Here is a 144,179-nt window from a genome sequence, read left to right on the forward strand (position 1 = left end):
TATCTGGGGATGGAGCATTTGTGAGGTAATTAGGGTTCAATGAGGCTATGTAGGGTGGGGCCCTCACAATGGAATTAGTGCCTGCATAAGAGGAGACTTGAAAGAGTTTGCTCTCTCTCTCTACACACACACATAACAAGGAAAGGCCATGTAAGCATGCGGTGAGATGGTGGCTGTCTGCAAGCTAGGAAGAGAGCTCTCACCAGAACTGGATCCTGCTGGATGTTGATTCTAGGTTTTCCAGCCTCCAGCACTATGAGAAAATTAATTTCTAGTTTAAGCCTCAGCCTGTGGTATATTGTCTTGGCAGCCTGAGCTGACTAATACAATCTCCTTTTAATCATGTAGCCCCCTTCCCTTCCAGTGTTAGCCATGAGCCAGTTTGCCAAAATAAGCGTGACAGAAAAATCCTCAAAACATTTGAAAGCATTATTCTTAAACGTTATTCCTCAACCAGAGGTTACCAGGCTGGTCTTTCTTCTGGAGCTGTTGCTGAAGTTGACTACTTTTGGATGAAGTTGACTGCTTTCAGATGATCTATTCAAACAAAGTGGTTGCATTTCTTAAAGCAATTTTTACTCTCTTAACCTGTCCTACATGTGATGTAGGTTTATTAACTTGATACCTGTTGGAGCTGGAAAGACTTTTTAAAAAATTATCAACATTTTCAAACATGTTCCAAAGTAAAGAGAATGGTATAAAGAGAACTCTTATACTCATTACCCAGATTCAGTGATTACTGGGATTTTGGTGGTGAAGATTTTAAAGAAAAATATCAGTGAGAGACAAAGTATTATATTTACAAAGTACTAAGTGTGCCATGGGGAAAGTAAAGTCATTATTTTGTGGAGTGTAAATATACTGTTAATGTAGAGAAAAATGTGTCTAATTCTTCTTCGACTACATGTAAACATACATTTGGCCTAAGCTTTAAAAACTAGATTCTTTAATAAAATGGAAACAGTAAATATTTAGTGATAAATTTTTTTTGTCAGTAGTTTTTTTGATGTTTTCTTCTCTTCAGAAGGTCCCAGAAAGTGGTTTCCAGGAGAGGGCTCCACAAATAGACAGGTTCTCCCTCTTCATATCTGAGTTCTTTTGAACATTCTCCTGAGGGAGAAACTTAGGGGCATTCATTCTCCTCACCCTACTGCATCTCCTTATTTTTAATTTTTTTCTGAAGCACATGTAAAAAGTAGAGTTGCAGTGTTCACCCTAAGCACCAGAAATTTCTAAGAGTATGCAAAAACATTAGATAATGTAGAATCTGATTGACTTTATAATTTACTGCTATGTAACTTAAGTAAATATTCTCTTTTATTTCAATGAACATATTCCATATGTTTACTAGGTACTAGGAATACAAATATTTCGGCATTTATTCCAAAATAAAGGAAAGAAGGAAAGACGAAGCACACATTAGGTCAATGCGTAATACTTACATATTATGTCAAATTCACAATACTATAAAATGAATATTAAATATACCCATTTTACAGATGGGAAACCAGAAGCTCAGAAGGCAAAGTAAGTAGTCAAGTCACAAAGCTAATAAATGATGGAGCCAATAAAGTGTGGAACAAAGAGGTTATCGAGTGAAATTGAAAGCAATATGTGTCTGACCCCACATAAAATGTTTTCAGTTTTATCACAATATATTTGGTGCATCCAGGTATTATCTTCTATTTATGATCTGTCCTGGAATGAAGCTAGGCCTCATGATCAGCTGGGCTTTTTTTCCATTACCTCATTAATTATCACTAGCATGGCCTTGGACCAGTTTTTAACCTCATCCAGCCTGTTTACTCATTTGTATCATGAGGTAATATAACTACTTCATATGGTTTTGTGAGGACTGGAAAAATAAAGACTGCCCCTGGGCACTTAATAAATGGCAGGCATTATTACGAACAGCTAAGGAAATTAGGATCAACATAGTAGAAAATGTTCACACAGTTCACTGGTAACCATGCCAGGACCAGGACACAGGACTTATTTCTGCTTATTCAGAACTCCTTCTAGTAGCCAATCAAATTGATTAGGATCCCAAGGATTATGAAGAAAGTTTTCAGAGGATAGAGATGACAAATCTTAATTCCAGATTCTACAATATGGAAAACCAATAAATATTTATTGTATGACCATACAGTTCTAGCTACTGATGAAATAGTGACAAACAAGATAAGGTTCCTGCTCCTAAAAAGCTTATGCTAGAGTGTAAAGAGCAAATAATAAATATATAAATAAACAAAATAATTTAAAACAGTGGTAAATGATAATGGGTTGATGTGGGAGAGCCTATCTAGGTAAGGGATGGAATCCTGGTTTATATGAGGAGAAAGAGGCATCCATGTGAAGTACTAGGAGGAAGATTGTCATGTGCAGGAGAAAACTGTGCAAGTGGAAAGTTCCCCTGATGGTAATAAGCTTGGTGTGTTCAAGGGACAGAAAGAAATTAGTGCATTTGAGCACTGTGAGGATGAGAATGGTGCGAGGTAGACAGAGGCCAGATTAGGCAGGGTCTTCAGGGTCATGGTAAGGAATTGAGGGTGTTTTATAGTTGCAATGGGGAGCAGTTGGAGTGCTTTGTGTAGGGGTGTTAACCTACTTGGCTTGTACAGTTGTCTCTCTATCTGTGGGGATTGGTTCCAGGACCCCTTGAGGATACCAAAATGCAAGGATGTTCAAGTCCCTTGTATAAAATGGCAGTAATATTTGTATATAACCTATACACATCCTCTTATGTACTTAAAATAATCTCTAAATTACTTATAATACCTAATGCAATGTAAATACTATGTAAATAGTTGCAGTGCACAGTAAATTCAAGTTTTGCTCTTTGGAACTTTCTGGAATTAAAAAAAAATATTTTTTTTTTTTTTTTGGTTTAGTGGTTGGTTGAAGTAGTGGGTAAGGAACCCAAAGATACTGAAAGCCAACTGTGTTTTAAAAAAGATCACTAGTTGCTTTCTGGAGAATGGATAATAGGAAGACTAGAGTGGAAGCAATTAGGGTGGCTGGGTTGAGGTTTATGTTAGTGGAATTGTATACAAGCAAATGGACATTCTCATAGTCTTCCTTGACATCCCAAACTAAAGGGTTGCATCTTCCTATTCCATCATCTCTCATAGCTCTTACAACTACCTTTAATCATTTTTTTGTCTACTGTCTGTTATTCCCATATAGGGTTGCCAGATAAAATAAGGCCACTCAGTTGAATTTGCATTTCAGGTACCGAATAATTCTTTACTCTGTGTGCTCCCAAATATTGCATGGGAAATACCTATACTGAAATTGTGTTCCTTATCTGAAATTCCAATAAACTGGGCATCGTGTATTTTTGTTTACTAAATCTGGCAACTCTACCCCCACTAGAATGTAAACTCCACGAAGGCAGGAGCCCTTTCTGTCTGGTTCCCCAATGTGTATCTAGGGCACATAGTAGAAGCCCACACATGCTTACTGAATGAATTAATGATTTAACCAAATAGCGAGCGACTGAATAAGTAGTTGAACAAGAGCCCCTCAGGACGGGGTGGGGGGGTGGTGCGTGGGGACAGGAGACGACCGGGAGAACCAGCTCATTTGCGCGCAGCGCGCAGGGCGCCAGGGACAGTCTACGTGCTGAGGTCACCGGCGCCGGCCCGGTGACGTCATCACGCCCGCGCTCTCCGCCCGGCTGGGGTTCTAGTGCCGCCGGCGCCTCATCGGCTGTTGTGGAGAGCGGGGGCTTTCCTGTGAGCCCGATCCAGCGCAGGTAGCCTGTGGAGCCGTTTGGCCCCGGCAAAGGCCCCCGAGGCCCACCTTCCCTGTCGTTGGCCGTCAGCCAGCAGGCCTGGCCGCTGTACCGCGAGGAGAACATCTCCTCAGGGCCATGTCCAGGCCGAGCAGCGTCTCCCAGCGGCCGTTTGCTCCTGGAGGGGGCGGCGACAGCGGCCCGGCGCCGTGTGGCCCTGCGGGCGGCGGCCGGGCCAAGGGGCTGAAGGACATTCGTATAGACGAGGAGGTGAAGATCGCGGTCAATATCGCTCTGGAGCGCTTCCGATACGGGGACCAGAGAGGTGAGGTTCCCGACAGGGACCCCGCCGGCTGCCCCACCTCCTGGAAGCCCGGCCCCTCGTGGGAAGGGGCTGCCTCACCGGAGGGAGGGGAGACGGGGGCGGTCCACCGGGTCCGGGCGAGGCGGGCGCGGGGCTGGGGCCAGAGTTGTGAGCCTTGCCCGGGCATGTGAAGAGCCCCGTGGCGTCCTGCGGATCAGCCGGGTTACGGGGCATTTGCCTGGCGTCCGAAGGCACGAAAATCAGGCTGCTCAACTGCAGGAGGCATTTCTTTCCCCAGGGAGAGAGAGGCCTTTCGGTAGCTTTGCCACAACTTTTAGGTATTGTTAAGCCCCTACTTTTTTTTCCTTTTTTTTTTTTTTTTTAAAGGAGGTGGTGGTAACCTTACTCGAGGTACGTTTAGTTTGAGTTTCGGAAGTAGAGGAGCAGAAGGAAATCAGACGAATAAATGCAGTGGCCATATGTAGTGCTTTGTTTACATCCCGGAGGTATCACTCTAAACACTTCAAAACAAAACAAAACAAAACAAAACTCGTTCTGTTAGACGAAACGTCTTCCATCCCTCTTAAGGTTGGAAAGCTACTTGTCTTGGGTCACACAGTGCACAACCAGCAGCCGGCCTGTGATCAGTACAGTATATTGAGAGCTCATTCTGATTTGCTGCTCTAAGTAGAGGACCCCTTATTCTGGAAGCTTAGAGTCCTTCCCTCTCCCCCAAAAAAAGGACCTGGACAGAGTGATTCTGAACTTTCATTAAACAGAGGTGAATCCCCAGAAATATACAGCATCATATCCAGTCCGAGACAGTGAAATAGGGATTCTATGCAGTTTTTGAAGGCAAAGACAATGGAATCTGATGCTGAGCATTCGTAATACTTGAGCATACCTCATCCTTCAAGGAAATAAACATTTTGTTGGTTAAGCAAGTAAGTTAAGATAGTAAAATATGTTCATCAGGAGCTCAAGATTTCAGCACAAGTAAGAGGACTAATCTTTGGTGAACATCAGGGTCCTTTATCACATTTAGGTTTAAATGTTATTAATATCAGAATTCTGGTAGACATTCAGTGGTTAATTAGTACAGGCATATCTCATTATTGCACTTCACTTTATTGTGCTTTGCAAATACTGTGTTTTTTTTTTTTACAAATTGAAGGTTTGTGGCAATTCCATGTTGTCAGATGATGGTTAGCATTTTTATCAATAAAGGATTTTTAAATTAATGTGTGTACGTTGTTGTTTAAGACATAATGCTATTGCACACTTAATAGGCTACAGTGTAGTGTAAACATAACATAGGCCCTGGAAACCAACAAACCAACATAGGCCCTGGAAACCAAAAAAATTTGTATGACTTGCTTTATTATGATATTCGCTTTATTACAAGGGTCTGGAATCAAACCCACAGTATCTCCTAGGAATGCTTATATCAACTTTTCACATAAAATATGATAATTTGATTATATGTTTATATGATTTTTCATATTTTATAAATATATGTGTATTGAAGTACCTTGAAGGAAAATTGCCGATCCACAAATGATGCTTTGTGTTTTTTTCCATGCAGAAATGGAATTTCCTTCTTCTTTGACCAGTACGGAAAGAGCCTTTATTCATCGATTGAGTCAGTCTCTTGGTTTGGTTTCTAAAAGTAAAGGGTAAGCTGACAGGTTTTCTTAATTGAAAAAATTATTTACCGAAAAAGAGAAATGTTTTTGACTAAATAGTTATTACTGCTTTAATTAGATTCACGTCCTTAATTATATTGTGTGTAGATGATCTGATTCATGTCTGTACCAAACTCAGCTCTTTGCTTTTCTTACTGTCCCCCTTTTTTGTTTTCCCTGATTGGGGGAGAGTGGGAGAAGAAGGTAAATTTTAAGATGTAAAGAGAATGGTTTAAAACTTGAAGTTGATTGCATTGAGAAAGGTATTCTCTTCTTGTATGGAAACCAAAACTTTTTTCTTGAAGAATGGATGGACTAAAAATAATAAGTACAATTATTTACAGAACTTATCTCTTTTAATGCTACTGTACTATAATGGTATGCTTTTAGAACACATGCTTGTTGTTTCTTTTCATACCAAGTCACGAATCTGGTGATTAGAACTGATTAAATAAAACTGAACAAGAGGAAACATATATTTTTTGAAGATCACTTATCCATAGTGGGGAAAAGTCATTTGAGCCATCCATATTGAAGAACTCTAAGATTCTGTGGAGTTATTTCATTTTGGGAATAAGAATGATGGTATTGATATAGAGTTCTTAGTATTGGTGTTATTGACGTTTTGGACTGGATAATTCTTTATTGTGGAGGGCTGTTTTGTGCATTGTAGGATGTTTAGTAGCATACCTAGCCCACTACATGCCAGTAACACTTCCACCCCCAGTTGTGACAACCAAAAATGTCTTTAGACATTTCCAAAATCTTCCCTGGAAGCAAAATTGCTCCTGGTTGAGAACCACTGAGATTGGGGGAAAAGAAGATGAAATTTCAGCTTCCAGCTTTTAGGTTAAGAAGAGGGAAAACAAAGCCTTAATTAAGTAAATATATTAATAACTAAATAGAAGGTCCTAAGGTGAAAATAGCTGAGGTTGGAATGTCTTGCATATGAATGTCCACCATAGTGATGATACAGTTACTGACTGAGACAAGGGATGTAGCTTAGGTGCATGTGCACTTTGAACATCACTAAAACCAGTGTTGGCATCCTGGGAGGTTCCACCCATATTATAGTCATCTGGATAGGTAAAATATTGCGCTTGAAAATAAAAATAAGGTGCAGGGCCACAATCCTTTATCCAAAAGGGCCTGGGCCAAATATGTTTTTTGTTTGTTTGTTTTTTGTTTTTGTGGTATGTGGGCCTTTCACTGTTGTGGCCTCTCCCATTGCGGAGCACAGGCTCCGGACGCGCAGGCTCAGTGGCCATGGCTCACGGGCCCAGCCGCTCCGTGGCATGTGGGATCTTCCCGGACCAGGGCATGAACCCATGTCCCCTGCATTGGCAGGCAGACTCTCAACCACTGCGCCACCAGGGAAGCCCCCAAATATGTTTTGAGATGCAGATTTTCAGATTTCAGAAAGGCAATAGGGTATATTAGCAGTATGTTATATTTCTTGCTGAAAAATGTATGACTATTCACACTAAGGTAAATAAAGATCATAAATAGCTTCATGTTAATTTAACCAGGCTTTGCTGCCAAATGAAGTTGCTGCAGACTTACAGAAGTCTGCCACTTTTCAGAGCTGTTTGGATTTAAGGGTAGTAGATAAGAGATTGTGGGCCTGCACTAAAAAATATCTGTTATAAACACACTGTTCTGCAGCTACATCATTTCTGTGGTTACATGGGTTTTTAATTCTAAACAGTGAACTTGGAAATGACCTTTAGAAATTACTCTTAGAAAAGCAGTCCATTGGACTAGACTACCTCTACTTTTGTTCAGTAGCATGATCCTTTTTTTTTTTTTTTTTTTTTTTTTTTCTTTTTGCGGTATGCGGGCCTCTCACTGTTGTGGCCTCTCCCATTGCGGAGCACAGGCTCCGGATGCGCAGGCCCAGCGGCCATGGCTCACGGGCCCAGCCGCTCCGCGGCATATGGGATCCTCCCAGACCGGGGCACGAACCCGTATCCCCTGCATCGGCAGGCGGACTCTTAACCACTGCGCCACCAGGGAGGCCCCCAGTAGCATGATCCTTTAAAGGATGGTCCAGAGAGGAAAAAAAGTTGGGGGGGGGAAGGGGAGAGCAAGTTATCAGGACAAAAAAAGGGGGATGAAGAAACATTGAAGAGACAGAAAGAGGAAACAAGAAAGAGATGCTAAGGGAATCAAGGCAACCCCACCTGTTATCTCATCCCTACTCCCTATATCTAGTGCTCCATAAACCCTCTTCTTAGTAAATGTCCTAGCTCTTTCCCAATCCCTTTTTATCTCTGAGCAAACTTAGTACAATGTTTTTCTAGTGGTCCTTGTCATTTTCAAATGCCTTTCCTTCTTTTTACATACATAAAGAACTAAATCACTTTGAATATATTTCTTAAATCCTTTCTTTTCATTTATATGAGAATTTGTACCTGACTTGTATGGGTTTTTCTGTTCACTCTTGAGTAAAGATCTTTTATTTTTAACCTCCTAGAATTAACTTTGTTAATTTAGGATAGTTAAGTTAGTTAATAATTGTTAAGTTAGTCTTTCTTTTGTGTGGGGTTTTTTTTTTGTGCCTTGTATTATGATTCCATAATACCTATTTGACAGGTGTGGAGGAAAGGGCAAGAAACCTGGATTCTAATCCCAGTCTCTCACTGCTTTGTTCTTTAGCTTTGGTCATGTCCCTTAACTTTAAAGGCCCGTTTTCTTAAATGTAAAAAATGAAGGAGTTAATCTCTATGTGTTGGTTAAGATTCTGTGATCCCATAGTTTATTTTGAGTTTCTTACAAGGTTTTTAAAAACAGATTCCAGACTTACTGTGTGATAATTTACAGTTTTTTTTTTTCTGATAACTTTTTAAATTTTTTTAAATCTCCTTTCTTTCAAAATGAAGCCACGTGTGTTGGATTTTGTTTTTCATCTCCTCTTAAGAGAGTTGAATTTACTTTGAATTGATTATTTTCTTTATAACTGCTCATCTTTTGGTAAAAATACTCTTGTTGGAGTAACACCCCCATTTTGTGTTCTTCACTATATCCTAACGTTTTCTTAGACAATTCCAGTCAAGTTTTCCCATACCCAAGATTTCACCTCCTTGTAGTTTGTTCTGTTTTCCTCAACCTATGTCACTGTGTTTTGGTTCTAAGAGCACACTTTTTTGAGTTTTAATTTGTTCATGAATAAAACAAAATTGTTTCCTATTCTTCTTAGTCCAAGTTAGACAAAAATAAATTTACAAGATGAACTTTGTTAAAAACTTGTGGAAAGAGAAAATATAAAGTGTATGAAAGCAGGTTTTCCAAGTACAGGTTTTTTATCCTGTGATTGCTGAAGGTGCTGCTTAATAGGTATCCAGGTATTCTACTCAGCCTGACCAGGAGGCTTTACCCTACAACAAGACCCCCTTTCAGACCTGAGTTACTGCCTCCCTTACCTCCTGCCATGGAAGACTGCATTACTGCACTCCACCTCTCTTCCCCTAGCTAAAACAGAAAATGGGTTAAAAGTGATGAACCCTGTTAGTGACGTTTTGGATATCCATTAAATAAACCCCTACAATGTGCAGTAATAATAGTAACAGTAGCTAACATTTATTAAGTGCTCTTGTGCAACAGGCATTGTGCTAGGTGCTTTAAGTAGATTATTTGATCCTCACAACAGCCTTGTATGGTAGGTTCTATTTTTTCAATACCTGGTGCTTGTATAACAGATGAGGCAATTCGAGCATAGAGAATTAAATAGTTTTCCCAAGATCACACAGCTAGCAGGTGGCAGAGCCAGCAATCAGACATAGTTAATGTTTAGCTAATTAATTTTTGTTTTTCACAGTGAGTTCATAGCAGTGTTTTAGGAACTGCGAGGAGTTAAAACAGAGATACTGGATAAGGCTCATCTCTAAGTTGCTTATTGTCCATTAAGTCACAAAAAGAAAAAAATTTACCACAAACGTAGCATTACTTGAAAATAATTGTGTTTAGTGACAAAATTAACTCGTTTGGTTTATTATTTTCTAGATAAGCGTAAAACACAAATTTGTATGATTCAAACTTTAATAAATTTGTAATTTTGTATTACAGTATTGAGGAGAAAATGGTTTGGAGTTAGATCTTTGCATCTGTCTGCTTAGTGGAAGTATAAATTAAAGGGATATGAAATTAAGTATATACTAGACATCAAACAAATGTGTATTATGTTTTTAGAGGCATTAGCTCCTTGGCGGCTGTGAGCTTTTTAAGCAGTGATTTCAGATTTTGGCTCTTTAGCAGATTTTAACTGTTCTCAGGTTTGTAAAGTGGGGAATAGCAAGGTGTATGGTTGTATTTGAGGTAGATTACTCAGTAACATTCTGTGTAAATGAAACATTTATTAATACTAAAATTGCGTCAAATTTGATTAGTTGTATCATCATTTTTCTTTAAAAAGAAGAAGCTATTTAAATGTCATTACTTCATTATAACATGCATGATTACTTTTCCCTTTGAAAGTTAGAAGTTATGATGTTCTTATCTGTATTTTTAGGCCATTTACTTTTATACTTAAATATGGCATATAGGGCTTACATGTTATTATTTTTAAAAAATTCTTGTGAAGTTCATTTATCTAGCATCTTTTCCATGTTGTACAGGTAGTTTCTAGTCAATTTTGCTGTGTAAAGGGAAGTACTAGATATTCATCAAATTATAGTGTTGGTTACCTTGGAATGAAAGCATGATGAGGAGACTTCAGTGTGTTAGTTTACATAGTAGGACAACTCTACTATATTGAATGTTTTCATCCACACAATAAGGAGGTGAATATTTTGCCAAAATTTCACTAATTTTTAAATTATATATCAGTGTCACTGTGGTGCTGAATGGGGTAGGAGTGAGCCCTAATAGCCTAATAGCATTAATAGTAGAATTTTTTTACTAAAACATAAAAACTTATCAAGTTGATATTCTCTTTCTGTCCCACCATCTGGGTTCAAACTGAATTTAGTAAATTGTAAATGGTAATGACTAAGTAAGTACTCACACTTGCTTAGTATGAGTTATTGTTATAGATTAATGCTGGATTATTATTAGGCAACCTATGTTAGGAAAGTTTCAATCTGACCCATTATTTTAGTTGTGAACTTATTGAGGAAAGAATATATTTTCCTCAACTTTGTAATCATAGCTTCTAGCATAGTGCCTGGCATACAGTAGGTAATCAATATATGATGAATGATTGAATGAATGAATAAAAGAAAATTAAAGGTAAAATATAGCAAAACTTTCCTGAGATGATTTTTGAGAAAATTAAAGCATCTTGGAGCTGATAGAAATATTAGAGGTTTTAAAATTCTGTGTCAGAGAAGTAAAATGATTTATTTTTGATTACATAGCTAGTTAATTGAAAGATCATTACTAGCTGAACACAAACCTCCTGACTGTTGCTCTAGTGCTCATTTCAGCACACTTCTGGCCTTCTATAGTTAAAATTTTATGAAGTACATGGAACAGAAGGGGAATGAATGATTGAGTCTATCATGACTGTACTGAAGTTTCAGAAAGGTCCATGGGAAAAGAACCTACTACAGAGAACATCTCTAGAATCCAATAATTCTGATTTGCCATGGAAATGACTAAAATTTCTAGATCAGTTAAATTTTAATAAGCTCATCTTTATGCCATCATTTAAGCATCACTAAGCACTTGTCCAGGAGTAGATGATGGCATAGAAAGGGTATAATTCATTGAGGAGTTTCCAGAAATTAAAAATCTTGGTAAATTGAAAGCCTCACTTAGAAGACTTAGATAGCTAAAGCTGTATAGGTTAATCTTCAGTTTCATGTCACTCTTATAGTAAAGATATTGTTGAAAATATTTAAATTAGATTTAGGAATTAGGAAAATTCTAAAATTTAATTTAGAATTAGTAAAATTATATATATAGTTTTCATTGTATTTGTGGCTTTGTTGCTCATTTCTATAATATGATGGTGGCATTAACCAATGGCAAAACATTTTATGAAATGTTTTGTGTAACTTTTTTTGGTACAAGAAATGATATTTTTTCCTGGCTATAATTATAATAATAGCTTTCATTTATTTAGTGTGTACTTTGTAGCAGATACTGCCCTTTACATGCATTATCTTATTTAATCATATGAAGTCCTTTGAGGCAGGTCTTATTATTATTATTATTATTATCATCGTCATCTTAGGCTCAGAGCTATTAAATAATTTGCTTGTGGTCCCACAGCTAGTAGGTGGTAGAGATAGGATTCAAATCCAAGTCTGTGTGCTTTCATAACCCAAGCTCTTTACAGTACTACATTGTACTAGATTATAGACATGTATTATTAAATCATTCAAAATACATTTGAGGACTTCCTGTGAGTATAACATTGTACTTAGTACTCCTGAAGCTACAGAAGTCATCAAAGACATAATAAGGACCATTTAAAGAAGTAAATATACCTACATCAGGTAACTTGAGAACAGTTATAAATCATCATTACCTTATAATTGAAGGCTAGAGTCAGAAGCTTTGAAAAACTTCCTTTTTTTTTTTCCCCAGTATACATCTGAAGATACTTATCAGTAGTGCTGATTTATGTTTTTTTGGTCCAACCACTAAACTTGGCTTTCTTAACAGGTTTTCATGGGAGTGTGACATTACCAGCATACTGGAGAAACATTCAATGGAATATATTAGTCTGGACCACTGTTATAATTGGACCACCATAATGTTTTCATTATCAATTTTAGATTCTATTGTTCAAATTGATTTTCTCCCTCTATATGTTTCCCAGCATGTATTAACTGGTGATGTTTCATCCACCATGAAGCCTGCTAAGACAAACTTTAACACTTAAGGGTAAGTAAGCCTTTTTTTTTTTTTGCTGATTTAAAATTGGATTTGCAGCATTTTGAAATTTTAATTGAAAATGGTCTTGTGGCCACTTTAGCATTAAATTCCTCTTTACTGAATTTTCTGGGATTTCCAGCATCTTATCCCATTTCGATCTTTTTCAGTGTTTTGCTTGAGACATGTTTTCTAAGTAGCCATACATCATATGTGAACAAATTGACTATATATAGTAAATAAATGATTTTTATTAATATTCAGAAAGGGAGCAAATAGATACCTAACTGTGAAGAAGAAAGATGGATCAGAAACAGCTCATGCAATGATGACCTGTAATTTGACTCATAATACAAAACATGCTGTTAGGAGCCTAATTCAAAGATTTCCTGTCACCAATAAAGAGCGTACTGAACTTCTGCCTAAAACAGAAAGAGGAAATGTGTTTGCAGTTGAAGCTGGTATGTATTTTCTGGGGAGCTTCCTTGTTTATCCTATTATTTCTTGACTGTTCTTTTTCCACTTAAAATTTATTTTTAAAAACTAACGTGGAATATGATTTCTCAATTTGAATAGTTGGTTAGAAATGATTAAGAGTTGTGAAGATTTTGGAATGAAATGCAGTGTTAAGGCATGTCATTAAGTTAGGGTTTTTTGTAAAGTGTTACAGTAATAGCTAAACATTTATTGAGCACTTATTGTGTGCTAGACAGTATACTAAACTCTACATAGAGCCTCATAGCAACCCTTGCAAGGTAAGAATTTCCCCTATTTCACAGGTAAAGAAACTGGGGCTCAGAGAAGTTAAATTTGTTCAAGGCCACTCAACCAGCCAGTAAACCACAAAGCTGGGATGTGACTCTAAAGTCTGAACTTTCCTATATTATGCTGCTGTGACACACTAATGAGTGGGATTTTGAATTGGGACTTTAGCTTCTGGGAAGAGACAGGACAGAGTCTTCAGTACATTAACTTGCTCAAAGGTAGATAAATAAATATATTTAGGTTATAAAATGAAGTAATTTTACTATTTGGAAAAATAACTTTTCTAATGAGAAAGTTATTTCTTTTATTATCTCCAGTGAAAGAATCTGCATAATTTCTGTTGGTGCAGTATGTTTGCAGAATGTAGAAATGCATGGCACTAGCTATCAAGGAGTTTTAAAAATACATGCACATAAAAATATTTTGAGTTATGTGAAGAGTATAAAAAACATCATGCCTTTTGTATTCCTATCTGCTTAAATGTAGATGTTGACTAAAATGCACAATTAGGAGATTTGTTAAGCATTAGGACCTTATATTTACACATATTATTCTGTTTGATCACATAATCTTATATGCTAACTTTAAACATAGAGGGTATTTAATTTTTCATATGTTTTCATATTGTATGTAACAGAATTTATAAGTATAATATACATTGTTTCCTACTCTAAAATTATAATTTTCTGTGTTATAATTGATAGAAACAAGGCTGAAAATTATTTTAGGACATCAAAATTGGGTTTTATTTTTAATGATTTTTGAATGATTGATTTTTGTTCATTTTTAAACATTGTGCACCAGAAATACTTCTGGGTAATTTGACTCCTAATTGATATAAAAATGTGTAACATATTCTCTAAGAATATTGTGTGGCAGTACAACAGCTGAGGCATTGCTTTTTAACTTTAGACTGAGTAGAGAAGAAGCACTTGAAAGGAATTACATTAGAAATTACTTATTTTTGTCTTTTAACTCCTTTTATTGTTGATCATAAATTTTTTTGTTCTCTTATTCATTTTCAAAGAAAACCGGGAAATGTGCAAGACAAGTGGGCGACTCAACAATGGCATACCTCAGATTCCAGTGAAAAGAGGAGAATCTGAATTTGATTCTTTCAGGCAGTCTCTGCCAGTGTTTGAGAAACAAGAAGTAATTGTTAAAGTAATTAAGGAAAATAAAGTAGTTTTGATTGTAGGAGAAACTGGGTCTGGAAAGACTACACAGGTTTGTTTCTTCTTTGTTGTTTATAGAAGAAAAAATTATTTTATCTCGTGATAGTTTTATATCAAATTTACACTACATGTATTTTAACAAAAAACAAAAAAGGAACTTTTGTTTATTTTAATGGTTACTTCAGAAATAAATTATTACTGGAAGTACATTTTGAGAATTTGTAGAAAGGTAATATTTTAAAATATTTATTTTTAAATTAGTACATAAGGGCGTTATTTAAACAGAGGTGAGGTTGTGATTTGGTATCATGAAAGGAAAATGGACTTTGACCTTCAGTTCAGATTCCAGCTTCCACATTTATTGAATGTGAAATTTTAGGCTAGACTTGTAACTCTTGAAGCCAGAGTCCTCATTTATAAAATGGTACTAACAATTGCTACCATTCAAGGTGGGGTTTAGAGATAATGTCTGTGAAGTGCCTAGCATAGTGTTTTTACATAGCAGCTAAATTAAAAGTAATATTGGTAACAACAAGAAGTGTTAATACAAAGTTAACATAAAGTGGGATTAATATGACATGTTTGACTTGGATGTTTAGAATCATAGTACTTCATTGTTATGAAGTTTCACTCATAGGCTGACAAGGTTGGAAGTAAGTATGGTACAATGATAATGACCTTTTCTTGTTTATGTTCTTTAACATGTTAGCATGTTGAAACAGGAAAATTACTTTGCTTTTGATTGAGGTGCAGATAGAATAGTCAGTATAATTTTACATTTTCTTCTTTTCTTTTATGGACAAATAAATTTGCTTTTGACAGTTGCTTAAGATTTCCTATGCTTATATTAGTTGGTTTCATAAAGTTAGTCAAATAAATAAGGCAAGGTGGTAGGAGAGGTTGACTGTAAACTTTACCAGTTATTTACTTGTGGGACTTAATCATTTTCACAGAAGTGTAACTCTTTATACCTAAAACTTGAGCCTATAAAACTAATTACAAACGTGATGAAATTTTTATATGAAGACAATGTATAAGATTTTTCTTCAACATGATTATGATTAAGTGAAATTCCATGGAGTCATGCCAAAGAATCTGTTCAGATGTCTTAGATTGTTATAATTGTTTTAATATTAGAAAGTTTTGCCAGTTGATGTTAATTGTAGCCATTTTAATTATATCAAATAGAGATTATGAAAGTTTTGATAAAATATAACAAATATGGTTTTATTTAAATTATTTGAGTGTTCTTCCTAAGGGTATTTGTATACTGGGATTATGGATGTCTATTTTCACAATTATGTGTATCATTTTACTAGGTATGAAAAGATCTGGAGAATTTAGTTAGGAATTAAATATTATTCTCTTTGCTTTTCAAAAGAAACTATTAATCTAAATGGGTTTAAACCTAAGAAATAATTGTATCTTGTTCAAGGAGTTCAAGTAAAATTACTAATGTTCCTGTCCTATGAAATACAAATATGACAGTTTGAAGTTAATATCATTAGCCATTTTCATCTTTCCTTTGGTAGCATTAGGAAGTTATTTGCCTTTTTTTTTTTTTTTTTTTTTTGCGGTACGTGGGCCTCTCACTGTTGTGGCCTCTCCTGTTGCGGAGCACGGGCTCCAGACACGCAGGCTCAGCGGCCATGGCTCATGGTCCCAGCCACTCTGTGACATGTGGGATCTTCCCGGACCGGGGCATGAACCCGTGTCCCCTGAATTGGCAGGCGGACTCTCAACCACTGCGCCACCAGGGAAGCCCCTATTTGCCTTTTGAATGTTCATATTCATTATTCATGTTCATTATATAAAATTCAAACATTATAGAAAATATTATAGAAAGTGAAAGATGTCTAGTTCTCTTGCCACCCTCCTCTTTCCCTGGTTTATTGTTAGAAACTTGGAGTATATGTTTCTGGGTTTTTCGGGGGATTGTTTGTTTTGTTTTTGTTCTCTTTACAGTATTGATAGAGATTATTTTTAAAACAAACATGGGATAATATGTATATGCTTAGCATCTTGCTTTTTTCACTTAATAGATATTGGATATTTTTCTGTGTCAGTACCTAGCGATAGACCTCATTTTTTAAACAATTGAGTAGCATTCCTGAGCATTTTTGTAATAACAGTGATAAAATAAATGACTGTTTACTGCGTGCTGAAGTTTTACGACAGTTATCTTAATTAAACCTCTTATTAACCCAAGATATGTAAGCTTGTTATTATCCTTTTTACAGATGTGGAATAAAAACTAAAACTTACAGATGTTAATCTACCCAAATTCACATAACTAGGAAGTGGCAGAGAAGGAGTCTTACTCTGTACTTGCTTTATTATATTGCATCCTAATATTTCTTTTCTAATTTGTGGGAATGTTTTAATGGGATACATTCCTAGAAGTGGAAATGCTGGATCAAAAATATTGCATTTAAAATTTTAGTAGCTAGATTAACTAGTTACTGTCTGTTAATTCAAAAAAGAGTTATCGTATTAAAATAGTACTGAATGTGTTGAAAGTTCCCATTTCTCTAAAACTTAGGCAACAATGGATATAATTTATTTTTTACCTTTATCAATCTGATAAGCAAAAAATAATGTTTTAATTTGCATTTCTCTGATTCTTAATTGAGTATCTTTTTGTTTGCTTATTATCTATTTATATTCTGTGAGTTATTTATATCTTATTTTTCTTTAGGTTTAATCATTTTGGATTTATTTTTAATAGTGCTTTGTACATTATGGATACATGGCTGTTATGCGTTAGATATCTTAAAAACAATTTCTCCCAATTTTTTGGTTGCTTTTTAAGCTTTGCTTATGGTATCTTGATTAGTAGTTTTACATTTTTATTAGTCAAATCTGTCAGTCTTTTTTTAGGGCTTCATGCCATGCTCAGAAAATCACTTTCTACCCCAAGATTAAAAAACATTTTCCTACAAATATTTTATTCTAGTACTTTTATATTTGTAGTTTAAAAAATCCATCTGGAGTTTATTTTATTGTGTCATATCAGGTAGGAATCTAACTTTTTTCCTTATGTTAGTATCTAGTGTTCCAATATAATTGTCATTTAATAATCCCTTCCCCCGATTTTAAGATACTACTTTTTAAAAATTGAAGTATAGTTGATTTACAATATTGTGTTAGTTTCAGGTATACAGCAAAGTGATTCAGTTATATATATATATAACATAATTATTTTCAGATTATTTTTCATAATAGGTTATTACAAGATATCGAATATTGTTCCCTGTGTTATATAGTAAATCCTTGTTGCTTATCTATTTTATGTAGTGTGTATCTATTGATCCCATACTCCTAACTTATCCCTCCTTCCCTTTTCCCTTTGGTAACCATATGCTTGTTTTCTGTGTCTTTGAGTCTGTTTCTGTTTTGTAAATAGACTCATTTGTATTATATTTTAGATTCCACATATGAGTGATATCATATAATATTTGTCTTTCTCTGTCTGACTTACTTAGTGTGATATTCTCTAGGTCCATCCATATTGCTGCAAATGCAACATTTCAGTCTTTTTTATGGTTGAGTAATATTCCATTGTGTACATATATGTGTGTGTGTGTATATATATATATATATATATATATATATATATATATATATACCCACCACATCTTTATCCATTCATCTGTTGATGGACACTTAGGTTGCTTTCATGTCTTGGCTATTGTAAATAGTGCTGCTGTGAACACTGGGGTGCATGTATTGAGATACTACTTTTTTTTTTTTTTTTTTTTTTTTTTTTGCGGTATGCGGGCCTCTCACTGCTGTGGCCTCTCCCGTTGCGGAGCACAGGCTCCGGATGTGCAGGCTCAGTGGCCATGGCTCACGGGCCCAGCCGCTCCACGGCATGTGGGACCCTCCTGGACCGGGGCACGAACCCGTGTCCCCCGCATCGGCAGGCGGACTCTCAACCACTGCGCCACCAGGGAAGCCCTGAGATACTACTTTTGATCAAATACTAAATTTCTATAGTACCTGGGTATATTTCTGGAATTTTTGTTATGTATTTTTAATTATCTGTTCCTACACCAAGGTCTCATTTTTTGCATTTTGTAGTTTTACAGTATGTAGCATAATGTTCCGCTTTATTATTAGCTTCTCTTTTTAGATATTTCTTAGCAGTTTGTTTGCATTTATGCTTCCGAATGAACTGGTCAAGTTTTTAAAAATCCCGGAGGGTAAGACATGCATGAAAAGATGTCCTTTTCACTCATAGTTAAAGAAATGAAATCAAAACAATAATTATATTTTTCAACTTATTAGATTGGCTGAAATTTAAAAATTGATGAAATCCAACATTTGCATAGGTGTTGGGAAAACAGCGTCTTCTGCTCTGTTGGTAAAAGTATAAATTGTTTTGAAGAGCAGATTGATAATTTTTCTATAAAAATTTAAATTTATATACTCTTTGACTCCACATATATTTGTCTTTGCATAAGTATGTGAAGATAGATGTTCACTGCAGCATTCTTTTTTTTTTTTTTTTTTTTGTGGTACGCGGGCCTCCCACTGCTGTGGCCTCTCCCGTTGCGGAGCACAGGCTCCGGACGCGCAGGCTCGGCGGCCATGGCTCACGGGCCAAGCCGCTCCGCGGCACGTGGGATCCTCCCAGACCGGGGCACGAACCCATGTCCCCTGCATCGGCAGGCGGACTCTCAACCACTGCGCCACCAGGGAAGCCCTGCAGCATTCTTTTTAATAGTAAGCAATAGCATCAAAAATAACAAGCCTAAACAAACTGGAAATTACTTAATGTATAGTCATATTTGTTAAATTATAGCACATCCATAAGATGGAATGTGCAGCTATTAAAATGGATTAGGTAGATATGATATGTTATTAAGTGACATCTGAAAATTACAAACATTAAGTATAATAATGACTGTGTGAATAAAAACCTGTTTATATACACAAATAATTTAAGTTGTATAAACTTTTTTTTCTCTAGAACAGTTTATAAGAAACTTAACAGTAGTTACTTTCATGGAGAGGACTATTGGTAGTGGTATGGGTGGGGAAGACTTTTACTTTTTATTTTAAATCTTTCTGACCTGTTTAAATTTAATTATAGAAAAGTGTCTGCAATCCTGGTATTAGGCTCTTTCTGGTTTCTTTATATTTTTCACTATTTAAAAAATTCCAATGGAATTTTGATTGTTGTTTCATTGACTTTATAGGATAACTTGGGGAGAACTGACATTTTTGCAATACTGATTATTCCTATCCAGGAATATGTCATACTTTTCTAGTATATTCCTGTCTTTTATGTTTTTCAGTAGTGTTTTATAATCTTGGTTTTTCAGTAGTGTTTTATAATCTTTTTCATGTAAACCTTAACTATTTCTTTATAATTTTGTTTTTAAGTGTTTTAGTTTTAGTTCTATTGTGAACAAGATCTTTTTAAATTACATTTTTTAGCTGATTATTAGCAGTTACATGAAAGTTGTTGGTTTTATGATTATTTTATGTTTGGATATGTTACATAACTTTTTTTAGTTCTGATGGTTTTTCAGTTGATTGACATGGATTTTCTGGATATACAATTATGTTGTCTTATAGTACTTTAAAATTTGTTTCAGATTCCTCAGTTCCTTTTAGATGATTGCTTTAAAAATGGTATCCCCTGCCGTATATTTTGTACTCAACCAAGACGATTAGCAGCTATTGCTGTGGCTGAAAGAGTTGCTGCAGAGAGAAAAGAAAGGATTGGTCAGACAATTGGGTATCAGATCCGTTTAGAAAGCAGGTAAAGACAATTCACCTGTAGCTTTTTATCATTCTCAGAAAAGACTAATTTCATTAAATATAGAGCATGTGTTAGTTGAAAAGTTAGATGATCATTTTGCTCCAAGTAAGTTTATAATAGGCCATTGAGCTCATGTCTAAACTTAGTGAGGTTTTGAATAAATAAATAGCTTGAAAAAGAGTTTGGGCCGTAGATAGAAATCCTGTTTCATAGTTTCATGATAAAGTTATTTCACCTCTTTGAGTCTTAGTTTCCTCATCTATAAAATGGGGCTAATGAAAGCATCTAGAGCATAGGTTTGATGTGAAGTTTATAGTAAGCGCTCAGAAAAAAGTTAGTGACTGAATTGATTATTATTAGTAGTAGTAGTAGTGCTAGTAGTACCTTCTTGAGAAGTAGTACCATTTCTTTGCTCACAGGTATTTGGATATAGTGATTCAAAAAGCTAATCTCATTTATGATATACTTTTTTCCCCCAAGTAAAAAATGTTTAGGATCTTTAAAAAAATCTATTTAAGTTCTTTAACAAAACAATTACTAAATTAATAAAAGATTGTTAGTAATAATAAATTTGTGAGATTATCAGGCATAAAATATATATTTCATATAACTTTGCTAATAAAGCATATGTACTAGTACACTGTTATATTAGTAACACTAAAGTACAAAGGACACTAGCATTTAATATATGACCTTGTTTTAATTACATAAAAGATTTGTAATTGTGAACTTTATTTTGATTTTTTAAAAAGGGTTTCTCCAAAGACACTTCTGACATTTTGCACCAATGGGGTACTGCTTCGTACTCTGATGGGAGGAGATAGTTCATTGTCAACTGTGACACATATTATTGTGGTAAGAATATTTAAATTTAAATATCTAATTAAAATTTTAGAATAGGATATGAGAACCAGTTTTTTTAAAATGGCTATTCTAATCAAGTTACTTTTTTTTAACTTTTATTTTTATTTTTAAAGATTTATTATTTATTTATTTTATTTATTTTTGGCTGCATCGGGTCTTAGGGTCTTAGTTGCAGTATGCGGGATCTTCGTTGAGACATGCAGGATCTTTCGTTGTGGAGCAGGCTTCTCTCTAGTTGTGGCCTGCAGGTTTTCTCTCCTCTAGTTGTGGCGTGCAGGCTCCAGGGCATGTGGGCTCTGTAGTTGTGGCATGCGGGTTCCAGAGCACGTGGGCTCTAGTTGAGGCGCAGGAGCTCAGTAGTTGTGGCGTGCGGGCTTAGTTGCCCTGCGGCATGTGGGATCTTAGTTCCCTGACCAGGGATCGAACCGTGTCCCTTGTGTTGTAAGGTGGATTCTTTACAACTGGACCACCAGGGAAGTCCCTCAAGTTACTTTTTATTGTCCATAATTGTTAGAAATAAATATTTTATATTAAATAAAGATATTCTTACCGTCAGGTTTTATGAGTGAGAATAAAATAAGTAGTTTTTTTAAAAGTGCTTTTTATATATGAAAATGGCACATGTATTTTAAGAGTTCTCCAGAATAGTGAAAGTTTTCTTTTTTCTCTGTGCTTAGTCATCTGATTTCTCTTCCAAATCTTAGAGGCATACCTTAAAGTCATTTAGCTTCATGGTTAAGCTGCTAAATTAACTAGCTGCTGATGAAATAAGTAGATGAATTACCACCTTATTAAAGAATTCTAAGCTTTTATCCAGTTTGTGTCAGAAAACTTAGATTAAGTTTTATAAGCTTGTGATAGGGCAGCTTTTGGAAACTTATTAGTTCTGTGCATTCAAACCACAGGATGCACCTGGTCCTGATGCTCACAGAAGCATATTAAAATAGATTTTGTATTTATTAAAATTACATTAAATTAGACTCCACTAATTCAGCATTTATTGTAGTTTTTGTGGGAAAAAGGGCAGTGTTTTGTTACCCACAGTAGGTCATTAATGTCTGATTATTTCTAAATTGTCCATAATACAAAATTTTCAGTAATTGGCTGTGTCCACATTTAACTTGAATTAGTGTGAAACCCAGCAGCTCCATAATTTTAAAGACTTTAGTTATTTTTATGTTTTAACTGTTCCATGGTTTTGTTTTTGTTTACTGCAGGATGAAGTACACGAAAGGGATCGATTTAGTGATTTTTTACTTACAAAGTTAAGAGATTTGTTGCAGAAGCACCCAACTTTGAAACTAATTCTTTCTAGTGCTGCCTTAGATGTAAATCTTTTTATGAGATATTTTGGGAGTTGTCCAGTGACATACAGTAAGTTAAACTGTCAGATTTCTTCTAGAATTTTTATGAAAGAATACTTTTTTGGCTTGACTTTATTTATTATAATAGAAATTGGGGAATGTTCTGATGTATAGAGCATCCATTTATGTTTTCTCTGAGATATGCTTAATCAGTCATCTCTATATATTTTCATCCTCTCCTTTTCCATCTACAACTCTTTGGTATTGTGTAGTGAGCCTGATCTCTAGTCTTAAAAGGAGATATGCTTTATTTTGTATTCCCCTTTAAATTCTGTCCTATAGCTTTGTCTTTATTGCTAGACTCTTTCAAAGAGTAGTCTTTATGCCCGTGTTTACTTCCCATGTACTTCTAAATGTGTTGCCACTTAACTTTTGTCCTTATCCTTTAATCAAATCTGGTTTTTCCACCAATCTTTAAAAAAATTATTGATTTCTTCCTCAAAAATTGAAAAAGTTTTATGTGTTTACCTCAGTGAAATAGTACAAACATTCAGGGAAAAAGTTCACAATCACCTGTCTTCTTTTCATTTCATATCTTTTCTTCCCTGAGATTACTTGATGTTGAAGCCTTGTGTATATCCTGTCTCACCTTGTCCATGCTCATACAACATACGTAATTATATACATATATATTGGGTTTATAGAAAATGGTTTTTACATAAATGGGCACGTGCCATATACAGTGTTTTGCAATTTGCTTTATTCATATGACAGTATATCATGAACAGTTCTCCAGTTTAGAAGCTCTAGATGTAGTTCATTATATTGAAGAACTGCTTTTATATTTCCTAATATGAATGTACCATGATTTACTTAACCATTTCTTAATATTTGGACATTAGATTGGTCCTGGATTCTCCCTTTCCCCTACTATAAACATCGTTGTTATGAGCATCCTTCTACATATATTCTTATATATTGGTGCTCTTATTTCTTTTTTTTTTTTTTTTTCTTTTTGCGGTATGCGGGCCTCTCACTGTTGTGGCCTCTCCCGTTGCGGAGCACAGGCTCCGGATGCGCAGGCCCAGCGGCCATGGCTCACGGGCCCAGCCGCTCCGCGGCATATGGGATCCTCCCAGATCGGGGCACGAACCCGTATCCCCTGCATCGGCAGGCGGACTCTCAACCACTGCGCCACCAGGGAGGCCCGGTGCTCTTATTTCTAAGGATAGATTCCTGAAAGTGAAATTGTTGAGTTAAAGAATGTATCTATTTTTAATTTTAACAGTAAGATGGTTTTGCCATTTTACTTTTTCAAAAGGCTGAAATGATTCACATTTCTGCAGTTTATGGGGCTATTCATTTGTGCATTCTTACCAGTATTGTTTTGAAACGGATTTAATTTTACATAATAATCTTATATTTTCTGTAGTGTTTCTCATAATTGTTACCCTTTTTTTGTGAAATGCTCGTATCCCATAATTTATTTGCCAGAACTACCTCCTAAGTCTCATTCTGTATTACAGCCTGTACTTTCTTAGTCTCCTCTGTGGGCTTCTCTTCTTTTGCATGGTGCTTAAATATTGATATTTTTGAGGATTTTTCCCATGTTCCATTTTTTTTCTCTTCCTCCCTTCCCTTCCCCACCCTTCCCTGCCCTTCCCCATCCCCTTTCCCTTCCCTTCCTTCTTTGATTTCTTTGCTTTTTCTCTCTTTCCTGCTCTATGCTGTTCTCTACTAGGTACTGGGGGTGCACAGTTAGTTTTCCTGGAAGATCTCATTCTTGCCCTTGGCTTCTACTTTCTCTTGCACTGATGACTCTTGAATCTTTATTTCCCAGTTCAAACTGTTCTCCAGAGCTTTGGACTTGGTTGCTTATAAGCAGTTCACCTCTAATACACCCAAACTGAATACTTAATCCTTTCTAAAAAATCTGCTTCTCTTGTGTTGCCTGTTTTGGTTAATCATACCATTGACCTAATCACCTAAGTCATAAACCTGTAAGTCTTTTTGCTCATAATATTACTGGGTGGTAAGGCACATAAAATTTATGCATCTGCTAATTGAAGGTCATTTTGGCACCTAACATTTGACATGTCTAAAACCAAACCCCGGCTCCCACAAGCCAACCTGTTTTTCTTTTAGCTTTCCTTGTCAGCCTCAGAAAATGGCAACATCATCCATTGAGTTTTGTAAGCCAGACGTTCAAGAACTGTGGTTGACACTTCCTTATCATTCTTGGGTATCCATACCCAATCTAATGCTGAGTTCTGTGGATTTTACTTCCCATCTATCTAGAGTCTGTCTGTCTCCTTCTATTTTTACTATCACCAATCTTGTTCAGGTTATTGTCCTCTTCAGCGTGAACTATTGTAATTGCTCCTACCTGGTCTGTTTCATCCACTCTGCTTTCTTTTAAATCCATTCCCCATGTTGCAGCCAACGTGGAATTTTCAGCCAGATTTCTGAAGTGGAATTTTGATGATGTTAAATACTCTCATGAGCTTGAAACTTGAACAACCTTTACCTCAGAATAAAGACCTAAACCCTTAATAAGACTTATCTATTTCTTCTGCCTCATCTTGAACTACAATCCCTTCTTCACACCCCTCTTCACATCATGTTCCAACTAGCTTGGCCTTTTAGTTCCTTGAGAACATCATACTCTTTCCCACCATAGGGGCTTTGTACATACTGTTTTTTTTCTTCGTAGTATACTCTTTCCTCTCTGCGTAGCTTAGTTATTTTGTTTACCCCCTTCTCTTGGTTCTCATTTTTCTCAGTGAGGATGCTTTTCTTGATTCCTTCAAATTCCCCTATTCTGTACTGTCATGGTATCTTGTACTTCTCTCTCATAGGACTTTTTACAACTTTATTTTTACACTGATGTTTTGGATTATTGGATTAATGTCAGATTCCCCTGCTAGATTACAAGCTTCAAGCTTCAAGAGAGCAGGAGGAACTCTGTTTCTGCTTACCATTTATATTCCTAGTGCCTAGCATGATGCCAAACAATCAAGTATTTAGTAAACACTGGAAAAAAACATGCAAATGAACAGTTGTCTAAAATATAGATCAGAGTTATATTTAAAGGACAATATGAGGATCACTTGACCTATGGAATTGCCTTTGGATTAATATTCAGAATTATTAATTTGAGAATCTCATGTTTTTATGTGAATTATCTCTAAGATGCAAATTGACTGTTTAAAAAAATTCCTATTTAGTACAGGGAAGACCATTTGAAGTAAAAGAAATGTTTCTGGAAGACATTTTAAGAACTACTGGATACACAAACAAAGAAATGTTAAAATACAAAAAGGAAAAACAACGAGGTAAGCTTTTTATTAAACAAATATAAAAGAAAATTACTATTGATATTGACTTTTTAGAGTACTCCAGTCTTATACTATGCAGGTACAAGGATACTTGAAAGTATTTCTCTCTGTGTATAGTTGTAGAATATTATATTAGAATACTGTCCCATATGGATGTTCTACATTCTGGTTTATGTCCAGAAGTTATAATCTATAGAGAGGAATTGAAAGGGGATGCCAGAGTTGAGGACGCTGAGTGTGTCTGTATCCAAATATTCAACCACTGTTTTAAGGAGGCAGAAGATTTGTGCTGGCTGTCCCCAGCATATGTTATAGAGTGGGAGTGGGGAGTGGGTGAGGAAGTGAAAAGAGTAGCATATGAGTAATAACAGGCTCATCTTTGGTATAATTGTTGAGTTTTTCAAATCTTGATATTGTTATGAATTGCATCAGTACTTTGAATTTAACATTACTTGCCTATTAATACATCTCTTATGATTTATACTATATCTCAGCTTTTGAATTAAGGTTAAGTTCCTTTTGCTTACTTTTAACTACATTATTCATGCTGGAAGACTTGGCTTCAAGCTTTGATTCCTTTGTTTAGTTAGTATAACCTTGGACAAATAATCTTAACTTCTTTGGATTCTTCACTTGAAAAAAGCAATTAGCATTGCCTGTGTCACAGTGCAGTGCTGAATCACTAATGTGTAAATTATAAAACTTCTGGTTCTCAAAACTTTTGAAGATGAAAATTGGATATAACTTGTCTCAAATTCAATAAATGATTTTCTACAAAGCGCTATATTAATATTAGTCATTGATTTTAACAGTATTTGTTATATGGCTAAAATACTGTTCATTAAATTATGTCCTTATTCAGAAGTAAACTTCTTACTAGTAGATGAATAGATGAGGTTTTATAAAGCAGTTTCATGTCTCCTTTTGGTTCAGCATAACACATTTTATTGAATGTTCCTAATTAATATAAAAATATTAATAAAAAATTAATAAAAAATATTAATTTTTTTAAAGTAACTTTAAAATAAGGCCAACTTTTAGGTATTCTCAGATTCACTTAATTTTTTTAAAACAAAGAAATATATTTCAAAAAGCAAAGAATTTATCTACTTATTTTCTTTGGTAATTAATTTAGAAGAAAGACAACAAACCACACTTACAGAATGGTACTCAGCTCAAGAGAATACTTTCAAGCCTGAATCTCAGAGACAGAGAGCTGTCCCAAATGTAACTGAAGAATTTGATTTATTGGATGATGGTGATGCCGTCTTCAGTCAGTTGGTAAGACCTCAGTGGTTTCACACTGCTATTTTGAGTGAAACTTGTGTAATTTAAAGAACGTTTTATGAGATTATATTTTTTATTACATTATTAAGGAATAATTGCCTTAGTTTATGTTGGACTACAACACATTTTTCAGAATAATTTTCTACACTTTTTTCAAGTAATGCAACATCTTTTATTGTTTCATTCTGAGTTAAAATTATTTCAATATTTTCTATAAATTTTGTGAAGAAAATAGTTGTAGATATTATGTATATATACATACATTATTATTGCTAGATATTTTAGCATCTCAGAAGTTTAAGAACCTATGAGCTAAGCAATGCAAGATAAGCTAAGTTAGGAAAAAACTGAGAAAAGCCTGTTGGTATTAGGGCAAGTAATCAAGACTGATGTTTCTACCACAAAGCCATGTGACTCTGTAAAATCAATTACCCACTATAGACCTCAGTTTCTTTTTCTCTTCTGATTTTCTCCCTTCTATTTTGCCACAATATCTTTTACAAATGAAATATTTTGTAGAAATCCTGCCTGCTCATCCATCACTCTCCATCCCCACCCCTAAGTGGGGCTTCTGCTACTTTGGATTCCTTGGAGTCTGTTTGAAAACTGGAACCATTGGATTTCCTAGGTCCCTTCTGGTCTTTTGATTCTGGTTTAGAATTCTTAAAAAGGCATTGGTGATTAGTGAGATGTCTGGGACTATGCACTTTTTAGAAAAAGAATTAAACTCTTTTGAGCATGAGAAGCTACGTAATGCAGATATGCTTGCAGTTTTCTTCCAGTGTTTAAAGTTCTGATGCATCCAAATGAACTATAGTTTTAAAGAATGTGTACTTGTAAAGAATGTTTAAAAATTGTTATTTAGTGCAGGGAACATCCATTTGGTTCAGTGAACAGCATTTTGACCATTTAAATTAGTGATTCTTTTTTTCTTTAAATTATTTGTTTATTTTTGGCTGCGTTGGGTCTTCATTGCTGTGTGTGGGCTTTCTCTAGTTGCGGCGAGTGGGGGCTACTCTTTGTTTTGTGGTGTGCGGGCTTCTCATTGTGGTGGCTTCTCTTTGTTGTGGAGCACGGGCTCTAGGTGTGCGGGCTTCAGTAGTTGTGGCACGCGGGCTCAGTTGTTATGGCTCGTGGGCTCCAGAGCACCGGCTCAGTAGTTGTGGCGCACGGGCTTAGTTGCTCCATGGCTTGTGGGATCTTCCCAGACCAGGGCTCGAACCCGTGTCCCCTGCGTTGGCAGGCTGATTCTTAACCACTGTGCCACCAGGGAAGTCCCTAAATTAGTGATTCTTAAGCCTGGCTGCACAGTAGCATCCCCTAAGGAACTTTTATTAAAGTCCTGTGGAATCTGGCCTCCATCCCAGAGATTCTGAAGTACTTGCTCTGGGGTGGGACATGGCTTCAGTGTTGAAAAGCTCCAGGTGATGTATCCTCTGTTGTGCAGTTGGGACATAAGACCACTGATATACAGGTACATTTAGCAACATTCTGTCAGAAGCACAGTTAATATTGTGACTGTGTCGTACTCCTTTGTTGACAGGCTCATTCTCAGATAAAAGATGAATGTGAAAACAAGATACAATATTGTGAGTAATTATGTTTGTGATGAGATGAGAAACTTTTATGTCAAAGCCTTTGCTGTGATACCGAATGGTTAGTAGTTCTTGTGGCCGTTGTGGCCATCTCATGTTCTTTGCAAGCAAAGGTTAAGCTGTTAAGTAATTTATAATCTTTGCTTCTTTTTAAAGGCAGAAAAAGATGTGAATTGCCTTGAACCTTGGTTAATAAAGGAAATGGATGCTTGTCTTTCTGACATATGGCTGCGTAAAGATGTTGATGCCTTTGCTCAGGTCTTTCACCTTATTTTAGCTGAAAATGTTAGTGGTAAGTATAATTTATTTAAGTTTTTTTTATTACTCTTGAAGTTATTTATTATGATAGAAGTGTAGCTTAATTCATAAAATTCAAAATTCACTTTTTGTTCACAACCAATATTTTGTTCTTTTGGAGTACTATTTCAAGTGTACAAATCAGGATCTTCTTATTAGCATAGTAGAATAAATAAGTATTGTATTAAATCAGGGACTCTTAACCTAATGTCTCCAGAATAGTTTCATGGGGTCTGTGAATATATGACAGTTATATGCAAAAGTATTTTTATGTGTATAAAATTTGTGACATAAATACACTCCCCGCTATGCATCACCCTTACCCCTGGAGTATCTTGGGTTTTCAAAGAGATTTGTTATTTCAAAACGGGAAAAATGTTCATGACTTTTGCTGTAGATTATTCATTCAATAAATGGAAAATTTTAGTATACCTTTTGTTATATAGGTTCAAGTTCTGATTCACATGTACCTGCGTTATGTCACATGACCTATTTTCACTAATGATTTATTCTGATTTCGTTAGTTGGTTATAATGGATATTGGCAATCGGGTGAGTTTTAGGACCCTGAAGGCTTTTAGGCAAAAGGTAGAATGATGATAATAAAAGGTCAGTCCTGGAAGGGATTTAGATGTCAAGTAGTTTATCCACTCACTTGAACTTCTCAGCATTATTATTACTATACTTGATCACTCCTTTCTTGAAACATGTTCTTCAGTTAACTTCTGATATTCCATACTTGATTTATTTTCTTCTCATCTCCCTGGCTGGTGTGTCTTGGTTTCCTTGGCAGGATTTTTTTCTTTTTCTTGACCTCTGAATATGGAATGTCCCAGGCCTCAATCCTCAGACCTTCCTTCTATTTACATTCACTCCTTAGATGGATCTCATCTAGTCGAAGCTTTAAATATTTATTTAAAATGACTCCTAATTTTACGTCTCCAATCCTGAACTCCCCCCTCACTTCAATATACCTCACCAGTTGACATCTCCAGTTGGAAGTCTGTTAGGGGACTAAAATTAGATATTCCCCAAACAACTTGATTCTCTGTTTCTCTACCTCCCTCTCAACCTGCTTTTTCCTTAGTGTTCCCTTAGTGATCATTATCAGTTGTAGACCTCTTTAAAAATGTATGTGCCTGGCCATCCCAGGCACACTGAATCTAACTCTAGGGTACTACCATTCACCTAGTTGCTAAGGCAACAAAATATAAAATCATCTTTGACTTTGCTCTCATACCCCACATATAATCCATTAGCAAATCTTGTTAGTTTTACCTTCTAAATAAATCCTGAATCTCACATGTTTTACTTCCTCTACTGCTGCCATCCTAGTCAAAGCCAACGTTTCTTTCCTGAACTATTACAGTGGACTATTAACTGCTTCTATTCTTATGTTATTAGTCTGTTCTCCAGAGAACAATCAGATTGATCCTTTTGACAAGGAAATTGGATCATGCCACTTCTCTTCTCTTAGCTGTCCCATGGCTTTCAATTGCACTTTGAATAAAAATCAAAGTTCTTTCCCTGATTTAGTCTCTGACAGTCTTTTTTATCTCATTTTCTACTATTTTCCTTGTTCACTGTGCTTTAGCCACTCTTGTCTTCTTGCTCTTCATATATGCTGGCCCATTCCCATCTTTGGGCCTTTGCTTTTGTTGTTTTCTGTGCTTGGAACGTGGTCCCCACAAATACTCATATGGACCAGTGCCTAGTTCATTTAGGTTTCTATCCATAAGTTAGGAAATTTGAACTCTGAGACCTGTTGCTTTAAAATATTTATGAAACATTTTAAAGTATTTTTGTATTATCTTTGACCCTCTTCCTAGATATTTCTTTAGAGAGTACTAGACTATTACTTTGATAATGGTCATCCATTATGACCATCCAGGTCCCTCTCCTTTATAGTTTTATTGGACATTTTCCGGAGTCCAGTATTCTAATGTCTTAGGCCATGTGTATGTAGTAAACTAAAATGTTATGATATCTCTATGAACAGTAATTTACTTCCCATGTTTTTATTTCTCTTCTAAAATCTCAACTCTTAATTGGCACCAGAGTTGAAAATACTTCATGTGATCCAGGAAGCCTTGGGCTTGGTAGATTTTTTTTTTAATCATATCAATTTCCCTCTGTGATCTTGTATAACCAGGTAGTAATTAGCTGGTTTAGTAAGACTAGGCATTCTATGGAACACCGGATGCTAATCATCTATTGCTGCATAACAAATGATTCCCAAACTTAGCAACCTAAAACATCTATTATTTCACATAGTTTCTGAGAGTCAAGAATCTGGGAGTGGCTTAACTGAGTGGTTCTGGTTCCTAAGTCACTCATGGAATAGTAGTTAAGCTGTTGGCAGGGGTTCAGTCATCTTAAGGTTTACTGGGGCTGGAGGATCTGCTTCCAAGAAGGCTCACTCACATGGCTGTTGGCTAGAGGCTTCAGTTTGTCTCTGGTTATTGGCTGAAGGCCTCAGTTCTTTGCCATCTGGACCTCTCCATAGGATTGCCTTATTCTTCCCAGAATGTGGCAGCTGGCTTCTCCCAGAGTGTGTGATTCAGAAGAGAAGAAGAAAAGGCAAGCAGGAAGCTATAGGTACCTTTCATGACCTAGTCTCCAAAGTTGCGCACCATCTTTTCCACTTCATTCTATTTGTTAGAATGAGTCACTTAGTCCAACTCACACTCAAGGAGAAGGGAATTAGGCTCCACCCCTTGAAGGGAAGAGTATTAAAGAATTTTTGGATGTTTTCAAACTCCCACACTTATCCATACCCCTAATTGAATATTCCGTTGAAACAATAATTCGCATGTAGTGAGTACAAATCATAATCTTTGCAGATCTCTGTAATAATGCATGTTCCTGGCCATCCCAGACCTACTGAATCTTAATCTAGGAGTAACGCATAGCTATCTGTTTTTTCAGAAATAAAAAGCCTGAAGTAATTCTCTCCATAGGTCCCTCTCCCCACCTTAAGAACCGTTGGCTTATATTAATAACGGATACCATGTTTTAGAGGGTTGTTAAATAATGAGGATAATTAGGTATATATGGAAAATTAAATTTTTCCTTTTGTAATTATCTTAAATTTTACTACAGAGGTTTTTTTTCAGTGGTGATTTCTTTCTGAAATTTTGTAATTTTGTAATTTATGAAAATTAGTTCTCAGTAATTATAGTATGTTGCATTGCTTGAAATATATTCTAAGAAGGAATTTAAATTCAATAAAAGTTTAATTTTTTTCTCATGGAGGGGTTTTATGGGAAGTAAACTTCCTGCCAGTGTTATTCTCATTAAGCATCTAAGAAAATAAGAACCTGGCATGATGGGGTAATAAAAGCAAAACAAAAGGACCTCAAAAAATCATTTTGAGCTTTTCATTTGCCCTTTTAAGCATTCATTACCAGATACTGATGAAAATTAACTTTTTAATTCTTCTTTAATTCTTTTTTAATTCTTCTTTAATTCTTATCATTTGGTCAAGGCAATATCTAGATTTAGGAAGATTACTTAAGGATTCTACAAAGTTAGTAGCTTTCCTTTTCTGTTTTAATTAACAACTATCTTTCCTTCTCCTGCCTTCCAACTGATAGTACCTATTTCATCCTGCTTATACTAAGGACACATCAGTATCAGATCTTCTTGGATCAACTGAGTTAAAGGTTATACAATGCTGTTATATACTTAGGTAAAGGAGCAAGTCCCAGGTTAATTCTCGTAACATTCAAGAAAATTCAAATGATTTTCCAAAGTAATTTGGAAATGTAACATTTATGTATCTTTTCCTTCTTTTAGTGGATTACAGACATAGTGAAACCAGTGCAACAGCTTTGATGATTGCTGCAGGACGAGGTTTTTCAAGTCAAGTAGAACAGTTAATTAGTATGGGAGCCAATGTTCATATTAAAGCATCAAATGGCTGGTAATTTTAAATTGCATTCATTCTTTGTATATCTTTGTATAACTACATATATCTTTTTTGATTTCTTATATGTCTTTATATTAAAAGTTATTTGTAATAATTGCTCATACACCTCTACTTTAATGGGTGAATGAATAAATTTGAGTAACTAGTTTTATAATTTTGAGAATATTATTTCTCTTTCTTAATTCGATATCTTTGAATTTTGGCAGGATGGCTTTAGATTGGGCTAAACACTTTGGGCAGACTGAAATTGTGGATCTTCTAGAATCTTACAGGTAACATTTTATACTATTTTTAATTAATCCTGACTCCTTTTTAAAAAACTTAGCCATATAAATCATAGAATGCGACAAATGAAGGCTATTTATAGTCTCTTATCCAGATTTTTTTTTGTAGTTCTAAGGAGTTTTTCTAATAACAGCTTTCAGTTATTTTGTAGGTTGTTAGTAAGATCCACTGTATTATAGTATTTATTTTATTTTTTATTTTATCTTAAAAAAGAAGAAGGGGAATTTCCAGTTAAACATGGTATTTGTCTCTCTGCATTTCCCGAAAACCTCACTAAGATGGTAAGGAAGGAGTATAAAATGTGTAAACTAACAAAGTCAAAGAGAATGGAAGAGGATATGGCAACTGATGAAAGATGTTAGTAAATTTTTGGATGATATATGGCTAATGGATTACTGATGTTTGACTTAGCAAAGCTAAGAAAGCTGAAGCCTGAGTGCCTAAAGAGGGAAGTGCCAATGAGAAACAACCTCATTTTAGCTTTGAACTTCTTAGAGGCTCATTCAACTACTTCTGAATGAAGCAATGAAAGAAAGGGCTAAAAAAATAACAGAGTTAATTGAAATTCTCTATGAGGAGTATTTGGAATTTCAGATTCCCTTCTCCCCTGCCCTCAGGTGATATCTCTTTCCCACTGTAGCAGGATGTAGGAAGTTTATTGAAAAATTAAACCATTTAGAGTTTGGACTTGGGGTGACCAGGTACAGTGGGAGAGTGGGAGTAAGGTATCAAACAGAAAAGGGGTTTCAGTGAAAGTCTACTTAAAGACTAAAAGTTGAGATACCATCCACTCCCTTCCCCTGCTGTCCCTATCACCTTTTCCTGTTTGATGCTTATGTTCTTTGGCAGAAAACTTGAGAATTCCTTCCTGGAAAAACACCAAGCCTAGAGAAAAGATTTAGAACTTTAAGAGGTATGGTATTCCTTCAATGAAATGACCATCTTTAAACCAGATAACTCAATTTTCCCCACTTGTACACATGGAGGTTTTTGTGCTTTACTCTTTAAAAATAAACAAACTGCCAATGATTGATCACCAGGCATTTGAGTGGAAAAAGCACTCAAACATCAAATAAACAGTAACAACAAAAAACCCCAAGAAGTTGAATAAAACTGAGCATCAGTGACCAGAAGAAAACTTCAAAAATAGTAATAGAAAATAATATTCATGAACCAGAAAACAGTGTGCTTAAAAAAAAAAAAAAGGAACAGAACACAAATCTTTGTTCAAATTTCATCTTCATGAGGGCTACCCAAATTTACCTATCTGTTGCAATCTGCCTCCCCCCACAGTTGATCCTCTTTAACCTGTTCTACTTTTTCTTTTGTCCATAGGACCTACCATCCTCTAATACACTATATAATTTACTTATTTACTGTATTTATTGGTTTATTGTCTGTCTCTTCTCTCCAGTGGAATTTAGTAAGCTCCTTGTCTCCTTTGTTCAGGGACAGTGTCTGGATATAGATGTTCAGTGATTATTTTTGAAAGAATGAATAAACAAGAAAGAGCCCTTGAAAATTAAAATATGATAGCAGAAAAATAATTCAGAAGGGTTGCAAGATAAAGTTGAAAAAAATTGCTGACAGAGTAGAAAAAAAGACAAAAAAATAGAAAATAGTAGAAAAAGGATAGGAAAATTTATTTCCTATGTATTTTTTTTATGAGAAAGCTGTTAGAGAATGTGTCCTACAAAAATGAGGAAGTGAAGTAAAACAGAGAAGAACAGAGTAGATCCAGCACAGGAGATAGGTGAAAGAAATGCTTAGTATGTTGGTGTACAGGGCTGTTACTATGACAGCTGCCCAGTAGGCCTAGTCTCATTGAAACAGAAGATAGAGAGCTCCAGGAGGAAGTTCCCTCTGGGGTAAAAAGGATTACCTGATGGTTTTGATCATATTAAAAAGATTTTATGAATTTGTTGGACACTTTGGGAAGAATTAGTGCTAAGTACACAGAAAACTAAGCAAATAGAAATTAGACAGTAATTACTCAAGGAAAACCAAAAATTTACAGAAGAAAGGGAGTGTAATCATAGTTTACTATTTAGCTCAGGGGTAAATAATGTTTATGTAGCAAAGTAAAGCTGAATGCAGATTTAACGAAAATTGTATGGGTTTGTGTGTGTGGAAACTATATGGGGGTGGGGGTGGTGACCTCATTTTTCATTAACTGGAGAGTCACAGATAATTACTAAATTGTTAAATCAATAAATAGCAGAAGATGCCTGTTGCTTAGAAATACGGCAATAAATACCAAAAGAAATGGCTAAAAGAATTGAAAAAGGTCCTAGGCAGTGTGACTAGGAGTGGAGAGGGGTTTTTGTTATAACTTCTATAAAACCATTGTTTATTAACACTATGTACATGTATTACTTTGATTTAAAAAAAAGAGGCAATACTTTCAAAATCCTATGAAACTATTATAATTCTTTTAGATAATTATTTTAGATAAATTTTGATATTTATATAGAGTTTAGATTAGACATTTAAAGAAAAAATATATTTAAAAGAAATTTAAAGGAAATGTATTTTACAGTACATTGATAGCTTTTATCTCTTTTCAACCTATAAGACTGTCAAAAAAATAATAGAGTATGAAGTTAAAATATATTAAAACATCTATTATTCAAGAACATATAAAATGTTTTATTTGACTTGGGTTTTTGTATTTAAGTCTATAGATGAAGTCTCAGATATTAGATGAAGTAAACATTTGAAATATGAAATTAGTTTTATCATTTTAATTTCATTAAATGATAATGTGGAGTCTCAAAGTCTTGGCAGATCCAAATGCTAATTCTGGTGTGGTGGGTTTTATTATCATTTCATTAATAGCACTAGAACTTGCAATCCTTTCAATGCTAACACTTCGAATGTTCCAGATATTGTTACGGTGTTTGGTGTAGCTCAATACGTACTACAGATTACCATGTAAAACAGTTATCTGGATAATATTTTAATTATCCTGGCTAAGTCAGCTTTCTTTTTATTCCACAGATCATGATGTTGTCAACTATAAATTTAAAAGATTTAAATTTATTATGTTTGCTGGATTATTGATACTTGATATCTAAAGTTTATAGCATTAAACAAAGAACATAATACCTCCTTAATTTACCTGGTAAAAATAAGAAAACAAAAAACTTGGAATGTTTTAAATTGGATTTAAAAATTTTAAATACTACAATTATAATGTTGCAGAAGTTTCATATTTTTCCTATTGAAAGCAGTCTTTTTTTAAAACAAAATATTTATTTATTTATTTTTGGCTGCATTGGGTCTTTGTTGCTGCACATGGGCTTTCTCTAGTCGCGGCGAGCGGGGGCTATTCTTTGTTGCAGTGCACGGGCTCCTCATCGCCGTGGCTTATCTTTGTTGCGGAGCACGGGCTATAGGCGTGTGGGTTTCAGTAGTTGTGGCTCGTGTGCTCAGTGGTTGTGGCTCATGGGCTCTAGAGCGCAGGCTCAGTAGTTGTGGCGCACAGGCTTAGTTGCTCTGTGGCATGTGGGATCTTCCCAGATCAGGGCTTGAACCCATGTCCCCTGCATTGGCAGGCGGATTCTTAACCACTGCACCACCAGGGAAGTCCCTGAAAGCAGTCTTATGTTATTTTTCTGCTAAGCTCTTTAAGAAAGATTGGGCTTTAACTGAACTTTCTAGAAATCATATTGATAATTACTAGTGATGGCAGTTTTATATTTTCACATACAGGATGAAGAAGCAAGGGGGTTATTTCAGTAATTTCTACTGATTTTGGCTTTTGGGAAATAGCATAATCAACCTGCTTTTAGTACAGGATAACTGAATTAGTAGTCATTTTAAGCTGATACCTGTAGAGTGTTTTTGTTTTGTATATGAACTATTCTCCAGAATATTGTTTATAATAATGAACAATTAGAAACAACCTATTAAGAAAATGTAAATGACGACCAAAAGTTTGTGTTTTTTTAAGTTTTATTGAGATAAAATTCACATACCATATAATTCACCTACTTAAGTGTATAATCCACTTAGTACGTATGTTCAAAGAGTTATGCAGTCATCACCACAGCCAATTCTGAGAACATTTTCATCACCCCAAAAACAAATCTATGCTCATTAGAGGTCACTTCTAGTTTCCCCCAACTTTAGCAGCCCTAGGCAACCACTCATCTACTTCCCATTTCTATAGATTTATCTGTTCTGGACATTTCATATAAATGGAATCATATAGTATGTGATCTTCTGTGGTTGGTTCTTTCACTTAGCATAGTGTTTTCAAGGTTTGTACATGTTGTAGCATCTTTTTAATGACTGAGTAATATTCCATTCTATGGATAGACCACAGTTTGTCTGTCCATTCATCAATTGATGAACATTTAGGTTGTTTACACTTTGGGGATGTTATGAATAGTACTGGTATAAACATTTGTATACAGATTTTTATGTGGACATATATTTTCATTTCTTCTTGTCTATATACCTAGGAGTCTAACTGCTGGGCCATATGGTAACACTATGTTTAACAGTTTCGAGGATCTGCCACATTGTTTTCCAAAGTGGTTGCACCATTTTACATTCCCACTAGCAGTGTATTAGGGTTCCAATTTCCAATATAGGAATATAGGTTTCCAATATTTCCACAATATTTCTTCACACCCTCTCTCACACTTATTATTATCTGTCTTTTTTATTATAGTCATCCTAGTGGGTTTGAAGTGGTATCTCATTGTGGTTTGAATTTCATTTCTCTCATGACTAATGATGTTGAATGTATTTTCATGTGCTTATTGGCTGTTTGTATATTTCCTTTGGAGAAATGTCTTCAGATAGAGTTTTTTTAAAAACACTTATTGCCAAATTTTACTTTGAATAATATACTTGAAGCCAAAATATGAATTACATTATAGTTAGAGTATTAATTGTCACTTACCCTCTTTAGAGTATATTGAAAATTTGAACATGGACATAATGGGAATCATTGGCCTTTAAGGGTTACTCTTTTTAATGAAATTTGACTTGGTCTGTGTTTTTCTTTTCTAGTGCTTCATTGGAATTTGGAAATTTAGATGAAAGTTCTTTGGTTCAAACAAATGGGAATGATCTCAGTGCAGAAGACAGAGAGCTTCTGAAAGCTTATCACCATAGTTTTGATGATGAAAAAGTAGACTTGGATTTGATCATGCATCTTCTATACAATATCTGCCATAGTTGTGATTCTGGTAAATAAGTATTGTCTAAAAGAACTGAAGCAAAAATATATTCTTTGACTTAAATTTAGTATTTTGTGTGTGTACAAATTTTTATACAATTTTATTGATAATGCACAAATAATCTCGTGTCATCTTATAAGTATTCGAGTTTATCAGTACTTGAAAACACATGATGTAGTTCATTTTAGCTAGTTGTTTTGATTGATTCTGGTTTTACAAAGAGATTTAATGTTTTAAAAAAAGTCATTCTTCTTCAAGGTGCAATATTGATTTTCCTTCCTGGATATGATGAAATTGTTGGTCTGAGGGATCGCATCCTGTTTGATGACAAGCGGTTCGCTGACAATACTCATAGGTAAAAGCTAAAGCTTTATATTTATTACATTAAATAACAGTTAGGTACCACAGTATATTTTCTCTTAATTGCCGACAGGTACCAAGTCTTTATGCTTCATTCAAATATGCAAACATCCGATCAAAAGAAGATATTAAAAAACCCACCTGCAGGTGTTCGAAAAATAGTAAGCTTCATAAAATCTTCTTTTTTCCATTTTATTAGTCATTGGTTTTGCTTTCATATTAACGATAACATAATATCCTATTGCAGATCCTTTCCACCAATATTGCTGAAACCAGCATCACAGTCAATGACGTTGTCTTTGTTATTGATTCTGGTAAAGTGAAAGAGGTATGTATGGATAAGTTGTATTTTTACCTAAATGACGAAGGTTAAGTTCCGTAACAATAAATGCTTTTATAAGCAGAATTCTTTTTTTTTTTTTTTTTTTTGCGGTACGTGGGCCTCTCACTGTTGTGGGCTCTCCCGTTGTGGAGCACAGGCTCCAGATGCACAGGCTCAGTGGCCATGGCTCACGGACCCAGCCGCTCTGCGGTATGTGGGATCTTCCCGGACCGGGGCACGAACCTGTGTCCCCTGCGTCAGCACGCGTGCCCTCAATCACTGTGCCACCAGGGAAGCCCCAGAATTCATTTTAATGGTAAAATTTCTGGTTCTAAGATGAATTTAACGTAGTAAATGTTGGTTTCACTAAAGTAAATATTCTACCTTAAACAATTAAGTTTGTAGGATCTGTCTTGTTATTTTAATAAATTATACAAAAAATTTAGCCTCTGCTCACTAAATATTAGGAATAAAATAAAGGATTTGGCTAGTTACAGTGAAAATTTTGTCAATGTGGGAATTTGATTACATATTTTGTATGTTTTCTTTCTACTCATGGGCATGGACTGTGTCCCTCTTGTTCATTGTTATATCTCCAGTGCTCCACATATAGTAGATATTCAAAAGATACTTAGTTCAAGAGAACCATGCTGATAGAAAACAAACATAAAACCAGGCTTCAGCACATGATGACTAGCAGTAAAATTGGTCGCATCACCTGCTTTCGTAAAAATAAATTTTGTTGGAATACTGCCATGTCTACTTTTTACCCATCATCTGTGGCTGCTTTCACACTCCAGTGGCAGATTTGAGTAGTTGCAACAGACCCACTCTGCAAAGGCTAAAATATTTACTGCCAACTCCTGATATAAATAAAAGGCAGCATTTATTTCCTTTTAGTGTTGGAATGCCCAGCAATTCTCAGCACCCTTAATTTTGGTCTATCCTTTCACTGAAATAATTGAAAGTGATAGAGGTAATTGATTTTTCAAGGAGAGCAATGCTATCCATGTTGGGAAAGCAAATTATATCTGTTCTAGTGGATATAAATGATCATTTTTAATGTGAAAAAATTAATTACCTTTAGGTGTTATTTATCAAGTAAACTGTGATGGTAGTACCAAAAGTTATTTTATATACAAAATTGTTAAATGTAACATTTTATTAAAAACAAAATAAGCAGCATCTTTTCTAAAAATCCCATAATTAAACAATTATGAGAACACATTTGTATTTGCTCTATGTAGTTATTTTATGAAAAGGAAAGTGTAAGGTCACTGAAGGATTGATGTATATATTCTAGCAATGAATTCTTTTAAAATATTTTTCTACGTAAGTTTCCACTTTAGAAGTGAAAGTATGGGAGTAGTAATGGTTCTTTTTTACTTTCTCTTTTGTAACATTCTGGATAGGCTAACTGCATTAGTAGTTCAGCAGGAAGTAAAATGGAAGGGGTTAAAAATTATTCAGTTGGGAATAGGATTACTTTAGTGATTATTGTTATTCTTCCGATCAGCTTCCTGGAAAGCATTTCAGCAAACGTCTTTCCCTGGTCACTCCTATTACCCACAGTGACGTAAATCTGATAGAAAATGACCTCAAGGAATAGATCAGTTCTCTCCAATCTTGATGCCTTATGAGAACTGACTGCCATTATCCAAGTGTAGCAGAGAAAAACAGATAGCTTAGCAAGGCACAGAATGAGGACGTTTTACAGCTCTTCTAAGTTTAGTTTTCATTATTTTTCCTTAGAATGTTTGTGACCAGAAATCTGGATTTTTTTTTAATCAGTATCCTGTTCTAATTAATCAAAAGGGACTTTGAATTAAACTCGATGTGCTAAAATATATTCATAATGTTTTCTGCTATTTCTTCTTTAATACCTTTTATGTATTAACATGAAGGTGATTTAAATATTACAGAAATCCTTCGATGCACTGAATTTTGTTACAATGTTAAAAATGGTGTGGATTTCCAAAGCTAGTGCCATACAGCGAAAAGGCAGGTAATGTATATTTAATGGACATTGATTCAATTGCCTATAAATTGGAAACATTTTCATATGTATTACATATTTAATGTATATTCTACTTTCTATAAAATGTTAAAACTTTCATGTTAGTCTTAATTTTTATATTATTTTTGCAAAGCAGACCATTTTAGTACTTATTTTAAAAGTTGAATTTAGGTGATGTTAAAAATAAAAATTTTTGTCTAGTATGATCTACACTCAGAAGACATAAGAAACTTAAAAAACAAAAATAAAAGCAGTATAAGATGTAGGATTCATTTCTGTACAATACAAAAAAAGCTCCATGAAAATCAATTAAATAAAGACCACTACATTAACCTCACATATACCACATATATCTCATATATACCTAAAGAAATGCAAATTAATGAGGTACTATTTTTTACTTATCAGATTGGCATCAGTGAAAATTTTTAACAGCACACACAACAAGAGTTTACAAAAGCATGGACCAATAATAGGCTTTCACAGTTTGCTGATGGGAGTGTATATTGATGTGACTTCTTCAGAGGCTGATTTGAAACTGTTTATCCAGATCTCCCCTTTAGCAGTGGATTCTTCTTCTCATAATTTATCCTGAGTATACTTGTACTCGGGATAAATGTGTGCCAAGTATGTGGCACTCATAGTATGTGTGCCAAGATGTATGTTTAAGAATGTTTTTTGCAGTATTATTTGTAATAGTGAAAAGTCTAGGAACACTGTAGTATCCATAAGTAGTGAAGTGATTAAGCAAATTATATTACTGTCACACAATGTCATACTAAGTAACTGTTAAAAGGAAATATGTAGATGTATGTGTTTTATATGGAATGAGTTTTCAGAAACTCATATTAATTGAAAAAAGTAAGGTATAAAACATGTATCTAGTATTTTCTTGTTCTAAAAATATCTATGCATGTGTATGTTTGCATGTATATTTAGACACGTATATGTTGTGTGTGTCTAACAATGATTGTTGACTCTGAGAAGGAGGATTTGTGGGGCTCTTGGAGGAAGGAGACAATTTTTATTTTTGTATTTTTTGTATTTAGGTTATTTACTTTGGCACATACTTGCATTACTTTTTCATTTTTAAAAAGGCAAGATTAAAAAGTCATATTTTTCAGTAATTATTTGACTAATTTTTCTTGCATTTTAACTAACAAGAAAACATCAGATACTGACTTTAAGAGTGCTGCCTACTGTAGACGGTGGATACATTGATTTCTGTACTTTATAACTTCATAGAATGCTCTTTGTTGTTGTTATTTGTTGTTGTTATTGTGTCAGTTGTCTTCTTATGACAAGTGTGGCTTGGCACATTGAGCTGGACTTACACCGTATTAATAGTATATTAAGGATAAAAAACAGAAATTACAGAAATTTTCTTTGTCATCTTTTTCAACAGATGTTTTTTGCCAGCCTTCACTGTGCAAGTGTTAGGGGTGCAATGATGAATAAACTATGGTCTGATGGGTAAAGTTTGAGATGGGGAAATGTTGCAGTCCATCTTGGAATCCAGTAAATTAAGCAATTTTAATACTATGTGATCTGCACTGTAACTAGGTAATGCTTCTAGAGGAGTTAAGATAGAATCTGAGACAAATATGATTAAATAGGTATTTTGGGAAGCCATTTCTGGCAGAGGGAGAACATTCACAGAGGCCTAAAGGCAAGAGTGACAAAGAAAGTTGTTTGGATGGAGTTTAGTTTAGAGGAGAATAATGAAAAATGAGTGGAAAGAGGTAAGTTGCAGACTGGTCCTTTAGGACTATTTTGTATTTTCTCTCTCTTCTTTTTCTTCTTAATAACATGATTATAGTATTCTTTCATCTTTTTGAGGAATGAATAGGTAGAGACAAAAATGATGGTAGGAGGACCCCAGTAGCAGACTCTTTTCATTAATCCTGTCATTTACAATAAGGGAGAGATGAGAGTAGCCTGAATTATTATAGTGGTGGTTGAAATAAAGAGAAATATAGGCATACCTCCCCTTACTGCACTTCTCAGATACTGAATTTTTTACAAATTGAAGGTTTATGGCAATCTTGTGCACCCCGTGTTGAACAAGTCTATCAGCACTATTTTTCCAACAGCGTTGCTCATTTCTTGTCTCTGTGTCACATTTTGGTAATTCTTGAAATATTTCAAACTTTTTCATTATTATTGTATTTGTTATGGTGATCTCTGATCAGTGGTCTTTGATGTTATTATTGTAATTGTTTTGGGGTACCATGAACTGTGCTCGTATAAGAAGGCAAACTTAATCCATAAATATTGTGTGTGTTCTGACTGCTCCACTGATCAGCTATTTCCCATCTCTCTCCTTCTTCTTGGGCTTCCCTATTGCCTGAGACACAATACTGAAATCAGGCCAATTAATAACCCTACAGTGGCACCTAAGCGTTCAAGTAAAAGGAAGAGTCGCACTTCTGTCACTTTAAATCAAAAGCTAGAAGTGAATAAGCTTAGTGAGGAGGGGATGTCAAAACGTAAGACAGGCTGAAAGCTAGGCCTCTTAGCACCAGTTAGCCAGGTTGTGAATGTGGAGGAAAAGTTCTTGAATGAAATAAAAAGTGCTACTCCATTGAACACATGAATGATAAGAAATTGAAACAGCCTTATTGCTGATGTGGAGAAAGTTTTAGTGGTCTGGATAGAATATCAGATCAGCCACAATGTTCTCTTAAGCCAAAACCTAAACCAGAGCAAGGTTCTAACTCTCTTCAATTCTGTGAAGGCTGAGAGAGGTGAGGAAGCTGCAGAAGAAAAGTTTGAAGCTAGCAGAGGCCGTTTCATGGGGTTTAAGGACATAAGCCATCTTCATAACATAAAAGTGGAGGTGAAGCAGCAAGTGTTGATGTAGAAGCTGCAGCAAGTTATCCAGAAGATTTAGCTAAGATAGTGAGGGTGGCTACACTAAACAGATTTTCCTTGGAAAACAGCCATTTCTTGGAAGAAAATGCCACCTAGGACAGGCTGACTCTCTTGTTAGGGGCTAATGCAAGTGGTGACTTGAAGTTGAAGCCAATGCTCACTGACCATTTTAAAAGTCTTAAGGTCCTTAAGAATTATGTTAAATTTACTCTGCCTATGCTTTATAAATGGAACAACAAAGGCTGGATGACAGCCCATTTGTTTACAGCATGGTTTACTGACTATTTTAAGCCCACTTTTGAGAACTGCTGCTCAGAAAAAGTGACTCCTTTCAAAATACTACTGCTCATTGACAATGCACCTGGTCACCCAAGAACTCTAATTGAGATGCGCAACGAGATTAATATTGTTTTCTTGCCTGCTAACACAACATTGATTCTTCAGCCCATAGATCAAAGAGTAACTTCAGCTTCCAAGTCTTATTCGTTAAGAAATACATTTTGTAAGGTTATAATTGCCATAAATAGTGATTCCTTTGATGGATCTGGGCAAAGTAAATTGAAAACCTTCTAGAAAGGATTCACCACTCTAGATGCCATTAGGAACATTTGTGATTCATGGGGAGACGTCAAAATATCAGCATTAACAGGAGTTTGGAAGAAGTTGACTCCAACCCTCATGGATAACTTTGAAGGAGGAAGTAACTGCAAATGTGGTGGAAATAGCAGGAGAACTAGAATTAGAAGTAGAGCCTGAAGATGTGACTGAATTGCTGCAATCACATGATGAAACTTTAACAGATGAGGAGTTGCTTCTTACGGATTAGCAAAGAAAGTGGTTTCTTCAGATAGAATCTACTCCTGGTCGAGATGCTGTAAAGATTGTTGAAATGACAACAAAGGATTATATTACGTAAACTTAGTTGATAAAGCAGCAACAGGGTTTGAGAGAATTGACTCTGATTTTGAAAGAAGTTCTCTGGGTAAAATGCTATCCATTCAACAGCATGGCATGCTTCAGGGAAATAGTTTATGAAAGGAAGTGGCCGTTGATGTGGCAAACTTCATTATTGTCTTATTTTAACAAATTGCTACAGCCTCCGGCCTTCAGCTGATCAGTCAGCAGCCATCAACACTGAGGCATGACTCTCCACCAGCAAAGAGGCTATGACTTTGAAGTCTTGAATGATAGCTAGTGTTTTTTTTTGTTTGTTTGTTTGTTTTGCGGTACGCGGCCTCTCACTGTTGTGGCCTCTCCCGCTGTGGAGCATAGCCTCCAGACACGCAGGCTCAGCGGCCATGGCTCACGGGTCCAGCCGCTCCACGGCATGTGGGATCTTCCTGGACCGGGGCATGAACCCGCGTCCCCTGCATCGGCAGGTGGACTCTCAACTACTGCGCCACAAGGGAAGCCCGGCTAGCGTTTTATAATAATAAAGTATTTTTTAAATTAAGGTATGCACGTTATTTATTTAGATGTAATGCTATCGCACGCTTAATGTACTACAGTATAGTGTAAACATAACTTTTCTGTGTACTAGGAAACCAAAACATTCTTGTGATTCACTTTATTGCAATGTTTGCTTTATTGCCATGGTCTGGAACCGAACCTGAAGTATCTCTGAGGTATACCTGTAAGTAAGTAATTCAAGAGATATTCAGGAGAGTAATATTGGTGATTGTATTTCCAGTGGGTGGGGGGTAAGGAATAGAGTGGAATGAAGGATGTCTTACAGGTTTCTACAAAAATTTTGTGGATGGTGGTGCTATTGTCGGGGAAAATGTGAAGCGTGGTTATGTGGGGAGAATTAATTTTTGGTTGTGTTGTTTGAGTTGACTGTGGAAAATACAAGTGGAGCTAAGAGCCTTCTGAAATATAGGTCTAGAATTAGGATAAGGAGACCTAGATGGATGGAATTTGAAGTTAGGAGGATTATTATTATCACTTGGGAGAGAGCAGAATAAGGAGAGCAGAGGGCTAAGGTCTGACCTCAGAGGAACATCAACATTTAAGGACTGGGAAGGATAGAAGTCTTTCAGAGGAGGCTGGATAGGTGGGAAAGCTAATGGGTATGTAGTGAGGGAAATATTTGATGAAGGAAGGAATGGTCCAACAATGTCAGATTTTCTGACTTGTATCACACTGTGTTATAGTTAGGTTTGTCTCTTTGGATTATGAGCTTTGTGAGGCTACGTAGGGATATTTCTGTATCTCTGTCACTTGGCATATTCAGCCTTGCTATTAGCTGATACAGGGACTTTGGATGAAATTAAAAGTGACTGCTTTTCCTCAAGATGTATTTCTAGTGCTTTGCAGAAAAGTATGCAAGTCTCTATGATCCATGGGGTAAATGACACTCCCTTAGATTTGTGTAATGCATAACTTCCACAACTCTGTGTTTAGTGGGCCTAAACACAGTGCTTAGTATCAGCTCTGTAAAATTGATTAAATTTAAATTACCATATATTTATTCATGCCTTATTTTTTACTCACTTTTATTTTTGTGTGTGTATATATATGTGTATATATATATATATATGTAGTATATAAATTTTTACCATTGTCTTAGAAGTATTACTTGTAGGTAATATTACTTGTCATTTATGAATCTCACTTTATAAATGAAATAATTGAGTCCCACAAATGTGAAGTACCTTTTCAAAGGTTAGGGGATCAGTATCAGAGTAGAGGTTCAGACTCAGATGTCCTGATACTGGTTCATTGTTCTGTCTCCTAAATCATATTGCTTTTACAGTTTCCTTATTATAGTCTTTATTCCTTGTTTGAGCCTTAATTTTGTGTTTCAATTTTAAGGGCAGGGCGATGCAGACCTGGAATTTGTTTCCGGCTGTTCAGTAGACTTCGATTCCAGAATATGTTGGAATTTCAGACTCCAGAACTTTTGAGAATGCCATTACAGGTGGAAATTTACTTAACTCTATCTAAAAGGCTATTTTTTTGTGGGTGAGGGAGGAGAGGGACCATTTCAACTTATACTGATTGGGCTTTTAAAAAATCAATTTATAAAATAAAATTATAAAATATATATTATGGAGGGTGGTTATATATAACTAATATTTTTTTCTGTATAAGAAAATTTAACTCAAAAACCTCCAAATTTAAAAGAATTACTTGAGTGCATTTGAATTTTAGTATGGTTTATAGATACATTGTTTTTTTAATGTAACATTCTAGGAGTCTGTCAACCACATGAGTGTTCACCTTTTAAATTCTCAATGAGAAGTAGAAAACAAATCATTTAAAGTACAAAAGATACTACCAAAATCTCAGTTTAAGATGCTGATCTTACCTTGGTAGTTTTGGAATTGAGTTCACTGAGATTTCCTGGCCTGTATGAATTGTTTTCCTTTTGGTTTTCTGACTTCATGGAACAGCCAAACACTATGTACTTTCTAGGGAAAACTATCAGAAGTGCATTAATTTGATTCTCTGGTGTGCTGAGCTAGATGCTGGCTTCCAAACCTTAAAGAGACACTGGGTCATATTTTTGGCGTCCAGGTACCTGGATGACTTCCCACTTCTCCATGCCTGTGTGCCATTTTCTATTCTTCTTAGGATAAAATGCAAATTATCTCTCCTGCTTGTGTCTCCAGTTTTAATTTTTTAATTCTTGCCTTTCCTCTTCTCTCTGCTCATACCAGTAGTTCCAATTTCTGAAGCACATTTTATTTCCTTCTATCTTAGGGCCTTCATATGTGCTATCCCCTCTCCATTGAAACCGCCCCCTTATTCCTTTTCTGTTTAACTCCTAATTAATCTATACATCTTAATTTAAGTGTCATTTACTCAGAGAAATTGTCTTTGACTTCCCATGGCTGCCTCCTCCTACTCTTTCTTGGACTTGTGTTTACGTCTTTAGTTCCCTGTATCCTTCATAGCACTTATCCCAGTTGTAATTAAGTAGTTAATTATATAATTATTCTGTTTTTCACACACAGTGAAAATCCATGGGTGCAGTGTCTGCCTATCCTCTTCTTTTTCTCCAACTTGATACGTGGTGCCTGGCACCTAGCAAGCACTTAAATATTTGTTGAATGGATAAAAGATTCTAGAATGTAATATAAAGGGAAAAAAAAGATTTTTGGACAGTGACTGTTATTGTTATATATATGAACTGTGTGAGGAGACATTGCCCACAGTTGATGGAGGATGGTTATTAAGATTCTCGCTCTAAAGTATGAGCCCATCTTTCATAGAAGGACATTGTTCCCTCTTGCTGTTCATTTTAATCAGAGACTCTGCTAGTCTGTGTTGGGAAACTATAGTTCCCAGGATTTAAAAAAAAATAAATATCAATTATAAGTGTCAGTATTTCAAAATTATTTGCTGTTCTTATTTACAGGAACTTTGTTTACATACCAAGCTCTTAGCCCCAGTTAATTGTCCTATTGCTGATTTCCTTATGAAAGCTCCTGAACCTCCACCAGCTTTAATTGTAAGAAATGCTGTGCACATGCTTAAGGTTGGTGTCTTAATAGTTTCATTTTACCTGAAATTTAAACCAATTGAGAATATGTCTTAACTAATTTTGTTCCTAAAAAAATTATCTTCATATTATGTATTTTGAATAATAAATACTCTCGTGGTAATTATAGTAACACAGTAGGTATAGTTCATTTTTACATAATATATTTGAAGCAAAATATATTTTTTATGAGGTACAGTAGCAAAAGAAAATTTATGTTCTTGTATCTTACTTATGGATTTTTAAAAAGTATGTGGTTTGATTAAACAGTTTTTGGTCATGTCAAGTTCTATTTTATATCCTTTTATTTAGACAATAGATGCAATGAATGCTTGGGAAGATCTCACTGAACTTGGATATCATTTGGCTGACTTGCCAGTAGAACCACATCTTGGTAAAATGGTCCTGTGTGCTGTGGTGTTAAAGTGTCTGGACCCCATCCTTACAATTGCCTGCATACTAGCCTATCGAGATCCTTTTGTCCTGCCAATGCAGGCCTCTCAAAAACGTGCAGCTATGCTTTGTAGGAAACGTTTCACTGCAGGGACTTTCAGTGACCACATGGCACTTCTCAGAGCATTCCAGGTACTATTATTGTCATTTTATTTTTGAAGTGTTGTTGGTTAAACACATTTCTAGGGTAAGTGTAACAAATTAAAAAATAGATATGATTCTGTTAATTTTGTTTCATTTATAAAGTCATATTTTATTAATTGCTCAGAAAAATACCTCCCTAAACTGTTAATATGTTAAAATTATCATGTTTTTCTCTACTTTTTTCTTTCATTTTCTCAGTTTTCTCCTTGTAGAACTATGTATATATTTATTTTTATTTATACTTATATGTATATTTCTTTCTTATAAACCCAAATTCCTTATCTTTAATCATATCTTGTTTAGGAATGCTCTAAAATTTTAGTTAAGAAACATTGTATATTATTCAAAGTATATAGAACAAAACTTAGAAGAAAATTATCTTGAATTTAATATCCATTTATTGATTTTTTACAGTGCGTTCCTTTCTTGTGTGCTCAAGGCACTATGTTAAGAATTTAATTTTATAAAGCAAAATCCAAGAATCACTTAAAAATCTTAAGATAATAATAGTGAGAAATTGAGGAAAGTGATAAATGGGAAAGAAAAGATAAAGATAGTGAGCCTGAGTAAAGGAAATTATATATAATTTAGAAATTCAGCTATGTGGGGGAAGAATATGTTATTTCTTGAAAAGGTAGACATGTTATTTATCCTTCAGTTCTCTTGAATGTAGGCTGTATCTGTACATTTAAAAATTGTGTTTTTGCAGAAAGTACTCTTTTCCAGACATACAGGATTTTTCCAATACATACAATTAAAAAAATAATTGTAAGGTCTTTTGTGGGCATTATTGAATAGTGGTTGATGCATTGCTATTAATTTGGTCTATTAGATACCATATATTATAGTAGATCAGTTGAGTGATTATAACTGGGGGGAGATTTGGAGTAGAATTCCTATCTATTCTTTGTTTTTTCCCCAGCTCCTTCAAAAACAAGAGAAGGTAAATTACTGCTTTTGTCTTTCAGTTATATTCCAAAGCAAGAGAACTCATTTTCACAGAGAGCTCCATTATACTACATATAGGTGATTTCTAGGAATCCCACTTTCCATTCTCAGACAGATTAGGAGGGTGATATAAATATTATTTTTAGAGGCCTGGAGTGGCAGGTTTCTTAGATATAAATGGTATTATGACAGCTTAATTGAAAATCTCCCATACTTCAGTGGAGGAAAGTTAGCAGGCACATTTGTAAAGGTAAATATTTTTACATAGCTAGGTATTTAGGTTGCCTGATACTTTGTTCTCATTGGGATTTTATAAACTCAATGGCTTTCATAACATTTGAGTATAAATTTAAAATGATAAGTTCTATTTGGTCATAAAGTCTTAGATTTTATTTTAAAATTATTCTAAAAAATTAGATGTTATTGACATATAACATTATATTAGTTATAGGTGTACAACCTAATGACAGTATTTATATATATTGTGAAATGATCACCACAATAAGTCTAGTTAACATCCATCACCACACATAGTTAAAACATTTTTTCTTGTGATGAGAACTTTTAAGGTCTACCCTCTAGTCTGTTAACTAGAGTTGTGATGATTTCACAATACAAATCATTATGTTATGCACCTAAAACTAATGTTATATGTCAGTTATGTCTCAATAAAAATATTTATTAAAAAAATTACTCTCAGGGACTTCCCTGGCGATCCAGTGGTTAAGACTTCACGCTTCCAGTGTAGGGGGTGCAGGTGCAATCCCTCATTGGAGAACTAAGATCCCACATGCCGCTCGGTGGAGCCCCCCCAAAAAAAATTTCTCTCAAATGAACTTTTTACAAAACAGAAATAGAGTCACAGATGTAGGAAAAAAACTTATGGTTACCAAGGGGGAAAGAGGGAGGGGAGGGATAAATTGGGAGATTGGGATTGACATATACACACTACTATATATAAAATAGATAACTAATAAGAACCTACTGTATAACATAGGGAACTCTACTCAGTACTCTGTAATGACCTATAGGGGAAAAGAATCTAAAAAAGTGGATATGTGTATATGTATAAGTGATTCACTTTGCTCTGCAGCAGTAACTAACACAACATTGTAAATCAACTGTACTCCAATAAAAATTCATTACAAAAATAAATGTTGATGTTGAAAAATGAAAAAAAATTACTCTCTTAGCAACTTTCCAGTATACAGTACAGTGTTATTAACCATAGTCACCATGCTATATATTACGTCCCCAGGACTTATTTATTTTTATAGCTCAAAGTTTGTACCTTTTGATCCCCTTCACTTATTTCATCCACTCTCCTCACTCCTCTAAGCCCCCGCCTCTTGCAACCATTAATCTGTTCTTTGTATCTATGCGTTTGTTTTTGTTTTTCATAGTCTTAGACTTTATAAAGTAATTAGAAAAAGGAGAATTGACCTTGAGTGGTTATTGTAGTGATTTTCAGTTACTTTGCTTCCTAAGAAATGAGTAGAAATGTGTCTTGTTATGTAATTATATTTTTATAGGCATGGCAGAAGGCTCGAAGTGATGGGTGGGAGCGAGCCTTTTGTGAAAAAAATTTTCTTTCACAAGCTACTATGGAAATAATCATAGGCATGAGAACTCAGTTGCTTGGTCAACTTAGAGCATCAGGTAAAGTTTTCCTCCAAAGAACCTATTTAAACTACTGAGAGTTGCCTGTACCTTATAGTATTTCTAGTGTTAACTAATGCCATCTTATATTATTTTTATGACATTATCATGTTGTATATCTTATGTTCATGAACTGCTTTGTAAACTTCTGCATGACCTCAACTTTTGTTTGTTGATTAAAAACATGATATTGTAGAAGCTATAGTTGAGAAATATATGAATGCTTTTTGATACTGTTGGCAATGATCAATTTATAATATATTTGTTGGCAAAAATCAATTTAGAGATTGTACTTGTTATATTTTATCACTATTAATAAATATTTAGCTCTATGAAAGAGAAATTACAAAAATTTATATAGATTTATATGAAAGCTGGCCTTTATATTTTTGGAGCATAAAACAACTAGTAATCACTTGAAGGCACTTGATTTTTTTTTAAAGAGAATGTCAGTTTTGCTATTTCGTTTTAGAATTGCTCCTTTGAATTTCTTTTTGAGTGGCATAGTACATTGAGGAAACAGAAGAAAAGTACCTGAGCCTGGATTTATGGAATAGCTGAAGTGCCAGAGTAATATAAGGAATGAACCAGAGGATTTAGAGTTGTCTCAAATATGGGGAAATATGAAGGACTTTTGAAATTCAAGCAAGAATATATTTACTTGACTTCACTTCCAGGATTAGTTTCTGTCCCAACCAAGATGTTATTAATACCATTCAGCAGAATAGTTTAGGTTTTCAGCTATGATTTTAGTATGTTTCTGATAGCAGCTTATGAAGAACTTTATTGCAAGAATATGTATTTGTTTTTGAAGTCCCTAACTCCTCAATGAATCTTCTGCTTACTTTAGCCTAAGCAAACTTAAACTTTCTTAGAACATTGACTCTATATTTTAAACTTTTCAGAGGAGATTTTATGAATTATTGTGACGTTTGAATCATTATTGAATTGAATCATTATTTGAATTGTATGGATTATACAATTTTTTGTTAAAAACCCAAATTTAAAAGTATATTTTGTGCAATAGAAAAAGTTGGTGTGATTTGTTTCCTCTTTCTAGGTTTTGTGAGAGCACGAGGTGGTGGTGACATTCGAGATGTTAACACAAATTCTGAGAACTGGGCTGTCGTTAAAGCTGCATTGGTTGCAGGCATGTATCCTCATTTAGTCCATGTGGACAGAGAGAATGTAGTATTGACAGGGCCAAAGGAGAAAAAAGTACGGTTTCATCCCACTTCAGTTCTCAGTCAGCCTCAATATAAAAAGGTAAAACTTTTTGAATGCTCTTAGGCCTTGAGGTAAAACTAATCTAATTTAGATAGTTGAAGATAAATTAAAAAATGCTCCCAATGCCAACCTGCTTTAAGAAATTAATTAGTTATGTATGTATAATTCAACACTGGAACAATATTTTGGTTGAGTCTTAAAGTTGGAAGAGGTAATGTGGTAAGTATTGAGGACTTTTGTACAAACTACATGACCAATGACTTGCTTTAATTTTTGTTTGGGTACTAATATACAACATCTATTTCGCTGAGGAACTTCGTACATTTAAAAAGTATTACCAGTAAATTAAGTGATAAATTTACTTAACAGTTTTAAAATTTATTTTCCTAATAGATTCCTCCAGCTAATGGTCAAGCTGCAGCAATTCAGGCACTGCCCACAGATTGGCTTATTTATGATGAAATGACCAGAGCTCATAGAATAGCTAATATTAGATGTTGTTCAGCAGTGACACCTGTCACTGTATTGATATTTTGTGGACCAGCTAGGTTGGCAAGTAATGCTCTTCAAGAACCTTCATCTTTTCGAGGTAAATATATTATTGAAGGAAATACAAATCTATTTTGAAATAAAATTTTTTCTTCTTACTAAACCAAACAAATTTGGAAATTATAAAAATTTATGTGGTAGTAGCTCCCTTTTGATGTATTAAGACTAATTAAAAATTACTAAAGTGTACCACTGTTCTTGAAATTGATTTCTAAGGTAACTTGATATTCATTTGTGCATTTTTGATTAATCTTGTTGATAGTCTGTTTTTTTCTTCCACTTGAATTTAAATGATAGTTTAACATAAAAAACACGTAATTGTTTAACTACCAAATATAAAATAGATAGCTAGTGGGAAGCAGCCCCGTAGCACAGGGAGATCAGCTCCTTGCTTTGTGACCACCTACAGGAGTGGATAGGAAGGGCAGGAGGGAGACGCAAGAGGGAGGGAATATGGGTATATATGTATATGTATAGCTGATTCACTCTGTTATACAGCAGAAACTAACACAACAATGTAAAGCAATTATACTCCAATAAAGATGTTAAAAAGAAAACAAAAAAGTAATTGTTTAAAGGAAATATTACCCATTTTCCCACTACCCTTATGCAAACACTTTTTAATATTATACATTTTTTTCTGTACATTTACATATTTTAGGTTATTTTACCCATACTGTTTATATTCTGCTATTTTCATTTCACAAAATATAAAAAACATTTTTAATATTTCATATTAATGGCTGGAAAATATTCTATCACATTATAGTGACATAATGCATTTGAAATGTTCCTTTATAGTCAGACATCTAGATTGTTTCCAATTTTTTGCTATTTGGTGATTCAGCAAATATTTATTGGGCAACTATTACATGTCAGTTATTGTGCTAGGCATTGAGGATATAACAGAAAACAAGATATACAAAGTATTTCTGTCTTCAGGAGTTTACCTGGTAGTGGGTGTTGACATATAGCAAAAAAGTAAATAACATGCATGGTACTTTGAAAAAAATGAAGAGGGTCTCCTTAGGAGTGACCTGCTTTAGAAAGGGACCTTAGACAAGTTTCTCTGAGGAGATGAGATTTAAGCTGAGCTCTAAAGTATGAGAAGAAATCAGCCATGTGAAGATGCAGAAATATGCTCTAGGTAGGAGAAGATGGCGAGGACCAAGATTCTGCACTAGGAAATGATATAGGAACAGACAGAAAGGTTGTATGATTGGGACCACAGTGATCAAGGTGAGAGTGGGATGATCTAAGGTTGAAAGAAAGGCATGGATTTATAAGGGAAATGCAAGGGAAACCATTGAAGTGTTTTAAGAAAGGAGTAACATGGTGTGATTTATGTAAAAAAAATCATTTTGGCTGTGAGAATGGATTGCTTGAAGGAGCAAGAACGGAAGAGAAGAGGCAAGTAGGAGGCTTTTGCAGTGGTCTTATGATAGATAATGATGACTTAGAACTACAGTGGTGGCATCTGATATGAAAAGAAGTAGATTTGAAATTATTTTGGATGTACTAGTAACGGCTGGATTGAATGTGTGTGGTGAGTGAAAGGGAGGAATCATTAATTCTTGGGTTTTTGGCTGTGGTAGCTAGTTGAATAATTGGTGCCACTTATTTGAGATTCAGAAAACTGGGAGGAGCAGGTTGTGTAGGGGAGAAGTCAGGGGTCCTCTTAGACATGTTAAATTTGAGATGGCTAAGGAATCCTAAGTAAGATTTTTTCTTTTGGAGTCAGTGGATTTATTCTCCATATCTGGGGCTCAGGGAAAAAGTTTGGACTAGCAATACAAATTTGGAAATCATCAGCTTGTAAATGATATTAAAAAAAAGAGGGTTCTTGACAAAATTTGAAAAATTCTGATATTTAGAATTTGAGTAGAGAAATAAACAATGGCCAAATACTGAGTTTTAATTTGTGACCTGTTGTGTTTGGAGAACTCCCCACACAAATTGTTAGTATATCAGGAGGATTTGTGTAAATGTAGAGTATCTATATTAACTTACTTTTTTGTCTGTGATATAAGATAGTAAAAGTGAAATTTTTTTTCCTTTCAATATGTGTGAACATCAGATGGTATTCCTAATGACAGTAGTGATAGTGAAATGGAAGACAGAACTACTGCTAATTTGGCAGCTTTAAAACTTGATGAGTGGCTCAGTTTCATACTAGAGCCAGAGGTAAGTTGCTTTTTAGTAGTGTGATAGATTTCTTTTATTCAGTTGTATGAATTGATACACAGTATGATGAAAATTATATCTTTAAAATTGAGCCCTTAGTATGAGAGAATACAGCTTGTTTTTCAGTTTTCATACATTCTCTGCCATATTGGGGTTTATTCTCTAGAGGATTTGAGAAATCTAGGTGTGGCTCAGTATTTGAGCATGGTAATATTTGAATATTTTTGTGTATATAAGAAAATATTGAGTATTGGGTACACAAGAAATCCTTTTATTTTATATAACTCTGTTTATAAGGGAAAGATGTGAGTTCATCCTGTTTTCTCTTTTCATATTTCTCTGGAGTAGGAAAGATGAATGTTTTTTTTCAAATTAAAATTTTTCTTGATAAAGCCTTCCCTTAATTCCATCTTTACTTTTAAAGATCATTCTGTATCCTTTTTTGGGACAATATCAACTGTTAAAAGTTGATACTGGCTAGGTTTACTTTTTTGCCATACATTCATTTATCACTTCAACCTACCGCAGTCTCATTTCCATTCCCATCGATCTTTTACTTCACTTCACTGTGCTTGCCAAGGTCAATATTGTCTCCTCCTGGTTGTCAAAGCCAGCCTGCTGTCCTTGATAAATTTGACCTTTATCTCATGTTTAGCTATTGTCCATACCTTTCTTTTTATTGATTCTGCCCTTCCCCATTTTTCTTCCTCACCCCTGTCCCAACTTCTTTGTCACTAGTTTCTGTGACATTACTCTTTCCTGATTCTTCTATCTAGAGAGGTCATTCCTTCTTAGGTTCTTTCACTAACTCTTCTGTATGTGTTTGTGCCTTAAATGTTAGATGTTCTCTAGTAGTCTGTTCTTTACTCTATTCTTCTGTCTCTGCACAATCTCTAAGGACCTTACCTCTATGTGTAGATTTAGTAACCATTTATCCATTGATAACTTCCAGGTACATCTTATCTGTATCTCTAGCTTAGGCTTTTCTCTGGACCTATGAATTCAGCTGCCTTATGAACATCATCATTTGGCAGTAAAATGAAGTATGAATGGAACTAAATGTATTTTTCTTTATTTACCCTGCTGTTACTTTTCCAGTATTAATCACACTCTACCACACATTGTTTACTTTCTCTCTCATTGGACTGTTTCATTTGATTTTGGGTCTCTAGTGCCTCAAAATGGTAAATAAGAAATTTTATTTCTTTCATGCAGCAAAAAGACTGAAATTGATAGTAAATGATATGAGATGTAAAACGTGTTCTTTGGAAACAGTTTCAGACCTTAACTAATAAACAAATAGTTGTCTTGCAAGTGTGATAGATATTTTGCTTGTATCTGTTTGAACTGAAGAAACCATTTTATTATAGGCAGCCAGTTTATTGCTGCAGCTTAGACAGAAGTGGCATAGCTTATTTTTACGCCGAATGAGAGCTCCATCCAAACCTTGGTCCCAAGTTGATGAAGCTACCATAAGAACAATTATAGCTGTTTTAAGCACTGAAGAACAGTCTGCAGGTTTACATCAACCATCTGGGATTGGCCAAAGGCCAAGGCCTATGTCTTCAGAAGAACTTCCTTTGGCATCATCTTGGAGGTCAAATAATAGCAGGAAAATTTCAGCAGATACTGAATTTTCTGATGAGTCTACTACTGCAGAAAGGTAAATTCATAACATTTTATCAAAACGAGATATTTTCTCTAGGAAAATAGTTATTTATCATAGAATCACGTGCTTTTATAATATTTAAAAATTACTTTCTTATAATCTAAGATACACAAAAAGGTTGCAATAAAATGGGAAGAGTTACTTTCAAAAGATAATTCTTTCAAGTGTTAGATAATATTAAGGATTTCAAGCTCCTGGGGTCTTGAGTTATTTAACAAGGAAATTTTTTGTCAGGAAGAGCTTAAAACATTTAATTTCCAGAATTTACAAATTTAGGACCTGAGAAAAAGATAGCAACATTTTTTATTATGTATTTTAGTTGATATATGTCAAGCCATATCTTTCCTAGATACCTCACAACGAGAAGTGTTGGCTGTGGCCATTTAGAAGAACAGCCTCCCCACAAGCCTTACCTAGATATTAATAACACTGACTAGTATTCCTACAGAAAAATACTTTATTCATTCATTCATACAGGGACACATTGAATGCCTGTTGTTCTTAGTGTGAGGGATATGGCAATGTGTAAGACAGACAAAATCTCTTTCTTCAGAGAGTTTACATTTTATTGAGGGGAGGCATACATATATTAAAAAAGTAAATAAGTTTACTGTCTTGGCAAAATTTTTTAGTTTAGCTAACTTCTTTTATCCTTTCTAGCATTTGGCAATTAGATGTGATTTTTTGTTTATTATATGATTAGTAATAATAATGAGAGCTCTTATATTGAATTATTTGTCAAAAAATGTAATTGGTGGTATAATAGTGGTTATAATGAATTGTCGGTCATGATTCAGAAATATTTCTGGTTGTAAAAATATTTGTTAGAATCAAATTTAAATTTCTTTATATCAGTTAATTTTTTTTTTTAAACCGGGTTAGAATTGATAACAGAGACAGAATTCTTGCTTGGAATGCTAGTTTTGGCAGTATGGTAGATAGTCTCTGTGGTAAGAATATGATTTCATTGTTAAAAACCTGAAAATAGGAACAATGGAAACATAAAAGATATGTAGTGCTTATTGTTTTTCAAGGATCAGATGGAGTATATAGTACCTGCCTTCTTTTGATCAGATTTTACTTATTTGAATGAAACATAAAGGCATGTTATCAGTTAAGACTTCAGTTAAAAAGGAATAATACATGGTGGTTTCCAAGTTCTTTGTATATTACAGTTTAGGAATAATTCAACCAGTTGCTTAGAAAACCTTCTCGTAATATGCGTCCCTGAACCTTTTTCTCTGATGTAGACACTGCCAAGTGAAAGGAAAATAGTAAAAAACACATTTTCTACTTAGACACGCCTCACTTTTTAAAAAGATTGTTCTAAAAGTTTACTTGAACAATGATTGTTTAGAATGTGTGAATACATTTGCATAGAAATTATGTGGTAGAGTTATTTATAGGCTAATCGGTAAAAAACCTTTTATATTCAGAGACTTTTTACACACATATGTGTCTATATACATACACACATACTACACACATACATTTTTAGGGAAAAAAACCTTTGTTTTTTTTCTTTATAAAAGTAATACATACTCATTTAATAAAATTTGGAAATATAGAAGAAGAAAATCAGAATTATAAAGTGTAATATTAGTTATGGTTTAGAAACTGATTATCTTATAAATTCATTTTTCCACCTGTGATACCAGTGTCTACCATTTTCCTTTCCTTACAAGTTGTAGCCTTGCACTCTTCACTCTCTTGTCTGTTGAACAGTGAGATACAGAATTTCATCCACTTTTAGACTTTTGGTAGCATTAATAGTTAAGGCCTGGAATTGATGTAGCTTGGTGAGGAATAGAATGAGGACTCTTAGGAAGATTTATTTTTGAATGGAGAAGTTATAATCTTTCTAGGATTACTTCTTAGAGAAAAGGGATTTATAGTTAGAGTTTTCATGCTAGCATGGCAAGATATAGATTAGATAATTTCTTTTAATAAAAGCATTTTATTTAAACTCTTTTAAAAGTTTAAGAAACTATTTAAAAATAGAAGTTGCCCACATCACACCTTAAAATTAAACCAATTTTTTATTGTCATTTTCTAAATAATAACTTGCTCATTTACAGAGAATAAGCATATCTTTTCTATAAGAAAAATGAGATATAAATGAGTTATCAGAACTCTTTGTTCCTCTTAAATAAAAATTTAGGTTGAAAGGGTTTACACGAATGTTTTGTTTCTATGTGCATGAAATTTTGGGGGGGGAAGCCAAGTATGAGAGAAAAGCTTAGAATAGAGCACAGAGTCAAAGATCAAATTGAAAACCACAAAAGTAGACATTTAGTTCTATTGAAAACATCATTTTTGTTTTAATAAGGTATTACACTCAGTTAAGTTCTGTTACCTAATTTTTGGGTAAATAAAGTACCAGGGAAAGAATGATGGAATTTTAGAGGTGTAACTTGATAATTCATTGGACGTCAATTCATGAGAGAAAAAAAACCCTGAAAAATTGGTTTTTTGCATTCATCAAGTTGTTATTAATTATTCAGATGTTTATTCATTATATATTTTTGTTAATATTTTTAGGTTTTAGCTATTTTATTTCATTTGTGAATGAAATAGTATTGGATCTAAGATACTTGCTGAAAGAGAAGCAAATTGTGGGGATAAGCTATTTTAACTTGTTTTGAAGGCAGAATAATTATAATTGCAAGACTCAGTGGAAGTTTATGTACTATTGATGACTTGGCCTTTTTTGTTTTGTTTATTTATTATAAATATTGTTAAACATAGCAAAGTAAATGATATGTCATGGTGAATTCCATATTTCAGCTTCAGTAGTTTACCAAGATTTTCACCTATTTGCTTTATCTACCCCAATTATTTTTTCTTGCTTCCTTTCTTTTTCTGTTTACATATTTCAAAAATCAGTCTCACACATCATGTCATTTTACCCTTCCATATTTAAATATGCATCTCTTAAAAATAGAGGCATTTTTCCTACATAATCAAAATCCAATTATCAGTCCCAATAAAATAATCATTTCCCCAATTCTCAAACTATAGATTTATTTGAAACAACATCTAGGGAGAACTCATGCATTGTATTAGGGTGTCTTGTTTCTTGAATCTCTTGTGATCTAGAGCAGTTAGTTCCTCTGTTGACTTTTTTTAGGGAACGAGGTCAGTGGTATTAGATGTACCACATTCTGTATTTGTTTCTTTTTATTGCTATACCTTATGTATTTCATGGAAACTGGTGGTTAGCTCTCAGGGCTTGATTAGATCCAGTGTTTTGGCAAGAATATTTTATAGGTAGTGCTATGAACTTTATATTGCACTACTTTAGGAAGTACTTAATGTCTTTCTTTTTAATGTCTGGTTGTTCCACTAAGATGTATACTTTTTTAAAAATTGTAAAATTCCTGACTGCCGTTTTTGCTGCATTTATTGGTAGAATTTTAAAACAGAAGAATCTTAGCGTTTATCTAGTTTACTCCCTTTATCTAACAGGTAAGGAAATTAAAACTCAGATAAATTAAGACTTGCCCAGGATCACCTGCCTCGTTAGTTGTAAATTTAGTACTGTCCCAAAAATCTTCTCTCCTGACTCTAGTCCAGTCTTATTTCCACTTTACCATACTGTAATTTTTAGTATGCTTTTGAAATCTATTGTATTTGGCTTTACGATATTATATGAAAGTGGAATGGAAGCGGAGTCAGTGATATTCTAGTAAAGGACATTAGCACAGGTATATTTAATTAATTTTATAATGTTAAAAGACATTAAATATCAATATAAGACATTATAATTGTTAAGGACTTCTCCTAGACATTAAAAGAGATTAGGAGTTTTGTAAGGGAATAATACTTGGGTATTTAATATTAAGTTAAAGATTTTTGTAGGTTGTTTTAAATGTATTTTTGTATTGTTTTAAATGTTGTTTTTGTAAGTATACTGTAATAGTACAACTCTTTCATCTAAATGTAATTGAAGAATGAAATTGCCTTTTTAAATACTATTCCATAAATAAAAGTGTCATTGAAACTTTGGTTTGAAATGGACTCTTCTTTGTATTATGAACTTATGTATAACTGATCTTTGCTTCCTCATTTTCGCTCAAGAGTATTGATGAAATCTCCATCTCCAGCACTACACCCACCTCAGCAGTACAAAGATAGAGGAATTTTACATCCTAAACGAAGCACTGATGATAGGTCAGATCAGCCTTCTGTGAAATCTACAGACAGCAATAGTTATCCAAGTCCTTGTGCTAGTCCTTCTCCATCCTCAGGAAAGGTAGAGTATCAAGGATTTGTAGCAAATCTGATGTTACATATTTAAACAAAATTATAGAATAATTCTGTTTTTAAGTTACTAATCATGGCCTCTGTTCTAGATATAAATAGAAGCTGACAAACCGAGTAAACTTTTTAGTTTTTTCCTGCTTGCCAAGTATTTTGGGTCATTATCATCTTGGGGTGTTTTAAACCTAATAGGTCATTCACTGATGGCATGTAGCTAGGCAGTTCATGATTTCCTTTCTGTATCTTTAGAACCTTTTTTTGTTAAAAACAAATGACAGGAAGATTTTCTTAAATTAATTTTGGTTCATACCTTCAGAATTGAAAACAATAGTTTCTTTCAATTCTTAATTGATTTCTCCAATTCAATGGTTATGTTAAAAAATACAAGACTGGATGGGGTTAGGAAGATAGGAAATGTTGATAAAGAATTGAGAACTATATATCTTTTAAAAAATTTGTAATACGAATGATTTCAAATGTTTAGAATATGTTTGCATTTACTTTTCTGCATTGTTAGTACCTGAGTATTCAATTAGTGTTCGTTAGCTAATAATGTGGTTTTGGTGAAAATGTCTGCTGAACTACTCTTGTTAAATAAGAGGAAAAGAATGTTTTTGCAGATTTGCATTCTTAGGTTTTAAGATATTTTTGGTTTTTTGTTTTTAATTTTAAAGTGCCTTTGTTAAGGCATAATTTACACAATAAAATTCACCAATTTAAACTGTACAATTGAGTGAATTTTGACAAATGTATACAATCATGTAACTGTACTATAGTCATGTAGAGAACATGCCCATCACCCCTAGATTCTGGCAACCACTAAACTGCTCTTTGTTCTGGGAGTTTTGCTTTTTTTGGAACTTCCTGTAAATGGAATGTATATAGCTTTTTATGACTGGCTATTTCACTTTTGAAATTCATCTGTATTATTGAGTGTATTATTAGTTTATTACTTTTTATTGCTGAGTAGTATTCCATTGTATGGATATGCCACAGTATGTTTGTCTATTTACCATTGATGGACATTTGGATCATTTCTACTTTTTGACTATTATGAATAATATTCAGGTACAAATCTTTATGTATAGATATATTTTCTAATCTTGGGTACATACCCAGGAGTAGGTTTGTTGGGTTGTATGGTAAGTGTAACTTTACAAGAAACTACTCAACTGTTTTCTGAAATAGCTGTACTATTTTCTATTCCCTTCAATAATCTATGAGAATTCCATTTGTTCAGTATTCATAACAATACTTAACATTACTAGTCTCTTAATTTTAGCCATTCTTGTGGGTATATAGTGATACTCCACTGTAGTTTTAATTTGCATTTCCCCAGTGGCTAAGGATATTGAGCATCATTTCATGTGCTTTTTTGCCATTTCTGAATCTTCTTTGGTGAAATATCTGTTCAAATTTTTGTTAACCTCTTTACATTGTTCATTGGTTGTCTTTTTTTATTTAGTTGTAAGAGTTTCTTAGTATATTCTGGATACAAGTCTTAATTTTATGTTTTGAACATTTTTTCTAATAGTCTGTGCTTGCATTTACATTTTCTTAATGGTGTCTTTTTTTTTCTCATGTAACCCATTACTTTATTTATTTATTTATGAGTGTTTTTTCATTTTTTATTGAGGTATTATTGATTTACAATAGTATATTAGTTTTATGTATACCACATAGTGATTCAATATTTTTATAGATCATACTCCACTTAAAGTTGTTACAAAATAATGGCTGTATTTCCCTGTGCTGTACAATGTATCCTTGTTGCTTATTTACTTTTATTTTTTATATTTTTAATTTAATTTTTATTATATGTTGGAGTATAGTTGATTTACAATATTGTATTAGGTTCAGGTGTACAGCAAAGTGATTCAGTTGTCTTTTAAAGAACAAATATTGATGGAAATCCATTTAATCTATTTTTTTCTATTTTGGTTTCATCTGTTTTTTGTATTAAAGTTCATATTTTTGGTGTCCTAAGTAGTCCTTGCCTAATCCAAGATTTTCTCCTGTGCTTTCTTCTAGAGATTTTACAGTTGGAACTTTTACATGTATTGATAGGTATATGATCTATTTCATATACCTTGAATTAATTAATTTCAAGTTAATTTTTGTTTATAGTATGGGTGGGTGAACCATAATTTTTTGGTGTTTGCCTATACAGTTGTTCCAGAACCATCTGTGGAAAAGATCTTTTTTTCATTGAATTACCTTGGCACCTTTGTCAAGAATCAATTGACCATAAATATGTTTTCTACTTATTGGACTCTATTTCATTGATCTGCATACTTCTCCTTTGCCAGTGCTACAGTGACTTGATTATATAATAGCTTCCTAGTAAGTCTTGAAATCAGTTAATGATTTTTCTCCAACTTTGTTCTTCTTTTGCAAAATTATCTTGGCTCTTCTACAATCTTTGTGCTTTTGTATAAACTTAGAAGAAGCTTGTCAATTTCTACAGAAAAATTTTTGGTATTTTGAAGGGAATTGCATTAAATCTATAGATCAACTTGAAAATCTACAATTAACAATTTTTAGTCTTCCAATCCATAAGCATAGCTGCATTTATTTAGATATTCTTTAATTTCTCTCAACAGTGTTTTATAAATTTCAGAGTTCAAATATTACAGTTTTTTTGTTACATTTATTCCTAAATATTATATATATATATATATATATATTTTTTTTTTTTTTTCTTTACGCGGGCCTCTCACTGTTGTGGCCTCTCCCATTGCAGAGTACAGGCTCCGGACGCGCAGGCTCAGCGGCCATGGCTCACGGGCCCAGCCGCTCCGCGGCATGTGGGATCTTCCCAGACCGGGGCACGAACCCATGTCCCGTGCATCAGCAGGCGGACTCTCAACCACTGCACCACCAGGGAAGCCCAATATTTTATATTTTTGATGCTGTTGTTTTTTTAAAATTTTACGTTTCAGTTCATTGGTATCATATAGAAATACATTTGATTTTTGTATATTTATCCTATATCCTATGACCTTACTTCACTTATTAATTCTATTAGCTTTTTATGTAGATTTCTCAGGATTTTCTACATGGACAATCATGCTGTTAATAAAGGTAGTTTTACTTTTTTCCTTTCCAAAGTGAACGCCGTTTATTTCTTTTCTTGCCTTATATCTATGGCTAGAACCTCCAATAAAATATTTAATAAAGATGTTTAGAGCCCTCCTCTTTGTCTTGACCTTAGAAGTTAAGCCTTAAGTCTTTCACCATTTAGTGGGATGTTTTCTTTTGGATCTAGTTTGCTAAGAAGGTTTGTTAGGAATAAGCATTGAATTATACTCAGTAATTTTTTTTTTTTACATCTATTGAAATGATAACACAATTCTTTTTTTTTTTTGGTCTGTTAATATAATGGATTTCATTGATTGATTTTTCTAATGTTTATACCTCTCTTGGTCATAATGTATTATCCTTTTAAAATATTGCTAGATTTGATTTTGTTCAATCAAAAATTTTGTTAAATGAGGGATCTTTGTTTATGAGGGATATTATTCTCTAGTTATCTTTTCTTGTGTTATCTTTGGATGGTTTTGGTATCAGAGTAATGCTGTACTCTTAAAGATTCGTTGGGAAGTGTTCCTTCCACTTCAATTTTTTGGAAGAGATGTATAGATTTGGTATTGTTTCTTCCTTAAATGTTTGATAGAATTCACTAGTTAAGTCATTTTTACCTTACCCTAATGTATCCTGAATCAGTATTATGCCCTTTCAGTTACAGTTTGAGAACCTTGCAACAGTGTACTTTTATTTTACCCTTCAATCCATTATGTTATTGGTTTCATACATTTTTTTCAATATATGTTATAAATGCCACAATGTTGTTGTTGTTTTTTTTTTTTTTTGGTACGTGGGCCTCCGCAGCATGTGGGATCCTCCCAGACCAGGGCATGAACCCGCGTCCCCTGCATCGGCAGGCGGACTCTCAACCACTGCGCCACCAGGGAAGCCCCTGTTTTTTACTTACATAGTCAATTATCTTTTTATCAAAAGTCAGGAAAATGTCCTTTATATTTACTCTATATTTACAGTTTCCTGTGCTTTTTATTCTTTTGTGTTGACACGAATTTCTGTCTTGGATCATATTCTTCTGGCTGAAAACCTTCTTTTAACATTTCTTTAAGTACAGATCTGCAGGAAATGAATTCATTTAGCTTTTGTGTGAAAATTCTTTTTCACTTTTATTTTTGAAAGATATTTTTACTGTGTATATAATTCTAGGTTGACAGTGATTTTCTTTCATTATTATAATACTATCATATTAGTAGTTTACATAGTTTCTCATGGGATGTCTACTATCATTCTTATCTTTCTTTCTCCATATATAATTTGTCTTTTTTTCCCTAGCTGCTTTTAAGATTTTCTTTTTCTCACTGGTTTTCAGCAATTTGATTTTGATATGACTTGGTCTGGTTCTCTTTATATTTCCTGTTTAATCTGTATATTTATAGTTTCCATCAATTTGGGGAACTTTAACACCATTATTTTTCATATTTTTTTTGTATCTCACCTCTCCCCCTTCTTCTCTGGAACTCTAGATATACAAATGTAAGACTACTTGATATTGTTCCACGGGTCACTGATATTCTCTTCATTTTTTTCAGTTGTTTTTGTCTCTTTCCTTCATTTGAGATCATTTCTATTGCTACATCTTTAAATTTACTGATGTTTTTATTTGTAGTGTCTAATCTGATGTGCATTCTTTTTAGTGTATTTTTACTTCAAATATTATATTTTAATCTCCAGAACTTCCTTTGGGTCTTTAAAAAAATACCTTCTATTTCCCCACTCATCACATTTATGTTTCCTCCACCTTCTTGAACATAGCACATAGATTTAGGATAGCTGCTTTAAATTCTTACCTCCTAATTTCATCATCTGTCAGATCTCACTCTGTTCCTGTTGATTAATTTTTTTCTGGTTGTGTGTCATATTCTCCTGTTGTTTGCATTCCTTAAAATTGTGTTTGGCTGCTATATTTTTGTTGTATTTCTTTAAATAGTGTTAGACGTTTTTCTGATCACAGTTAAGTTAGTTGCAATCAGTGTAATCCTTTCGGAATTTGCTTTTAAGCAGTGTTAGGGTGGATCCAGGGCAGTTTTTATTCTGATACTAATTTAGTTCCAGTACTAAGGTATGATCCTTCTGTGGGCTAATGCACTATGTATTACAAGTTCTTTCTCTTCTGTCTAGAATAAGATGAAATATTCCCAACCATGTGTGAGCTCTAAGAACTCTTTTCCTTTGGATCTTTCCTGGCCTCAGGTCATTTTTTCTTACCTATGTGCAGGTCACTACTTAGCCAAAAACTTCTGGGAACACCTTCTGAAGTTCCTTGGGAGTTCTCTTCCCATGAAGCTTCCTTCTATATAGTACACTGCCATGGAAAATCTAGTTACCTTGGCCTCTAAACTCTAAGGTTTATGTGTGCAATTCAGTGAGACCATTGGATTCCGTTTGTGTTTCCCTTCATTGTCACCTGGAAACTGTATCCAGGCAGTAAGCTGGAGCAATTTTTGTTTTGTTTTCAGACTTTGCAAGTTTATTAAAATTTTTTCTGAAAGTACATTTGGAGTGTAAATCAAAGTTGGCAAACCAGGATCCTTTCTTTTTTTTTTTTTACTGGGTGTGGGCCTCTCACTGTTGTGGCCTCTCCCATTGTGGAGCACAGGCTCCGGAAGCGCAGGCTCAGCGGCCATGGCTCATGGGCTCAGCTGCTCCGCGGTATGTGGGATCTTCCCGGACCGGGGCACGAACCCGTGTCCCCTGCATCGGCAGGCGGACTCTCAACCACTGCGCCATCAGGGAAGCCCAGGATCCTTTCTTGATAAGGGATTTTGAATACTCTGAAAATGAGTGCTTGGTTTGGGCTCTTTAACCTCATTTTGATTGAGCCTTGTGTAGGTTTTCAGGCATGATAGAGCTATTTGCATTTGTTGACTATTTGGTAAAATATTTTGGTTTATATATTTATGAAGATGTTTAATGGAGCCTATTGATTTTGAAAGGTCAAATTACCTTTCAAGAATTTATACTTCCTTTTTTAGGGCTCAAAATCTCCTTCACCAAGATCAAACATGCCTATTCGATACTTCATAATGAAGAGTAGCAATCTGAGAAACCTTGAAATTTCTCAACAGAAGGGTATCTGGTCTACAACCCCTAGTAATGAGCGGAAGCTAAACCAAGCCTTTTGGGAAAGCAGCATGGTTTACTTGATATTTTCTGTTCAAGGATCTGGACATTTCCAGGTGAGCCATCCTGAAGCAGTAAAAGGGCATTGTTCTTCTGTCTGCAGATTAGATCATTTAAATCATAGAGGTTAAAAAGAAGCTGGCTTTTTTTTTTTTTTTGGCATTACGCGGCCCTCTCACCGCTGCGGCCTCTCCCGTTGCAGAGCACAGGCTCCGGATGCGCAGGCCCAGCGGCCATGGCTCACGGGCCCAGCCGCTCCGCGGCATGCGGGACCCCCCCAGACCAGGGCACGAACCCGCACTCCCTGCACTGGCAGGCGGACTCTCAACCACTGCGCCACCAGGGAAGCCCCAAGAAGCTGGCTTTTTATTGCATTGGAATGCAAGAATGCATTTTGCTTGGATGAGGAATATATTACACCTCTTCAAAGGAATGATGTATAGGGATCCCTTTGCTTTTGCCTTGTTTTACCAGAGCTTTTCCAGATAAACAATTTTTCCTTCTGAGACAACTTTAGATTTACTATTTCTCAGGTGGATTAAAAGTAATGAGAAGCATGACTTTTTGATAAAATGTTTATTTTAAATAGGCCAAAGAGGTTAGTTTTGACTGTCAGGAACCTGAGTGTGTTTCTTAACTCATCTTTACTTGATGTATATCTGAATTTATAAAATAATGAATTTATTATTTGATATTATTATCATTTTTGGAACTAAAAACCTAGAAGTTAGATTGTATCCATTTGTAATGGAATAAATGTGGGTTTAGAACTATGATATATTATTTAGAAAATATCTGTTTGTATTTGAAATTATATTAGAAGGCTGGAATTGGTCTTTCCTCTAAAATTTGCTATTTCATCTTTTTATAAAAAACAATGAGTGGCTTTCTGGATTTTTGTTATATATCTATTATTTTTATATTACATTTTTACCTTAAAAAAAAAAACTCAGAGTTTCTCAGATAAATTGAATTCAGAGTCTTAATGTCATCCTCACCTTCACCATTTCCCCTCATTTTACCCACAGGGATTTTCTAGAATGTCTTCTGAGATAGGAAGGGAGAAGAGTCAGGACTGGGGTTCAACTGGACTAGGAGGAGTGTTTAAGGTGGAGTGGATACAAAAAGAAAGTCTTCCCTTTCAGTTTGCACACCATTTACTCAATCCTTGGAATGACAACAAGAAAGTCCAGATAAGCAGAGATGGGCAGGTATACAATGGCATTTAATATTTTTCTTCCACTCTTCTTTTTGTTTTGTTTGACTGTTATTCAGTGATTTGTTTGAGGAGTAAATGCAAGAATACAAATTGTATATTCTATGTGCACATGGGGAGATAATGGTTCAGATTTGTAAAAGAGCTAGTTAAAAGCCTACTTTCAAATGTGCCTGACAGAGCTCATTGTTTTTTTTTAACATTTTGTAAATTTGACTTCTCTCTGTCATTGCATATATAAAATCTTTCATAAGTTAATTCTTGGAGGTTCCTGTTTAACTAAAGATATGATCAAAACAGTGTAATTCTGAAATAATTTCACTAAAGTCTAAGGATAACAACAGTATCTAAGTTCTTTATGGCTTTAACTAATGATATAACATAAATAATAACCTTTTTATATTTTTGTGGCTTGTTTTCTTTCTGTTATGCTTTGCTTTGACTTCATGATGCTGCTGATGTGTATTTTAAACTAGTTAAGGTGATGGGAATTAACATATATTGATATATTGACTACTGTGCTAGCTTCTTTATGTGAGGTAGTTCAATTCTCAGGCCTAAAATGAGTTATTAGCCAAATATTTTATAGGAGAAAATAGATTCAGAGAATCTATCTAGTCTTGCCTAAGGTCACATCTAATACTTTATTTGAACAAGTGTGACTCAGTTCAAATCACCATATGAAAAGTGTTAGGGTTCTTTTTAAGTGCACATGATGTCACAAGGGGACTATAAATGTTCTTTTCAATTATATAAAAATATTTTCATTTTTATTCTATAATAATGCTTTTGAAATAAGTCACATTCCTTATAGTCATCCAAGATATTTTCTTGAAAAAAATACCCCAAACATCTAATATGCTAAGTATCACCATAAACCTTTGGAAGTTTAAGCTGAGTGCTTTTGCTAAATCTCCATGAAAACAAAATTCATTATTTCCAGATAGAAAAAATTGCAGAAGAACTCCCTGGAAATTTCTCACCATTTTGTCACAGATAGTTGCAATATTTGCAGGTTAACTACAATCTTGGAAATCTGGAAGTCAACTCTGAATCTTAACAAAAAGAATTAGAGCAATGCATAACATAGGATTTTAGCATGTTCTTGTAGAAACATGGAATTTGAGTTGATTTTCTTACACTTTTATCAGTATAGGTTTTGATGATAAAAATTTCAGTCTAGTCCTTTTTATGTTCATTCTGACTTTTGGTTTATCTAGGAACTAGAACCTCAGGTTGGTGAACAGTTGCTCCAGTTATGGGAACGCCTTTCATTGGGAGAAAAAACCACAACTGATTGACATTCAGGTTATACCATACTTGACTTTGAGTACTGGCAGTATTTGTGATCATTAAGGATATCTTTCAGATTATTTATCTTTTCTTTTTTTCTTCTTTTTCTTCCTCTTCTTTTTCTTTTTTTTTTTTTTTTTTTTTTAACCCTTCCAGACTTCTTAGCTTCAGAAGAACATCATGCCTACTTATAACCACTGAATGCACTGACTTCCAAAAACTGAGATGGGGTTGTGTGTTATTCTGAATGGGCTTTTCCGGTTGAAAGTGTGGCTTTAGAACCACCATCTTCATATAAAAGAGAAAAGGATAATTTAATTTTTATAGTGATCATAGGGAATGATTATATGTTTGTTAATATGTTTATAATGGAATGAAATAGAGTAGTTTCATTATTTAACACAATAGCAGTTAAACATACTTCAGTTGAAGTTAAACATTTCAGTTGTTTGAAACACTGACTTAGAACTCTTATTGGTGATTTTTTTAAATGCAGAGTAAATTGTTTACTTTTAAGAAAGATCTGACTGTATCTGTCCATCTGAGCAACATTTTCGAAGAGTCAACTCTAAAGATTTATCATTAAAAAACAAGCAAAGAAAAGCAAATGACCAAAATCTAAAAATGTCCCTTTTAAAAATAGTGTGTGCTGATTAAGGACTATTCATTGTGCCATTTTTAACCTGAGGCACATTAAGGAAAAAAAAAATGGGTGTTCTTTTTTTGCAACTATGAAATGCAGTAAAAACTGAAGAAAGGCAGAATTCTTCCCTGACTTTGATCAGATCAGATTAAGTGCTTAGTTTTATTCCCGGTGCTACCTCTTTTAACCTGATGTGTCCCAAACCTTCCTTTCTCCTACATTACAGTCACCACACATCTCTGATATAAAAACAGTGATTATGATCTCTTTGTTTTGGCTAGAGAAACTTGATTTAGACAAGTTAAAAATTTAAGCAAGTTATACAAGTTGAAAAGAAATGCTATTAACAGTTAGTGGTAGCTTGGTTTCTCTATGTCTTCCAAACTGAAGCCTCCAAACGCCACAATTCTAAATGCCTTCTATTTGTTTTCTAGTACTTTTTATTCTACTTATGTTTCCACGTAAGATTTCTCTTTTTTTGCATTTGTGGTTTAATAAATGGAGAGTAACTTTTTGTAAACCCATGTTAGTGCCAACTCTCATATATTTCTTTGCCATCTCAGAATTATTTGGTTTGCTGTCTTTATCACAATTGTCTATGAAGTTTCCTTAGATGCTTTCTGAAGGAAAATGGAGGTTCAGGGAGAAATCAAAGAAATGTCTTGGTTACTGAGTTCTAAACAGAACAGGTTTGATAACACTTCTCATGATGCAGTTGGGTCATTGCCATGTAACAAAAAACCAACATGAATCTGATTTAAAGACAAAAAGAAAACTCTAAGTCCTCTGCTTTTGTATTTGAGAACAAAGAAGTGAAAAATCATGGGTCAACATAAAATCTTGGGAACTCTTCTACTTTCTCTGGGAAAGCATTATATGTTGGTGCATTAGTTTAAAATGTCGGCTGTGACTTTTGCCTGTATTTGTAGGTACAGGATTTTTGTTTGTTTTATACTTTGAAACATACCTGTAAATTGAGCCTATGTGAATTATGTTCCACTATATGCATATTACAGTTCTTTTCCTATTAGAGCAAGTTGTGGTTTTCTGATAATGGATACATTTTGTTTAGGTACATATTTAGCAGTTCACAGTGTCCTAATTTGGAAGTAAGAACTTCTAAAAAATAGAAGTTGTTTTAATTTCCATCTGTTTTCTAATATATATCCCTGTATGTAAATGATGAGTTTGTTGATATTTAAGATGAACACAATTTGAATGTAATTAAAATGCTGTTTTTTGGAAGAGATGAACTTTAAACATACTTATTAAATGATATTCTGTTAAATCATTTAAATTTTGTTATTTCTGACACTATATAGTAGGACTAAGGTAACAATGATCAACAATACCCCTTGAGATATTAATGAATTTCATACACTTTGAAGAATACTAAATTGCAATAGAAGGTGATGGCCTCATATCAATACCTCCCCCTCGAAAAAAATTGCCTTATTACGATAGGGGAATGGGGAAAGTCCCAAGACGTGTTTTTAATATAAAATCCTTTGCTTATTAATAGAATATGTAGCCGTGCACCTTTTGTTCTCAGGACACTGCATTATGGTACTGCATTATTGCATCCACTGAACAACCCAGCTTCACTCTACCAATTACAGCAAAGATAGACAATAAGGAAAGAATAATCTCAAATGAGTACTTCAAGAAAAGACATGCTCATTTAAGAATTTGTCCTCAGAGACTCATTCTTCACCATTTAAAATCTTATATCCTGAGACAGCAAAAGTGTTAAGGAATAAGTGAAATGAACTTCACCCCTAAATCAACACCAGGGTGAAAAACTGGACACATAATTCACAAGTGACCACACCTCTCAGTCCAAATGAGCTTCCCGTAGCACAGATCCTCACTGTGCTCCTGAATTCTCCATGATTCCTCTCTACCCAGAGGACCACACAGTGCAGTCAGTATAGCCAAGGCCACTGGATGCATCATGGTCTTTCTAGCCAAAAATGAATTTCTACTTGGCTGTCTAATAAAATGTCAAATTCTGTATATTCAAAATTGAACTACAGTTCTTTCCCCACGATCTATTCCACTTAAAGCTGTCCTATTTTCAGTTGATGCCAGTTTCATTCTTTTGGTTATTCAGGCCAGAGAACTTGGAGTCATCCATGATTCCTTTATTTCTCTCAAACTAATCCATCAGAAATTTTTCTTGGCTTCACCTTCAAAATATATCTAGACTCCAGCTGTTTCTCACCACATGTGTCACAACTACTCTGGACTGAGCCACCATCATTCCTAAGATGTCTTCCCTTTTCTCCTGTTCCTCATGCCACCAATCTGTTTTCAACACAGAAGTCAGTAGTCCTTTAAAAACATTAAATCAGTTCATATTACTCTGTTGCTCAAAACCCTTCAGCGGCTCCCCATTTTGCTCAAAGCCAAAGTCCTTATAATTGTATAAGCACCTTTTATGATCTGGTCCCCCATTACATCTCTGAACTTCTGTACTCTACTCTCCTCCTCTGCTCATTCCACTTTAGCCACATTGACCTCCTCACTATTCCTTGAATATACCAGGCAACTTCCAGCATCAGAGACTAGTTTTAGCTATTCACTCTGCCTACTCTTCTCAGAATATCTGTTTGGCCAATTAGTTGTGTCATCATTTACTGTTAGGTTTACTGTAAATTTTTTAAAAATTTATTTAACTTCTAGAATTAACAAACAGTAAAATCAAATTTTTCTTAAATGTATAGCTCTATGAATTTTAACACATGTACAGATTTATGTAACTTCCACCACAATCAAGATACAGTTCCATCACCTCCAAAACTCCCTCATGCTATCCCTTTGTAGTTATATACCCTTAACACCTGCCAGCCATTGGTCTGTTCTCTGACATTTCTAGTTTTCTCCTTTTGAGAATATCATTTTAAATAAATCATACAGTATGTAACCTTTTGGGTCTGGTTTCTTTCACTCATCATAATGCCTTTAAGAGTGATCCAAGTTGTGTATATCAAAGTTCATTTCTTTTTATTGTGAGTAGTATTCCATTGTATAGAATATGCCACATTTTTTTAACCATTTACTTGTCAAATGGTATTTAGATTGTTTTCCATTTTGTGTGTGTGTGATTATAAGTAAAACAGCTAAACATTTGTGTACAGTATTTTGTGTGGAAATATGTTTCTATTTCTTGAGTAAATACCTAGGACTATGATTGCTGAATCATATGGTAAGTGTATGTTTTATTTTGTAAGAAACTGCCAAACTGTTTTCCAGAGTGGCTATACCATTTTGCATTCCTACCAGCGATGTCTTAGAGTTCCTGGTTGCTCCACATACTTGACAGTGCTTACTATTGCTAGTATATTTTATTTTTATCATTCTATTAGGTGTGCGATAGTATCTGATCATCGTTTTAAGTTGTATGTCTCTAATGGCTATTAATGTTGACCATCTTTTCATGTGCTCTCTTAGTCTCTTTAGGCTGCTATAACAAAATACTACAAACTGTGTGGCTTGTAAACAACCAAAATTTATTTCTCATAGTTCTCTCAAAATTTATTTCTCTTTATTTCTCATAGTTCTGGAGACTGGAAGACCAAGATCAAGGTGCCAACATGGTTGAGTTTGGGTGCAAGCCCTCTTCCTGCTTGCAGATTGCTGACTTCTTACTGTGTCTTCACATGGTAGAAGGGGATTATAAAGGCACTAATCTCATTCATAAGGGCTCAGCCCTCATCACCTAATCACCTGCCAAAGGTCCCAGAAAGATTCCTAATATCATCACATTGGGCATTAGAATTTCAACATAAGAATTTTGAGGGCACACAAACATTCAGCCTCTAGCAGTCACCCAAAAGGTTACATACTCTATGATTTATTTAAATGATATCTTTGGTGAAGTGCCTGTCCAAGTGTTTTGACCATTTAAAAATTAAATCATTTGTTTTCTTACTGTTGAGTTTGGGGATTTCATTATATTTTTGGAATACAAGTTCTTTGTCAGATATGTGATTCAAAATGTTTTTTTTTCTCTCTGTAGCTTTTAATTATCTTAACAGTATTTTTTGTATTTTTAAATTTTTTTTAAAAAACATCAGTTTTTTTTCTTTTATGAATCATGATTTAGGTGTCATATCTAAGAAGTCTTTTGCCTAATCCTTAGTCATGAAGATTTTCTCCTATGTTTCCTTCTAAAAGTTCTGTAGTTATATGTCTTATATTTAGATTCATGACCCATTTTGGGTTAATATTTGTACAAGTTGTGATATTTAGGCTGAGGTTTATTTTTAATGCATATGAATGTCCAATGGTTTCAACACCATTGTTGAAAACTTTACCTTTATTGAATTGTCTTTGCACCTTTGACAAAAATCAGTTTGCCTATTTCTTTGACTCTATTTCTGGACTCTCTATTATATCCCATTGATTTATGTATTTGTCCTTCACCAATACTGAAGTCTCGATTATTGGTGTTTTAGAGTAATTTTTTTTTTTTTTTTTTTTTTTTTTTCGGTATGCGGGCCTCTCACTGTTGTGGCCTCCCCCGTTGCGGAGCACAGGCTCCGGACGCGCAGGCTCCGGACGCGCAGGCTCAGCGGCCATGGCTCACGGGCCCAGCTGCTCCGCGGCATATGGGATCCTCCCAGACCGGGGCACGAACCCGTATCCCCTGCATCGGCAGGCGGACTCTCAACCACTTGTGCCACCAGGGAGGCCCCTAGAGTAATTTTTAAAAATTGGGTAGTGAGGACTTGCACTTCTAACCAAGATAGGGAGTAACATGGACCGTATTTACTTTCTTTCCTGAAACAACATTAAAAAAAAAAAGACAAAATACATGAAGCTGCAGTTTTCAAGACACAGGACATCAGGTGAAGGACAGTAATCCCTGTGACATAGGAAACAAACAAGGTGAGTCCTACAATTGCCCAAGCTTACTGCCTCAGAGGGTTTCCAGGCTGTGGCATAGGGAGGGAACTGAAGCAGAACTTGAAGGTTTCTGAGTTGAGGAGACAGAGGTTAGAGTGGGGAAACCAAAGCAGCTAGAGTTCATAGAACAGAAGAGCAGAGAGGGTAGAACTGCATAGCAGGTGAACCCCAGAGATCTGTCGGTCTCCGTGGAATACTCATCAGAGTGCCGATCAGGTCATGCATGCACAGAAACTGCCTGAGGTCAGGAAAAGACCCATCTGAAAGGATTAAAGGGAATAGTGCCTGATGCTTATAAAGGGCCAGTAATAGTATCTGTTCTCATTACCCAGACTTGTAAAAATTCAAAAGAAGGCAGAAAAGAGGAAAAAAGAACAAATGGAAATAACAAATGGAAACAAAATAAAAGAAAACAAATAATGAGATGATAGACTCAAACATAACAAAAGCAATCATCATATTAATGTCTAAAAATCCCAGTTAAAAGGGAGAGCTTGTCAGACTGGATAAAAAAAATCAAGACTCGGGCTTCCCTGGTGGCGCAGTGGTTGAGAGTCCGCCTGCCGATGCAGGGGACATGGGTTCGTGCCCCGGTCCAGGAAGATCCCACATGCCGCGGAGCGGCTGGGCCCATGAGCCATGGCCGCGGAGCCTGCGCGTCCGGAGCCTGTGCTCCACAACGGGAGAGGCCACAACAGTGAGAGGCCCGCGTACAGCAAAAAAAAAAAAAATCAAGACTCAATTACATGATGCCTACAAGAAATGTACTTTAAATATGAAAACAAATAGGTTAAAAGTTTTAAAAAATGGGAGAAGTTATACCATGCTACTATTAGTAAACAAACAAAAGCCTAGAATGGCAGTAGAATTCAGAGCAATGACTATAAAGACAGGGATGAAGACAGGCAGTTAGTAATAATAAAAGGATCAATTGACATAATCCTAAATATTTAGGCACCTAATTAAAAGAGCTTCAAAATACTTAAGTGAAAGTTGATAAAACTGAAAGGATAAGTTCACAATATTGTCAGATTTCAATACCTCTCTCTCAATAGTTGATAGAAAAAGTAAGCAAAAAATCAGCAAATATACTGTAGGCTTGAAGAACACTATCAACCAAATTCACCTAATTAACATTTATAGAACTTACCACCCAACAGCAGCAGAATATACACTCTTTTCAAGTGCACACAGAATATCATGATAGACCACTTTGTGGACCATGACACAAATCTCAATACATTTATTTATTAATTTATTTTTTCTTGTGGTAAGAGCATTTAACATGAGGTCTACCCTCACCAAATTTTTAAGTGTACAATACAATAATGTTAACTATAGGCACAGTGTTATACAGCAGATTTCTAGAACTTATTCATCTCCATTTCCCACTACCCCTAGTCCCTGGCAACCATTATTGTATTCTCTGTCTCTATGATTTTGACTACTTTAAATACCTCATAAAGTGAATGATGCAGTATTTGTCCTTCTGTAACTGGTTTATTTTACTTAGCATAATATTCTCCAGGTTCATTCATGGTGTTGTGTTTGGCAGGGTTTCTTTCCTTTTCAAGGCTGGATAATATTTCATTGTAGGTAAGTACCACATTTTCTTTATCCATTCATCTTTTTTTTTGTGGTACGCGGGCCTCTCACTGTTGTGGCCTCTCCCGTTGTGGAGCACAGGCTCCGGACGCACAGGCTCAGCGGCCATGGCTCATGGGCCCAGCCGCTCCACGGCATGTGGGATCTTCCCAGACTGGGGCAAGAACCTGTGTCCCCTGCATCAGCAGGCGGACTCTCAACCACTGCACCACCAGGGAAGCCCTATCCATTCATCTTTTGATAGACATTTATGTTGTTTCTGTATCTTAGCTATTGTGAATAATAATACAGTAAACTCAGAGTGCGCATGTTTCTTTGACATCCTGATTTCAGTTCTCTTGAATATATCCAGAAGTGGGATTGCTGGATCATATGATAATTCTATTTTTTTTTTTGCAGGGAAGAACTTTTTTCTGTTTTATTTTTAAAATTTATTTATTTTTAAAAATTTTGAAATTTAATTTATTTTTTTATACAACAGGTTATTAGTTATCTATTTTATACATATACATGTATACAGGTCAATCCCAATCTCCCAACTCATCCCACCACCACCACACTATGGCTCCCCCCCTTGGTGTCCATACGTTTGTTCTCTACCTCTGTGTCTCTATTTCTGCCCTGCAAAACGGTTCATCTGTACCATTTTTCTAGGTTCCACATATATGCATTAATATACAATATTTGTTTTTCTCTTTCTGACTTACTTCACTCTGTATGACAGTCTCTAGATCCATCGACATCTCTACAAATGACCCAGTTTCATTCCTTTGTATGGCTGAGTAATATTCCATTTTATATATGTACCACATCGTTATCCATTCGTCTGTCTGTGGACATTTAGGTTGCTTCCATTACGTGGCTATTGTAAATTGTAAATAATGCTGCAATGAACAATGTGGTGACTATGTCTTTTTGATTTATGGTTTTCTCTGGGTATATGCCCAGAAGTTGCTGGATCATATGGTAATTCTATTTTTAGTTTTTTAAGGAACCACCGTACTGTTCTCCATAGTGACTGTATCAATTTACATTCCCACCAATAGTGGAAGAGGGTTCCTTTTGTCCATACCCTCCCCAGCATTTGTTGTTTGTAGATTTTCTGATGATGCCCATTCTAACAGGTGTGAGGTGATACCTCATTGTAGTTTCGATTTGCATTTCTCTAATAATTAGTGATGCTGAGCAGCTTTTCATGTGCATTTTGGCCATCTCTGTGTCTTCTTTGAAGAAATGTCTATTTAGATCTTCTACCCATTTTTGTATTGGGATGTTTGTTTTTTTTACTATTAAGCTGCATGAGCTGTTTATATATATTGGAGATTAAACCTTTGTCCATTGATTCATTTGCAAATATTTCCTCCCATTCTGAGGGTTGCCTTTTTCCATTCCCGTTTTTTTGCTTCCCATAATTTTTTTTAATTAGTTTCTGCTTTATAACAAAGTGAATCAGTCATACATATACATCTGTTCCCACATCCCTTCCCTCATGCATCTCCCTCCCTCCCACCCTCCCCATCCCACCCCTCCAGGCGGTCACAAAGCACCGAGCTGATCTCCCTGTGCTCTGCAGCTGCTTCCCACTATCTATCTACCTTACATTTGGTAGTGTATATATGTCCATGCCTCTCTTTCGCTTTGTCACAGCTTACCCTTCCCCCTCCCCATATCCTCAAGTCCATTCTCAAGTAGGTCTGTGTCTTTATTCCCGTTTTACCCCTAGGTTCTTCATGACATTTTAAAAAAATTCCATATATATGTGTTAGCATACGGTATTTGTCTTTCTCTTTCTGACTTACTTCACGGATAATTCTATTTTTGAGAAATCTTAATAAATTTAAAAATGTTTCCGGTCATACAAAGTATGTTCTCTAACCACAATGGACTTAAATTAGAAATGAGTAACGTCCTACTTTAAACCAGCTAGAAAAAGCAATGTTTTCTTACTAGTTTCCTCATAAGCTCCAGGATTGACTCTCATTGGATCAATTGGTCATGTGCTTATCTCTATACCAATCACTATGCTGATTGGCCAAATCTGTGTCAAATATTCACCCCAAACACATGGACCAAGAAGAGAAGAGAAATGATTCTCTAAAGGGATATCAAAGTAATATTACCAGAATAAGCATTCTGGGGAAGGCAAAATTATTAGCTATCCACTACCAAAAGCTACTATAATTAATTAGTGTCTTTAACGAGGTGGCAGGATGCAGGGTCAGTTTTTAAAAAGTGTATTTCTATACAATTGTACATTAAAAGAAATACTGTTTATAGTAACATTAAAAATATCAAATACCTAGGAATAACTGACAAGAGATGTGGAAAAACTTGTACTCTGAAAAGTACAAAATATTGCTGAGAGAAGACCTAAAAAAACCAAATTGTGACTTAAACTTGTTCATGGGTTGGAAGACTCAGTATTGTTAAGATGTCAGATCTCTTCAAACTCTTTAACAAAATCTCAAAATCCCATAAGCCTTTTTTGTAGATATTGACAAAATTAATGTGGATTGCAAAGGATCTAGAGTAACCAAAACAACTCTGAAAAGGAACTTTAGAGGACTCACAGTACCTGATTTCAAGATTCATAAAAAACTATAGTACATAAAACAGCTTGATATTGGCATATGGATAGACAGATGTATCAATGGAACATAATAAAGAGTCCAGAAGTAAACCCAACATCTAGGGATAACTGATTTTTTTAAAAAAACAAGGGCACAGAAATGTGCACAGGAGGCTTTGGCTGCTGGTCTGGGGATCACACTTGGAGAACCACTATCCAGAGGAGAAACATTGCAGCCCAACATCTCCAGCCTGCCTGCCTTTAAGGCAGGCCCAAATTTGAGGAGCGCAGGATCAAGCTACTTGCCTGGACTCCCCAAAGGATAAGAAGACAGAATATCTTGAGGGACATCTATAATTCTACCAGCTGGAAAGCCCTAATCTGTAGAAATGAAGCCATGGGACTGACAGGGTCATGGTGCTTCAGCTGGGTGTCAGGCCTGTGCCTCTGAGGTGGGAGAGCTGAGTTCAGGACATTGGTCAACCAAAGACCTTCTGGCACCACATAATACCAAATGGCGAAAGCTCTCCCAGAGATCTCCATCTCAATGCTAAGACCCAGCTCCACTCAATGACCAACAAGCTACAGTGCTGGACACCCTATGCCAAACAACTAGCAAGACAAGAACACAACCCCACCCATTAACAGAGAGGCTGCCTAAAATAATAAGGTCACAGACACCCCAAAACACACCACTGGACACGGTCCTGCCCACCAGAAAGACAAGATCCAGCCTCATCCACCAGAACACAGTCACTAGTCCCTTCCACCAGGAAGCCTATGCAACCCACTGAATCAACCTAAGCCACTGGGGGCAGACACCAAAAACAACAGGAACTATGAACCTGCAGCCTGTAAAAACGAGACCCCAAATGACAAGACAGAGAAACACAGCAGATGAAGGAGCAAGGTAAAAACCCACCAGACCAAACAACTGAAGAGGAAATAGGCAGTCTACCTGAAAAAGAATTCAGAGTAATGATAATAAAGAAGATCCAAAATCTTGGAAATAGAATGCAGAAAATAACAGAAACATTTAACAAGGACCTAGAAGAACTAAAGAACACATAAACAATGATGAACAACACAATAAATGAAATTAAAAATTCTCTAGAAGGAATCAATAGCAGAATAACTGAGGCAGAAGAACGGATAGGTGACCTAGAAGATAAAATAGTGGAAATAACTACTGCAGAGCAGAATAAAGAAAAAAGAACGAAAGGAATTGAGGACAGTGTCAGAGACCTCTGGGACAACATTAAAGCCACCAACATTCGAATTATAGGGGTCCCAGAAAAGAAGAGAAAAAGAAAGGGACTGAGAAAATATTTGATGAGAGTATAGTTGGAAACTTACCTAATATGGAAAAGGAAATGATTAATCAAGTCCAGGAAGCACAGAGAGTCCCATACAGGATAAATCCAAGGAGAAACATGCCAAGACACATATTAATCAAAATATCAAAAATTAAACACAAAAATATTAAAAGCAGCAAGGGAAAAACAACAAATAACATACATGGAACCGCATAAGGTTAACAGCTGATCTTTCAGCAGAAACTCCGCAAGCCAGAAGGGAGTGGAAGGACATATTTAAAGTGATGAAAGGGAAAAACCTACAATTAAGATTACTCTACCCAGCAAGGATATCATTCAGATTTCACAGAGAAATTAAAACCTTTACAGACAAGCAAAAGCTAAGAGAATTCAGCACCCCCAAACCAGCTTTACAACAAATGTTAAAGGAACTTCTCTAGGCAGGAAACACAAGAGAAGGAAAAGATCTACAATAACAAGCCCCAAACAATTAAGAAAATGGTAATAGGAACATACATATTGATAATTATCTTAAATGTAAATGGATTAAATGGTCCAACCAAAAGACACAGGCTGGCTGAATAGATAAAAAAACAAGACCCATATATTTGCTGTCTACAAGAGACCCACTTCAGACCTAGGGACACATACAGACTGAAAGTGAGAGGATGGAGAAAGATATTCCATGCAAATGGAAATCAAAAGAAAGCTGGAGTAGCAATTCTCATATCAAACAAAATAGACTTTAAAATAAAGACTATCACAAGAGACAAGGAAGGACTACATAATGATCAAGGGGTCAATCTAAGAAGAAGATGTAACAATTGAAAGTATTTATGCACCCAACATAGGAGCACCTCAATACATAAGGCAAATGCTAACAGCCTTAAAAGGGAAATCAACAATAACACCATCATAGTAGAGGACTTTAACACCCCACTTTTACCAATGGACAGATCATCCAAAATGAAAATAAATAAGGAAACACAAGCTTTAAATGATACATTAAACAAGATGGACTTAATTGTTATTTTTAGGATATTCCATCCAAAACAGAATACAGTTTCTTCTCAAGTGCTCATGGAACATTCTCCAGGATAGATAATATATTGGGTCACAAATCAAGCCTTGGTAAATTTAAGAAAATTGAAATCATATCAACTATATTTTCTGACCATAATGCTATGAGACTAGATACCAATTACAGGAAAAAATCTGTAAAAAAAATACAAACACATGGAGGCTAAACAATACACTACTTAATAACCAAGAGATCACTGAAGAAATCGAAGAAGAAATCAAAAAATACCTAGAAACAAATGACAATAAAAACATGATGCCCCAAAACCTATGGATGTAGCAAATGCAATTCTAAGAGGGAAGTTTATAGCAATACAACCCTACCTCAAGAAACAAACATCTCAAATAAACAACCTAAACTTACACCTAAAGCAATTAGAGAAAGATGAACAAAAATCCCCAAAGTTAGCAGAAGGAAAGAAACCATAAAGATCAGAACAGAAATAAATGAAGAAGAAATGAAAAAAACAATCGCAAAGATCAGTAAAACTAAAAGATGGTTCTTTGAGAAGATAAACAAAATTGATAAACCATTAGCCAGACTCATCAAGAATAAAAGGGAGAAGACTCAATAGAATTAGAAATGAAAAAGGAGAAGTAACAACAGACACTGCAGAAATACAAAGGATCATGAGAGATTACTACAAGCAACTATATACCAAAAATGGACAACCTGGAAGAAATAGACAAATTCTTAGAAAAGCACAACCTTCTGAGACTGAACCAGGAAGAAATAGAAAATATAAACACACCAATCACAAGCACTGAAATTGAGACTGTGGTTAAAAATCTTCCAACAAACAAAAGCCTAGTACCAGGTGGTTTCACAGGTGAATTCTATCAAACATTTAGAGAAGGGCTAACACCTATCCTTCTCAAACTCTTCCAAAATATAGCAGAGGGAGGAACACTCCCAAACTCATTCTATGAGGCCACCATCACCCTGATACCAAAAGCAGACAAAGATGTCACAAAAAAAACTACAGGCCTATATCACTGATGAACATAGATGCAAAATCGTCAACAAAATACTAGCAAACAGAATCCAACAGCACATTAAATGGATCACACGCCATGATCAAGTGGGGTTTATCCCAGGAATGCAAGGATTCCTCAGTATATGCAAATCAATCAATGTGATACACCATATTAGCAAATTAAAGGAGAAAGACCATATGATCATCTCAATAGATGCAGGAAAAGCTTTTGACATAATTCAACACCCATTTATGGTAAAAACCCTCCAGAAAGTAGGCATACAGGGAACTTATATCAACATAATAAAGACCATATATGACAAACCCACAGCCAACCTCATTCTCAAGGGTGAAAAACTGAAACCATTTCCTCTAAGATCAGGAACAAGACAAGATTGTCCACTCTCACCACTATTATTCAACATAGTTTTGGAAGTTGTAGCCACAGCAATCAGAAAAGAAAAAGAAATAAAAGGAATCCAAATCAGAAAAAAAGAAGTAAAGCTGTCAGTGTTTGCAGATGACATGATACTATACATAGAGAATCCTAAAGGCTCTACCAGAAAATTACCAGAACTAATCAATGAATTTGGTATAGTAGCAAGATACAAAATTAATGCACAGAAATCTCTTGTTTTCCTATACACTAATGATGAAAAATCTGAAACATAAATTAAGGAAACGCTCTGATCTACCATTGCAACAAAATGAATAAAATACCTAGGAATAAACCTACCTAAGGAGACAAAATACCTGTATGCAGAAAACTATAAGACACTGCTGAAAGAAAGATGATACAAACACATGGCGATATGCCATGTCCTTGGACTGGAGGAATCAACATTGTGAAAATGACTATACTACTCAAAGCAATCTACAGATTCAATGCAATCCCTATCAAACTACCAATGGCATTTTTCACAGAACAGGAACAAAAAATTTCACAATTTGTATGGAAACACAAAAGACCCTGAATAGCCAAAGCAGTCTTAAGAAAGAAAAACAGAGCTGGAGGAATCAGGCTCCCTGATTTCAGACTATACTACAAAGCTACAGTAATGAAGACAGTATGGTACTGGCACAAAAACAGAAATATAGATCAATGGAACAGGATACAAAGCCCAGAATTAAACCCACGCACATATGGTCACCTTATTTTTGATAAAGGAGGCAAGAATATACAGTGGAGAAAAGACAGCCTCTTCAATAAGTGGTGCTGGGAAAACTGGACAGCTGCATGTCAAAGAATGAAATTAGAACATTCCCTAACACCATACACAAAAATAAGCTCAAAATGGATTAAAGACCTAAATGTAAGGCCAGAAACTATCAAACTCTTAGAGGAAAACATAGGCAGAACCCTCTATGACATAAATCACAACAAGATCCTTTTTGACCCACCTCCTAGAGAAATGGAAATAAAAACAAAAATAAACAAATGGGACCTAATGAAAGTTAAGAGCTTTTGCACAGCAAAGGAAACCATAAACAAGACAAAAAGACAACCCTCAGAATGGGAGAAAATATTTGCAAATGAAGCAACTGACAAAGGATTAATATCCAAAATTTACAAGCACCTCATGCAGCTCAATATCGAAAAACCAAACAACCCATTCCAAAAATGGGCAGAAGATGTAAACAGACATTTCTCCAAAGAAGATATACAGATTGCCCACAAACAGATGAAAAATGCTCAACATCACTAATCATTAGAGAAATGCAAATCAAAACTACAATGAGATATCACCTCACACCAGTCAGAATGACCATCATCAAAAAATCTAGAAACAATAAATGCTGGAGAGGGTGTGGAGAAAAGGGAACCCTCTTGCACTGTTGGTGGGAATGTAAATTGATATAACCACTATGGAGAACAGTATGGAGGTTCCTTAAAAACTAAAAATAGAACTACCATACGACCCAGCAATCCCACTACCAAGCATATACCCTGAAAAAACCATAATTCAGAAAGAGGCATGTACCACAGTGTTCATTGCAGCTCTATTTACAATAGCCAGGACATAGAAGCAACCTAAGTGTCCATCGACAGATGAATGGATAAAGAAGATGTGGCACATATACACCATGGAATATTACTCAGCTATAAAAAGAAACGAAATTGAGTTATTTGTAGTGAGGTGGATGGACCTAGAGTCTGTCATACAGAGTGAAGTAAGTCAGAAAGAGAAAAACAAATACTGTATGCTGACATGTATATATGGAATGTTAAAAAAAACAATAAATAAGGTTCTGAAGAACCTAGGGACAGGACAGGAATAAATACACAGACGTAGAGAATGGACTTGACGCCAGGAGGGGGAAAGGTAAGCTGGGACAAAGTGAGAGAGTGGCATGGACTTATATATACTACCAAATGTAAAATAGATGGGTAGTGGGAAGCAGCTGCATAGCACAGGGAGATCAGCTCGGTGCTTTGTGACCACCTAGAGAGGTGGGATAGGGCGGGTGGGAGGGAAACAGTAGATGGAAGAGATATGAAGGTGTATGTATATGTATAGTTGTATCACTTTGTTGTAAAGCAGAAACTAACACACCATTGTGAAGCAATTATACTCCAATAAAGATGTTAAAATAAATAAATAAATAAATAAAAACAAGGACACAAAGGCAATATTGTGGAGAACGTATACCCCTTTCAATAAATGTGATGGAACAATTGGGTATCTATATACAAAATAATGAGCTTAGATCCATATTTCACATAATATATAAAAATTAACTCCTAATGGATCATAAGCTTAAAATATTAGAGCTAAAACTATAGAACTTGTAGAAGAAAACAGGAGAAAATCTTTCTTGGTTTTCCAGAAATTTTAGATCCACTATCTCTAAAGGAACAAAAGGATAAATTTGGCTTCGTCAAAATTTAAAACTTCTCTTCTTTAAAAGACACTATTAAGAGAATGAAAACAGAAGCTGTAGACCACGAGAAAACATTTGGAAGGCATACATTTAATAAAGGACTGGTATCCAGAACACTTAATTCTCCAAACTCTATAATAGGAAAAACAACCCAATTTAAAAATTGGGCCATTTCAACAGGTAGTTCACCAAAGAAGATACAGAGAAGACAAATAAGCACGTGAAAAAGATGCACAATACCATTAGTCATTAGGAAGTTAAAACCACAATGAGATACAATTATGTATCTAGTAGAATAGCTAAAATGGTAAAGACTGGCCATGCAAATGTTGGCAAGGACAGGGAGAAATTGGATTTCTCAGTCCAATGTAAAATGATACAACCACTTTAGAAAATAGTTTGGCATTTTCTTAAAAAGTTAAACATACACTTACCACATTCCAGTCCTAGGTATTGATATAATTTTTCCTCACTGTTTTGCATATTTTAATTATAGTAATTATCAGATACTTTAATTGCTTTATGATTCATTGTTTTCATGTCTGCCTTCTTCTCTGTCCACAGACATTCCTTGGAGTTGGGGAATCTTTCAATTTTATATGCTGAGTTTCTTTCCCAGTGTTTAGTAGGCATTTAATAAATATTTGCTAAGAAATTACTAAGAGCAATAAAGAGAATAGCAGTGAGGAAAAGTCATTATTGAATATGAATTTTACCTAGTCTCTTTCATAGTACAGTATAATATTTTATTTATTTTCACTTAAAATTATATGATGATTTTCCCCCATGGTATTGCAGACTTCTGATTTATTCATAGTAATGGCTATATAATATTCAATACATTTCATTTTTTTAGAATAAAATTATTTCATTTATTTTTCCCTATTGTGAATAGTATTATTGCAAATATTTTCTTATTTTAAATAATTTCATTAGGACAGATACCCAGGAGTAGTATTAGTAGATGAGAGGGTATGAACAATTCTACTATGTATTTCAAGGTATACTTAGCTACAAGTGGAGGATATAGTTCCTTAAACAGAATGATTTGGGTATGGAAATGGTCTTAGCTATACCTGGATAAATTTTTTTTAATTTATTTTTTTTCTAGTTTTATTGAGATGTAATCAACATATAGCACTGTATAAGTTTAAGGTGTACAGCATAATGATTTGACTTACATACATCTTGAAGTGATTATCACAATAAGTTTAGTGAGCAAAAAATTTTATTTTTAAATCAGGGAAATAATCTTTTAAAAAATTAGGCCTATTCTGTTTGGGTTTGAAAAACACACACAAACCTGTTGGTGGTTCTTTCACTTTCGTGTGGCAGTTTCTTAAAAAACGGTTCGATAGTTACAATTAATTTTTCTCAGAACATGTTTCATCTACTCTTAATTCATCCTAGTTAACCATCAGAAACACTTATGTGAGTATGTAAATATATAGAATCCTTTATCTTGTTCCAAAGTGTATTTGAGATTGTACTAAACAAATTCTGGTGTGATACATAGGGGAAAATAGCAAAATAAGAAATGACTTATTATATAAACAGCAAGACATAGGGTCATCAGTTAAGAGAAGTGTGCATATAAGACTGGCCTATACTGCTGTAATGCACTGTCAATACTTGATCATCTTTAGAGATGTGGCTTCTGGAAATTTTAGTTTTCAGTCTTTTGTTTTAAGTAGAAGTACTGGTAAGTAAATGATAAAATATGTTGTATTGAATGAAAGTTAACTTTTGGGTCACCCCTAAGAATTTGGTGTGTGTATCCATCAAAAAGTTTGGTGTAATTTACTTGTAAGCAACACATTCTGACTTAAGCCGTAAAGGGATTTATTTGAAGGATGTCAAAACAGTTTAGAGAACTGATGGGATTAAAGATATGGAAATGGGCAGGAGAGTGGGTAGATGGAGTTAGAGCCAAGTAAAGGTCAGTCCAGGATCTTACCACTGGCTTTGCTGCCACTGGACACTGGCAATACTAGATTCCCACTTCTTTCTTCAGTGACTTTTCCAGTCTCCACTTTATCTTTCCCCCACGCTCTCAAGAATCAAAATTGGTGGGACGAATGACTGGCCAAGTGGGTAACCTTCCTGTCAAAGAGTAGGAAGCAAAAGCATCTAGCCTCTTCTGCCATGGAAGGTGGGACCCTGCCTCCCAACCACCATAATACAATGAAGTATCCCACCCAAGAACAAGGAGGTTTGAATTATGGTTAGATTTTTTTTTTAAGGGAGACATAGATCTGTTATAGCATCTACTGATTCCTGATGATTATAGTATTTTTTTTTTTTTTTATTGCAGTGCACGGGCCTCTCACTGTTGTGGCCTCTCCCGTAGCGGAGCACAGGCTCCGGTGGCGCAGGCTCAGCGGCCATGTCTCACGGGCCCAGCCACTCCATGGCATGTGGGATCTTCCCGGACCGGGGCATGAACCCGTGTCCCCTGCATCGGCAGGCGGACTCTCAACCACTGTGCCACCAGGGAAGCCCCTAGTATCATTTTTTATTTTCCCAATGGTTGAAATAATGTAAACAGTGGAGGTTCTTAAACTGTGGCCCATGCATGATTGGAGAGGCCTGGACAGGGCCATATGTTCCCTGAAATTGTATGCAGAATTTAGGTATATATGACTTTTTCATTTTGGGGGGAATCTCCAAGAGGCCCACAGTGTATTAGAAGTTAAGAAATACAGGCGCTTCCCTGGTAGCACAGTGGTTAAGAATCCGCCTGCCCATGCAGGGGACACGGGTTAGAGCCCTTGGTCCGGGAAGATCCCACATGCCACGGAGCAACTAAGCCCGTGCGCCACAACTACTGAGCCTGCGCTCTAGAGTCTGTGCTCCGCAACAAGAGAAGCCACGGCAATGAGAAGCCCACCGAACCGCAATGAGGAGTAGCCCCCGCTCTCTGCAACTAAAGCCCGCGCACAGCAACAAAGACCCAATGCAGCCAAAAACAAATAAATAAATTGAAAAAAAAAAAAAAGAGGGCTTCCCTGGTGGTGCAGTGGTTGAGAGTCCGCCTGCCAATGCAGGGGACACGGGTTCGTGCCCCGGTCTGGGAAGATCCCACATGCCACGGAGTGGCTGGGCCCGTGAGCCATGGCCGCTGAGCCTGCGCGTCCAGAGCTTGTGCTCTGCAACGGGAGAGGCCACAACAGTGAGAGGCCCGCGTGCCACAAAAAAAAAAAAAAAAAAAAAAAAAAGAAATACTACCTGGAATGTTCTACATAATTACTTTCTCCTTGTGAAATTTCATTTTGTTTGTATTAATTATCCCTAGTATTATTTCCTTTTTTCCCACTAGATGGTGGTGTTGCATGGTGCTTTCAAACTTCAATCGTAAGCTTTATAGATGTGAATGAAAAAGTGCAGTGATTTAAATGGCACGTTCTCAAGAACATTTTAGGGTTGGAAGGAATTTAAGAAATCACAAAGTGCATGATTTTTTTTTTAACAGATGAAGAACCTAATGCCCAAAGGTTAAGTGAGAGCTTTGACTGAAAACAGGACTTCGGAAAAGTCAAAAGGATGCCCTGATGGGGAGGAACTCTTGGAGCTGGGGCTCTTCTTCAGTCATAACATACTTTAAGGATATGCCTCTGGCTGCTGAGGGACCAGGGTGATACTGGCTGTGGACTTGGATTCTTTGGCTCTGAGATATTTCTATATTTCAGTTACAATCATGACTCAAAAGCTGGTCCTTCTCCCCTGAGGCAGAAGGGGTCCTAGTAATGCTGAGAGGCTTTGGTTAAGGAGGGAGCTTGCCCAGAGCCTTCCTTGTAACTAACCTTCCCTACCCGCTTAACGTACCTTATAGTTACGTGCTTTATGTTCTCTCCACAGCCAAAGGTAACACTATAAATGTGTGGATACGGAGTATTGATGACACATAAGGAACATATTATAAATACTGGTGTTGGAGTCCTCAGACATGAAGAGAGAGAAAACCCAAGTCAAATGGGGAGACCGCTTGGGCAAACTGGCTATACAGATTCTCTGCAGCATCCCTTGTGTACAGACCACTAAACAAAGGCATGAAGAAGAGCCATGGCATGTGCTCAGGACCCACCTCTCTAGAGTAAAACCCTTCCATATTTCTTTCCCCAAAATTCTTTTTTTTTTTTTTTTTGCCAAGACTGCGTGGCTTGCAGGATCTAAATAATTCCCAGAAGAGGGCTGGAACCCGGGCTCAGGGCAGTGAAAGCACCAAGTCCTAACCACTGGACCGCCAGGGAATTCCCCTTTTCCCCCCAAAATTCTTGAAGTGCCTAAATCTCCAAAAGATGTGCTATTTTTCCCTCTACTTCCTTGTTCTCTTTTTCCTCCAGTCCTTTCTGACTTTGGTAATATCCTCAGCCACACTCTAGCCGAGACAGGAACAAAAGTGCTCACTGTTCACACCTCTTTCCACTGAAGCTAATAATATTGAGTCAATAAAGTATCCTTTAAAAGAATAATCTTTTCATTTGCACTGATAAACATACCTAACTATATCTAAAACTCAATGTTGTGTCTTAAATTATAGTAAGCAATTGTGAAGGTTGCTATGATGGATAGACCTTGACTCTACAGATCACTCTCCTTTGTGCCCAGGATACTGGCTTTTATGTCCTCTGACTTCTTGTTGGGCTTGGCCAATGGAAGGCAACAGCGAGAAATGGGAAGGTGAGAAGATAGCTGAGAATTTATTTCCCTACATCTGTCTGCTAGGTCACTGGGCAGGTTCTCTGTGTCCTTGATCTTCTGCTAAAAGCCACAGCTCCTGTCAGATAGCTCTGTCCTACAGCTGGGACTTTCTTGTTTCCAGCGACTTCTTGCTCCTTCCTTTGCTCCATCTGATCTAGGGGTGGTAGTAGCCTCCTGCTCTTTCCAGTCATTGGGTACTTCATTCCCCCTTGTTGTTTTTCCTTAACCTTGACTCCTTTGTAAATAGGCACTTCATAAAAATCTCTTCAATCTTTCCATCTGTTTTCAGTCAAAACCCCGACCTGTTCAATGAAACTTTATTCAATTTCTGTAGTATGAGATTCCTTATTAACATCTGTTTGTGTTGATGGATTTCTATGTGAATTTTCAAATTGGAGCATTAATGGTCAAGTTCTATTAGATTTAGTTTGAAAACATTTACTGAGTGCCAGGTATGGCATTGATGAGGCTTAGGCCATGCTGCCTCAAAATATGCCCTTTGGGGCCTCCCTGGTGGCGCAAGTGGTTGAGAGTCCGCCTGCCGATGCAGGGGATACGGGTTCGTGCCCCGGTCTGGGAGGATCCCATATGCCGCGGAGCGGCTGGGCCCGTGAGCCATGGCCGCTGAGCCTGCGCGTCCGGAGCCTGCGCGTCCGGAGCCTGTGCTCCGCAGCGGGGGAGGCCACAACAGTGAGAGGCCCGCATACCGCAAAAAAAAAAAAAAAAAAAAAAAAAAAAAAAAAAAAAAAAAAATATGCCCTTTGGCATATTAATCATTTTGAATTAAAGTTATTTAAGACACAGCTGGTGCAAGAAGGACACTTTGATCTCCATTTGTCCCCCTGAAAGCAAGAAATAAATCTCCCATGTGAAAGGTAACATCACTGTACCAGGAGGGAGAGAGACATCCTTATCACTAGAGACAGGGAATTCAGGGCCGAGAAGGCTGTATAAACAAACCTTGTTACTTCTTTACTAATTTACTACTCCAAGCCCAAATCCCTTTGTCTTGTCATTTCTTCACGAATTTACTGTTTCTTTGTCTAAAAGGTGTAAAAGCTGCCTGCTTTTGTCACTTTTATGGATCCTATATCTATGGGACCACCCTAAATATAAAATTAAAACTAGTCATAAAATTAAAACTAGTCATAGTTTCTATGTAGGCACTCTGGTACGTTACCCAGATACCTGTTTAGGAAGGAAACAGGTCCCCTTTCTGTGTGGGCTGCTGGCAGAAAGCCCTCAGATGTCAGCCCCTTGTGGGTACTGCCTCAGTTGAAGAGAACTGCCTTGCCCAAGCCATGCCTGCTTTCCAGGGTGGCCCATCTCCAGTGACTGATTGACGTTTGGCCTAAACGTTTAGGCCTCTTGTCCCACCTTGAGACAACTCTGAAGGGTCATTCCAGCTTCAAGACTTCCTGTAGAGAGGGCTGAGACCTCCACTGAGACTGCACTGTGGCTCATCTTCTCCCTCTGCCCACCTCTGCTTCTTTGCTTCCCCTCTTCAGGTATTTATCACAAGAACACTCCTACATGCCATAATCCTTTTCAGAGTTGGGTCTAACCTGTGACATTTGGTGCCAGGAGTGATCCAAAAATGTAGATGCTGGCAGAAGATGTTGGATCTGGATTATGCACCATTTGGTTGACAATGAGGACTCTCATCACTGGTGGTAAATGGAATGCAGATAGCCCCTGGCACAAGGTAGCAATGCAATTGTTAAAACTTTTGACCTTGCTTGAGTCACATGACCATCTACTCTCTGGGGACTGGATGGGAGGGGATAATGCTGGACCTGACCTGGGTCATGTACTTTGCAGCAGGGGAACTGGCAAGGTGTTGTGACAGAGATTTAACAGAACCCTATAGGGGAGGGTGAGAATTCACCAAAGAAAAGGATGATGAGATGTCTGGTGCAGTTGGAGATGCAGTCCTTGTTACTAAAGTACTTATTATTGCCTACAAGGCTGTACTTGACCTGGCCTCTATCTTTCTAAACTTCATCTCCTTCCATTGTCCCCCTCCCCAACATTCTAGGCCACGCTAGCCTTCCTGCTGTTCCTTAAGTATGCTAAGCATTTAATTCCTGCTGTGGGGCCTTTGCACCTGTTCTCTTTGCTTGGGAGGCTCTTCCCTCATTTTACCATGATCACTCCCTCACTACATGGGTCTCTGCTCAAATGTCACTTAGTCAGAGGGGTCTTCACCAACCCTTTCCATACGGTCATTCTATTCATCTAACTCTTTACCTAGTTTAATTTTTCTTTATAGCACCAAACTGTACTTGAAATTCAATTATTTTTGTTTGTTACTTTGTATCATCCACTTGAATATGAGCTAATAGAGCAATAATTGTGCCCTTTAAAGTACTGTATCCATAATCCTTAGAATAGTGCTTGGCATATAGTAGATGCTGAAAAATAATTAATGAATGAGGATAAAGGGCTAATGGAAAAATAGAAATGCAAAGTAGGGAAAGGTTAATTTTGACTGGAGAAAACAATGATAAAGGCTTCATGGAAGAGAAAGCATTTACATTGGACATTGCAATGGGTAAAATTGGTAGGCAGAATCAGAAATATTCAGGTAGAGAGACTTTTGTGCAGAAAGGCACTTTTGTGCAACATCTAAAGGAATGAGTAGTCCATTGTGACAAGAGTTATGGGGTAGTCTGGTGACCCAGGCCAAGTGGTCTTGGGGCTAGTTCATATTGTAGTCCAGGCACTGTTAATAAGTAGTGCCTAACCATGGAGTTCATACTCTTAAAAAGTATTGCTGCTGCTCTTTAAGTTATTTCTTCCTAAATCATGTGCAAACCATCATTTGTGGTTCCTGCTCATAGTTCAAACAAATTTACCTACCTACTCACCATGCCAGTTAGTTGATATATATAGTATGTACAGGTTAAGTAGTTACCCCCCTGTTATCTCCGTGTTCTTATAGGGTCCTAGTGTAATGTAGAGAAGACCAAGACTCCTATTAAGCCAGTGGTTAGTAAGGGAGTGAGCGATATGATTTCTCATACCTGTGTCAATGGTTCACATTTTGAACAAAGCTTGGGTAAGTACTCTCAACAATGAATATCAGAAGAGGCTTTAGATGTTTGCATTTAAAAAAAAATTCCATAGAATATACCTCTATCCATTTAAATATGCATTATTTAATCAATATTTTGATGAATACTTGATAAGGTATTTAAATATTCAAATTAGGTAAGTTTCTGGAAGGATGGCAAAATAAAAGTAGGTTTGCCTTATTCCTCTCCCTGAAGCCACAGAAATGAACAAAAAGAATCAAATATAGAGGAAAAAATATAGAGGAAACTAGGAAACAGCTAAATTCCACATCACAGATGAAAGAATATCTTCTAGATATAACATCATTTGAACTAAATTGAAAAGGGATGCTCAGAGCTGACTTCTATATCCTCTGATATTGGGAAAGGGGCAGATTTCAAAATGTAAATTAGTGGATTAAAAAGAGCCCCACTAGTAACTTTTAACTTGATGCAGTAAGGATTAATCCTATGGGTGGATCAAGGAGAAGTAGGGAGGACATTGACTGTGCATGTTTCTATTCCCCAAAACAAGGGAGATGATGTTAAAAGGGACCATGTACCTACACAGTCTTTATTGTTTAAGATCTGCTCCCAGACTAGGATAATTTTCAGAATGACCAGGATCCTAAGAGATTACCTTACAGAAACAATGTATATACAATAGAGAGTTAATGAGTTTTATATTAAGTTTTATATTAAGCCTAGGTTTCTATGGAAAAGCAAAAAAATAAAAAAATAAAAACCCAAAAGTTCCAAAAAGGGAAAATGGAGGTTGTGGCAGAGATATTCTAAAGCAAGTAGATTTGATAATAAAATGATCAAGAAATAAATTAATTGTGAAATGTGGTACTTAGTGCTATTATATCTTGAGGAAATGTCTGATTCCTGGTTTGGACATGGAGAAAGAGGAAAAATGAAAATTTTCTGAAGTCATTTTCTAACACGCATAGTTTAATTCTGTTTGATTATTGTTTCCCTATAATTAATGTTAGATCTTTGTGGCATTAGTTCTCTGCAACCTAAACACTTTTTTACACTAAGTAAGAAAAGGAACTGGTGAAGCAAATTTGAAGCTTTTCCTATAATTCCCATCGTTTAGGTAATTTCTGTTTTCTGTATCCTGAGATGATCAAGAGTTGACTGGAGGTGAAAATCATATTGAAAATCTTTGTTATTGGGTGTTTTCTTTTTCTACTTCTAGGATTTCTGATGTACACAGGTTACCAGTTGTTCCTTACCATTGTTTCCTATAGAGATTCTGTAGTCCAAAGGCAAGGTATTAATTTATGGCTGTGCCTTTACTTATCTGTGTGACTTGGGGCAAGTTTCCCAATGTGTTCAGGTTTTGCCTTTGTAAAATGCAGATAATATATACCTCATAAGCTTGTTGTAAGGATTAAACAGTATTTCATGGAAAACACCTGGTTCAGAGTCTGGGACAGAGAGGGCATCCTAGTAATATACTATCGTTGCTAATTCAGTGGTAGGAGCTCATAAGTAATGAAATATGATAATGCCAAAAAGAAAGCTTCCTTCACTGAAGGATTTTGTCTCTCCTAGGTGGTAGCCCACCCATGACACCTGTTACATTACTCTATATTCTTAAAATTAGCATAGCATAGCATTCTGCTGGACATTTTATGGATGGAAATAATTAGAAGTTTTATTTTTGGTTCAAATAATGGCCTCTGAGCATACAGAAGTCTCCTAATTCACTGACAATGAGTTCATAAGCTCTGCTGGATCTACAGCTGTGAATCTACAGTACATACCCTCTGGGCATTTTAAACAAATTTTTACTTGGTGATAATTAATAAATTAATAATTGGTGCTAAGGGAATTTAATGTATCATGAAAGGAGAATCAGAAGCAGCAAGTCAGAAACACATGCGTCTATAAGGGACATGCAATTAGAACAAAAGAAAAGTTTGAAGGGTGATTTGACCTTGGCTAACATACTGGCATATTAGATTGATTACCTCCCACCATTTTTGATGATAAAATAAGTCTTCTTCATTTAAACACTGATCACTGATGCTATGGAAGTTATCTTGCTTTATTAGAATAGTGATATTATGGGAACTCCTGAATTATTATTAATGATTAGTGCTTAAGTATTAAATTCATACAGAATACATCTGCAGCCTTTTAAGGAAAAGTGGTGCTTCTATTGTCTTTGAAAAATTGTTGCTGTACAAAGTCATATTCTTCTACATAATCCCTCTCCTTTAGTAAGGAAGATTTCTGTGTATAGTCTCATAATCATTCTCAATAAGTTACCCAATGTTCAATACAATTGTAGGCACCGAATAATAAGAGTTCAGAATGTATACAATGCTTTTTAAAGAGCTTCCTCAAGTTGTTTTGCATTAAATATTTTATTATAATAATAATTATTATTTAATGCCCAGGGATCAGGAATCTTTGTTTATCAGAGATTATAGGTTGTAGTGCTCTTCAGATAGAGTCATGGCTTGAGAATGAGGGTGTCCTAGTAAGAATCATACCTCTGGCTTCATTAATTTCCTTGGAAAATGGAGAAAGGAGTAAGATAGGTACATGAAAAGAATGTTGTTTTGGTGCCTTTTTCTTTCTTTTTTTTTTTTTTCTGTGATAAACTTCCAAGTGTGATCAGAGGCCACGTGAAAGGCTTAAGGTCCACACTGCCTCCTACTCACTATTTTCACTGGATGTCTCCAAGGAAACAAATCACCATGTCTAAAACTACCAAGTTCGCTATTTGGATGCCCCCTTCCCCCACTCCACACACCCCTCCAGGTGTTCCTCATTTTTGATTTCTTAACTCAGCAAATGGCACCCCAGTTCATTCAGATGCATGTGCCAGGAGCTAGGGGTTATTCTTAATCTGCATACATCCCTCTGCCTCACCTTCTACAGTCACAACTGACCATTTTACTTCTTAATATCTTTCAAATCCATCTGTTTCCCTCCATCTTCATTGTCACTGCCCTGGACAAGCCATCCTCACATTTTACCTGGAGTACTTCAGTAGCCATCTAGTTGGTCTCTTCATTTCCATTTTTCCATTCCAATCCACTTTCTGCAACTCAAGTGACCCTTTAAAACCAAGTTGTTATACTTTTTAACATTGTATTCACAAGGTTTCATTGAGTTGGTCAATTTTTTAAATTGGTGAAAAATTGGAAATAACCTAAAATAAACTACTGTAAACATCTTCATAGATACAGCTTTATTTTTTCTACTTAAAGATGTATGTTTTTGATTCTCTATTAATCAACTTGCTTGGACAATAGTGTATTAAATAAGTTGTTAAGAGTGTTTATGAAGTCAAAAAAAAGCTTATGATTGTCTGCCAATTGTTATTTCAAGAGAGTGATATTTTAATAATCAAATAGTACATACAAAGAAGTTAAGATTTGTGATATCACGCTAATTAGATATTTTTATTAAAAATTTATATCACATGTAAAGCATTCTTAAAATAGCTAAGTTGACTTTTGCTATGATATTAGAAATTGAAATATATATAAATAAAACATGTATATGTAAAACAAAACAAAACAGAAAACAAAAAAAAACCCAAGTTGGATTACATCACTGACCTATTTCAAATCTTTGCTGTTGGCATAAAAGTCTGTTTGATCTGGCCCCTGCTTGCCTGCCCAGGTTTTTCTGACACCTCTTCACTTGCTGAACACTGTCTTAAAATCCTTCATCTGAGATGTGCTCCTTCCCACAGCAGGGCTCACCTCAGTCCACATCTTCAGATTTCAGAGCAAAAGTTACTCCTGGAGCCTTCTCAGAGTTTCAGGCTTGGTCAAATCCCCACTATGTGCTTTTATTGCACCAGGTATTTTTCCTTGAACATTTATCAGACATATACGTTGTGCGATCATTTTTTCAGTGTTTGTGCAGGAACCCTATCTACTAGGTGCACTATTGCAGCATGCCACCTGGGACATTGTAGCCTTTCCCCCCTTCTTTTTACATTAATGCCTTGGCTTCATTCACGGCTCTTTTCTATGTGTTATCTTCAGAGTTGAGTTGGAGGAGGAAGTAAGAGCCTATAATAATTAGCCATCTTGTCAGGAACAAGGAATTCCCTATTTCCAATTCCTGTGACTTTCATAATTAAATTTTAGTAGCTTCTGTATACTCCATCTTATTGATGAGCAACAATGTGAGACATTCATAAGGCAAGGAAAACTAAACTACAGTATTCAGGATAATATGTAGGTGATGAAACTATAAGAAAAGCAATGAAGTGGTTACCATAACAGTCAGGATAGATATTATCTTTGTGGGGAGGGAAGGGATTGTAATTGGGAAGGGACAGGTTGGGGGCTTCTGAAGTGTGGCAATTTTTTTGTTTCTTGACATGGATGGTGATCAGGATGGGCTACATAATTTGCAGAGCCATTGCAAAATGAAAACGTGGAGTCCCTTGTTTGAAAGATTATTAAAAAATCTCAAGACAGTGACATTAGATCAACCATGGGGACCTTAGTATGGGTCTCTGTGTAACTGCACATGAGTCAGCCTTGGTGGTGATTGGATGAGTATTCACTCTATAATAATTTGTTAAGCTAGGTGTTTATGTTTTATGCACTTTCTTCTGTTTGCTATGTTTCATAATAAACAAATAAAATAACTGAATAAAATGGGAACTCAAAGATAACAAAGAATGAATTAAAACTCAATATGATTACTTTGAGGAGCTCACACTGGTTAGTAAAGGATAAAAGGGTAAGAAATATAAACAGAAAGTCAAGAGATATGAATAGTAGAGGGAACTGTGTTAATGTCTGTATAAAAATAGGAGGCCCCAAAGGAGAGAAAAAAATAAGCAGAGAAGTAAATATTTTAAGAAATAATGACTGATAAGTTTCCAGAATGAGAGAAAGTGGAAAGAATTCACTGAGTATAAAATAGGATAGATAAGAAGATACCTATACCTAGACATACATGCTATCATAAACTTTAATAAACAAATAGGAACCAGAGAAAATTCTAAAAGCTCTAGAAAGAAAGAACAGATAAGTCATAACAGTACAAGGGTTAAGAGTAAATTTAATGCTGAACTTCTCTTCAATGACATGGAATGCAAGTACATAATGAAGTAGTGTCTTCAAAATGTTAAAGGAAAAATCCTTTAGACTTAGAATTTTATTTTTGGCTAAACTGTTTGTTCTAAAACTTCTTGATCTCAGAACTCCTTTGCATTCTTAAAAATCATTGAGGACTCTAAAGAGATACTGTTTTTGTGGATTATGTCTATCAATATTTAATGCAATTGATATTAAAACTGAAAAAAGATAAAAAAATAATTGTATTACTTCATTGAAAAATTACTAGTTACATTTTAACATAAATAGCATACTGATGTATATTTCAAACAAAATACAATTAGTGAGATGACTGGCATTGTTATGACTTGACCTGACTCGAACTTGATCTGTTGGGAAATGCTTTGTCCCCAAGGCATTTGTCAAGAACAATAAGCAGCAAATCTTTAGCATCTCAGCTGCCTGAAGCTACAATGCCAGTTGGGGCAAACAAGCCTGGCCAGAAACTTTAGAGGAAAATCTGGGAAACAAAATACGTATAGGGGGTTTTGAAAAACTCTAATTTATTTCTGGTAATCTAGAATGCCATGTGCATGTGTGGGACTGTGAGCATATCCAGGAAAGGCCTGAGAGGGCCTCATTTTCTCCCCTCTGGCTGCCTTTGAGGCCATGGGCAAGCAGAAAGTGAAGGCTAAGGCAGAGTTGTAACTTCTCAAGTGTTGAAGGTATGCTCCAACACAAACTCAGAGCCGTTCATCAAGGCTCCAATCTCTTCTTAAAGTGGTTCTAAGAAGGTGAGAACACAGTTATGGGATAAAGAAAGATGTCTTACCCTAGAAAATAAGTGTGCTTCTGGTGATCAGGAGAGAAGTTCTGAACATATTCAGACATCTCTGTCTCCGCTGCAGATCCTGCACAAGTGATGACTTCATTTCAGTTTCTCTCTTCTCTGCCTGCACATTCTCTAGAGTAGTTCTAGAGGCTTCTGAAGTAAGAATGTGAATAATAAGAGGACACCAGCGTATCTCATCAGGCACACCCTAACATGATGCTTTATTTCTACTAAACATAAAATCAGGAAACAGAAGCAAACAAATGAAATAAAACACCTAATCGGTTTTAAAACATAAAAATGGGCTCCAGGGTAGAGTAGAATCTAGGACCACAGTGTTTTAGAAAATAAAATTTAGAAAAATAAATAATGCCAAAAGCACACAGTAAATGAAGCCTGTTTCAAAGCAAAAAGACTAAATTAAAAATAAAAACTTTCAAGCAGTTCAGGGAACACAAGAAACATGTCATAAAGCTGAGCAAGTTGTGAATAGGGAAGAATTCCACACCTGTTTGGGAATCTTTTTCCATTTAGGACTCATAAACCAAGCTCTGTCATTTAAGGTTTAATCTTTTGAAAAAACAAGCCTTTATCAATAAATGTGCCTTGCTCTGTCAATTTTCTTTCACTTGGGATGGCACTCAGAGTGCAAATGATGTGAAAGGAGGCTGAAGCTCTCTCCCTAAGTCAGTAATACAAGTTGGTTGTGATTCCATGGGGTTTACTGTGCTTTTTAGCATTTTTAATTCTATTTTGGATCGGACTGGGGAGGAGGGAGAGTGAATTCATATTATTTTTTTCATCCTGTTGCCCAGGCTTAGACTTCTCCCATTTCTGAAGCATTACCATTTTTGGAGTTGAGGAAAGAGAGTTGAATCGAATCCTCTAAGTTTACTTTCTGCTGGTCGGTGTAGGAGCCCTGTGCAAGCCTTCCCTCCCACATCCAGGAGTCATGTCTATTTGAGACTGATCCACTCTTACAGGCTGAACACTTTGAAGCAGATGAAGCAACCAACAGACAAATGATCATCCCCATTAAACACTGCTATAAAGTATAGAAAAATGTTTTACAACTGGTTTAATAAAAGAAGTTATTATTGTTTTTCAAATTCATCCAAGCACTGACATGTTACTAGGCACTGATTTAGGTTCTTGCACATGTATTATTTCACTTTATTGTTAACATCATTACTTCCCCCGAAGTTCCAATAGGAAATTAAGTGATACTGCAAGCCATTTGTGGGTGAAATTGCTGCCAAATGCTTAGAGGAAATTCAGAGCTTTAATTCAGAGGTTTAATTCAAGACTGAGCTGAATCAATCTCAGATGCTTTTCTATTCCAGGTCAGATTGTGTTGTTTTTACCTGTTTCCTTGAATCTCCTACAGCAGGTCTCAGGTCTGAGACCTTGTCACTGTGAGCACTCGAACAGTGAAGAAATATTTGAAACGTACAAACTCTACAAAGACACCACGACTGACCTACCCTTGTCAAGAAGTCCATTTGTTACATTGATTTAGCTAAGAAGTTTGCATCCCATAACTTCTTTTGAAATTTACAAGCTGCTTATAAAACCCTTAAGAAAGAATAACCAGATATGAGGATGCATGCAGTCATATTTTATGACAGTGGAGAAGTGCATAAAACTCTTAAGAAAAAATAATCAGATATGAGGATGCATGTAATAATATTTTATGACAGTGGAGAAGTGCATCTCTGAAACTTAACTCTGAGTCCTTCATTCAGATGATATGTTGACAGAGGGACCAGAATGAAGATCTGGGGCTTTCTGGATAACTGGACCTCAGCATATATTTCTGTTCCAATTCCGGATAGAAAGCCCTTTCTCAAGGCTGCAGGTAAGAGGACTTACTGCCTCAGTTTTTAACCCTTACTCCAACTCATGTGGAAAGGCATTTGAGCCCAGAGGTGATATAATACTTCCAGAACAGATCAGAGTTCAAGCCTGAAGGCATTCATGTGGTCTGGTGCAAGGACAGGTGTTGAAGGGAGACCTAGAGGAGTCTCTAACTTCATGATCAGGACCCTTTACTTCCCTTCCTCAGTCAGGAGCTGGGATGAGCGTTGGGAGATCTTGGCTCTCCTCCCTCCCTGCTTCACACTGTCAAGTTTCAACTTGTTCAGAATCTTTAATGCATGTCCACGTGATACCATCTCACAGTCAGGATGTTTTCTGAGGGGGAAAGGAGTTCACCAAGTTCAGCTAGCACCAAGAATGGAATCCGTCATCTGGGGAAAACAGGGAGGTAGCACAAGTGGAATGAGATGCTTTAGCTGGACAAGCTGAGGTCCTGGGGTCCTCCTCTGCCTCCTCCAATCCAGGATGAGGATCAGGCTGCCAATGCGCATGGTCATAAAGCATGACCTCTAGACAGAAGAAGGGGGTTTGCAACCGGTGAAAGTATGCCTCAATTTTTCTAAAAAGAAAATCAGCTCCTAAGTAGTACACAGCAAGTATAGGAGCATGGCTGAGGAACTTTTTATATTCAGAGCAAGGACACAGTTTTGTGTGTGTGTGTGTGTGTGTGTGTGTGCATGAATGGGCATACACACATGCACGTGCACATGTGTGTTTATATTGTGGTAAAATGTATATCCCACATGAAATTTTCCATTTTAACAATTTTTCAGTGTACAGTTCAGTGGCACTAGGTGCATTCATGGTACTGTGCAACTATCACCACTATGCATCTCTAGAACTTTTCTTCATCCCAAATTGAAACTGTGTACCCATTAAATAATGACTCCCCATTCTTTCTTTTCCTCAGTCCCTGGCAACCACCATTCTGCATTCTGTCTCTATGAATTTGACTATTCTGGATACTTCATGGAAGTGGAATCATACCAATATTTGCCTTTTTGTGGATGGCCTATTTCATGTCTTTAAGGTGCATCCATGTTGTAGCATGTCACAATTTCCTTCATTTTTAAGGTTGAATAATATTTCATTTTATATATATATACACATACATACATACCATAATTTGTTAATCCATCCATCAGTGGATGCTTGGTTTTGCTTCCATCTTTTGGCTATTGTGAATAATGCTGCTATGAATGTGAGAGCACAAACGTCTGTTTGGGAGCTTAGTGTTTTTACTGTGAAAAACTACACATCTACAATTTGTGGTTGGAGCATTGTGTATTCTTATTTGGGTTAACCTTTCCATCCTTGAAGAGTGTCCCAGCATGAGAGAAAGGAGGATATTCTGAAGTGTTTGAGTAGAAAAACTGGGCACATCCTGGTAGTCTGAAGCACAGAACCTGTAAATTAATGCTAGTTAAAAATTTTTTTCTGATGACAAAATCTTTCTCAGATTAGTGTGTTGCCAGTCAGCTTTTGAAAGTGTTGCTTGGTTTGACTTTCCTAACTGATCTTCTTGACTTTTTTTTTTTCAGTGTTTTCAGTGTTTCAGGAGGTAGCTTAGGTTCAAGTGCCCAACAGTCCCTGACATGGGCCTGCCTCCAGGCTTTGTTAGGAAATGAGAGCTCCGTTTACTTCAGTATTTTTTTTTTCTTAAAACACTTGTTAAATTATATCGAGATGTGACCTTATTTGTTTTTTAAATTTATTTATTTTTGGCTGTGTTGTGTCTTCGTTGCTGTGCGCAGGCTTTCTCTAGTTGCGGCGAGCGGGGGCTACTCTTCATTGTGGTGTGCAGGCTTCTCATTGCAGTGGCTTCTCTTGTTGCGGAGCACGGGCTCTAGGTGTGCGGGCTTCAGTAGTTGTGGCTCGCGGGCTCTAGAGTGCAGGCTCAGTAGTTGTGGCACACAGGCTTAGTTGCTCCACGGCATGTGGCATCTTCCCAGACCAGGGATCAAACCCGTGTCGCCTGCATTGGCAGGTGGATTCTTAACTGCTGCACCACCAGGGAAGTCCTGAGAACTCTTTATTTTACTCCCCCACACTTTGCTGAGAGAACGAGGCAGCAGTGATGGAAGGGAACAGTTATGGCGACTTCTCTGTGTGGTTAGGAGAGTGAAGCTGAAACATAAGAAAGTGCTAATTCTGAGGAAAAGCCCAGCAGGAAAGTGGAAGGGGGAAGGCTACGTCTATCAATACTTCCCTACAGAGATTTTCTTTGGGCTATGGGCTAACATGTGACAGGGAACTTACATGAATTTAAGGATTTTTGTACATTTTCTACCTATAGTTGCAGGAGCACATCTTCTTTATCCATTCATCTATTGATGGGCACTTTGGTTTCTTCCATACCTTGGCTTTTGCGAATAATGCTACAATGAATATAGGGGTGTGTGTATCTTTTTGAATTAGTGTTTTCATTTTCTTTGGATAAATACCCAGAAGTGGAATTACTGGATCATAAGATAGTTCTATTTTTAATTTTTTGAGGCATCTCCATACAGTTTTCCAAAGTGGTTGCACCAATTGCATTCCCAACAGCAGTGTACTATGGTTCCCTTTTCTCCACATCCTTGCCAACATTTGTTGTTTGTTGTCCTTTTGACCCTAGCCATTCTGACAGCATGAGGTGATATCTCATTGTAGTTTTGATTAGCATTTCCCTGATGGTTAGTGACTGTTGATCATGCTGCTTCTCTTTGGTGCCTTGTATTCATTTTTCTGTCTTCAGAAGAGTTAAGATCTTAGGCATTTGCTTCTGGCTTGCTATTGTTGTTGCTGATACTGGAAGAAACTGTGGAGATAATTTCTCATGCATGAATATGCACACCAACTGCATACACTGTAAAATATAGACAGTAACCATTGTAAAAATGCCTCAGAAATGAAGTGATACCTAATGCAAACTGTTGCTAAATGATGAAAATAAGATGAAGAGCCATTTCTGGCATTAATGTAATTATTTCTTGTAATTTTATCTCAGTAGTAAAGATTTATATATACCTATTATTAATCAAGAGAAAGATCAATTTAATAGCTCATAAGTGGCATATGTGATAAAAGGACATCTCCAAGGTTGAATAGGAAAACATTTAAAAAAAAAAAAGTAGAAGCAATATTTCCATACAAGAATCATGAAAATATGCACATACTTATAGATGTTAAATATGGTGCAACTAGGATAATATTCTTAAAAGTATGTTGTGTTTTTCTTTTTTGTCTCCTTCCATGTATTTTTCTTCTACAGCCTGAGGGATTCATATGGCTGAGGGTGGGGATGAGGTTATAGGATTATTACAGTAGGAATATAAAGAGAAAGAAAGAATTAACATTCAATTTCTGCCATATCAAACAGGATTTTGCATTAAGGCAGTAGGCTTGCATGACAAACTTTATGAGGAAGAGGCAAGTTTCTCAAACTTAGCACATCAAGAACCAAACAGGGAGAACTTGGATCAGAGTATCAGAGTTTCTTCGATAAAGGTAAACAAAAGTAAATTCCCATCTATCTATGACAGTTATTCCATGAGGCATACTGCCCTAAGCATGAAATGAAATCCCCTTGTCATGAGGGATTGTGGGATAAAGAGAGAAGAGAGAGGCAGAGTAGGTAGGGGGTGAGAGACATCACAACCACTCCTCTCTGGGCTAAAATATGTTAAATAATCTGAAGGGAATGCCAAGGTCAGGGAGCTGTGTCCTTGATTGGCATTTTGGTGTTGGGGGTAGGAGGTTATTTTTGTAAGTTACACCCTAATTTGTGGGAGAAACCACATCAAATTAAACTTGTTGACAGTGGTTTTAGGCGTAAACGTGGGGCTAAGCTTAGTTTTCCCACTCACCTTTGGTTCATGGCCTAGACAAGTCCAGAAGCTTCTAATATTCTTTAGGAATGACACAACATTTGGCTAAGGATTTTTTTAATTAAAAAAATTTTTTTTAATTTAAAAAATTATTTTTTATTTTTTGGCCATGCTGCACGGCATGCAGGATCTTAGTACCCTGACCAGGGATCGAACCCTCGCCCCCTGCAGTGGAAGCGCAGGGTCCTAACCACTTGACAGCCAGGGAAGTCCCTGCTAAGCATTTAGATGAGGAATTTGCTCTAGGTTGGGGTGGGGAAGTGTGGGGGGAAGTTACCATGTAGCTGAAGGCTGCAAGGCAGAACCGGTGGCTGGGATCATACAAGAGACACACATACTTCCAAGTAAGCCAAGTAAGCCAATGAGTAATGCTAGGCCCAGAACAAGCCAAAGAGACCAAACCACAAATTATACCAGGCACGGATTTGTGCTGTAAATGCTGTCAGAGGGATAAGTGACCAGTCTGACTAGGGTGGTTGACGTAGGGGTCAGAGAAGCAAGAATTTACCACTCAGACCATTAGATCCCTTTGTCCACTGCCATGAGCATGCACCCCATCTGAGGGCAGGGGTGGTAGAAGGGAGAATTTCTGAAAGCCTGGCCTTGGTCCCAGCCTGGGAGTCCCCGTGGAAGTCTGGCTGTATCTCCTGTATGATCCCAGGAGGGATCAATGAGTTACTTCAAAGAATGTTCTCAGACAGATTACTAGATTGGACTGAAATGTAAATGTCTTCCTCCTGCTACTAGCTGGTGGGTGCTTGTGAGCACTTATCAGAAGAGTTATAGGCAAGATTTTAAAAATGTACATTTCGTCTGCCCATCTGAGCAAAGGGTGAGAAATTTACAGCTCTAATAAATCAATAAAACTCTTAAAACAAACTACATTGTATGACAAATGACAGCCACAACAAATTAAGATGAGAAAACCCTTGTGATATTTTTTAACTCTAGAAATGTATTGAGGAAATGCTATATACCTTAGGGTTGATTCTGACTGCTATCCACTAAGTAGGGAAAACTAGCTACTGTTCCTAAGGCCAGTAGGTGTAGAGGTGAGAGCACAGGCTCTGGGCTCGAATCCAGGCTCCACCATTCCCTGCACTGGAGCTTGGCCAAGTTGCATCAGTGACCTCATCTGAAGATGGGAAGAATCAAATGTCTTCAGAGAGTGGCTTTCAGACACATGGGTTAATATGTGTAATATTTAATAAGTGCTCATAAACATTCACTTTCATTAAAAATGTGGACTATCTATTGCCTTGTGTGAAAACAAACTTGAGAGTAAATAAATCAAAGGGGTCTTGTTAGGGATGCATTTTGAGTGTCCTGAGTCTATATATTTGGCAGCAGCTTTATTCTAAATCTACAGATTCTTTAGTTGAAATGGCGAATCATCATTTCACCTGGTTAGAAAAGAGCAGAAAAAGACTATGATATGGATAGTTCATTAGCAAGAATTCCATTGTGTTTCATCATATTAAATGCCACTTTCAGAGATCAGAATAAGATCATAAGACAATAAACCAATTATGAATTAGCTTAGTATGTATATTTTATTTATTTATTTATTTTTATTGGAGTATAGTTGATTTACAATGTTGTGTTAGTTTCTGCTGTACAGCAAAGTGAATCAGCTATACATATACATATATCTCCTCTTCCTTGGATTTCCTTCCCATTTTAGGTCACCACAGAGCACTGAGTAGAGTACCCTGTGTATATTTCTCACTAGTTATCTATCTTATTAAGTATGTATATTTTTAATGTCACATTAGAGCTCACTTCATGGTTAGGTATTATTTCCTTTAATATTTAAGTGTTCCCTATAACTTATTTTGCATTTCTTACTCATGAACTTTTCTAAATCTTTGAAAAAATTCACTGGCAAAATTTCTTAAAGGGGATGGGTTCCTTCAGTTTTTGCCCACACTGTGCAGAAATTCCTTTTATTTGTAATAAAACCACCACTCTCAGACACAAATGTTTTTCTTTGTTAGTTTTTCAGAAAAAAAGGAATGAGGAAAATGCTATTTTTACCTTCATGTTGCATACTAATCTTTAAAATGAGATAGTTTGAAAGTGACCTGGCAAATGAACTAGATTATTCACCAAAATGCAGAAGACACTGTTCTTTACACTTGAGTAAAAAACAGATGATTTCTTAAAATTGCTGTGTACTGTCTATCACTGTGACATCCAAAGCCCTCTCCCAAGAGTTAAAGTTTGGGGATTGTTGTCTTGGACAAAATTTCTCAGCAAGGCTTCTATGCATTTCTGAGGCATGGTTAAGTACAGCATCCAATGTGGATATTCTCTTCCTTACTCTTCGCTGGGGAATTAAGGAAAAAAACTCCAGATGACTAGCAGTTTTTAATTGAGTGGTTGCATACTCAGTATACTTCCTGGGAAGAATGAACTGAAAAACAAAAACTGTACCCATTGGCAGACAATTCTCCTTGTGTCTCGTGCATTTCTGCATGTCTTGTGAACAGAGGCACTGAGTGACTTTGTTTTGTTTTCAATGATGTTTGTGTCAACCTAAAGGAAAACACAGTTTAAGAGTTGTGAGTTTAAGTTTTATTCAGGGTCTTGCTGAAGACTATAGCCCAACAGACAATCACTCAGCTCTGAGGAAACTGCTCTGAAAAAGTAGGGGAGAAACCAGTTTATATCTGATTTTTGACTAGGGAATACATAAATCAAGCATACATCTTGGCAAAAGATTACTGCTAATGACAAAGAACAGATATCTCAAGTGAATGATTTTAGTGCTTTTCTGTGTATGGGAAGATGCAAGAATCTGGGGTCATTAAAATTCTGCCTGAGATATACATCTAACTATCTAAGGGGACTGCTTGTCCAAAGCAGAGGGCCTCATCCTGTTATTGTCTCAGTTTCCTGTTAGAGTGCACTGGGTTATGACTTAACCCTAGCAAAACCAGGTGGTGAGCAACACTCTTTGTTCTTCTTTGTTCTTCTTTGTTCACATTTACATAGCAAACAGCCTTGGAAGATAGAGATGGTGTCTCCCTCTGGAACAAATGAGAGGCATTCTTACCATCCTTGTAAAAGCTTGGGTTCTTGCAACACATCACTCTGTGTGTACAGGTGTCCCTTCACTCTCTTTGCATTGCCTTCTGGGAACCAGGGCTCAGGTAACTGACACAAGAAAATGCAAATACTCTGGCAACTGCTATTGCTGTGAGTAACCATGTGTTTTGACTCTGATCCAGGAGTTTTGTGTCTTCTGTCAGTATCTGTAAACTGTGGCTGACTGAGAATGAAAGAAGAATAGATCTCCAAAAGAAAGTTGGGGTGCAATTACCTGAAAAGGAAAAAAGGATGCTGGGCAAACAATGACCAGATATCTGCTACCACAACAAATACTTTCGTATCAGTGGTCCTTTTCTCCAACTCCAATCTTGCTTAGCAGCTCTCCTTGTCCAAGTCCTAGTCGTCAACTAAGGCCAAGAAAATCTCTCCACCCCAGGAATGGCATCAAACCTCTTGGTATCTCATTCTTGGAAAAACACATTTCATAAAGTGGGCATTTGATAAATATTTGCTCTTGATGATTTTGTTCTGTGTCCTCCTGAGTCTTCAGGCTATAAGATCTTGGAAGATTTAATCTGCATCCTCCTGTGTCTTCTGGCTAAAAGATCTTGGAAGACAGAGTATAGTATCTGGGATTTACTAAAGTCTTTAGCAAATATTAGTGTATAAAGTAAAAAGAGTCTTATTAATCTAGTAAATACATATTAAAATTAGCCATGTTGATAAATAGCTTATTCCAGGGGTTAAACTTATATTATGGGAAAAAAATCACTTGCAGTAATATGAAATGGCTATAAAATAGGTATAAACTCCTTTTAGCAAGTATAAGCTATGTTCTCATCTGTTCTGGGCTTTTGGATTATGTAATAACTTTTGGCTGTATCCTTGTGGAGAGCTTTAAGATTTAGTGTGAGGAGAGATATATACTGGGAAATATTTTTACCTAAAATATTTCACTGGAATGTTGGCAAATTTGATAAAAAGTTAATAAGAAAAATGGAAAGATGGCTCATGGCTTCAATATCTAAGAGCTAGTTTAACTACATGTGTGGCTCAAGCCAAACTTCTCTTTGTAAAGATAAACTTAGAATCTTCCTGAAAGCACTATGTCTCAGGACCAATGCCATGCCCTAAGATTCTAAGATCATGGATCTCATTTGAAAATATTACAAACCATTTCTCTTAAAATATAAGAAATATGAACATCTCTTTTCCATACCCATATCAAGAGTCCTTCAAAACTCGATCTCGGGCTTCCCTGGTGGCGCGGTGGTTGAGAGTCCGCCTGCCGATGCAGGGGACACAGGTTCGTGCCCCGGTCCGGGAAGATCCCACATGCCGCGGAGCGGCTGGGCCCATGAGCCATGGCCGCTGAGCCTGTGCGTCTGGAGCCTGTGCTCCGCAATGGGAGAGGCCACAACAGTGAGAGGCCCGTGTACCACACACAAAAAAAAAAACCCAAAAAACAAAACAAAACAAAACTCTATCTCTTCATTTCTTCTCTGAAGTTAATACTTCATAGACCTAAAAGCTCTAAATGTTTAATCATTCATTTTAGAGCAATTCTTTGAAAATGATATGTAATTCCAGTGGGTACAAGATCTAATCAAAGGAATTACATCCAAAGCAATTTGCTTTTGCCTTTGGCAGAGATATGTATACTGAGGCAAAGACTGGCAAATTTGTGGATCTCTGGGGTGAGAGCAGGTCCTAAGATCTCAGAGCACAATCAACGGGAAAACATAACCATATATCCGGTAAGATATTCTTTTGTCTTATTTTTATAAGATGACTTCATTTTAATAACAGATACCACAAGAGAAAAGTTTAAGAGTTTTAATAAACAAACAGAAAAAGTAAACTGGAGAGTTTTGAACTTGAAGATTACTGAAAATATATAGAAACAAAGAACTGCTATGAAAGTAGTGGTTCCCAAATTTTGTTGCCCACTGGAATGAACTGGGGCATCTTTAAAAACTAGTGATGCCTGGTTCTTATTCTCCAATATTGCAATTTAGTTGGCATGGAGTGTCAGCAGGGCATTACGAGTTTCCCATGTGATTCTAGTGTGTAAGCAGAGTCTGGGAACCACCATGTCAAAGAGTATTTCCTCAGGAAGATGCTTCATGATCTGTGACAGGTTTTAAAGACATTAGTGACCTGTAGTGTGCTCAGTGATGGCTCCCTAAAACATATGTCCATGTCCTATGTTACCTTATTTGGAAAAAAGGATCTTTGCAAGTGAAATTAAATTAAGGATCTTGAGTGAGGAGATCATCTTGGATTATCTGGGTGGTCCCTGAATTCAATGACAAGTAACCTTATGAGAGGTAGGCAGAGGGAGATTAGACAGAGAGAAGGGGAGAAGGCCATGTGACCATGGAGGCAGAGATTGCAATGATGTGCCAACAATCCCAGGAATGCCAGTGGTCACCAGAAGCTGGGAGAGGCAAGGAAAGGAAGTTCCCCTAGAGCCTCTGGACAGAGTGTGGCCTGCCAACATTTTGATTTTGGATTTCTGGACTCCAGAACTATGAGAGGATAAATTTACATTGTTTTAAGACACTAAGTTTTTGGTGATTTGTTATGACAGCTCTAGGAAACAAATACATTACCTAATGATGCTGTAGTAGGATAACAGATGCTAAAATGAGGGACGCAGTTGATGAATGCTAGCTTGTTGCTACACATGAATCATAGCCACAGGGCAGCTTTGTAATTCAGGTTCAAATGTCCCCATTGTGGGGAGCTGGGCTGGAGTTACAGCTTGGCAGACCATCGTTAGTTAAAGCAAAACCTCCTCTGCCTCAAATATCTTTTATATTTGTATCATTTAGGAATTTTTCATTTGGGGCAGAAAGTCCAACTGGCCTCCTCCAAACTGGTAAATAGATGATTGACTGAGAGGTACTAGTGGAATGCTCAGTGGCTTACTTAGGGGATTAAATAATGAAAATGGGACAGAATTTCTTTATATCCGCCAGCTCTGTCCCTTCCACTTGGGCTCCATTCTCATACAAACTCGGTCCTTTGGGGGCAGATAGGAGTAGCTGAATATTTATGTCCTCACAGCTGCAACTGCCTCTGTCTCAGAAGTATCAGCAAACCTCTCCTGGTGCTTCATTGCAGTTACCAGGTGAGATGCTAATCCCTGATCGTCTTAGGCTAGTGTGAAGAATACATGTATATAGATATGTGCTGATGTTCCTGAATGTATGATTCCATCTCAAAGCTAACTTAATGATTAAGGGTTCTGATTCATTGTAATTTATTCTTATATGTAGAATACGTGTATTTTAGTCTTGCTGATCTTCATCAAATAGTATTCAAAAACTGGTTTCTGGACATGAGTTTTGTTTGTTTTTGTTTGATTTTAAAGATTCTACATATAAGTGAGATTTGCCTTTCTCTGTCTGACTTATTTCCCTTAGCATAATGCCCTCAAAGTCCATCCATGTTCTTGAAAATGTCAGGATTTCCTTCTTTTTTATGGCTGAATAAGTCTCCTTATTATTTTGAAGTGTCATTTGTCATCGAGCTTCCAGTGTTCCTGTGAAGTTATGACAAAGATTTGATTCCCCATCCTTTGAATATGACATTTTTCCTCTCTGGAGGCTTATACTTGTGTGAGCCCATTCTATATGGAAATTCATGTCATTTAGCTCTGGGAAAGTTTTTTGAATTATTTCTTTAATAATTTCCTCTCTTGTGTTTTAATTTTCTTCTCCTTTTTTAGTGAAACTACTTTAAGTCAGATGCTGCACATTCTAAACCAGTGAAACCAAGCAAAGGGTTCATGCGCCTGCAGTGCAGAAAGCCCAACTGACAGTGAGAGTTTGCAACACAGTAAGGATTTTATTGCAGGGCACTAAGCAAGGAAGTGGGAGGCAAGTCTCGGATCCACTCCAGCTTGGTCTTCAAGCTAGGGGTTTTTAAAGGGGAAAGAAATGGAAGCTTGTGGTTAATCATCTTGTGACATTTCTTAATCAGAGTTACAAGGAGGCAGGATGTCTGCGGTTTATGTGTCTCTGGTCCGGTGGTCCGTGACCTGGTGGTCTGAGTTAACATGATCTGCAAAGGTCATCTTGCCCTGGAAAACAACTTAGATTTGTGCGTCAGTGCTGTTATCACAGGCTACATTCTTAAGGCATCCTGTACTGGTTAATTATTACTGCGCAAGTGTGAGATAGAAGTGTGAGATAGAAGTCAGAGGAGTAAGAAGAAAAGGAAGAGGAAAAAAAAAAAAGCTTTAAAATCAAAAGTTAATACTAGTTAATAGACTGGACTTGGTTTCACCAGTCCTTTAATTGCCTTTTCTCTCCTAGTTCCCATTTTTTTATATTTTTGCTCCGTTTTCTAGGACATTTCCTCAACTAGGTTCTCCAAACCTCCACTGATCTTTTTAATTTTGGCTATCTTGTTTTTAATTTCCATGTCTTCTGTTATTTTAAGTATTCCTTCCTTGTTTCCTGATCTTTTTAATTTTGGCTATCTTGTTTTTGTTTGTTTGTTTTGCAGTATGCGGGCCTCTCCCTGTTGTGGCCTCTCCCATTGCGGAGCACAGGCTCCGGACACGCAGGCTCAGCGGCCATGGCTCACGGGCCCAGCCGCTCCATGGCATGTGGGATCTTCCCGGACCGGGGCTCGAACCCGTGTCCCCTGCATCGGCAGGCGGACTCTCAACCACTGCGCCACCAGGGAAGCCCGCTATCTTGTTTTTAATTTCATTGTTTCCTGAAGTAATGTCAATTACTTAGGATGGCAATGATAATTTTCTTTTGAAGTTTTCTTTTGTTTCATGGCCTTTCTCTTGTCTTGTTTGCTTGTTTTGGTCTTATCTTTCACATTAGAAGCTTCCCCCAAATGGTTGGTGATCCTGAGCTGTCCATTCATCTTTAAATGAGACATTAACAAGCTGGTTTGGATGTGTGCATGGCCAGGGCATGTCATTTGGTGACTTCACTGTAGGATGATCCTGGGAGTATGGAGTCATTTATTAGACTTTCCCCTTAGTCTGTTAGTTTCTCCAGACTAGAATTCTCCTATCTTTTGCCTGGGGTGAGGTGGTATAATCCTTGTTCCTAGACTCCTGGGTGCTCAATGGGAGTAAGGGTTAGAAAGGTTTTATAGATCAGTACATAGACTCTTAATCCTTTCCTTGTTTCATGCCTTATCTTTGCCTTCTGCTGTTCAAGATGTCCCCAAATCTGGAGTCTTTCAGGTTCAATTCTCCAGTGCACTGATTCTCAAACTCTTTGGCTTCAAAAACCCTCTACATGACCTTAAACATTATTGAAACTTCCAAAGAGCTTTTGTTTATGTTGGTTATATCAATTGATATTTACCATGTTAGAAATTTTTTTAAAACAACAACAAACACATTGCATTTAAATATAAAAAACACATATTTATGAAAAATAGCTAAACTTTCCAAAGCAAACAGTTTAGTGAGAAGAGTAGCATTTTAAAATATTTTTGCAAATCATTTTTTATTGATTGATTGATTGAAGTATAACTAATTTATAATAATATATGTTTTAGGTGTACAATATAGTGATATAATATTTTTATAGATTATATTCCATTTAAAATTATTACAGAATGACTATATTTTTCTGTGCTGCACAATATATCCTTGTTGCTTGTTTATTTCATACATAGTTGTTTGTATCTCTTAATTCCCTATCCTAATCTTGTCCCTTCCTTCTACACTATCCCCACTGGTAACTACTAGTTTGTTTTCTATATCTGTGAATCTCTTTCTATTTTATTATTTTCATTCACTTAAATCAGTATGAAGATTAAAAGACAAAAAAGTATAAAATCAACTGTAACTACAATAAACAGTAAAAGGATAAATATGAAGATGTAAAATATATCAAAAACACAAAATGTCAGGGAGAGGAATAAATCATGTAGATCTTTCAGAATGTGTTTGAACTTAAGTGACTATCAGTTTTTTAAAAAGTAGACATAGTTATAGCCCAATATATATGAACCCCAAGGTAACCACAAATCAAAAACCTACAACAGATATACAAAAACTAGAGAGAAAGTAACACAGCACATCACTAAAGAAAATCATCAAACCACAAGGGAAGAAACTAAAAGAAGAAGGAAAGAACAGAGAAGAACTACAAAAACAACCAGAAAACAAGTAGTAAAATGGCAATAAGTACATACCTAGCAATAATTACTTTAAATGCCAATGGACTAAATGCTCCAATCAAAAGATATGGGGTGATTGATTGGATTTTTAAAATAAGACCTGTCTATATGCTGCTTACAAGAGACTAACTTCAAAGCTAAGGACACAAAAAGACTGAAAGTGAGGCGGTAGAAAAAGATATTTCATGAAAATGGAAATGACAATAAAGCATGGGTAATGACACTCATATCAGGCAAAGTAGATTTTAAAACAAAGTCTATAGCAAACAATAAAGAAGGACATTTTATAATGATAAAGGGATCAATACAACAAGAGGATCTAACATACATTAACATATATACACCCAATATAGGAGCACCTAAATATATAAAGCCTTTACTATATATTTGCCTTTACTAGTGGGATTTTTCCTTTCCTATAGGTTCTTACTTCTTGTTACAGCCTTTTCTTTTCCACTTAGAGAAGGCCTTTCAACATTTCTTTTAGGGTCAGTTTAGTTTTGAGGAACTCTTTTAGATTTTGCTTGCCTGAGCAATTCTGTATCTCTCCTTTAATTCTAAATGATAATCTTGCTGGGTAGAGTGTCTTAGGTTTCAGGCTTTTCCCTTTCCATACTGTAAACATATCATGCTACTTCTTTCTGCCCTGCAAAGTTTTTGTAGAAAAATCAGCTGATAGCCTTATGGGGGTTCCCTTGTATATGAGTCCTTTTTTTTTTTTTTTAACTCTTGCTGCTTTTAGAAATCTCTTATCTTTATATCTTGTCATTTTAATTATAATATATCTTGATGTGGGTCTTTCTGGGTTCATCTTGTTTGAGATCCTCTGTGCTTTCTATACCTGGATATCTGTTTCCTTCTTCAGGTTTGGGAAGTTTTTAGCCATACTTTCATCAAATACATTTTCAACACTTTTTCTCTCTGTCCTCCTTCTGGGATCCCTATAATGTGAAGGTTGGTATGCTTGATGTTGTTCCATAGGTCCCTTAAACTGTTATCATTTCTTTTCATTCTATTCTGTGTTCCCTCAATCTGACTCAGTTCCAAGCTTCTTCAGGTCCTTGGGCTTTCTATGCTACACTGAACCTCCCTAGATTCTGGTAGAAGGAGAATTTTTTATGCTCTTCCAAGCCACACTGGGCCATGAGAACTCAGTGGGGTTGTCTGAAGCGCCCTTTGTCTGGTCACTATTTCTGCTCCACCACTGCTGCATGTTGGTAATTTCTAGGACTTCATTTAGGAAGCAAGGTTCAGATTTTATCTATTGTCACATCCCTCAAATTATGGTGGGTTCTTTCAGCTGAAAGAGGGCAGAGGCAGTTATTGGGCATGCTCACTAGTCTCTGACTCTCTTGCCTCCCTTCTGTCTGCTCAGGCAGCCAAGGGAGCCTCCTCTGTGTGTGGAAAATTGTGCTGCAAATAGTCTTCTATGTGTTTCCTATCCTGACTTAGAAGTACCAAAGGATTTGAATACTTTGTTCCCCTGGGTTGCCTGTGGCAGTCCCTCTTGTGTCTCTTAACCCCCTGAAAAACTGGGCACAAATTGTGACTTCTCTTTCTGTCAGGTATTGTGTGTGTGTGTGTGTGTGTGTGTGTGTGTGTGTGGTAGTGCTGGGGAGGCTTGTTTTCCTTATTTTTAAAAAGATTTTATTTTTTGAGACATCAGTGTGCCCTTTGTGTTCTTTTTTCTGTTTTCTCCCTTTGGCTGCCTATAATTCATGTGTGACACCTGGAGGATCCACAAGGTGTCCTTGAGCATGTAAGTCACATTCTGAGGATGGCAGAGCAGGAAACTAAGAGGAACCTGACCCCAGCCCTAGATTGCCTAACCCCAGACAAACAGTCCTATACCTGGAAGCTCTTAGGTGAGAGAATACACCCATTGTGTTGAAGCTACTATTATTTTTTCTTTATACATAGCTAAACCTACTTCTAATCAATACTGATACCCTAATCATTTCAAACCTGAGTCTGTGAGTGTTGAGTAGACACAAAAGTAACTGGACATCATCACTATTCTCAGGGAGCTCATAAGTTGGCATGAAGGGCAGAAACCTGTACAACTCACTCTGGCACAAGGTAAAGTAGGAGAGGTGCAGAAAAGATTGCAGAATGCTGTAGGGGTTCAGAGGAGAAAGATGCATCAAGTTTATCAATGAGCAAATGTGGTGAGAGACTCAGCCAAAGATGGATCTTGAAGGAAAAGAATAGATTTTTTAAATGCTGGAGACAGGAAGGGAAGATTTTTCCAAGCAGAATGAATAGCACGAGCAAAGGGGAATGCATGGTATCTGTTCAAGAAACCCTGTGTTGTCTAGATTGCAACATTCCTGCGTGGAGCAGAGTAGGGAGAGGTGAAGCTGGAGAGTTAGGCTGAGGCTACTTATTAGGAGGCATCGAATGTCCATGTATTAGGGTCAGTGTATTGAAAAATAGTAACGAGCTTTTCTCTATTTTATTTCTATGTACTTGATTTGCTCCATCATCAGCCAAAACATACAACTTCCCTGGGAGCAAAGACACTAGAATTCTTAAAGTTGAAATGCAGATGAAAAGCAAGTGTTAATATTTAGCCTATGAAATTCAAAATAGGATTTAGCAGCAAGACAATAAGCTTGGAAGCCAAGCTTTTTCTTAAAAGTAGGACTGCTTTTTGAATTCCTTTATCAGGCTGAAAAAAGAACCCAGAGGCTTCAGATGATAGGATTCTGCTAAAGTGTTTAAAGGATTCCCCTGTCCCTTTTGTTATCTAGGCCTGGAGGCTTGATGTCCAAGTAGGAATCAAGAATAAGGCAGAACAGGGCTTCCCACCCTGTGTATTGCCAGTGGGTTAGAGGTATCTCCTGACTCTTAGTTTTCAGGAAAGCTTGGCATGATCTGAGGTAGCCATTCCCCTTGGCTAGTAGCTGTGGCTCCTGGCTCGTGGCTTCTAGACATGAACAATTTTGTCTGTGGCTTGAGCAAAATGGAATCAGGCACTCTCCCTATGCTTGGCTTAGGAGATGCCCTGCACTTGAGCGTGGATTTCATCAGTGGATCAGGCAGATGTGTTGCTGCCCATTGTGGACACATGGCCTCTGATGCATTGCAGGGGTGTGGGGGACCTCATCTTCTAGGTGCTGGGGAGCATGGGTATCATCTGAGGGCCTGTGGTCAGAGTTCAGAGGTTGGGAGGCCTTGTGCAGGCTCCTGGTAGACCCAGTTATGGCTGTTTTTCCATATATGATATATTTTTGCCCAGGTACAGCAGATGCACCCTTTTATGGTGCCCAAGCTGTAGGTGGAGTGACTGCTCTAACAATGCATGTGCCTTCTGCAAATTAACTTTACCATTAGTTTAAATACTTGATGTGGGAAAAAGTTTGATTGCACTTGAGGTGCTTTTCCATAATCACCCACGATTTCAATATTATATTTATCCATGAAAGGAAAGAAACAGCTAGTAGATTCTTTTCTTTTTTCTTTTTTTTTTGCGGTACGCGGGCCTCTCACTGTTGTGGCCTCTCCCGTTGCGGAGCACAGGCTCCGGACACGCAGGCTCACGGGCCCAGCCACTCCTCGGCATGTGGGATCTTCCAGGACTGGGGCACGAACCTGTGTCCCCTGCATCGGCAGGCGGACTCTCAACCACTGCGCCACCAGGGAAGCCCTAGTAGATTCTTTAAATGTCATTATTTCTACTATTGTAAGTTTTTGAACTTTTATACAATCCCCAAATTTTGAATGGTTGCAAAATATTTGATGCAAAACATGGTTTTAAATTTATCACACCTTTGTGAGATTAAACTTTCTCATCAATGTCAACTTTCTGAATTTGAAGAGCTCATCATGAAAAACTTGCTCAGAAATTACTTGTGCCTATTTTAGGGACACAAGCTGACATAAAATTTATGCATTTAGAGTCACGTTCAGGTTTCTCTTAAAAGACTGGAAAATAGTTGTGTATTTTATACAAATTCAAAATTTAATAACTTTCTAGATTCTTATCTTTTTATTTATCGTAATTACAATGTAATGATTTTTTTTTCAGCAGACCACATATAGATGTCCCCAAATCTCCTCCAGTTTACTCCAGTGTACTGAACAAATATTGTGAACTTTTATGTTTGTTGTGAAAAAGGACTAGAAGTATTGACAAAGAGGAAGAAAGTCTGAGGTCCCTCTGTCCCCTCTATAAGGCTTAGGGGAGAAGGGAAACCAAGGAGGTCAGGCATCAAGGATTACAGAACTATCCAGACAGGTATGTGGGAGCCCAAGATACTAGTTCTACTAATAAACCTTCTCAGTTTTGCTATGGGACACTTCAAGATTTAAAAGCAACCTTGCAGCTGGCCACTACTAACATGGAAAGTGCAGATGGTGTCCCAGCAGCAGTGGTGGAAATGAACAGGCCTGTAGTAGCCCTTCTGGTTTCCTGTGGACTTGGAGTCATGAGCAAGGGATGCAGGAATTCCTTTTTGCCCCAAGGAGGAGATATGGAGGTGTCATCTGTGATGGGACCTGGTAGAGGCCCGGAGTAAGAACATCGAGGTTGCCATCTGTGGGGTGATCTAGACTGGGGACAAAAAGTTGGTACCACCGGCCTAGAGATGGATGTTCTCACATCACCTCCAAACAGCCAGACATGGCCAGTTGTGTTAGGAAGCAAGGACTTGCTGCCTGATTCACATAGAAGCCAATACCATAGCAGTGGCCTGTGAGAAGAGAAAGAGCTGTATGGTGAGGTCCACCAGCAAGGAGACAGGAGGCAAGGGCAAATCCATCTCCCTGATCTGGGGTTTGGTCAAACTTTTATGAGTTAGGGAAGGATGGGTCGGTATGAGGAAGCACTGGCAGGACAGACTTTGATCGGAACGACTTTAAACAAGACCATTTATGGTAAAAGGTCTGAAAAAGGGCTTTAACACCAGATCTTCCTGAACAATGGACCCTTCTTGTGAAGAAGTTCTGGCTTTCAAGTTCTGGCCGTGTCCCAGTCCTTTGATTCCATGGTGGGAAAAAACTTTGGTGCCAGGTGTTATTTCAGGTCAAAATATCCTCTTATGCACATGTTCCAGTTACATGACTCACAGTTTAGACTCAGTGCCCCTGCAAGATAACTTTGACATTCTATTATTGATATAATAGGGCCAGTTTGAACTGGTCTGTGATGGTTACAGTTGTGCCTTTGGGGTCAGGCAATCCAGCCACTCAGCAGCAAGGATCACTGGATTCAGAGGATGCCATGGTGGTCTGGGGACCCCTCCTTGCTGCTGCCAGGAGGGCACAGTAAGTCCCTTTTATCTATACAGTGGCCATCTCAGGGAAGTTGGAAGTGAGGGAGCAAAGTCTGAAAGACTGAAAATTTGGTAAAAAGGTCTAATTAAAACTACTGGGTGGATTACTACTACCAGTTCACTTCTGGGTATTTACACGAAGAAAAGGAAAACACTAATTTGAAAAGATACAGGTACCCTTATGTTCATTGCAGCATTATTTATGAGAGCCAAGATATGGAAGCAAACTAAGTGCTCATTGATAGAAGAATGGATAAAGAAGATGTGCCATATGTATATATATATATATATATATATATATATATACACATATATACACACACATACATATATATACACACATACATATATATATCACATACATATATATATACACATACACATATATATACACACATACATATATATACATATATATATATATATACACACACACATATATATAATGGAATATAATTCAGCCATTTAAAAAGAAGGAGATTTGCCATTTGTGACAACATGTGTGGACCTTGGGGGTATTATGCTAAGGAAATAAGTCAGAGAAAGACAAATAGCATACAATCTCACTTATATGTGGAATCTTAAAAAATAAAGGAAAAAAGTCTAGCTCATAGGTATAGAGAACAGATTAGTGGTTGCCAGGGGCCAGGCGTTGGAGGTTGAGTAAAAATGGGTGAAGTGGGCCAAAAGGTACAAACTTCCTGTTATAAAAGCAGTCACGGGAATGTAATGTACAGCATGGTGACTATAGTTAATGATAAAGAAGTGTTTGAATCTCAGCTTTCACACTCAGTAGCTTTGGGACTGACCTGGAACAGGTGAAGTGCCTTCTCCACACCTCAGTTTCCTTCTCTGTAAATGGGAGCACAATGTGCTCGGGGTTGTTAGCAAAATCAGAAAGCACCAGAAAGCACCTGGTACCTAGTAGGCCCCGCGGTGTGCAGTGGGGCTGAGTGGGGAGGATCGTGGCTCTGAATCCACACCCTGCCTGCCGGCCCAGGAAGGGACCACAGCTCCCCAACCTCACCTGCAGCCCCGCAGGGCAGCTGCTGGAAGTGCTCAGTAAATGGAGGAGTACAGAGCCTGGAGCCTGAGCGTGCTTGTGCTTGTCTCTCAGAGCCAAAAGGCACTTGGCTGTAAGGGAACATTTTCCAGTTGTTAAGATTTATTCTTAATTAGTTTGAATCACTTCAGCTTTCCAGGCCAGTCCAGGAGTTGGCCTCTAGTTTGTCCTCAGGAGCGGCGGCCGTGGCGTGGCGGCGGGGACCACAGGCAGCCGCTGGTCCTCTCTACCTCGCCCAGGTCAGCCCCTCCGGCTCCATGTCCCAGGCCCTGTCTTCCGGAGCCCCACAAGTAGGCTGTGTGCCCCAGAGCGGAGACCCGCCCGTGACCATGGCGCTAGGCGGGGTCCCACCCTCCAGAGCTCCAAGGACCCCTCCGAAGAGCTCGGGCCCCCCGGGGGCTATCACACATACCAGGTGACTCTGGGGTTTAGGAAGTCACTGCCCACTGTCCCCGCAATGGAACCCCTTCTTTAAGCATCACAAATTGGGGACACCCCTGCTAGGGTCCTTGGCCCAAGGCCCTTTTCCTTTCTCGCCTGTCCCCTTGTTCCCACACATCCTTTGGGTCTTTTCCTGTGATGAGCTTCTGCTTCCTAGAGCCTTGGTCCCCTACCTGCCCACCTCCTCACCTGTCTTATGTTCTCCAAAGTTCTTCTGGTATTGGGGCCCCATGGGTTTCTCTTTATTTTCCCTTTATGTGGATTTTTTCCTTGAAGCATAGCCCGAGCCTGCCAGGGCAGGGGTTCTTTCTGTCTGCCTGTCACCCTGTGCCTGGAGCAGCATCTGGCATGCAATAGGTGCTCAGTGAATACTTGTCAAGTGCACCAGCATGCCCGGTGGGCACGGGCCTGGACCTGGTTGTTGGCTGCCACTGGCCTGTGCCAGCACGCTGCTGTGCCTGCCACTGTGGCACCCCCTTTTCTCATGGGGGTGCTAGTAACCTCAGCCCGCGGTGCCTCCTGTTCAGCCTTTTTGCCTACCCAGCAGCTTCTAATTCAGGTGCGTGCTTGGGAGATGCTCTCAGCTGTCAGCCCTGCCTTTGGGGGGCCTGCTCCCTGCTTCTCTCATGCAGTCATTAAGTGCAGCTGCAAGCAGGACACCCCCTCCCATCTCTGGGCTGGAGGTGCCACAGGTGAGCGGCTGGGCCACCATTCTGCCTGCCACCCCTATTACCTGGATATCCGGGCCCAGAGGGCAGGCTGGCCCAGGGGGCTCAGCGGGGGTGCCCTGCCTGGTCTGGCTATGCTGAGTGAGCAGAGGGCTCACTGCCCCCTCTCCCTCGATGCAGGGCAGACGCTCTGGCTCCAGCTCCGGGACTATCTGGGACTCTGGGACCCCCGTGACCTAGCAGCCCCTCGTGCTGTAAGTCTCCCTGGACAGCAGGGCAGCGAGGGAGGCCAGGGCCTGGGCCTGGGCTGACACAGCTCCTGGGGGAGGTGGAGGTCCCCGGAGAGAGCTGCCCTGAGCCAGGCCAGAGCAGTGACCCTGGAGCCGCAGCCCCTGTGCCCCCAGAGCACCCCGCAGGTGTCAGTGGGCCGTGGGGGAGCTGCTGAGGACAGGCCTCCCAACGGAGTGGTCCTGGGGCCTGAGATGAGCAGGGCCCAGCTCCCCATTTGCAGGGCGGGGTGGGAGATGGACTGGGGTTCTGCTCGAGGCCGGGGCAGTTGTCCCCCCCTGAGCTGGCTCCCTCTCTCTAGGGCGTGGAGGATGCCTTCTACATGCTGGTGCACAAGATCCAGCAGCACAAGGTGTGCAAGCTGAGCCCGCTGGATGAGGGTAGCCTGGGCTGCCTGAGCTGCAGGTGCCTGCTCTCCTGACCAAGGCGGGGCGTGGAGGTGCTGGATGTGGAGGTGCCGGATGTGGGATGTGAAGCGGGAGGAGGCGCACTCAGGGGAAGGAGGCAGGGAAGGAAGGAAGGGCCAGTGGAGCCTGGCCAGCCCAGGTTGGTGGACAGAGTGACCACGGGCTTTCCGGGACGCTTTGCACAGACTGTCGTGAACTGACGCCACTGGCCCCCAGCTGTCACTCTCCTCCAGCCCCATCCTGGCCCGCTGGGCACGGGCTGAATCACAGTAAATTATCTGATGGTCTTGATCCCTGTGTTTGGCTGAGGCTGCGGTGTGTGCGGCCCCTCTGCCTCTTGGGGCCCCGGGGGTGTCCTGCGGAGACCTCTGTGTGTTGCAAGAACCCGCCAGTCTAGCACTTAACGCATGAAACTTTATTAACATTTAACCAGCAAGGGGGGAAATTGCGACCAAAGGCTGTCCCTTCCCCTGGGAGGGAGGCCTTCATAAGGAATGGCTGGGAGGTGGGGAGCTCATTTGGCCTCCGGATGGGGTTGTATTTCCTGAGTTTGGGGACCCTGAAAGGCAGTAACTGACTGTGGCAGAGGAAGGGACGCAGCCTGTTGGGTCCAGCCCGCCCAGCAGTGTCCTCTGCTCTGCCTCGCAGGGCCCAGGTGGCTGCGTGGGCTCTGGCATCTGGCCAGCCCTGCCTCCTTATGTGTGTGAGGGTGAGGTCCGCCCACCTGCCTCTGCCACCCCTCGGTGGAGGTGGCCTGTTGCTCCCAGAGCCACCTCAGGTCACCGAAGTGGCCTTGTGGGGCACGTCCACACCCCAGCTGGCCATATACAGCTCCAAGAAGGCTCGCTTTGCCTTGGGCCAGAATTCTGGACTGGCCAGGGCAGCCCCTTTAGTCATCATCCTGGCTGGGGGTAGGCTCACGGCGCCTGCCCTCCCGGGGCCCAGATACAGGCCAGGCCAGGCCCTTCTGGGTCAGGGACTTGTGCTGTGTGAGGGGGGCACCGTCCTCCAGGAAGGCCAGCATGAAGAAGCAGGGTGTGTCGCTGGCTTCCCGGGACCTCGGGGTCACTGTGCTCACAGTCACCTTGTCTTCTGGAGGCCCCCGAGCGTCCAGCTTCCCTGTGGATGTAGAGGTCAGGGGGTCGTGGGGACGTGCGGGGCCTTGGGGCAGCTCTTGGGGCACTGCCCTGACTCCGTCGTGGCTGTGCTGGTCACTGCCCTGGAAGGGGCGCTGGCTGCAGGTGCCACAGGGCAGGAGGAGCATCCTGGGCCCGGCGGCTCTGTCTTCAGCAGGCTGGGCAGAGCCAGTGGCTGTGGCCTCAGTGGGCTTGCAGGGCCAGGCTTGTCGTGTGGCCCTGGGGGTGGCCCAGCCAGGCGCTGCAGGGGAAGGGACCCAGCCTTCCGGCTCAAAGCTGATGTCTGGGGGCCACTTGCCTGTGGCCTCATGGTTCACTGGGAGGTTTGGGAGGGAATTCCATCACCATGGACGCAGCTGATCCTGAGGGCTGTCCTGGGCTGGGGGCGGGCAGGCCAGACTTGAAGCCTCCGAGGCCCCCAGAGGGAGGAGGCCTGCGCCCATGGTCCCCTCATGCTGCTGCTGCTCCTTGGCCTTCCAGACCACTGGGCCGGGTGAGGGTCCGGGCTACTTGTGCTGAGCAGGTGGGCCAGTGAAGGCCAGTCCATCCTCTCTGGGGAGCATCCTGATGCTGGCGGGGGGTAGGGAGAGGCCCAGGGGCCTCGCGGGGAACTCCTCAGGTTTTGCTGGAAATGAACAGAACGGGTCAGCTTCTCCACCCGGCCATTCAGCCTGTGCAGGGTGGGCCCATGGGGCCCTGCGTGGCTGCCCTAGCCCAACACTGAGAGCAGCCTTCCAGGCCTTTGACCTCTGGTATCTGCCAGAGGTCAGATGGCTGCCTCTGGTGTGGTGGCTGCCCTGATGCCCAGCCCTGGTCTGGTCGGCCGAGTGTTAGTGCAGAAGAGCAGTTGGATGGGGGTGAGGAGGAAGGCCTGGGGCTCACCCCACTGCTCACTGCCCCAGAGGGTGACTCGGGAGGAGACCGCAGCTGAGCCCACCTGGTGGGGAGCAAGTCACACTTCATCCTGCATAGCTCAGCCATTGAGGCCTGCAGCTGCCTGAGCACTGTGTCATCCTCCAGGGCCCAGGCCCGGGACAGTGTGTCCTGCAGAAACTCCTGCAGGCCTTCCAGGGGCAGCTTCAGGAAGCATTCTAGGGCTGTAGATGCTGTCAGGGCAGCGGGGGCCCCACTGGGAAGGCTCAGCCCCCTGCACCTTGGGGCATCGCCCATGGGCTGTGGCTGTGTTCCGCTGTGCGCCACACCTGGGGGTCCAGCTTTGCCCGGGACAGCCAGGGGCAGGGCCATAGCAAAGGGCACTTTCCGGAGGGCACGCTGCCCAGCTTGTGTGCCGGCTGGCCCTCCCTCCGCTGCAGCCTGCGTGCTCCATGCTCAGGCCCACTTATTTTTGTGTACCTTGAGGACCGTGTACGCCATGGCCATGAGCACACGCTCGCCCCCTAGGACGTAGGCGTCCCAGAGCTTCAGGGTGAGCAAAAAGGGGGTCTGTGGGGACAGTAGGCAGAGGAGGCACAGCTTGAGCAGGGCGCAGTGGGGGTCCCAGCACAGGCTAAGTACCACCCCCACCCCCACCCCCGCCACATCTGCCTCTGGTCCCTACAAACCCCCTAGGCTGCATCAGACAAAGTCCTACAGCTCCTCATCTGGGTGGGCTCGTCCCGGTGGGGTCGTGACTCCTGGACGAAGATGCTCCTGCTAGGCCACTCAGGGTCCTAAGGGCCTGGCCAGCACGACTACTAACCTGGGGGGCAACAGAGACTGTCCACACTCGGTGGGAACACCTCAGCGGAGCACGACGCTGGCTTGCCTACACCCAGGGCTGACCCAGCCTGCTGGATGGGAGCCAAGGCGGAAATGGCTAGTCCCTGGGACTTTGAGGTGCTCCGCACCCACCAGGAGGGCTTTGGGCTGCCCCTCAGACATCCCTCAGGAGAGGCCTGGCATGTCTGGGGTGGGTGGGGCTGGGCCCTCCCTGGGCGTCAAGAGTTGGGGGCAGGGAGCGCCTTGGGGACCCAGTGTCCTTGGGCAGCCTTACCCGGTCGATGAAGCACTGAAGGCACCACTTGGTGGTGTAAATCCCCGTGGACACCTGCTCCTCATCCTAACGGCGGACACAGGGGCTCAGGGCCTTCCTGCTGGGCCAGAAACTTCCCTGTTTCAGGGCCCTGTGCAGCCGCCCCCAGGGCCTGGGGGGACGTGCTGCCCATGGGCCTGCTTGGCCTGAGCTCGCCCCTGGCCCCCCGGGAGAAGGAGAATGAAGCCTGGAGGAGGGCCAGGCCCCTGAAGTGGCCGTGGGACAGCGTCTCTGTGGTGGGGGATGACACTTCCACTCACCAGGTGTCGCTTCCGCTGCGGGAGGGCGCTGCCTAGAATGTGTTCATGATGGGCCTGGAATGTCAGCAGTTTTGGGTACCCCGGATTAAGAAGCCTGAGGAGCCCCCGGACCCCCACAAGTCAGAGCCGTGCCCAGGGTGGGTCGAGTACCGCAGGTGTCCCTGGCAGTGACCCCAGAGTGCGGGGCCCTCCCGAGCCCTGGCTGGACATGCCCTTCCCGGGCAGGACAGCCTGTGGGGCCGGGGTGGCCGGGGCACAGGCCCTGCTCCCGGAGGCCCAGCTCAGCTGGTGCCCTAGGCTGAGGGCCGGACAGGCATCCGGTCCTGGCACTCGCCCTCCCCAGAGCAGCCACATTGTGGGATGGGGGTCCTGGTAGTAAGGGGCAGGGCATGCGGCCCACGGGGTGGGTGATAGGGGTGTGCCTGGCTGTTTCCTGGGCTTGGCATCCAGACTGGGGGCACAGGAGGGGGTGCTGTGGGGCTTTGTCTGGCCATGGGCTCGGAGGGCGCTGGGGGGTGGCAGGCATGAGGCAGAAGGACCAGCAGGGAAGGGAGAGTTGTCTAGATGTAGCCGGGACTGAGGGCCGTGGCTCCAGGACCCAGAGGGCAGTGTGGGGAGCCAGGGCCCTTCGCTGATGGGGAGATGGACTGGGCTGGGGTCCCCGCCAGCCCTGCTGCCAGGGAAACTCTGCGGGGAAACCCCTGGCCCTGAGGCACACCCAGCAGTCCACATCAGGCACCTACCATGCGTGGCGTGCTTCTCGTCAGTCATCAGCTGGACCAGCGCCCAGAAGGTGTCCTCCTCGCTCAGGAACATCAGCAGGATGGCCACAACCTGCTTCATGCCCTGGCAGTGCCCACCTCCTGCAAGAGCCAGACGCGCATGGAGGCCTCCTCTGACCCCTCACCACACTCCCACCTCATCTCCTAGACGGCTCCCGCCCGGCTGAGCTCACACCGCCCTGGAGGGGGCCACCTGAGATGACCTCTGGGCTGGGAGAGCTCCGTGCCTGAGGCTCTGGGCGCCGTCCTGAGGTCCCCTTTCTCAGACAAGGCATGCAGGGCGATGGGGTCTGGAGGTCCTGCCGTGAGAGCAGGCAGGGGGCCTGACTGTGGCCTGTGTGGGACTCGGAGGGCACAAGGCCAGGAGACTGGCCCAAGACCCCACTGTGGGCAGCCCATGGGATCCTCTCAGCTGGTGTTCCTGGAGGGAATGTTCTGGAAAGAGCAGGTGGGGTGGGAGCTACCTCCGTGGGGGCCCACAGGCATCTGGGTTACTGGGAACGTCCATCCCTGCTGTTTCCGATTAATAATATGGCATCTTCAGGATCAAAACTCAAGTTTCATGACCACAGCGACGCTTATTAGGCCTCGAGCTAACTTGTTACAAAAACTTTCTGCTGAGGCCAGCACCTGGCAGCCCTGCCAAGCGCAGGGCTCACACAACCCAGGAGTCGGGGGCCATTTCTGTCCTGAAAGCAGAGGTCTGCACCCCAGCCTTTCCGTCTCAGTCTGAGACTGGGGAGCCCCCTGCATCATCTCTGTGATGCTGTGCACCTGCGTAGTGACCAGCGTGAAGACCCCCTGGAAGGGGCAGGGCCTGAGCTTGGGTACACTCACAGCGTCGTACATGGAGTAGTCTGTCAGCACGTGGAACAGGGCTTGCTGCCTGGGGAAGGGGACACAGGGGTGCTTGTTTCACGCTGAGGATCTTAGTTTCATGTTGTCTGACAAACCCTCATGACAAAACAGGTGTGTTTAAGAAATAAGCCAAAAAAGCAGTGAAGTCTTCAGGGCACCTCGGTGTTAAATATTTTTCAGGAGTAAAGTCTACATGCAATGAAATGCAAATGTCCCAGGTATACAGTTTGACGAGTTATTTTCTTTATTTTTGCAGTTTGCACACATTATATTTCAGTCTCTGGGACGTACAGCCCCGTGGGTTTTCTTCCACAGGAGGGGCTGCCACATCTGCGCTCCAGCTCCAGCTCCCAGACCATCAGCCCCGGCAGCCACTGATCCTTATCCTCCTGGGGCTGTGCCTTTTCCAGAACGTCCTATGAATGGACTCATACATGGGTCTGGATTCTTTCTCTTAGCAAAATGCGTCTAAGACTCATCCATGCTCTTGAGTGAAGCAATAGCTTGTTCCTTTGTGTCCCTGAATCGTAGTCCATTTCATGGAATTCCACGGTTTATCCATTCCCTCGTTGAAGATCATCTTGGTTGCTTCCAGTTTTTAACGATCATGAACAAAGCAGTGAAGATTGCATGCAGGTTTTATGTGGATGCAAATTTTCAACTCCTTTGGGTAAATACGAAGGAGCATGACTGCTGGGCACATGGTACGAGTATGTGCAGTTTTGTAAGAAACCGCCAAGTTGTCTCCCACAGTGGCTGCACCATATGCATCCCGACCGGTGCTGGACGAGAGTTCCTGATGCTCCACGTCCTCGCCAGCACTTTGCGTCTGATTCCATGCGAGTCCTTTAGTAGATATACAATTGGCAAATCTTTTCTCCCACTCTGTAGCTATCTTTTTCATTCTCTTAACAGTGTCTTTTGCAGAATGAAACTTTTACATTTAGATTCAGTTGTACTTACTTGTCAGTTCTTTCTCTCATAGGTGTCCTCTCTCTCACCTAGCTGGCCTCTTCCCCAGCGTCCATGGCCTTACCCCGTCCTGACCGTCTGGTTTTCTAATGCCACAAGCAAGTCCCCCCACCCTACAAACAAGCCAGAGGTTTAAGATAGAGTCACAAGTTGGGACACGGCCACATCCACTCGTTTGTGTATCCAGTAGGCTGCATTCTTGGACAACAGTGGCTGGGCCTGAAGTCTAAAATATTTACCATCTGGCCCATTACACGAAACCTCCCAGATTTTGTCCCCAGGTCTGTAGATGGGCAGGGGTGGTGGGCACGTCGGGGCACACCAGGCTCATCCCTCACACCCTGGGCTCCTATCTCCGTGAGGCCTGCAGCCTGGTGGCCGTGGGGTGATGGATGTGCCGAGGGCCAGTGGCGTCTGACTCGCCGTGGCCTGGCCTTGGAGGTCAGCAGAGACACAGACATACTCTCCTGGCCAAGGCAGACATGGGGCCACCCCACTTCGGCACCCATGGAGCCCCCTTGGTAGAGACATCTCATTGTGAGAGGAGAGTGAAGGGTCCGGGGCGACCACTTGGGCAGCACAGCCCACGTTGGCCTTGCTGATCTCAGCACCGCCATGGCCAGACCCCTCTTCTCTCTGGGGTTGGGGCTCTGATGAGCATCTCTTGGTCCAGAGTGAGCTTGACCTGCTGGCTAATCATGGGTGTCCCGAATCTGTTGGCAGAACCTGTTCTCCTGCCCGCCCACACGGTCTCCTCGGCAGTCAGGCTTTTCACCCCACACCCAGTTACCTGGGTTGGAACAGGTTGTTCAGAAAGCAGTGAGGGATTGGGAGAGCCACTCCCTGGCTGTGTATTAGGGGATTACAGTAAATGCTTCAGGTGTAGCAACGGGGTCCAGATCATGTGTAAGAAAAGAATCCGTTTTTTTGTTTTTTTTGGCCACACCACACGGCTTGCGGGATCTTAGTTCCCCGACCAGGGATTGAACCCTGGACCCTCGGCAGTGACAGTGCTGAGTCCTAACCACTGGACCACCAGGGAAGTCCCAAGAATCCCTGTTTTAAAAATGGATACTGAGAGCCTAGGGACGGGGTGAGACCAGACGTCTTGGGTTCCCTGCAAAACATTTGTGCTGGTCAAGTGTGTGGTCAATGCAGGTGATGGGACAGGACAGGGTCCTTAGTGTTGGACCTGGGTGATGGAATCTGGGGGTTTGTCACACTTTATTTTTATAAATGATGGAAACAGTCTAAAAGAGCAGAAATATATAACTAAAAACATCAAGATGGGGCATCATTTTGACCCCTCCCACCCGCATTCAGTCCATGTGGGCTCCGGTCCAGCCTCTCTGCTGCCTGGCGCCCCTCCTCTCCCACGGGACCCTCTGGGGCCCGTTGGGCCTGTCCGGCCGGCCCCCACTCTCCCCTCGGCCTCCTGCCCCCTGCCCTGTGCCCCACACCTCTGCCATTGCTCCTCACGTGCCCACTAGCGCCTCCTCAAGGCTCAGCCAGCCCAGCCAGGCCAGGGGTCGGGCATCCCGCCACCCCAGATCCACGGCCTCGCCCTCGCCCCGGGGGGCCCTGGGAACCCACTTGATGCCGTAGCGCTCCCGGAACATGATGTGATTTCAGAGAGCGCGGGTCACATACAGCTCTGTTTGTCTTATACCCGGGGGCGGGGGCGTACAGCCGGGCCTGCTCCTTCATTTCCTGTGGGCGGGGCCAGCGTCAGGCAGAACCCGTACCGACAGCCACAAGTATCGCGAGAGAGCGGGCTCTGGGCCGCCCGCGGAACGTGAACTGTTTCTGTGGAAAGCTCATTTTCGCTTGTTTCTGAAGCCAGGGCGGGTCACGAGTGACGCCCTCGTGCAAGGCCCAGATCCCTGCCAGTTAAGAAGGCACCGTCCAGGCCAGCTGGACCCCTCCTCCGCCCCCAGCATGGCGCCTTCCAGGATGACAGGGCCCGCCGGCCCCGAGCTTGTCCCCCAGGCTGCTACCAGGTGCGGGGCGGTGGCGGGGGGGCAGGGAGGGCGGCTGGGCCTCTGTTCCCTGACACCCGCCGGAGTGGCACGGCGAACAGGCGGGAACAGGCGAGGCGGGGCGAGGGCTCACTGCCTTGCCTCTGATAGTCACCTGCTCCTCGTTTCCCAAGCGTGAATCTGGCACCAGCCAGACTCAGGGCCCCGGAGAATGGGGGGCTCGGGCTCCCATCACCCTGATGCTGAAACAGCCCAGGAGGAGTGCGGAGCTCCACGGTCCTGACACCCCACCTCGGACCCCTGGTTAAGAAGGCGAAAAGTATCCTTGGGGCTCCCCTTAGGCCTAACAGACAAGCATGTTTCCAGTTTCAGAGCTTTTGTTCATATAGAGGGACATTCTTGACCTCCGCATATTATCTTGATCTCTGTATGTATCTGCCTGGTTTTCGGGGGCCCTTTAAGAGCTTTGGGACTGAGCTTGATGCTGGGTGTGGTCCCACAATTATCAGTGGGTATTCACCACATTCTTAGCCTCACGTTACGTGTCTTCGGGCTGCTTGTAGAAGCGTGACCACCACCGTCACACCCACTCCTGCTGCATTTCCCCTGCTGCTCCTACACAGTCTGGGCACACAGAGCAGCCTCCCCGGGCTATGTGACCTGGGGGTACCCTCGATGGAGAGGCGGGGCTGAGCGGTGGGAACAGGCCGGGTGCAGGGACCTCTCTGTGGCGATGGGAAAAGACCTGTTTCTTGTCCTGATTCAGTCTTGCTACTCAACTCGGGCCTGTCCTTCATCTGGTTTGGCTTTGCCTTCTCCTCTCATGGTTTCTGTGGGTGTCTCCTTGCTCTTTCCCCCCTGGTTTCTATCCCTTGCTGTGTGACTCTGCCCCTCCCCACCCCAGCTGTCTGGTAGGGCTTATTTTGATTCCAGGTGGCATCTATCCATCTCTGGATCCAGTGTCTGCACTGGGTCAGACGGGATGGGCAGCAGGGGGGTTGTGCAGGGCCTTCCTGCCAGGCGGGCCCGGGGGCTGTGAGCCTGGGAGGTGCCAGGAAAGCACTGGGGATGGGCAAGTGGTCCCCGAGGTGCAGCCCTCCCCCCAAGCTTCTGATGGCCTGGCCTGTCAGTGCTGCCCCCGAGCAGGTGGACAGGCTGTACGTGGTATTTCCCTTTGTCTCCGCTTTCACCTTCTCCACATCCAACAGGAGAGACCATACCTGACCTCGAACCTGTGGGGGGATTCCTTTGTAGACCCGCCACTGCATCTACGGGAGAGAAGCCAGCCCTGAGACAGGTGGGGAGGACTCCGAGGAGGAGACGGAGCGAGAAGCATCTGGAAGATGCTCGGGAGGAGCCGGGTCTGCCTAGACCTGGGCCTGGCCTCTCAAAACTAAGAGCAGACCGTGGCCCCAGCTGCTCCCTTCCTGTGGGTCCTGGGCTGGGCTGGCTGCGGCCCTGGCATCAGATTCTCCCCAGGCCTTGTGGGGCACCCAGGCCAGCGCCTTTCAGGGTCAGGATGCTCAGCCTTCTACCTTCTCACTGCCCTGGTATTTACTCCAGTTCCACAGCATCTTCACCCACTTGTCGGCTTGCTCAATCTCCTGGGCTTTTTTTGCTGGAAAATGGGAAATGGTGGTGTTGGCCCAGCTGCGTGTGAACTCAAAAGGGCCAGGAGAGGTGCAGACCCCTCCCAGCCTGAGGACACTTCGATGGCTCTGGGGTCAGGGTGGCAGGGAACCGCAGCTGCGCCCATGACCTCCTCCTGCCAGTACAGCACAGACGGGCTCTTACCCTTGCCAAGTGGATGCTGAGGCCCTGGGTGCTGAGGCTAGGCAGCGCCTCCTGACTGGAAGGCAAGAGAAGCAGAGTGTGAGGAGCTGCACCGGGCCGGGTGCCCGGAAGGCCCCACCCACCCCCATCAACCCCCAGGTCTCAGACCAGGAGACTCCGGAGGGGGGTGCTGACCCCAGGAGGGTGCTGGCTCAGGGGTGGGCTGCGTGCCCACAGCAGACCCAGGAGGTGCCCCTCCTCCTGCCGATGCTGGTCACCCACTCTTCTCAGTGCCCCCCCGGCCCCTGCCCTGCCGGAGATAGGAGGCCCTGGCTCAGGTGTCTCGGGTGAGTCGCTGCCCCGGGCCTCGCCCTGTTCAAGGACGCCCTCCTGCAGAGTGGATGCCGCCCTCCAGGAGCCCGGCACCCTCAGCCCGCCCCGGGCCAGCTCCATCCAGGTACATGCGCGTCTCCTCCTCTCTCCCCCGACCGTGGCCAGGCCTGGCCTTCTCCCCCGCGTCTCCTCCCAGGCAGAGGGGTCAGCTCGTGTTCCGCTGCAAACTCTCCTGCCTCTGTCACCTTCCCGTGAGCTTCTGAGGCCGGGTCCTGCCTTCCCTCTCCCCCTGCCCATCCCTACAACGCCTGAGGCCACACCTCGCACTACCCTCCGGGACTGTCCCCATGTGGCCGGGCCCACCGGATCCTCAGAGACCTGTGGACCAGGCGCCCCTCACGCTGTGGCCACACTCTGCGGAGCCTGCTGACCAGGCTGAGGCCTCCCTCTGACCCCGGAAGCAGAGGCCAGGGCTGGGCGTGGAGGCCTCGCGGCTGAGGCCCGGGCCTGGACTGGCGCCCAGCCCCGACCCTGCTACCTCCCCGAGTCCTCTCAGCTCCAGACTGGTGCAGACCCTGACCTGCTGTGACCACCAGGGGTCGAGGCTCTGAGCTGGGGCGATGGGTCCCGCCTCCAGAGAGGTCTTTCTGCAAATGGAAACCCGCCCCGAGGTGGGAAGGAAGGGCATGCCGATGACTAACGGCAAAAATACTAGCCCGTCGGTGACTTTGTACAGTGAGAGGTCAGTGTCTTCCCCTGGATCCACTGGAGCCCTTGCCTGGAGTCCCTGAAACCCAGAGGGGCCCATGGTGAGGGTGCAACCAGGGCCAGAGATGTGGGGAAAGGCGGGGCGGGGTGGCTCCCCTGCCCTGTGTCCCAGGGGCTCAGCACCGGACCCGCCTGACTGACTGGGAGCTGCCTGGGCCTCCCCTGCTGGCACCTGGCTAGGATCCTGCCTGGGCCACCTGGTCCCGCTTGCTGTGACCCCGACCCGGGCATACCTGCTCCTCGTGAGGATATCCTCCCTGGCTCTGCCTGCTCAGCCTTGGCTATGATCCCCGCCTGGAACGTAACTGCTCCTGCTGTATGGTTCCCACTGGGCTGTACCTACACATACCTGGCGATGGGCCCCACCTGGGCCTCACCTGCTCCTCCTTGGCTACGACCTCACCAGGGACATACCTGCTCCTGCTGGCTGTGCTGGCTGTCGTGCCCCACCTGGGCCTCACCTGCTACTGATGACTGTGATCCCGGCCTGGGCCTCCCCTGCTCATGCTTGACTCTGATTCCTCCTGGGACATACCTGCTCCCGGGGACCACGATCCTCAACTGGGCTGCTATGAGTCTTGCTTGGGGGATGTACCTGCTCTGACTGGTGACGATACCCACTTGGGCCTTACCTGTTCTACCTGGCTATGATCCCGACCGGGCCTCACTTTCCTGGGCCGCACCTGCTCTCAGTGTCTACGATATCTGCCGCGGCCTCACCTGCTCGTATTTTGATGTTATTTCAGCTCGTTCCAAGGCCAGCAGGGTCTCCAGCTTCTCCATGTCCGATGCTACAAGACAAAAAAGTCCATATATTCCAGTGCACTAAAGAGCTTCAGGGAACCAGCAAGTTGAAGTTGGTTCCCTTTTGGCAACTCTCTAGTCTGTCTGATCAGAGGGGGAGAAAACTGTGCCACCCAGGCGGGTGGCATCCCAGTTGGCTGGTCATAGTTTGCACCCACACCTCCTAACACTTCCACTTCCAGACTCCCCTTTCCCAGCCGCCTGGGAAATCCTGTCACAACGAGATGATGAGGAACAAGAAGGGGACCAGGAGGCCCAAGTGAAGTGCTGAGTCGCAGCGCAGCGGGGCGTGCTCCTGGCCTCGGGCATTGAGGAAAGGAGAGGGCAGCTGCTGGCTGGGGAGGGGCTCCTGCAGCTTCCGGGAATCACGTTTTGCTTAGGCATCAGAAGTACGAGCAACAGTGGAATCCCCTGGCGGTCTGGTGGTTAGGACTCTGCGCTTCCACGGCAGGGGGCACTGGTTCAATCCCCTGGTGGGGAAACGAAGATCCCAAATGTCCTGTGGCGTGGCCAAAAAAAAAAAGTACGAGCAACAGAAAAAAATTGATAAACTGGACTTTATCAAAGTGAAAAACATGTGTTTCAAATGACACCATCAAAAAAATTAAAAGATAGCCCACACAATAAAAATATTTGTGAATCACCTATCTGATAAAGGGCCTACTATACAGAATATATAAAAACTCCTAACTCAACAATAAAAAGAAGCAGCCCAATTAGAAAATGGGCAGAGGACATGAGTAGGCCTTTCTCCAAAGTCTACCCAGCTTTAGAGAATAAGGCCAACAGGTGTAGGAGAAGCTTCCCAACCTCACCAGCCATCAGGGAGATGCAAATCAAGAACACAGGACACACCACTTTCTTACCCATGGAATGGCTGTTACCAATAACACGAGGATGCAGAGAGATTGGAATCCTCCTGTATCGCGGGCAGGAAATAATCTGGGCTACAACACGGATGGAAATGATGCTCAGGGAAAGAAAGAAGACACAAGAGACTGCATATTGTATGATTCCATTGATCTGAAATGTCCAGCATCGCCAGATCCAAGACAGAAACTGGATCCCAGGGCTGGGGAAGGAGCGGTGGGTATCTGCTGATGAATAAGAGATTTTTTTATGAGGTAGTGAGATGTGGAAATAGTGGTGATGGTTGCACTGAATGGTATACTTTAACAGCTAAATTTGATGATGTGTGAGTTTAAGAAAAAGCGCTCTCTAAGCCAGATTCCCCACCATCTCAGCCCTAGGAGACCCTGAAGGTGGCAGCTGAGAAACTGCACATAGATTAAAATACTGCCAGGGTGGCGCTGGGCTCTTGCCCACTAGGCTCTTCCCAGGACCACTCACCCACCCAGAATGGCCCCACTCGGGAGGCAGAGCAGGGATTGGGGACCAGGGGCCTCTAGGACAAGATGCTCATACCTACTCCATTCGACTTAACTCGCAGCTGATTCTGGCTGGTGAATCAGCTCAGACAGCACACCAGCTGATCAGGAATGTGTTGGTTTGGGAAAAGGATGACATATTTGACGTCAGGCAGCCTCTGTGCTGCTGAGACCATCTCTTGGTTCACAGTTCTGAACAAGGCAAAGGGGGAAGGGCCTCATTTCCCCCCCCCCCCCGTTGACAGAGGCACCCACTTGTTCCTGGATAGGCACAGAAGGCCCAACCCATAGGGAGCACAGGTGGCATGTGTGGGGCCGGTGACTCATCGAGAGCACTGGGAACAAAGCGCTGCACCAAGTGAGGCCCTGTGTCCCCACCCCAGCCCACAGGCCAAACGTCCACATGTGGCCAGTCTCTCTGATCCGGGGCCGGATGGACAGAACACCTCTAGGATCCAGGACACAAGCACAGGGCTTGGAGTGAGCACCGCGCTCTGGCGTTGCCGACGCTCTGACGTCCTCCCCCCACTCTCCTCTGTTCTGCTGGTCTCCCTCCTCCATCCACACACCCCATCCCCTGCATCCTCCTCTCCTACTGTCATCTTCCATCACTTCTCCATCCTACCTCCTCCTCCCTCAGCTGCTACACTGTCCTCGGCCAGCCCCTCGCCTCCACCCTCCTACCCCTCCATCCTCCACGTCTGCCCCACTCCCAGACCTACTCCTCCTTCCACCTCAGCCGCGCTTCCTTCTCCCCCACTCCTCCTTCATGCTGTCCTCCACCTCCTCTGCCATTTACCTTTCCTGCTGCTCGTCCTTTCCCTGTCTGACCTCCTGCTGCCTCCATCCTCCTGCGTCCAGCTTTCCCCCTGGAGCCATCTGTTCTCTGCATCTTCCATCCATCCCTTCCTCTCCCTCCTCCTGCATCCTTTCTCTTCCTTCCCCCACTGCACCAGGTAGCTAAGCTCTGACCTTGGGCTCCTCACATGGACATGGGCACCTCTGGCAGCAGCCCTCTCTGCCACGGAGCCAGGAGGAGGCCCCACAGGCCTGGCCCATGGTCAGTGCTTCAGGGTCCACGTCATCTTGGCGGCAGCCCAGGATTGTCTGAGTCACCCACCTGGCGGCCTCTGTCCCCAGGGAGTCTGTAAGAGCTGAGGGTGCAGGTGACGCTCACCTTTATGACCTCGCGTTGCTGGAGCTGCACCTGATCTCGACAAACGCACCAGGGGTCGGGTTGAGTTCATTGCAGCAGCGTGGTCGGGCGAACGTCAGAGCAGGTCAGAGACAGGAGGGTCTCCAACTGCCTATGGATATGAAGCAGACTGGGTGCCGGGCAGTGGGCGGAACTGTGGGGTCACTGCCATTCCAACACACTCTGGGGCCCAGGTCAGGAGTCAGGGTTGGCACTGAACTTATAACCCCAAAGGTCACCATCCCAGTTGTAGGGCCCTGTCACCAGCTAGGGAACATTAACCAGGGCAGGTTTGGCCTGCAGGTCCTGATATTCTGGGTAGTGGACTTACTAATTAAAACACAACTTGTTAACCATTTTTTTTGCAACCATTTTTTTTGCAGTAAATTATACCACTAATTGAAATGTTGTAAGGAGTAGCCGGTTTATGAAATGTGATTAAGAGTGACAGATGCTTAGAATTTAGATTAAAAAAGGTCAGGCTTTTAATTTATCACAGAATACTAATTTATAAAGTCCTCCTGTTGTCTCCTGGGTCTTCTTTATTTTAGGACACAACGATGTTATAGTGTTAGAGGAGAGGTCTCTGGTGTGGTAGCAGTGATGGGAGATTAGGGAGAAGTCTCACATTGATGATATAATGCTTTCCTTTATTCTGACAGTCTTATCTTGAATGGGAAAGGGACAATATGTTCACTCCTTAATCATGTTTTTTCCCCCCCTGGGAAAAAAAAAGGGGAAACATTAAGGTTTCAGATGGTAATTGTTCTTTGATTCCGGATATGAGTCTTTGGAGAAATTATCTTTGGCAAATGCAGTTCACTATCATGCAGTGGAAATGGCCATCAAAAGCTTTCATAAAGAAGCTAATAGTATAGAGTAATAACTATTTTGCCAGGGCACTGGGGGAATTAGCCAGAGAGGTTCTGTAGAGTGGTTTGGAGATGGAAAGTGCAATATAAATGCTAAGTAGACATATTTTTCTGGGAAGAGGTGCAGCAAATGTAATCAGGGATCTGCTCAAGCTGAGCAGCCTGATGGCCACCTCCACACTTACAGTTAATGTTGATAGAATCCTCTGCAAAACTTCCAATGGAACATCTCTTTTTTCCCTCCTACCACAATAGAAACCATTTCCACAAAACTTAGGGCTACTCAAGCCTCTGAAAGCTTTTACAGAGTCGTGAAGAAAAAATCAGCACATGATACCTACATAGTAGGTACTCAGTGAATATTTGTCGATTTTATTTTATTTTACCATTGCTTTTTAGATGCCCCATATTCGTGTGCTTTTAAATACCCCTAAGATGATATTAGCACTAGATGGCGCCATGTCACCATAGAAGACGGGCCCCAGGGTTGGTGGTGGCAGGGGTGGGATCTCTAATTTTGTAATTAGCTAAGAATGTAGATAAGCAGAGGTTTAGTTTAAGTCATTGATAAGAAACCCTGACCTTTTTATTTTGGAGGAGAGGGGGCGGCCAGAGACCTACTGTATTATTTTACCTCTGCATAAAGCAAATCCAATTTGATTTAATTCTCACTTTGAGGGATGGAATGCCAGGCTGCGGCCGGCTCTGTTTCACTGTGTGTGTGGTGTTGGTAATGGGCTATGACAGCATCCCTCCTGCTGCTAGCTAACTCTGTCACATGAGCAGTCAGAAGGTGACTGGAGATTTGGAGAAATGGAGGTGCACGATTGATCCTCACAATGAGAATGTGCTTTCTAGTCTTTCCTTCTCTGAAAGCTAATGACTTTAATTTTCATTAGAATAAAAGTATTGGTTTTTGTCATAGTCCTTGGAAATTCCCATAATGGGCTAAAATGTTACTTTGCCCTTTAAAAAACAGTTTGTAATGATTCAGACTGTTAATATAATTTTAAAAACAATTGAACAGTTAAGCCTTAAGGTACTGTCTAAGAGCAAAATGCTAGAAGAAGAGATTACTGGCTTCCACAATAAACAGAATTATTTTTGTGGGAACAGAGACTATTCCTTGAGCTTCCCATCGTTTACAGGTGTTGGAAGGAGATGTGTTTTAATTTGTTAATTATGTTCAGTTTGGTGTTTAAAATATTCAAAAGGAGTTAAATCCTTTAAAGAACCTAGAGGACAAAGGAAATGAGTTATTCACCAGAATAAAGGCCTCTGAATGATTGTATTACTATGGGATGCATGGTTGTATATATATTTATGCCTTATTGAGGCAATCTGGGGCTACTCAGAAAAGAAATCGTGGAGGGGAAATTCTAGAAAGGAAGCCAGAGAAGCTATTGAAGAGGCTAGAAGTAGCTTGATGTAAGAGAAAGGAAGAGGTTTAGGTATGTGTTAACACCACAGTTCTTTTATTTTTAATTTATTTATTTATTTTTGCTGTGTTGGGTCTTCGTTTATGTGCGAGGGCTTTCTCTAGTTGTGGCAAGCGGGGGCCACTCTTCATCGCGGTGCGCGGGCCTCTCACTATCATGGCCTCTCTTGTTGAGGAGCACAGGCTCCAGACGCGCAGGCTCAGTAGTTGTGGCTCACGGGCCTAGTTGCTCCGCGGCATGTGGGATCCTCCCAGACCAGGGCTCGAACCCATGTCCCCTGCATTAGCAGGCAGATTCTCAACCGCTGTGCCACCAGGGAAGCCCCAACACCACAGTTCTTAACCTGTGTGCTGGCACACCCCAGGGAACTGAGCACACTCACAGGGATGCCCTGGGATGCTGTGATGACCTAGATGGGTGGGATGGGGGGGGAGGGAGGTCCAAGAGGGAGGGGATATATGTACGCATATAGCTGATTCACTTCACTGTACAGCAGAAACTAATACAACATTGTAAAGCAATTATACTCTAAAAAAATATTTTAAAAATATTGAGTGAAAAATGTAAAAATAGAAAAAGAAGTTAAGTATACAGTTCAGTGGCAAAAAAAAAAAAAAAGAAAAAGAGAAGTATCTGTGGTTGTTCACTTAAAACTTGAGACCTCTCTGAAGAAAACCTCACAGAGATTAAGTACCAGGCCCCCTTTAGTGAGGGTTGGGATCATTACGAATAAATGAGGGAAGGAGGTCAGCTAAACTTGGTTGATTCAAAGTAGAAAGATTCCATGTTGACTCAGTGTATCAGTTTTCTACACTGCATAACAAGTTACCACAAGTTCAGTGGCTTAAAATAACACACAGGTATTATCTCACAGTTACTGTGGGTGAGGAAGCTGTGCACAGGTTAGCTGGGCCCTCCGCTCAGGCTCTCACAAGGCTGCAGTCAGGGTGTTGGCCAGCCTGTACTCTCATCTGGAGGCTTGACTGGGAATAATCTGCTCCAAACTCATTCAAGTTGTTGGTAGAATTCATTTTGGGTGGCTGAATGACTGAAGACCTCTGCTTCTTAGTGGCTCCTGCCTGGAGGCCCTCTTGGGTTCTAGAGACCACCTGCAGTTATCAGCCATGTGACTTTCTTCATAGCTGGTTTCTAATGTGGCTGCTTGCTTCTTTGAGGCCAGCAAGAGAATCTCTCTGTTTGCTAAGATGGAATCATATAACATGATCATGGGAGTGACAACCCATCACCTTTGCTATATATAATAGGTTAGGAGCAAGTCATGGGTCTTACACTCAAGAGGAAGAGATTTCACAAAGGCATTAACATTAGAAAGTGGGAATTATTAAGATCTGCCTGCTATATCAGGTAGCAGAAATGGAGCACTCTTTATTTTCCATAAGAGTCCTGACTCCTGTTTGCCACCTCAGCTATATTTTAGACTAACTCTCTTTTCCTCACCTATAATCTCCACCAAGAGCTATGGAGTTTACTGAAAAGCCACTCAACTGTGCTCCTGGTGAGACCTCAGAGCAATGAAGCAATGAAGCAATGAAACCCTTCAGCCTGAGCTGCTCTCTGTAGCCCTCTGAGGGGCTACAGTTGCCAGCCCCCTTATCTGACAGAGTTGGTTTTGCTTTAGGCTTTTTGCTGCAGAAGCTCTGCGTTTGCTAAAAAATAAAGATTCGAAAATACATTCCCTTCTGTGAGTATTAGGCTTAATTATTTTATGTTTATTTTTTGGAAGTTTTGTTGTTACATTTGTGATCTAATGAATTATTATCTTTGAATCAATAATAACATGTTATGTCTAGCAAAGAATAATTAGATATATCTAGATTATGGGACCTAATACATCACATACATTTTCTTAGCACAAATATAAAAAATTACCTATGAGAAACTTTATAGTTTAATGCCTGTTCTTATCTAATTTGAATTTCTAGTCTATTTAGTGCTAACATAGGGAGTGGGGTGATGCTGTTTGTATCAAAGATAGATTGCAGTAATATAAGTGGTGAACAGCAGGGAGGAGTTATCATGTAGCTACACTGGATCACTCATGACTAGACACTAAATCTTCTGCACCCTCTCTCTTTCCTTGCTCTTAGATTGTCTCAGGAGGATCATCCATGAAACACTTCAGTCCTTGGAAAAGTGGCGGAGGGGCAGGTGGTTTTGTTCTCACTGACTTAAGTTTGGACAAAAATGTGACTCTATTATGCAGGGAGATATTAAATGCATATTAAATAACTATATTTTACTTAATTTGACCATAAACTTTCACTGAAATACAGTGCGCATTTTATTAAATATTGGTAACCAGCATCTTAAAAAAAAATAAGGATAGAGGTTGCCATTCTGGCATTAGAGAAAGAGAATCCAAGATTGCTTTCTTGCATTAATCTCTCTAAAATCATTCCATCACCTGATAAATTCTACTAATTGTAAAACTGAATTATAAGAAGAAAAGAAAAACACAAAATACTGACTTAAGGAAATTAATCTATCATTTTTACATTGAATATATATAGTTTCAGTAATAAGAACAATTAAATGTTATTAATAAAGAAATTAACCTACCAAAAGATGTGTGCAAGCTATTTAGGAGTAGGAAAAAAGTCATTTTTTTGAGGTATTATGAAGTAAAATTTCATTAGGGAGGAATACTGGAATGTTTTTCTCAAGACTCATGAGAATCATAAATCCATGGAAACTGAGGAGTCTCATTTTGCTTTGGTAAAAAACTGTGTGAAGCTTTGCCTAGGGGTATGAATCTGCATTTATAGAAAGCTATAAAAATTTCATTCTGTTTTTTATCATCTCACCTTTCCATGGATTTCATTGTAATGTGAGTGAAATCTGTACCCATGGAAAGCCTATGATAGGCAGTTACCCAACAATATAGTCAGGATTCAACTATTCTAATAAGTAGATGAGCATTAATAAATATTTGTCAAGCACTGCTAATGTCTTCAGTGCTATATAGAAAACACATGGTTTTTCTCCATGGCCTCATAATTCAAGATATATCGTGGCATCTGTCCCACCTTTGATTGTCAAAATACAGTATTGTACATAGGCGCACATTTTCTTTAGAGGAATGTTCGCTTTAAATCTCTGAAGGTTTTGTGGCTTGATGTAGACTTTATAGGTAAGAACAAATTCATACAGCCTTTTTAGGGTAGAGATTTCCCGTGCGCAGGCTGGGAGTGCTTCGTGAAGCAGGTTGGTGGCTGGCTGAGAGAGGAGTGGGGTTTAATGCGAGGAAGACAAATGGCTGCTCCAATGCGGGGGCCCACATTGAGAAGGTAGTGAATCCAGAACAGCTGTGAGACCTATAGCAGTGGTTCTCCAATTTAAGCCTCCATCAGAATCATGTGGAGGGCTTGTTAAAGCAAAGATTGCTACCCCACCCCCAGTTTCTGTTTAAGTAGGTCTGGCTGTGGGGCCTGAGATTTGGCATCTCTAATGAGGTCCCGGATGATGCTCAGCTGTTCTGAGAACCACATTTTGAGAAACACTGACCTGGAGGGTCAAACCACTACCTGGTTTGATTAGGAACTGGCTGCTTGCAGGGAAAATAGGAGGTGAGGAAAGCTGGAAGAAACACCTAAAATGAGAGTGAGGGTCCTGGGACTTGAAATACTTTCTTAAGGAGCCTGTGGTTGACAGCGACCTTGGAGACAGTCACTCCCTTCACTCCCTCCCATTTCATACTGGCAAGAAGGCAAGTAATTGCTCACATGGGGAAGTAATTCTCACTGTAATTAGGGCCACGGGCTTTGGAGTCGGCTGAGACATGAGTCTGGATTCCTGCTCCACCTCTCAGTGCCAGAGCAAGCCATTTAACCTCTTTAAAGACACAGAGTAGGTTCTCAAAAACAACAGTGTGGTAGACATTCATCCTTCCAAAGCAGAGGGAACCCCAGTGAACGTAACTGCAGCCTGTCTTCCCTCTGTCCACCCCTGGAACCAGGACAGGGTTCACGTAACCTGGCTTGGCCACATGCCGGGGGCAGGACTCTTAGGTTTTCAGCTGGGGCTCTTTAAAAAGATTAACAAGAGGCAAACAGTTGACTAACGTGTGCAGCGCGTATCTTTTATAAAGAGTAACTCAGATGGTGGCTTAGAATTCTGGCTTACGTAGAGTCTTCAACAAAGAGCAGTACATTTGCGGAGAAGTGACAAGACAGAGGAACAGAGGAAAGTGATTTTAGGCTTCCAAGAGCTAAAACTGTGGGAAGGGCTGCAAACTGTGGGAAGGTAAATATCTGGGAGGGAACTAACGAGTGAGATTTGTTTGCAGGTTTCTCTGGTGGGGTCTCTGGGCTGGTAGGTTTTATCTCCAGTAAAAGCAGAATTTATATCCTGCTTTTAGGCAGAAAAGGGGGAGGACAGAGCGAGCTTGTCTTGCATTTGCTGCTGTTCAACTGCTTTCAGCTTTAAATATTTTTTTTTTATATCAAAGGTATATTTTGGGGTGGCATATTCTGGTTTCCTTCAGCCACATAGATGTTCTGCTAGGAGTGACGGGATAGAATCAATAGGGGAGACAAAAATGAAGGGATGGTTAGAATCTGATGGTGGTCACAGCCCTATCAGTGTCCATCTGCA

General features: G+C 39.1%; 1 protein-coding gene and 1 non-coding gene across 4 annotated transcripts; one reads left to right on the forward strand and one right to left on the reverse strand.

The window, feature by feature from the left end:
• The first annotated feature begins 3,672 nt into the window (after positions 1-3,672).
• YTHDC2 (YTH N6-methyladenosine RNA binding protein C2) lies at positions 3,673-74,779 on the forward strand. Of its 3 annotated transcripts, none has more exons than XM_060093261.1 (30): positions 3,673-4,061; positions 5,626-5,716; positions 12,809-13,005; positions 14,337-14,536; positions 20,091-20,257; positions 21,010-21,112; positions 22,339-22,495; positions 25,653-25,760; positions 26,899-27,044; positions 28,802-28,937; positions 32,740-32,866; positions 33,079-33,144; positions 38,183-38,361; positions 38,611-38,707; positions 38,786-38,873; positions 38,960-39,040; positions 40,957-41,039; positions 46,740-46,845; positions 48,289-48,408; positions 48,724-48,996; positions 51,489-51,615; positions 52,676-52,881; positions 53,236-53,431; positions 55,469-55,575; positions 56,946-57,238; positions 61,325-61,499; positions 67,582-67,785; positions 68,758-68,940; positions 70,166-70,253; positions 74,442-74,526. In XM_060093261.1, exons 1-29 carry the CDS (start codon positions 3,875-3,877, stop codon positions 70,244-70,246), a joined length of 4,284 nt encoding a protein of 1,427 aa, XP_059949244.1. In that variant the 5' UTR covers positions 3,673-3,874; the 3' UTR covers positions 70,247-70,253; positions 74,442-74,526. The 3 variants fall into 3 exon arrangements, with proteins under 3 accessions (XP_059949244.1, XP_059949243.1, XP_059949242.1); XM_060093260.1 differs by lacking the exon at positions 74,442-74,526 and adding an exon at positions 70,395-73,942; XM_060093259.1 differs by lacking the exon at positions 70,166-70,253 and having other exon boundaries at positions 74,442-74,779.
• A 55,203-nt stretch (positions 74,780-129,982) lies between these two features.
• On the reverse strand, positions 129,983-130,056 carry TRNAD-GUC (transfer RNA aspartic acid (anticodon GUC)). The gene has a single exon. It is a non-coding gene; the product is annotated as a tRNA-Asp (tRNA).
• Between the last annotated feature and the right edge of the window lie 14,123 nt (positions 130,057-144,179).

Source organism: Mesoplodon densirostris, chromosome 3 (assembly GCF_025265405.1).
Source record: "Mesoplodon densirostris isolate mMesDen1 chromosome 3, mMesDen1 primary haplotype, whole genome shotgun sequence".
Classification (NCBI taxonomy): domain Eukaryota; kingdom Metazoa; phylum Chordata; class Mammalia; order Artiodactyla; family Ziphiidae; genus Mesoplodon; species Mesoplodon densirostris.

Bases quoted from the DNA above. Each gene is read 5' to 3' on its own strand.
- YTHDC2 (XM_060093259.1), top strand. From the start codon at position 3,875: ATGTCCAGGCCGAGCAGCGTCTCCCAGCGGCCGTTTGCTCCTGGAGGG. The intron at 14,537-20,090 runs GTTTGTTTCTTC...AATTTGTTTCAG, and splicing joins GGTCTGGAAAGACTACACAG to ATTCCTCAGTTCCTTTTAGA. The intron at 67,786-68,757 runs GTGAGCCATCCT...TTTTACCCACAG, and splicing joins AAGGATCTGGACATTTCCAG to GGATTTTCTAGAATGTCTTC.